This window comes from Dermacentor silvarum, chromosome 1 (genome assembly GCF_013339745.2).
Source record: "Dermacentor silvarum isolate Dsil-2018 chromosome 1, BIME_Dsil_1.4, whole genome shotgun sequence".
NCBI lineage: Eukaryota > Metazoa > Arthropoda > Arachnida > Ixodida > Ixodidae > Dermacentor > Dermacentor silvarum.
This window is the reverse complement of record NC_051154.1, coordinates 134,908,909-135,052,640: the sequence shown is the minus strand read 5'-3', so window position 1 is coordinate 135,052,640 and position 143,732 is coordinate 134,908,909. Positions and strand designations below refer to the sequence as shown.

General features: G+C 45.5%; 3 protein-coding genes across 9 annotated transcripts in view; 1 reads left to right on the top strand and 2 right to left on the bottom strand.

Moving 5' to 3' along the window:
* Window positions 1-45,592: 45,592 nt before the first annotated feature.
* Window positions 45,593-107,457, bottom strand: LOC119436073 (tigger transposable element-derived protein 3-like). Of its 4 annotated transcripts, XR_007463171.1 has the most exons (9): window positions 107,274-107,457; window positions 106,515-106,550; window positions 105,903-105,974; window positions 100,906-100,989; window positions 100,755-100,823; window positions 87,757-87,825; window positions 68,041-68,417; window positions 56,118-58,552; window positions 45,593-55,983 (listed from the first exon to the last, which is right to left on the bottom strand). XR_007463171.1 is itself a non-coding variant. In XM_037702818.2 (8 exons), exons 2-8 carry the CDS (start codon window positions 106,546-106,548, stop codon window positions 57,209-57,211), a joined length of 2,049 nt encoding a protein of 682 aa, XP_037558746.1. In that variant the 5' UTR covers window positions 106,549-106,550; window positions 107,274-107,457; the 3' UTR covers window positions 45,593-57,208. The 4 variants fall into 4 exon arrangements, 3 of the variants coding, with proteins under 3 accessions (XP_037558746.1, XP_049511432.1, XP_037558748.1); XM_037702818.2 differs by having other exon boundaries at window positions 45,593-58,552; XM_049655475.1 differs by lacking the exon at window positions 105,903-105,974 and having other exon boundaries at window positions 45,593-58,552.
* A 17,723-nt stretch (window positions 107,458-125,180) lies between these two features.
* LOC119436072 (DNA replication factor Cdt1) lies at window positions 125,181-127,349 on the bottom strand. The gene has a single exon (XM_037702816.2). It carries the CDS (start codon window positions 127,228-127,230, stop codon window positions 125,590-125,592), a length of 1,641 nt encoding a protein of 546 aa, XP_037558744.1. The 5' UTR covers window positions 127,231-127,349; the 3' UTR covers window positions 125,181-125,589.
* Window positions 127,350-132,047: 4,698 nt separating this feature from the next.
* The window catches only part of LOC119436068 (uncharacterized), a 79,810-nt gene continuing 68,125 nt past the window's right edge, over window positions 132,048-143,732 (top strand). The window contains exons 1-2 of one of the 4 annotated variants that reach the window (XM_049655486.1): window positions 132,048-132,092; window positions 139,323-139,439. In XM_049655486.1, coding sequence (XP_049511443.1) covers window positions 139,394-139,439 — 46 coding nt within the window. In that variant the 5' untranslated portion in view covers window positions 132,048-132,092; window positions 139,323-139,393. Of the gene's footprint in view, window positions 132,093-139,027; window positions 139,440-143,732 lie in introns of those variants that run through there. The other 3 variants (XM_049655494.1, XM_049655503.1, XM_049655484.1) reach the window with 3 other exon arrangements.

The following is a 143,732-nucleotide window of genomic DNA, read 5'->3' as shown; positions in this document are numbered from 1 at the left end:
ACAAGTGAAAGCGTTACAAATATCCGTCTTTGTCCTCACTGCATGCAATATATGCCTTCTGAAAGTACAATCGGAACGATTATTCTGATGCAGTGCAGATGAAACCCTTAGCTTAAAGTATTAACGTAGCCGCGTGACATGCGATGAAATGCTACAGCGTTACCAGAAAAAAATTTGACCGGCCTGTGATTCGAACCCGAACCTTCTGATGTCGAGTAAGACATGCTACAGTATCGCAACGAGTCGTGACGTAAGCTTCAAATCACATCTTTGTCCTTGCTGCATGAAAAAGTGCTTATCTGAAATGTTCAATCGGTACGCATTAATCTGAAGCAGTGCAGATGAGCCTTTAGCTTATAGCATATAGCAATAATGTGCCAAGTGAAATCCAGACGAAGGTTTGTGGGATGCCCGGTCCCATGGCGGCGGACACGGTGGCAAAAGTCACTCTGCGCATGCGCGTCAGGGGGGAGAGGGTAACTTTCCTCTGCAGGAGCGCAAGTGGGTCGCGAGCGGCCGAGACCATTCGGTGAACAGCAAGTCGGTGGAAACAGGCGGGCCCGTCGCCGCCCATATGCATAGCGTGGTTAACCAGTCGCGTTCGTCGCGGCCGCCAGTATTGCCCAGTTCGTAAGTCGAACCCTCTATTTAGTATAATGCTTATATTTTCTCGTGTGAACCCTAACGATGGAATATCGCTACGTGGCCTGCTCGAAATGTTACTTGCAGGCGGAATAAATGCTGTCCGAGTGTACCGGGTTGTCGTGTACCGGGCCGCGGTGTTTGGGCAGGAATGCGCCAACCGCGGAATAGGTGTGACCCCCAGCTCGTAAGTCAAACCCCCTTCTTACCTGGTGTATGATTTCCTCGAGCGCTCCCTTAAAGATGTGAATATAGGTACTGGCCTGCTCGAAGTGTTACTTGCCCTCGAAAAATTGTCCAAGTGGTTGGCGTCTATTTTTTCCTCGAGCCTGAACCAGACCGCGGTTATGGGCAGAAATGCGCCGACCGCGGGGCTAGGTATGCCGAGGCAGAGCTTCGATGCTTCCCCCAATATCCCGACAATTAAAGCGTTACCAGAAGGAAAAAAAGCTTATCTAGATGCAGCGGGGATCGCGGTGTATGGGCAGTCGTGCTGATGATCGCCGGCGCTGATGTACTTGCAGGCGACTGCTGTCCGAGTGTCCACGCGGTTGTCGTGTACCGGCCGCGGGTGTTTGGGCAGGAATGCGCCAACCGCGGAACTAGGTGTGACCCCCAGCTCGTAAGTCAAAACCCCCTTCTTTACCTGGTGTATGATTTTCCTCGAGCGCTCCCTTAATGATGTGAATATAGGTACCTGGCCTGCTCGAAGTGTTACTTGCCCTCGTAATAAATGCTGTCCAAGTGGTTGGCCTGAACCAGACCGCGGTTGATGGGCAGAAATGCGCCGACCGCGGGGCTAGGTATGCCGAGGCAGAGCTTCGATGCCTTCCCCCCAATATCCCGACAAGTTAAAGCGTTACCAGAAGGTAAAAAAAGCTTTATCTAGCTTGCAGCGGGGATCGCGGTGTATGGGCAGTCGTGCGCTGACCCCGGCGTGAGGTGTGCCAAGGCAGAGCGCCGATATCGCGACAAGTGAAAGCGTTACAAATCTCCGTCTTTGTCCTCACTGCATGCAATATATGCCTTTCTGAAATGTACAATCGGAACGTATTATTCTGAATGCAGTGCAGATGAACCCCTTAGCTTAAAGTATTAACGTAGCCGCGTGACATGCAGATGAAATGCTACAGCGTTACCAGAAAAAAATTTGACCGGCCTGTGATTCGAACCCGCAACCTTCTGATGTCGAGTAAGACATGCTACAGTATCGCCACCGAGTCGTGACGTAAGCTTCAAATCCACATCTTTGTCCTTGCTGCATGAAACATGTGCTTATCTGAAATGTTCAATCGGTACGCATTAATTCTGAATGCAGTGCAGATGATGCCTTTAGCTTATAGCATATAGCAATAATGTAGCCAAGTGAAATCCAGACGAAGGGTTTGTTGGGATGCCCGGGTCCCATGGCGGCGGACACGGTGGCAAAAGTCACGTCTGCGCATGCGCGTCAGGGGGGAGAGGGTAACTTTCCTCTCGCAGGGAGCGCAAGTGGGTAGCGAGCGGCCGAGACCATTCGGTGAACAGCAGTCGGTGAGAACAGGCGGGCCCGTCGCCGCTCCCATAGTGCATAGCGTGGTTAACCAGTCGCGTTCGTGCCGCGGCCGCCAGTATTGCCCAGTTCGTAAGTCGAAACCCCTCTATTTACGTATAATGCTTATATTTTCTTCGTGCGAACCCTTAACGATGTGAATATCGCTACGTGGCCTGCTCGAAATGTTACTTGCAGGCGTAATAAATGCTGTCCGAGTGTCCACGCGGTTGTCGTGTACCGGACCGCGGTGTTTGGGCAGGAATGCGCCAGCCGCGGAACTAGGTGTGACCCCCAGTTCGTAAGTCAAAACCCCCTTCTTTACCTGGTGTATGATTTTCCTCGAGCGCTCCCTTAATGATGTGAATATAGGTACCTGGCCTGCTCGAAGTGTTACTTGCCCTCGTAATAAATGCTGTCCAAGTGGTTGGCGTCTATTTTTTCCTCGAGCCTGAACCAGACCGCGGTTGATGGGCAGAAATGCGCCGACCGCGGGGCTAGGTATGCCGAGGCAGAGCTTCGATGCCTTCCCCCCAATATCCCGACAAGTTAAAGCGTTACCAGAAGGTAAAAAAAGCTTTATCTAGCTTGCAGCGGGGATCGCGGTGTATGGGCAGTCGTGCGCTGACCCCGGCGTGAGGTGTGCCAAGGCAGAGCGCCGATATCGCGACAAGTGAAAGCGTTACAAATCTCCGTCTTTGTCCTCACTGCATGCAATATATGCCTTTCTGAAATGTACAATCGGAACGTATTATTCTGAATGCAGTGCAGATGAACCCCTTAGCTTAAAGTATTAACGTAGCCGCGTGACATGCAGATGAAATGCTACAGCGTTACCAGAAAAAAATTTGACCGGCCTGTGATTCGAACCCGCAACCTTCTGATGTCGAGTAAGACATGCTACAGTATCGCCACCGAGTCGTGACGTAAGCTTCAAATCCACATCTTTGTCCTTGCTGCATGAAACATGTGCTTATCTGAAATGTTCAATCGGTACGCATTAATTCTGAATGCAGTGCAGATGATGCCTTTAGCTTATAGCATATAGCAATAATGTAGCCAAGTGAAATCCAGACGAAGGGTTTGTTGGGATGCCCGGGTCCCATGGCGGCGGACACGGTGGCAAAAGTCACGTCTGCGCATGCGCGTCAGGGGGGAGAGGGTAACTTTCCTCTCGCAGGGAGCGCAAGTGGGTAGCGAGCGGCCGAGACCATTCGGTGAACAGCAGTCGGTGAGAACAGGCGGGCCCGTCGCCGCTCCCATAGTGCATAGCGTGGTTAACCAGTCGCGTTCGTGCCGCGGCCGCCAGTATTGCCCAGTTCGTAAGTCGAAACCCCTCTATTTACGTATAATGCTTATATTTTCTTCGTGCGAACCCTTAACGATGTGAATATCGCTACGTGGCCTGCTCGAAATGTTACTTGCAGGCGTAATAAATGCTGTCCGAGTGTCCACGCGGTTGTCGTGTACCGGACCGCGGTGTTTGGGCAGGAATGCGCCAGCCGCGGAACTAGGTGTGACCCCCAGTTCGTAAGTCAAAACCCCCTTCTTTACCTGGTGTATGATTTTCCTCGAGCGCTCCCTTAATGATGTGAATATAGGTACCTGGCCTGCTCGAAGTGTTACTTGCCCTCGTAATAAATGCTGTCCAAGTGGTTGGCGTCTATTTTTTCCTCGAGCCTGAACCAGACCGCGGTTGATGGGCAGAAATGCGCCGACCGCGGGGCTAGGTATGCCGAGGCAGAGCTTCGATGCCTTCCCCCCAATATCCCGACAAGTTAAAGCGTTACCAGAAGGTAAAAAAAGCTTTATCTAGCTTGCAGCGGGGATCGCGGTGTATGGGCAGTCGTGCGCTGACCCCGGCGTGAGGTGTGCCAAGGCAGAGCGCCGATATCGCGACAAGTGAAAGCGTTACAAATCTCCGTCTTTGTCCTCACTGCATGCAATATATGCCTTTCTGAAATGTACAATCGGAACGTATTATTCTGAATGCAGTGCAGATGAACCCCTTAGCTTAAAGTATTAACGTAGCCGCGTGACATGCAGATGAAATGCTACAGCGTTACCAGAAAAAAATTTGACCGGCCTGTGATTCGAACCCGCAACCTTCTGATGTCGAGTAAGACATGCTACAGTATCGCCACCGAGTCGTGACGTAAGCTTCAAATCCACATCTTTGTCCTTGCTGCATGAAACATGTGCTTATCTGAAATGTTCAATCGGTACGCATTAATTCTGAATGCAGTGCAGATGATGCCTTTAGCTTATAGCATATAGCAATAATGTAGCCAAGTGAAATCCAGACGAAGGGTTTGTTGGGATGCCCGGGTCCCATGGCGGCGGACACGGTGGCAAAAGTCACGTCTGCGCATGCGCGTCAGGGGGGAGAGGGTAACTTTCCTCTCGCAGGGAGCGCAAGTGGGTAGCGAGCGGCCGAGACCATTCGGTGAACAGCAGTCGGTGAGAACAGGCGGGCCCGTCGCCGCTCCCATAGTGCATAGCGTGGTTAACCAGTCGCGTTCGTGCCGCGGCCGCCAGTATTGCCCAGTTCGTAAGTCGAAACCCCTCTATTTACGTATAATGCTTATATTTTCTTCGTGCGAACCCTTAACGATGTGAATATCGCTACGTGGCCTGCTCGAAATGTTACTTGCAGGCGTAATAAATGCTGTCCGAGTGTCCACGCGGTTGTCGTGTACCGGACCGCGGTGTTTGGGCAGGAATGCGCCAGCCGCGGAACTAGGTGTGACCCCCAGTTCGTAAGTCAAAACCCCCTTCTTTACCTGGTGTATGATTTTCCTCGAGCGCTCCCTTAATGATGTGAATATAGGTACCTGGCCTGCTCGAAGTGTTACTTGCCCTCGTAATAAATGCTGTCCAAGTGGTTGGCGTCTATTTTTTCCTCGAGCCTGAACCAGACCGCGGTTGATGGGCAGAAATGCGCCGACCGCGGGGCTAGGTATGCCGAGGCAGAGCTTCGATGCCTTCCCCCCAATATCCCGACAAGTTAAAGCGTTACCAGAAGGTAAAAAAAGCTTTATCTAGCTTGCAGCGGGGATCGCGGTGTATGGGCAGTCGTGCGCTGACCCCGGCGTGAGGTGTGCCAAGGCAGAGCGCCGATATCGCGACAAGTGAAAGCGTTACAAATCTCCGTCTTTGTCCTCACTGCATGCAATATATGCCTTTCTGAAATGTACAATCGGAACGTATTATTCTGAATGCAGTGCAGATGAACCCCTTAGCTTAAAGTATTAACGTAGCCGCGTGACATGCAGATGAAATGCTACAGCGTTACCAGAAAAAAATTTGACCGGCCTGTGATTCGAACCCGCAACCTTCTGATGTCGAGTAAGACATGCTACAGTATCGCCACCGAGTCGTGACGTAAGCTTCAAATCCACATCTTTGTCCTTGCTGCATGAAACATGTGCTTATCTGAAATGTTCAATCGGTACGCATTAATTCTGAATGCAGTGCAGATGATGCCTTTAGCTTATAGCATATAGCAATAATGTAGCCAAGTGAAATCCAGACGAAGGGTTTGTTGGGATGCCCGGGTCCCATGGCGGCGGACACGGTGGCAAAAGTCACGTCTGCGCATGCGCGTCAGGGGGGAGAGGGTAACTTTCCTCTCGCAGGGAGCGCAAGTGGGTAGCGAGCGGCCGAGACCATTCGGTGAACAGCAGTCGGTGAGAACAGGCGGGCCCGTCGCCGCTCCCATAGTGCATAGCGTGGTTAACCAGTCGCGTTCGTGCCGCGGCCGCCAGTATTGCCCAGTTCGTAAGTCGAAACCCCTCTATTTACGTATAATGCTTATATTTTCTTCGTGCGAACCCTTAACGATGTGAATATCGCTACGTGGCCTGCTCGAAATGTTACTTGCAGGCGTAATAAATGCTGTCCGAGTGTCCACGCGGTTGTCGTGTACCGGACCGCGGTGTTTGGGCAGGAATGCGCCAAGCCGCGGAACTAGGTGTGACCCCCAGTTCGTAAGTCAAAACCCCCTTCTTTACCTGGTGTATGATTTTCCTCGAGCGCTCCCTTAATGATGTGAATATAGGTACCTGGCCTGCTCGAAGTGTTACTTGCCCTCGTAATAAATGCTGTCCAAGTGGTTGGCGTCTATTTTTTCCTCGAGCCTGAACCAGACCGCGGTTGATGGGCAGAAATGCGCCGACCGCGGGGCTAGGTATGCCGAGGCAGAGCTTCGATGCCTTCCCCCCAATATCCCGACAAGTTAAAGCGTTACCAGAAGGTAAAAAAAGCTTTATCTAGCTTGCAGCGGGGATCGCGGTGTATGGGCAGTCGTGCGCTGACCCCGGCGTGAGGTGTGCCAAGGCAGAGCGCCGATATCGCGACAAGTGAAAGCGTTACAAATCTCCGTCTTTGTCCTCACTGCATGCAATATATGCCTTTCTGAAATGTACAATCGGAACGTATTATTCTGAATGCAGTGCAGATGAACCCCTTAGCTTAAAGTATTAACGTAGCCGCGTGACATGCAGATGAAATGCTACAGCGTTACCAGAAAAAAATTTGACCGGCCTGTGATTCGAACCCGCAACCTTCTGATGTCGAGTAAGACATGCTACAGTATCGCCACCGAGTCGTGACGTAAGCTTCAAATCCACATCTTTGTCCTTGCTGCATGAAACATGTGCTTATCTGAAATGTTCAATCGGTACGCATTAATTCTGAATGCAGTGCAGATGATGCCTTTAGCTTATAGCATATAGCAATAATGTAGCCAAGTGAAATCCAGACGAAGGGTTTGTTGGGATGCCCGGGTCCCATGGCGGCGGACACGGTGGCAAAAGTCACGTCTGCGCATGCGCGTCAGGGGGGAGAGGGTAACTTTCCTCTCGCAGGGAGCGCAAGTGGGTAGCGAGCGGCCGAGACCATTCGGTGAACAGCAGTCGGTGAGAACAGGCGGGCCCGTCGCCGCTCCCATAGTGCATAGCGTGGTTAACCAGTCGCGTTCGTGCCGCGGCCGCCAGTATTGCCCAGTTCGTAAGTCGAAACCCCTCTATTTACGTATAATGCTTATATTTTCTTCGTGCGAACCCTTAACGATGTGAATATCGCTACGTGGCCTGCTCGAAATGTTACTTGCAGGCGTAATAAATGCTGTCCGAGTGTCCACGCGGTTGTCGTGTACCGGACCGCGGTGTTTGGGCAGGAATGCGCCAGCCGCGGAACTAGGTGTGACCCCCAGTTCGTAAGTCAAAACCCCCTTCTTTACCTGGTGTATGATTTTCCTCGAGCGCTCCCTTAATGATGTGAATATAGGTACCTGGCCTGCTCGAAGTGTTACTTGCCCTCGTAATAAATGCTGTCCAAGTGGTTGGCGTCTATTTTTTCCTCGAGCCTGAACCAGACCGCGGTTGATGGGCAGAAATGCGCCGACCGCGGGGCTAGGTATGCCGAGGCAGAGCTTCGATGCCTTCCCCCCAATATCCCGACAAGTTAAAGCGTTACCAGAAGGTAAAAAAAGCTTTATCTAGCTTGCAGCGGGGATCGCGGTGTATGGGCAGTCGTGCGCTGACCCCGGCGTGAGGTGTGCCAAGGCAGAGCGCCGATATCGCGACAAGTGAAAGCGTTACAAATCTCCGTCTTTGTCCTCACTGCATGCAATATATGCCTTTCTGAAATGTACAATCGGAACGTATTATTCTGAATGCAGTGCAGATGAACCCCTTAGCTTAAAGTATTAACGTAGCCGCGTGACATGCAGATGAAATGCTACAGCGTTACCAGAAAAAAATTTGACCGGCCTGTGATTCGAACCCGCAACCTTCTGATGTCGAGTAAGACATGCTACAGTATCGCCACCGAGTCGTGACGTAAGCTTCAAATCCACATCTTTGTCCTTGCTGCATGAAACATGTGCTTATCTGAAATGTTCAATCGGTACGCATTAATTCTGAATGCAGTGCAGATGATGCCTTTAGCTTATAGCATATAGCAATAATGTAGCCAAGTGAAATCCAGACGAAGGGTTTGTTGGGATGCCCGGGTCCCATGGCGGCGGACACGGTGGCAAAAGTCACGTCTGCGCATGCGCGTCAGGGGGGAGAGGGTAACTTTCCTCTCGCAGGGAGCGCAAGTGGGTAGCGAGCGGCCGAGACCATTCGGTGAACAGCAGTCGGTGAGAACAGGCGGGCCCGTCGCCGCTCCCATAGTGCATAGCGTGGTTAACCAGTCGCGTTCGTGCCGCGGCCGCCAGTATTGCCCAGTTCGTAAGTCGAAACCCCTCTATTTACGTATAATGCTTATATTTTCTTCGTGCGAACCCTTAACGATGTGAATATCGCTACGTGGCCTGCTCGAAATGTTACTTGCAGGCGTAATAAATGCTGTCCGAGTGTCCACGCGGTTGTCGTGTACCGGACCGCGGTGTTTGGGCAGGAATGCGCCAAGCCGCGGAACTAGGTGTGACCCCCAGTTCGTAAGTCAAAACCCCCTTCTTTACCTGGTGTATGATTTTCCTCGAGCGCTCCCTTAATGATGTGAATATAGGTACCTGGCCTGCTCGAAGTGTTACTTGCCCTCGTAATAAATGCTGTCCAAGTGGTTGGCGTCTATTTTTTCCTCGAGCCTGAACCAGACCGCGGTTGATGGGCAGAAATGCGCCGACCGCGGGGCTAGGTATGCCGAGGCAGAGCTTCGATGCCTTCCCCCCAATATCCCGACAAGTTAAAGCGTTACCAGAAGGTAAAAAAAGCTTTATCTAGCTTGCAGCGGGGATCGCGGTGTATGGGCAGTCGTGCGCTGACCCCGGCGTGAGGTGTGCCAAGGCAGAGCGCCGATATCGCGACAAGTGAAAGCGTTACAAATCTCCGTCTTTGTCCTCACTGCATGCAATATATGCCTTTCTGAAATGTACAATCGGAACGTATTATTCTGAATGCAGTGCAGATGAACCCCTTAGCTTAAAGTATTAACGTAGCCGCGTGACATGCAGATGAAATGCTACAGCGTTACCAGAAAAAAATTTGACCGGCCTGTGATTCGAACCCGCAACCTTCTGATGTCGAGTAAGACATGCTACAGTATCGCCACCGAGTCGTGACGTAAGCTTCAAATCCACATCTTTGTCCTTGCTGCATGAAACATGTGCTTATCTGAAATGTTCAATCGGTACGCATTAATTCTGAATGCAGTGCAGATGATGCCTTTAGCTTATAGCATATAGCAATAATGTAGCCAAGTGAAATCCAGACGAAGGGTTTGTTGGGATGCCCGGGTCCCATGGCGGCGGACACGGTGGCAAAAGTCACGTCTGCGCATGCGCGTCAGGGGGGAGAGGGTAACTTTCCTCTCGCAGGGAGCGCAAGTGGGTAGCGAGCGGCCGAGACCATTCGGTGAACAGCAGTCGGTGAGAACAGGCGGGCCCGTCGCCGCTCCCATAGTGCATAGCGTGGTTAACCAGTCGCGTTCGTGCCGCGGCCGCCAGTATTGCCCAGTTCGTAAGTCGAAACCCCTCTATTTACGTATAATGCTTATATTTTCTTCGTGCGAACCCTTAACGATGTGAATATCGCTACGTGGCCTGCTCGAAATGTTACTTGCAGGCGTAATAAATGCTGTCCGAGTGTCCACGCGGTTGTCGTGTACCGGACCGCGGTGTTTGGGCAGGAATGCGCCAGCCGCGGAACTAGGTGTGACCCCCAGTTCGTAAGTCAAAACCCCCTTCTTTACCTGGTGTATGATTTTCCTCGAGCGCTCCCTTAATGATGTGAATATAGGTACCTGGCCTGCTCGAAGTGTTACTTGCCCTCGTAATAAATGCTGTCCAAGTGGTTGGCGTCTATTTTTTCCTCGAGCCTGAACCAGACCGCGGTTGATGGGCAGAAATGCGCCGACCGCGGGGCTAGGTATGCCGAGGCAGAGCTTCGATGCCTTCCCCCCAATATCCCGACAAGTTAAAGCGTTACCAGAAGGTAAAAAAAGCTTTATCTAGCTTGCAGCGGGGATCGCGGTGTATGGGCAGTCGTGCGCTGACCCCGGCGTGAGGTGTGCCAAGGCAGAGCGCCGATATCGCGACAAGTGAAAGCGTTACAAATCTCCGTCTTTGTCCTCACTGCATGCAATATATGCCTTTCTGAAATGTACAATCGGAACGTATTATTCTGAATGCAGTGCAGATGAACCCCTTAGCTTAAAGTATTAACGTAGCCGCGTGACATGCAGATGAAATGCTACAGCGTTACCAGAAAAAAATTTGACCGGCCTGTGATTCGAACCCGCAACCTTCTGATGTCGAGTAAGACATGCTACAGTATCGCCACCGAGTCGTGACGTAAGCTTCAAATCCACATCTTTGTCCTTGCTGCATGAAACATGTGCTTATCTGAAATGTTCAATCGGTACGCATTAATTCTGAATGCAGTGCAGATGATGCCTTTAGCTTATAGCATATAGCAATAATGTAGCCAAGTGAAATCCAGACGAAGGGTTTGTTGGGATGCCCGGGTCCCATGGCGGCGGACACGGTGGCAAAAGTCACGTCTGCGCATGCGCGTCAGGGGGGAGAGGGTAACTTTCCTCTCGCAGGGAGCGCAAGTGGGTAGCGAGCGGCCGAGACCATTCGGTGAACAGCAGTCGGTGAGAACAGGCGGGCCCGTCGCCGCTCCCATAGTGCATAGCGTGGTTAACCAGTCGCGTTCGTGCCGCGGCCGCCAGTATTGCCCAGTTCGTAAGTCGAAACCCCTCTATTTACGTATAATGCTTATATTTTCTTCGTGCGAACCCTTAACGATGTGAATATCGCTACGTGGCCTGCTCGAAATGTTACTTGCAGGCGTAATAAATGCTGTCCGAGTGTCCACGCGGTTGTCGTGTACCGGACCGCGGTGTTTGGGCAGGAATGCGCCAGCCGCGGAACTAGGTGTGACCCCCAGTTCGTAAGTCAAAACCCCCTTCTTTACCTGGTGTATGATTTTCCTCGAGCGCTCCCTTAATGATGTGAATATAGGTACCTGGCCTGCTCGAAGTGTTACTTGCCCTCGTAATAAATGCTGTCCAAGTGGTTGGCGTCTATTTTTTCCTCGAGCCTGAACCAGACCGCGGTTGATGGGCAGAAATGCGCCGACCGCGGGGCTAGGTATGCCGAGGCAGAGCTTCGATGCCTTCCCCCCAATATCCCGACAAGTTAAAGCGTTACCAGAAGGTAAAAAAAGCTTTATCTAGCTTGCAGCGGGGATCGCGGTGTATGGGCAGTCGTGCGCTGACCCCGGCGTGAGGTGTGCCAAGGCAGAGCGCCGATATCGCGACAAGTGAAAGCGTTACAAATCTCCGTCTTTGTCCTCACTGCATGCAATATATGCCTTTCTGAAATGTACAATCGGAACGTATTATTCTGAATGCAGTGCAGATGAACCCCTTAGCTTAAAGTATTAACGTAGCCGCGTGACATGCAGATGAAATGCTACAGCGTTACCAGAAAAAAATTTGACCGGCCTGTGATTCGAACCCGCAACCTTCTGATGTCGAGTAAGACATGCTACAGTATCGCCACCGAGTCGTGACGTAAGCTTCAAATCCACATCTTTGTCCTTGCTGCATGAAACATGTGCTTATCTGAAATGTTCAATCGGTACGCATTAATTCTGAATGCAGTGCAGATGATGCCTTTAGCTTATAGCATATAGCAATAATGTAGCCAAGTGAAATCCAGACGAAGGGTTTGTTGGGATGCCCGGGTCCCATGGCGGCGGACACGGTGGCAAAAGTCACGTCTGCGCATGCGCGTCAGGGGGGAGAGGGTAACTTTCCTCTCGCAGGGAGCGCAAGTGGGTAGCGAGCGGCCGAGACCATTCGGTGAACAGCAGTCGGTGAGAACAGGCGGGCCCGTCGCCGCTCCCATAGTGCATAGCGTGGTTAACCAGTCGCGTTCGTGCCGCGGCCGCCAGTATTGCCCAGTTCGTAAGTCGAAACCCCTCTATTTACGTATAATGCTTATATTTTCTTCGTGCGAACCCTTAACGATGTGAATATCGCTACGTGGCCTGCTCGAAATGTTACTTGCAGGCGTAATAAATGCTGTCCGAGTGTCCACGCGGTTGTCGTGTACCGGACCGCGGTGTTTGGGCAGGAATGCGCCAGCCGCGGAACTAGGTGTGACCCCCAGTTCGTAAGTCAAAACCCCCTTCTTTACCTGGTGTATGATTTTCCTCGAGCGCTCCCTTAATGATGTGAATATAGGTACCTGGCCTGCTCGAAGTGTTACTTGCCCTCGTAATAAATGCTGTCCAAGTGGTTGGCGTCTATTTTTTCCTCGAGCCTGAACCAGACCGCGGTTGATGGGCAGAAATGCGCCGACCGCGGGGCTAGGTATGCCGAGGCAGAGCTTCGATGCCTTCCCCCCAATATCCCGACAAGTTAAAGCGTTACCAGAAGGTAAAAAAAGCTTTATCTAGCTTGCAGCGGGGATCGCGGTGTATGGGCAGTCGTGCGCTGACCCCGGCGTGAGGTGTGCCAAGGCAGAGCGCCGATATCGCGACAAGTGAAAGCGTTACAAATCTCCGTCTTTGTCCTCACTGCATGCAATATATGCCTTTCTGAAATGTACAATCGGAACGTATTATTCTGAATGCAGTGCAGATGAACCCCTTAGCTTAAAGTATTAACGTAGCCGCGTGACATGCAGATGAAATGCTACAGCGTTACCAGAAAAAAATTTGACCGGCCTGTGATTCGAACCCGCAACCTTCTGATGTCGAGTAAGACATGCTACAGTATCGCCACCGAGTCGTGACGTAAGCTTCAAATCCACATCTTTGTCCTTGCTGCATGAAACATGTGCTTATCTGAAATGTTCAATCGGTACGCATTAATTCTGAATGCAGTGCAGATGATGCCTTTAGCTTATAGCATATAGCAATAATGTAGCCAAGTGAAATCCAGACGAAGGGTTTGTTGGGATGCCCGGGTCCCATGGCGGCGGACACGGTGGCAAAAGTCACGTCTGCGCATGCGCGTCAGGGGGGAGAGGGTAACTTTCCTCTCGCAGGGAGCGCAAGTGGGTAGCGAGCGGCCGAGACCATTCGGTGAACAGCAGTCGGTGAGAACAGGCGGGCCCGTCGCCGCTCCCATAGTGCATAGCGTGGTTAACCAGTCGCGTTCGTGCCGCGGCCGCCAGTATTGCCCAGTTCGTAAGTCGAAACCCCTCTATTTACGTATAATGCTTATATTTTCTTCGTGCGAACCCTTAACGATGTGAATATCGCTACGTGGCCTGCTCGAAATGTTACTTGCAGGCGTAATAAATGCTGTCCGAGTGTCCACGCGGTTGTCGTGTACCGGACCGCGGTGTTTGGGCAGGAATGCGCCAACCGCGGAACTAGGTGTGACCCCCAGCTCGTAAGTCAAAACCCCCTTCTTTACCTGGTGTATGATTTTCCTCGAGCGCTCCCTTAATGATGTGAATATAGGTACCTGGCCTGCTCGAAGTGTTACTTGCCCTCGTAATAAATGCTGTCCAAGTGGTTGGCGTCTATTTTTTCCTCGAGCCTGAACCAGACCGCGGTTGATGGGCAGAAATGCGCCGACCGCGGGGCTAGGTATGCCGAGGCAGAGCTTCGATGCCTTCCCCCCAATATCCCGACAAGTTAAAGCGTTACCAGAAGGTAAAAAAAGCTTTATCTAGCTTGCAGCGGGGATCGCGGTGTATGGGCAGTCGTGCGCTGACCCCGGCGTGAGGTGTGCCAAGGCAGAGCGCCGATATCGCGACAAGTGAAAGCGTTACAAATCTCCGTCTTTGTCCTCACTGCATGCAATATATGCCTTTCTGAAATGTACAATCGGAACGTATTATTCTGAATGCAGTGCAGATGAACCCCTTAGCTTAAAGTATTAACGTAGCCGCGTGACATGCAGATGAAATGCTACAGCGTTACCAGAAAAAAATTTGACCGGCCTGTGATTCGAACCCGCAACCTTCTGATGTCGAGTAAGACATGCTACAGTATCGCCACCGAGTCGTGACGTAAGCTTCAAATCCACATCTTTGTCCTTGCTGCATGAAACATGTGCTTATCTGAAATGTTCAATCGGTACGCATTAATTCTGAATGCAGTGCAGATGATGCCTTTAGCTTATAGCATATAGCAATAATGTAGCCAAGTGAAATCCAGACGAAGGGTTTGTTGGGATGCCCGGGTCCCATGGCGGCGGACACGGTGGCAAAAGTCACGTCTGCGCATGCGCGTCAGGGGGGAGAGGGTAACTTTCCTCTCGCAGGGAGCGCAAGTGGGTAGCGAGCGGCCGAGACCATTCGGTGAACAGCAGTCGGTGAGAACAGGCGGGCCCGTCGCCGCTCCCATAGTGCATAGCGTGGTTAACCAGTCGCGTTCGTGCCGCGGCCGCCAGTATTGCCCAGTTCGTAAGTCGAAACCCCTCTATTTACGTATAATGCTTATATTTTCTTCGTGCGAACCCTTAACGATGTGAATATCGCTACGTGGCCTGCTCGAAATGTTACTTGCAGGCGTAATAAATGCTGTCCGAGTGTCCACGCGGTTGTCGTGTACCGGGCCGCGGTGTTTGGGCAGGAATGCGCCAACCGCGGAACTAGGTGTGACCCCCAGCTCGTAAGTCAAAACCCCCTTGTTTACCTGGTGTATGATTTTCCTCGAGCGCTCCCTTAATGATGTGAATATAGGTACCTGGCCTGCTCGAAGTGTTACTTGCCCTCGTAATAAATGCTGTCCAAGTGGTTGGCGTCTATTTTTTCCTCGAGCCTGAACCAGACCGCGGTTGATGGGCAGAAATGCGCCGACCGCGGGGCTAGGTATGCCGAGGCAGAGCTTCGATGTCTTCCCCCCAATATCCCGACAAGTTAAAGCGTTACCAGAAGGTAAAAAAAGCTTTATCTAGCTTGCAGCGGGGATCGCGGTGTATGGGCAGTCGTGCGCTGACCCCGGCGTGAGGTGTGCCAAGGCAGAGCGCCGATATCGCGACAAGTGAAAGCGTTACAAATCTCCGTCTTTGTCCTCACTGCATGCAATATATGCCTTTCTTAAATGTACAATCGGAACGTATTATTCTGAATGCAGTGCAGATGAACCCCTTAGCTTAAAGTATTAACGTAGCCGCGTGACATGCAGATGAAATGCTACAGCGTTACCAGAAAAAAATTTGACCGGCCTGTGATTCGAACCCGCAACCTTCTGATGTCGAGTAAGACATGCTACAGTATCGCCACCGAGTCGTGACGTAAGCTTCAAATCCACATCTTTGTCCTTGCTGCATGAAACATGTGCTTATCTGAAATGTTCAATCGGTACGCATTAATTCTGAATGCAGTGCAGATGATGCCTTTAGCTTATAGCATATAGCAATAATGTAGCCAAGTGAAATCCAGACGAAGGGTTTGTTGGGATGCCCGGGTCCCATGGCGGCGGACACGGTGGCAAAAGTCACGTCTGCGCATGCGCGTCAGGGGGGAGAGGGTAACTTTCCTCTCGCAGGGAGCGCAAGTGGGTAGCGAGCGGCCGAGACCATTCGGTGAACAGCAGTCGGTGAGAACAGGCGGGCCCGTCGCCGCTCCCATAGTGCATAGCGTGGTTAACCAGTCGCGTTCGTGCCGCGGCCGCCAGTATTCCCCAGTTCGTAAGTCGAAACCCCTCTATTTACGTATAATGCTTATATTTTCTTCGTGCGAACCGTTAACGATGTGAATATCGCTACGTGGCCTGCTCGAAATGTTACTTGCAGGCGTAATAAATGCTGTCCGAGTGTCCACGCGGTTGTCGTGTACCGGGCCGCGGTGTTTGGGCAGGAATGCGCCAACCGCGGAACTAGGTGTGACCCCCAGCTCGTAAGTCAAAACCCCCTTCTTTACCTGGTGTATGATTTTCCTCGAGCGCTCCCTTAATGATGTGAATATAGGTACCTGGCCTGCTCGAAGTGTTACTTGCCCTCGTAATAAATGCTGTCCAAGTGGTTGGCGTCTATTTTTTCCTCGAGCCTGAACCAGACCGCGGTTGATGGGCAGAAATGCGCCGACCGCGGGGCTAGGTATGCCGAGGCAGAGCTTCGATGCCTTCCCCCCAATATCCCGACAAGTTAAAGCGTTACCAGAAGGTAAAAAAAGCTTTATCTAGCTTGCAGCGGGGATCGCGGTGTATGGGCAGTCGTGCGCTGACCCCGGCGTGAGGTGTGCCAAGGCAGAGCGCCGATATCGCGACAAGTGAAAGCGTTACAAATCTCCGTCTTTGTCCTCACTGCATGCAATATATGCCTTTCTGAAATGTACAATCGGAACGTATTATTCTGAATGCAGTGCAGATGAACCCCTTAGCTTAAAGTATTAACGTAGCCGCGTGACATGCAGATGAAATGCTACAGCGTTACCAGAAAAAAATTTGACCGTCCTGTGATTCGAACCCGCAACCTTCTGATGTCGAGTAAGAGATGCTACAGTATCGCCACCGAGTCGTGACGTAAGCTTCAAATCCACATCTTTGTCCTTGCTGCATGAAACATGTGCTTATCTGAAATGTTCAATCGGTACGCATTAATTCTGAATGCAGTGCAGATGATGCCTTTAGCTTATAGCATATAGCAATAATGTAGCCAAGTGAAATCCAGACGAAGGGTTTGTTGGGTTGCCCGGGTCCCATGGCGGCGGACACGGAGGCAAAAGTCACGTCTGCGCATGCGCGTCAGGGTGGAGAGGGTAACTTTCCTCTCGCAGGGAGCGCAAGTTGGTAGCGAGCGGCCGAGACCATTCGGTGAACAGCAGTCGGTGAGAACAGGCGGGCCCGTCGCCGCTCCCATAGTGCATAGCGTGGTTAACCAGTCGCGTTCGTGCCGCGACCGCCAGTATTCTTCTTCTTTCTGGGGTTTTACGTGCCAAAACCAGTTCTGATTATGAGGCACGCCGTAGTGGAGGGCTCCGGATTAATTTTGACCACCTGGGGTTCTTTAACGTGCACTACAACGCAAGCACACGGGCGTTTTTGCATTTCGCCTTCATCGAAATGCGGCCGCCGGGGCCGGGATTTGATCCCGCGACCTCGTGCTCAGCAGCGCAACGCCTTAGCTGACTGAGCCACCCCGGCGGGTGGCCGCCAGTATTGCCCAGTTCGTAAGTCGAAACCCCTCTATTTACGTATAATGCTTATATTTTCTTCGTGCGAACCCTTAACGATGTGAATATCGCTACGTGGCCTGCTCGAAATGTTATTTGCAGGCGTAATAAATGCTGTCCGAGTGTCCACGCGGTTGTCGTGTACCGGACCGCGGTGTTTGGGCAGGAATGCGCCAGCCGCGGAACTATGTGTGACCCCCAGTTCGTAACTCAAAACCCCCTTCTTTACCTGGTGTATGATTTTCCTCGAGCGCTCCCTTAATGATGTGAATATAGGTACCTGGCCTGCTCGAAGTGTTACTTGCCCTCGTAATAAATGCTGTCCAAGTGGTTGGCGTCTATTTTTTCTTTGAGCCTGAACCAGACCGCGGTTGATGGGCAGAAATGCGCCGACCGCGGGGCTAGGTATGCCGAGGCAGAGCTTCGATGCCTTCCCCCCAATATCCCGACAAGTTAAAGCGTTACCAGAAGGTAAAAAAAGCTTTATCTAGCTTGCAGCGGGGATCGCGGTGTATGGGCAGTCACTCACTTGCAGCTTCACTTGCTAACACTTCCCACTCTGCGTGGGATGCGCCCAATCGTTTTTGTTTCAAACTGAAAAAAGGGCGTGGGCTTTTAATTAAGATCGCCACTGGAGGCATGCTTACAAAAACGGTGAGTGCACAACATAACAAAATAAAAGAAATAGTCATTACGCCTATACCATAATAACTGTTATTTATTGGAAGCTGCTGTTGCGTTACATAACAAGAAAAAAGAAAAAGAAATGTTCTTGTAGCAAAAATTCATTCGCATACACGGCATAGAAAGAAAATATAAATCGAATATCACAAAACTGACACCACCGCGAAGGCGAGGCATGGCCGAACTGTGCAAGACGACGAGTCTAAACACTGCAAAGCCTTGCTTCTTTCTTTTTGTTGGAGCTTTCTTTAGGTGCATTTCGGCCTCGCGTCTTGCAGTGTTGCCGCATTCTCATGCTAATGTAGTATCGCAGGATCCTAGAAACTACGTCCGTCTTGTGTTCAGTGCACGGAAATGTTAACCGCTGGTCAGTGACATGCTCAATCACGTCCCAAAACACGTGAGGGTAGTCTGCGTGACTGGCGAAATACTCTTCCGCGGATTTCAATAAGGAGTAGAGCCTGTGATTTGGGTGGGTCAATCCTCCCCTCGTCTTCAAGTTTGTGAGAGCAGCTTCCGGTGCAACGCATGAAGTCACGGTGAGTGACCGCCTGCAGGTTAAGCATGAGAACATTGACCGAAGCTTCCGGCTCAGGTAACCACAGACGTAGTAAATTATACAGTCGACACTTTGGGCTGCGGTCGAATTGGAAGGGAAAACATGACTTCCCATGACTCGGTGTCAATGAGTCCATCCAATTTGGCGCGTATTTCCTCGAGCTGCTTTTCAGATGCATTTTTTTCGCCCTTGAAGATTGACTTGAAGCAAGCGAAATCCAAAATAGGGGCATCTTCTGTAGCTTCGCAGTTTCCGAACTTGGGTGGCTTTAGCAATGTGTATATGCTGAGCGTTCTATACAACTGCAGGAATGTAGGCATGTCAGGGTGATCGTTCTCACCACCTGCTTGCCGAACTTTCCCGAAAAAGCATTCCAACGGGTCCTGATTCAATTTAGCGGTCAGAACGTATCGGAAGCTGCACTTACTCAGTAAATGCTGGCAAATATCAATTGTGGACTTCAATGTGACGCGAAGGCCTTCAGCCGTCGTCCTTGCCAGAAACATGTCTTTAGTAATCGACCCATCGGAAAGCTCTTTCTCCCATTCGTTCAGCCATTTCAAGCCTTCTTTCAAGACCGTGATGTCGCTGCTGCCTTGCTTTATTCCTTCTGCCGGGTACCGTCGATTTAAGGCGTCAAACAAATCGTTTAGTCGCACTGTAAACTCAATGGTTCCCTCACAGTCTGACAGATTGCTTTTACCTTGTTCACGGTAATACTTTATACCAGCAGCCATGGATAAACTGAAAACTTGAGTCGCGAATTTTACGCGCATTTTGTCCATGTTGGATGGGTAAATATGACGCTGAGTAATTTTCGGGCACACCTTGAGCCCTCCATGGTGCACCTCGTCCTCTTTGAGTACAGAAACATAGTGTGACCATTTCACCCACTTTCCATTCACCTTCAGGTACTTTTGTTTGAGCAGCCTGTTCCTGATGCACTTAAACAAGTGCGGAACGTCTGAAAACACGTACACATTTCGTTCAGCATCAAGAGGATGTTCGAAGAAATGCTTGCCTTTCTCCGTGTCACCAGAGACACCAAGATGCTTCCACATGGTACGATTTGTGCTTGCCCCATCACACACGACCCCATCAATGATTGCTCCAGCTTATTCAAGGAGCACAATCGCTTGCAAAAGCAGTTGGCACAGCACCGTACCTCGCGTGGCGTTTTTGGAAGCGAAAACTGCCACAGGCTGCGCATAGCTGTCGGTAAACGGGCAGAACATTAGCACAAGGGCATGGTCGGCCAAATCTGGTGACTCCATGCTCTGTTCGCCTTGATCCACAAAGCCATCATAAGTCAAAGTCCTAGAGTTGAACCGCTTGCACTGTCTCACTTGCATCTCGTCCATCAACAGCATTCCATGCCTGGAGAATGTCGGCTTCGTTTGCAACTTATTTTTCAGCGCTGAGAAAAAGTATTTGTCAAAGCCGCACTTCATATCCACACGAGATATGTAGCGTCGGATGGTTTTCACTGACGGCAGGGGGAGGACATCATTCTCTCTAAAAAACCTATAGGCGCTCGGTGAGCGAATGTGTAGTAGAAGGCACAACAGGAGCCAGTTATTTGTGTACCTTCTACCCTTTTTTGACTGGTGTCGGGCTGCTTCCACGCACTCTCTCACTAGCATTTGCTGCGCCTCTGAAAGGTTGCTTCCGTGAGTGTTTCGCTAAGCAAGTCGTCACTTAGTATCTTCAATCTGTCACGACAAGACAATAGTTGCTGAAAGAGCTTTCTTTTAGTCTTCAACGCTTGCATCTTAGACCTATAGCAGTTAATGCGTTGTCTTCGTAATGCATTTACCTTTTCTTTCACAATTGATTTCAACGGGATTCTGATTCGTTTTTCCTCTCGGCGCTTCTCCTTCCTGTACTTGTGCATCCGGAGTGTATTGTTGAGCCTCTTACAATAAGTACAGGGTGATTCTCCAGCTTGAAGAATGGAGCACCGGTTGTGACGCCAAACGCCAGTTGCATCCACGTAGCCACACTCCAGGTACACGTCTGCGTATTTCTCCTGTGGTGGTCCTCCAGAACAGAGTTTCAATTCACTAAAATCTTTGAGGACTTCACTCACAACACTCCAGTCACCGGAAGAGCGCAATTCACATGATTCCGGAATAAGCGCTGAATCAACTCTTCGACCAAGTGCGAAAGTACTCAGAGTGAAAGTCGCATCCTTGACTTGCTGAACATTGAGAATCTTGACTGACAGTGGATTCTTAGATGACGACAATCCAGCTTGTATAAAATGAAAGCAGTGTAGGCCGGAGTCACACAGTGTGTGATGGTTCCATTCAGAGTTTGGCAAGTGGGCGTTTGAGGGGTCTAAGCACACTCCTGAACATTCACGTCTGTTCTCCTGTTCTTCTTTCCCTGCTGACGTTTCTGCTGCAAACAGTCCACTAGAAGCGGTGGAGTTTCCTCTCAGGAACACATTTTTGGATTTTTCGTTGCACATTGGTTCAGGGGATATTTCGCTGTCCTCCTCTTGCGTTAAAACCATTGCAGGATCTTCTTGAGGTGTGGCAGCTGTTGCAGTCTTGCAGTCTTTGTTTCTTGCCTTTGGTGGGGGTGGTGAGTGTCTCGTACTAGGGTATGTTCTTTTCCTTGACGCCGGTAAAGGATGTGCGGAAGAAGAAGGAAAAACACAAGGAATTGCATCTTCCGAAAGAAGGCTTCTTTTTGGCACGTCAAGCAGGATCTCTCCTCCTAGCTCTGAGAAGTATCTTTTCTTCAATATCATTTCGTCTGTGAAATGTTTGCTGCAAACTACATCCTTTGTGCTGAGCGTACGGTCCTTCCTAGGAATCGCTTGAGCCCATGCTTTGAGGCGTTCTGGATCAGAAGGAACATTGAACAAAATTGATTTTTCTTTGCAGGTCTGTAAACCTGACTTGCAACCGCTAACGAAGCATTTCCTGCCCATCGTCGCTTGCTGTGTAGTCGCGTTGTTTCTTCAGATTTCGCACATGGCTACTCACCACTTAAAGTCCATTTTGCAGACGGCAATGTTCAAAACCTGGTCAGCGAACGCGGCTCAGCACGCAAGCAACGTAATGTGACGGAAGGCGAGCGAATAACAGCTACTAACATTTCAACACCACAAACTCGGAGGGCCTCCATAGAGAAAGGAATTCAACAAGAGGGGACACTCCCATAGGGCCCAGCGGCCGAATTGACTGCAGCGTGCCAAGCGGTCGGTGTCGATCACTTGCATCACTTCCGGTTTCGGTTTTGGGCGCGCGTATTTTGAACGCAAGCTAGCACGCCGGCTGCGCCCCCCCCCCCCTTTCCTTTTTTTTTTTTCTCTTCGTGCAGAATCGGTTTATTATTTAGTAAAAATGATTGCGAACGATCTCGTAAAGCTCCATCGAATCTGTGCCACGTGCAATTTTACAAAGTAGACGCAAGACCTTTTGTCCAATGAGGAAATATTTATTTTGCTCTATATAAAAGCTCGTTCCGCGCTTTTTGTGCGTTCATCCAACGTTGTGACACCAGCAGGTAAAGCAGTCCTGTATGAAGCTCCACCGGACGGTACCAGCTGAAAAAAAAAGTAAATTACAACCATGTTACATTTGCAAGCACGTAACAGCATGTTACAAGCATGAGTCATTTTGGTATTTAGACATAGGAATACTGCGAGGCGAAACGTGCGAAAGCGGTGAATGGGCGGCATTACAAACAAAAGCGATTCGCTTTTACATATACATGGCGTAGAAAATACCCCACTCATCCCAAACATATATGAAAACATCTGATTTCCAAGCGTTCCCCAATTTCCGGACATTATTTCCTGCACTTAGGCAGCACAAATACACGAGCGACTTCGCATTTCCAAAACTTGGCCTCGGGCGACGCGACGGTACGCGACATACACAGAGACGGACACAACAGGCATTCAAGACAAATGCGTGGGTGCAATGCCTCTTTTCAGTCCTTTAGAAGACGTAATTTTCGAATTACAAGTTTCTGATATGTTCGTCGTTCGCGCGTTCTGCCGGCGCCAGCAGCACACCCCATGTTATCACTCTTGGCAATCGCCCATCGCGTTTTCACAGGCGTGAGTACCGAAAGAAGGTATATGTTGTTGCGGAGCCACAAAAAACGTCACAGACTTGTCCCTCTAAGATTCATTACACGCCAAACTAACTTTATCACCACGGCCGAGCTGCTTATCGCTAACTGCGTCACCGTGCGCTGTGCGGCCAGCGTGCCTCAAAAGTACCCCAGAGAGTAACGAAATTACTTTTCAGTAATGTCTGGCGTCAGAGAAAGCGGCACAAATTTCTCCTAGCAAGATGCACTAGACTACACACCACGGCTGAGTTCTCGCTAACTGCGACACGGCGCCCTGTGCGGACAGTGTGGCTCAAGAACCGAGATAAGTTACAATAGTCCCCTAGGAAGCGTCGGAAACATGTCTCAGCACGATTCATTTACTCAAATTAACTGCGCCAGGATGACCGAGCTATTTTTCGCTAACTGCGTCTTAAGTATCGGTCCCGGCCGTGCCGTAAGCCTAATTGCGTCGTAGACTGTGAAACAAGATTTCTCACCTTGCCGTATTCCAATAGTGCAGTGGTGTCTTGTCCCAGTGCAGAAGGAACGCAAGAATACGCCGAGAGCCCAATAAACCAGGTTACATTCAAAAAAGAAAAAAAGAATGAGACAGACGGGTCGCCGCGCGCGAGCGCTCAAACGCGCGCGCAGCCATCCTCGCTGGCTTCGGGGGAGTGTCTGGCGGATGACGCATGTAATTGGCGCGTCATTGACCTGTGGCTAGGTAAGGCAAGGAAAATAAGTCGCAAAGCTTAAGTTCATTAATACGCAAAACGTTTTAGTTTTCGCGGCAAAGAATTAAAAAAATGAATGAATGCCTGTTAACTTAAGATCACTTTCTTTTTTTTCGATGCTCGCGGCAGCTAACGTTCGGTGTCAAAAGTATAGCGTGACGTATGGTGACGTGTTTCCTGTTGCCAGTTTTTGCCGAGTGTCCCCTCTTGTTGAATTTCTTTCTCTATGGGGCCTCTAAGCATTTCTTAAGCCGGATTCACACGACGGGTTAGACCACTTAATCAGATACATGGCTATATATCTATAGCTTCAACAAATCATGCCGCGAGCATTTCGTCAGCGGCTTCCTTTTGTGCGACGTGATTCGGCTGCAATGAGCCACGTCACGCTCGTCCGAAGTATAAACCGGCGATCCGTCCCGTGCTGTGAATCTTGCCTTACGAGTTTGAACGCCACTTGGCACGTTTTGATTTGGCCTTGTCACGGTGGGCCTTACCGAGGCGCATTTAGAACGCAGGCAAAAGTTTTCGCGGACATGGAGTGCGCGCATAACACAAGCAACCAGAGATCGCGCCGCCGTATCTGCTCCGTCAAGGCGATGCCCTCTTCCCTCGCGCCCCTCACCACGGTGACCTACTTTCACGCGTCGCGCAACCATTTCGGATTTCCCGCGAATCGCCCGGTTGCTATAGCAACTGTAGATAAAACCTTTTCTGTCTTGAAGTTGCCTCGTACCGCCGATAGGTATCCGCTGCCGGCACCTGACCGATTGACGCGCGCTGTTGGTATACTTTATCTGTTCGATCGCGCCTCGCGAGTGTCCCCACCTAAAGAGTATATATCTTACACCGTGGTTGAGCGTCAGCGGCGTCAGATGGAAGAGCGAACGCAGAGCGCAGCACGAGATTACGCTACGGCCACGCTAGCAGCAAAAACCGCGGGCGTCATGCTGCGAGCGGCAAGTTGCCGCGCGTCAGCGCCTTGCCGCGAAGCCACCGTGCGCGTCTCGCCTGATATAGGGACTTTAGTCTCGCCGCGCGGCAGCGCGATAAGATCTCGCGCGCTCTCGGAACGCTGAATCACCGTGAGTGGAAAGGGTACGATCGGACAGCGTCCACAAATCCCTCCATGGAACCGCGAGAGACGACGAATAACATGGAGCGTAGCGCGGCGGTCCGGTTGCCATGGCTCCGTGACGTCACCCTCGTCGCTCTTCATTGGTCATTCATCTCGTCGCACGCGGCACTTGCCGCAGAAATGGGTCTCGAATTTCCATTTCTCGCGGATTCCTGCCGCTCTTGCCGCGCGCGGCATGACGCGCGCATTTTTGCCGCTAGCGTGGCCGTACCTTAAGGTACGGTACGGCCACGCTAGCGGCCAGACATCCGTCCAAAAATCCCTCCATGAACCGCGAGAGACGGCGATCGTCGATTGATAACCCGGCGCGGAGCGGTGACGGTCCGGTCGCCATGGCTCCGTGACGTCACCCTCGTCGCTCTTGATTGGTCATTCATCTCGCGGCACAAGACCCATTTCGCGCGGCACGCCGCAAAACCCCCGATTCCTGCCGCTTCTGCCGCGCGCGGCATGACGCGCGCGTTCTTGCCGCTAGCGTGGCCGAGCGGGGTAGCGCGCGCGGAGGAAAGCTGTGGAAGAGGGTGCAGCGGAAGCATGAGGAGGAAAGCGTAGGAAGCCACCTTGAAGCACCACCAGATTGCGCTCACATCCGCGGCGGCACCGGCAGTGCGGGAGAAATAAAAAAATGTCGCAGTTTCGCCCGAAAGGCAAAGCGTCAATTGCGATAGCATATTAGTAGATAGCTATTCGGAGTAGGATAGTAGTTTTGTCGGCTGCATAAACGTGGACACATTCGCTTACTAACTGAATTGACAAGCGTGGTGTCAGCGCGCACAAGCAAACATGAATAGATCACACTCCATGACCACATACGACTGTCAAAACGCTGGCAGCAAGCGCAGCCGCCGCAGCGAGCGAAGGTTCGTGCGGTCTATCGCCTCAACGGAAACTGAGCGGCGAATGCACAGCGCATACAAAGGTCAGAGCCGTGTGGAGATCGCTTTTAAGAGACGGTGCGGGCGACCGCCACCGCCGGGCAAAGTACAAGCGCGGTTGTTGGCAGAGTAGAAGCTGCCCCCCCCCCTCCCGCGCTGCCTTCCCGCTTTCTTGCTTACGCGTGGGAGATTGAGTGGTCAGTTCCCCTTGCGCCCAGTTGCAAGATACGCATTTGGTGCCGCAGCACAGCGTCGCCCCGTCTCCCTCCCTCTCATACCCCCACGGCGTTTCGCGCGACGGAAGTCGCGTTTGCTTTCCGCCATGCGTTCGCTATCCGTGATAGCGCGCGTCCCCCGCGCACTTTCACTCGCGCATACGGCGCGCGCTGACGATTTTATCGCCCTTGGACTTTATACGGAACCTCACGGCGACGGCAACGGCGACGCCGACGGCAGAAATCCGGTTGAAGTGTCCATATAATTGCTATCGCAATAAAAATTGTAGGACGCTTAAAGGGATACGGACACAAAATCCGAAAATTTTACGAAAATGCTGAAAATGAATCCTCAGTGTGTGATTACACCTAAAAGAAGTAGTCACTTAGCTCATTTTTTGAGCCGATGGCGTTAATTTTTTTTGCGTTTTTGTGAGCGCGCGCCTCGCCGCCCGACCCGCGGGAGTTGGAAGGCGTGACGTCACGACACCGTCGTCAGATAGCCAGCCGGCCGGCCGCGGTCATTCGAAGCGCGCCGACGCCGCCATCGCGAGCATGGATTCGAGTTCTGGTGCCTCTACCAGCGATGAGTACACGTCTGAAGACGAGGACCATTCCAACTTGGCAAGAAATATTAGACAGCTTTAGTTTAACGTTAGCGTAATAGCGGGGTTAAGGGAAATAGCGTTACCGGAACGTTCCGCAAACAAACTTTGCAGAAAGAGAGTTTTAGTATAGCGTGATAGCGTAGTTTACGTGCGGGACGCTATTCCATTACGCTTTGAATTTCGCATACATAGGGCACCTAAGTCTATTACGTATGTGTGCGTCCGGAAAGTGCGAGAGGCAGCGCAATAGAAGCCAAAAGCGCGTTGTATTTTTACTACCCATGTCCGCCGATCTGCAGCGAAACAGACAAGCAGTACAAGCTGCCTACCATAGCCTCCGAAATGTTCCCATCTCAGAGGCAATATGCCGTCGTCGCGCTTATCTCCCGACATTACCGACAGGTGACGCTCGCATCTCGGAGAAAATTTCTCTCGTTAGGCTTAGGTGCGTTCGAAACGAGAGGCGATCTCGAAAATTCCTCAAGATTAGCCATAACACTCTCTCGGCGAAGCGGTATTAGACTAAGCAAAAGCCGTTTACGCAGTCAATTGCTACGAACGAAGCGAATTCTGCAAAAACAACGCCAAATTCAGCTCGAAGCGGTCGACCGGGACCGCCATGTTTTACGTAAACTACGTAAACCACGCTAACCCGGTAACGTTAACTCTGAGAAATAGAGAGGTTTAGCTTGTCCGGTAATCGTGTAAACGGACACACGTGTAAACGGTAATCGTTGGGGCGCGTTGGCGGAACCGTAAACGTGAGCGGCCTGTATGGCGCTGCCATCTGGTGGTGCATAGCTCAAACAGACAAAAACAGCTAATATTGCAGTAACCAAGTGTATTCTACTTCGCTGCTGGTGTAAATTTTCGGCAGCAACACGATTACGCCACTGCCAAAAATTTACCCCAGCAGCGAAGTAAAATACAATTGGTTACTGCAATATTAGCTGTTTATGTCTGAGCTATTCCGGTACGCCCGCTATACCGGTAACCACGCTAAACTAAAGCTGTCTATTACCGCTTACGGTTGCGAGCCTACCCCGTCGAGCGACGAAGAGCAGGCGGCCGTGGAAGTGCCGGTCAGGTTTTCACGAACCGTAGCTCGAAGATTTCGCTCTGCACCAGACACTTGTGCAATAATTGTCATTTCCTCTGTAAACTTGCTTTTTTCAAGAGCGCACGCAGACGAGGCAGCTGCGGGGTACTTCAGCACTGCGTAGATGACTGAATAGTAGTTTATGCCGTCGGCGTGAGCAACTGCTGTGAGGTATCAGTACCTCGAGACTGTCACGTCCACTTCTCCAGCCGGCCGACAGGTGGCACCACCTGTCTGGCGTAAAGCCCCTATATATAAAAAGTAGCGCCATCCACTTCCCTCCTCCTCCGTTCCACTATCGCGCTCGGCGCGACCAGCGCGATCGAGGCGCGATATCGACAGTGGCGCCGCCTGTGTCGGGCCTGCCGTGGCAGACGACAGGTAACGCGCTACCAGAGGAAATCCGAGGAAAACTTCGATCGCGCCCTGCGGAGAAGTTTTTGAGGCGCGATTTTGCTTCGTCAGTCAGCAACTGGTCTTAATAATGCCGTTTTGGAAGTAGCAACGCGACGATGCGAGACGGCGCAAATATCATAGTGTGCAGCAAGCGTTTGCGCACGCCGGATGAAAACCAAAAAAAAAAAAAAAACCTTTTGCCCTCGCCTTGTCGGTTGCGGCAACTTAAGGTGCAGCAGCATGCCATCACAACGCAGTTCTTGTCCCTGACACGTTTGATCCGTTTGTGCGTACAGCACTTTCGTCGCACAGGCCCGAGAATGGCAGTCGGAGCGCGCTGGAAAGAAAAAAATATACAAAAGGCGCAACGCGTGTTTCCACGTGACACGGATTGGCCAATGGGGGAGCGGAGGAGGCTGGGGCGACAGGAGGCGGCTAAAACCCTATATATAAAAAGTAGCGTCACGCTTTGAAGAATGCCGCCGCCTCCTCGCACACCCTGTCCGAGGCCGACGCCGCGTCGGTATTGGCCTAATGGCATCACGTGAGCCGTCGAGCCCCCGGGCGCTGGCTGCGTTTGTTTACGATCACGCTCCATCGCCATTTTCGCCCGAGAAGCGTCTGCCGACTGGCGAGGAGCACGACGATAGCGACGAACACAGTCGGCGATCGTCGAATCTGATCAGCGGTGAAAGATAAACAACTGCACGTGTTTCAAGCGGTGTAGGCGGCGCAACGGTCGAAAAAGGAGCGCGAAAGGGAGGAGAAACGAGGAGGAGGGAAGGCGGAGGAGGAGAGTGTCGCTACTTTTTTTATATAGGGGCTTTAGAGGCGGCAAGGAGGAAACGCCGGTGTGAGCGCGGTGGCGGCAAGATCTAAGAATGGCGCTACTTTTTATATATAGGGGCTTTAGTCTGGCGTTCTCCCCAGTTTTTCCTGCTTTTTATCCTGTGGAGAAGCAGAGCTGTGTGTGTGTCTGCCCCGCTGCCATGTAGGACTGATCTCGTGAGTCGCGCTCGCGCTCGCTAGCCTTGTATTGTTTTACTATGCTTTGCCAACATTTTTTAAGACATTACTGCCTTCGTGCCCAGCCTCGGGCATCTCGCCCCAGCCTCGCCCTCACACTGCTAAAGGCTGCAAGTGAACGAAAACAGTACCGACATCTTTTCGCCTCATCTTTTCAAACGCACCGCTGATCATTTCTGCCTTGCGTTTTTTGTGAGAAGACCGATGGCACAGCGTCAGGCTTTAGGCGTTGCCTTTTGAGCGGCATGCCGAGGCTTTTCAGCACAGCCGGGCTGGTCACATAATCATCGTTGACGAAGTGGTCCGAGAAAATGAAGTCATTTTTTAGAGGTCTCCAGGCTGGGCGTGATGGCTGACAGGCAGTTATCCAAAGTTTACGCACCTTCTCGTCTCTGGGAAACGTGTGCGTCGGCGTGTCACGACGGACGATGCTGTTATTGACCCTTTTCGCGGCGATCCCGTGGGCGCTGCCATGTTTGATCACGTGGTGACGCGTTCATTGCTTGCCTCAACTGCCTCCGTTGCCTCCTTGTTTACAATGGAAGTGTATGACGCCGGCGCGGCTTAGAAAACCTCTGTTTTGGGAGATATCGTAGAGGGTGACTAGGTGGACGACACGAAGCTTTGATCACAGCTTCAGAGAACATCCAAAAGCGCTTTCGAAGCTGATTAAGCTATGTCCAAACGGCGCAAGCAGCGTATATGGTGCTTCTTCTAAAAGCGTGGCTAAACATGTATTCCAAGCTATCCAAGCTTTCCCATTGTGAATTCAGTCAGGATTATTGTGTTTTGCTCTTTGTTATTTATTCGGCAAATACTTTGAAGCCGTGGCTTGTCAGTTTCTGACTCAGTCAAGTTCCTCGGTGCGGCCACTATCTGATTATTTTCTGCCTAATCGCTCGCTGGTATCCTCAGTTCCGATAGATTTGTTCTTGCTGCACACAAGGCTTGAAATGTAGCTGTTTTGTACATTGTAATATCTTGTAGCATATATATATATATATATATATATATATATATATATATATATATATCACAGCTAGTAAGTTGCTTACTCTTGTGGACCGTCACGAAACATTCAGCTTCGCCCATTCGTGCGCAATCGGTGTAGTCCGTCATTTATTGTGCGTATACAGTGCCCATATATTCAAGTGTGCGCCCATTAATTTATTCTTGATACGTCGGCGATAGAGTTGGCGTAAGTTTTCCTGCCATTTGGGACAGACGTGTACAGATAATGTGCGCGAACCTTACTATATGACAGGACAGGAAGCGGCGCTACTCCCTTTGTCATTGTTTAACGAGTGGTACTCACTCTTGCCGACGTTCTGGGGATGAAGCCCTTTCGTTGAAGGTTAGCGATACAAGGCTGGCGGATGAGCAAATTTCTGTATCCTCGAGGAAAGCCGTACATCACGAAGTGCCGGTAACACGTTCGGACAGTTGCAGCAGCGGTCCGCGAACTTGGCCGCACAGATTCATTCTATTCCTTAACATGCCAGTCACTATTTTTGCAGCCAACTACTGCACACGTCTTCAATCCAGATGATTCAATCTAGCATGATTGGAGCACAGTGTGTTAGCGAAAACTCAGTTGCATTTCCGATAGCTGATCGCACCGAAGCAAGGCAGAAGCGGTAATGGTTTGGTATTCGTGCGCGGTCGCTGAGGAGAGGTATGGCGCGCCGCCGTGAGCGCCATCTCGTTTCTCTAAAACAAACTGTTCCGCGAAAAGGGTCAATAGACCTTTTCATCGGGCGAGGAGGAAAGGACGCGCGACGAGCCTTTCCTCCTCTCTGGCTTGTGCGAGCCGGCGCGGCTTGAATATGTTGCCGGTCGCGCGCTGCGGAAAGATTCGGAGGTGTCTTAGCATAGTTCCGAGTGCAATTTACGGGATGTCAGTTCTTACGAGGTCGTCGAACAACCACTGTGTACCCTTTAGGTGCAGCAGTAGCTACAGTATCTGGAAATTTCTCTTGGATGTGCAAAAATGCAACGCGCACCATCAGCCGCGGTGTGTGTATGTGTTGTGAACTATGTTGGATGTATCGGTTTTCACTCGACGAAGAGTTGTTGTAAAACATTTGCATCAGCCACCGGCATCGTTTTAACGCATTTTAAGTCTAGTAAACTTCAAATCACTATGTCTACGTTAGCCTCCTGCAAGAGGCCGAAGGCTTTGCTCAACCAATGCCGTTGGCTCAACACAGCGAGCACTGCGGTTGGCAAACCAACATGATACAGACAATTGCTTCGTGCTTAGATCGGCGTTACCTTTTTGCCCTGTAAAGCCCGTTTCACATGGTGCGATTTTGTCTGCGAATTCGCACGTGCGAATTCGCAGCTGCGGAAAATAGGCTGCTGGACCCTTCGTGCGTGCGTTTTTTCGATGTTCGGCGTGCTGAACTTCCCTGCGAAAAACGCAGATGCGTTGGTGGCCACTGTAGCGGTGGAAACAGACGACCAATAGGAGGCGGCTCGCTCATACGTTATCGCCAGTCAGAATGCTTAACGAGTATGCGAAAAACGCAGCTGCCGTAGATCCATGTGAAACGGAATTGCGAATTTCGCATCTGCGGAAATCGTAGCTGCGAAAAACGCACTGCAAAATCGCACCATGTGAAACGGGCTTAAGGCACAATATACAAAGGGGATCGCATAAAGAGAATCCAACAGCTATTTGTAAGGACCCAATTTCCGTAACGTAGGTGAATGCGTCGTAAATGACAGAACTTAGGAGACTGGAAAAAAAAAAAAAGTTCATACGTCCTCCTTTTGCGGCAAAATAAATCAGAACACGGGATAACGACGCAATAAGACTCCGCATGGTCGTGCTGCATGCTTGGACCACTTGGACGAAACGCTATATAGAACAAATAGATCTATAACACAGCATTTAGTACTGCCTCGGGCGCTCGCACAGTCTGCAGCTGGTCGTTCGACCACTCGAAAAGTGTGCTTCACACAGTATGGTATGCGGTTATTATTAACCAAACTATTTGTGGGCGGACACCTTGCCTATCAAACAAGGCAGTTGCCCAATGTATCTACACATAACAACTTGAACGCTTGTCAAAGTAAACAGCACGACTTATTCTCCAGCAGAACGGTACCCTCGCTGTTAGGATCGTCAAATGGTTCGCAACTACTCGTTGCAGCTAAAGTAGAGCTTAGAATAACAGTGCTGAGAATGCTGCAGTAAGGTAATATTCGTGAAACGAATTTTCAGAAATACCTAACTGATATCTGAGGCTGCTCAAACAAACGCGCGCACCTCGCGCTGGGTGCTTCGTCCGCCCTAACACAGCAGTTACTCCAGCCGCTTAATTACTTCAGGCTTAAATTCCTTCACTACGCCTCACAGGGCCATTCCCCACGTAGAATATGCCATTTCATGCTAAATAGACCGCACGAGTGGAGGGGCCTGCGGCCGTGCGCTCCCGCCGGACCGGAAGGCGTCGAGGGGAGCGGGGGCGTCTGGTCTGCGCCGCGAGCGCGCCCGCCTGCGAGGCTGTATCTTGAAAGCCATCTGCAGCGGGGGCAGAGTCCGCCCTCCCTGTGTTTTCGCAGCTAAGCTTGCGTTGATGCGAACGCCGGCACGAAGCTCACTCAATTCGCTCTCTGCTGCTGCTGCGCTGGCTCACTCCAGCGTTTTGACCAGTTTCCGCGGTCATCGAGTGAGATGCGTTCATGTTTGCTAGTTCACTCGTGACACCATGCTTGTTAATTTAGTTAGTATGCATATGTTTACAAGTTTATACGGCTGATAAAACTACTATCCTTACTTTGTATAGCTGTCCACTAATTTGCTATCGCAATGATGCTTCGCCTTTCGGGCGAAACTGCGACTTTTTGTAAGTTACACAAGACTTTCTTTTCTGAAGGAACTACTGCACTGAATAATTTATGTAATACATAAACAAAAAGCTGGATGAATGCACTTTTCACGCATGAAAGTTTTATTAACGAGGTTATGTCATAAAAAAATATAAAGTGCCAGAATCGAGATCGTGGGATAAAAATTGAACAAGGTTTGTAAAGACATGCTTGTATCTACTAAGAAAAAAAATGTAACAAAAATTAATGCATTGTCGTCTAATAGGCACTATCACCGAAAAAATCAAACTTTTTCACTGAACAAGCGTGTCGCGCTGCGGCCGCTGTTCCGGGCTGGTTTGCATCGTCGTCGCTCTCAGAGTCATAGTCCGACGAAACGTCAGCATCCTCAGACTCGCTGCCGCTCGATCCATCGATAAAATCAGCCGCAGACGCAGCGGAATCACGAGATCTACGATATTTCGAAGCGCGCGTGCCGCTGCAGAGGGGGCCATATTTACTTTCTGCTTTGACGATCGCGAAACTTCGGAGCGCGTTCAAAAATTACCGCAGGCGGGAAAAATGCGAATTGTTTAGAAAACAATAACATAGTTTGCCTCCTTCACGTCCGATGGCGCAGTGTGTCCGTGAGCTGCGTGGAAGGTATCGAAAGCTGCGTTTCAAACTATCGATAACGGGATAACGACTTCCATGGGCGCGGTAGGGAAAGAGGCAAATAAGCGGGGCCATCAGCGCGGCACCAAGGAGGGAGCCTTCCCTTCTCCCTCCTTTACTCAGAGACACGTGCTCTCTTACTCCGCACTGCTATGTTAGGAGTCCGTTACTGGTGCGAGTCACCTTTCAGTGCCAATAAATGTGGAAACCGTCCAGTGTCATTCAAACTCACGCCTTTCGTCGCACAGAGTGGGCTTTACTCATGCTCCAAAAGAGGGCAGCACAAGTTACCTTCAGCGCCTCAATTTGGCGGCAACCGCACAGCGCGCGGCGACCAAGGCGTAAGTTTTTCGAATTTTCACATTTTTTTTTTTGTGTATATGGAATACAGCGGGTAAAATTTATGACACTGTCCTTTGTGAATCAAGTTTCAATGCAGGATGAAGGTCAAATCTAGAAAATGGGACGTTAGTATGCTCGCACATTTTCTCGACATTGCTGTCTGCAATGGGTGGGTCGAATACCGTCGCGATGCAACAGCTTTGCACCTACAACAAAAAAGGTGCGGTCTCTCCTGTCTTTCAAGCAGGATGTAGCCGAAACATTAACCAGATCTAACCCAAATCGAGATGGTAGCAGGGAATAAAGGTACAAAAGTAGACCAGCAGCTTCAAAGACCGGACCAGCCGAGCCGCCTGACGGCAACACGAGAAAATGGTTTTGACCACTTCCCAAAATTTTGTAAAATTGAAAATACAATGCGATGCAGGAACAAAAATTGCAAAGCAAAGTCGAGAGTTTGATGCATTAAATGCAATGTTTTCTTGTGTCTGCAAGGGTAAAATTGATTCTTTTGTTTTTACCATGCCCACAACTAATGTCCACGTTTGTGGACACTCATTTGTACCGTTTGAAAATGAAAATTATTTCGCGATTTTTTTTTTTGCACTTCTGAAACCATTTCAAATTAAATGTTGAAAATGTTTGTTTTTCTTGCCTACATTTTTTGCGGTAGTGAAGAGGTTAGGTGCGATTTGTACCTCTCTTTTCTGTCTCCTTACAGCTTACTGTGAAGCAAGAAGCAGACGAGTTTTAGAACGATCAACAGTTTCTTCAGTCCAGTGGCCGAGAAGACTCTCCAAGTTTCCGTTCAAACTAGTCATACGGAGACATCATTTCCAGCCCCTTCTTTGTTACACCTAGATGAGAATGATGCGAATTATGACTGCATGCAGAATGCCAAATATGAAAATGAAATATTGGTCGCCATGCTCTTGACAGACAGTGAAAGCGGAGGCACTTCTTTAGTGGCAGGTTCATTGGACATTGGAAACTTTGCAGAAAAGTAAGTTGACAACTTCTCTAAGAGATGCTTGTTGGAGTTCCATTGGCAGCCGCCAAAAAATTATAGCTTCCCACACTCTGTCCACAAGAAAGGCGGCAAAGAGGAGAAGAGATACTTGAGCCACTCACATTTGCTTAAATTTAAGTGGCTTGTTCTGTCGGACAGTCATAGAGGTCTCCATTGGAAACGCTGCGCACTGTCCGCAACGGGCAGCGTAGGAGGCTACCCAAAAAATGTCCCACTTCAAAAACTTGTGACGAGGCCGCTAAAACCATTTGCAAGGCTGCTAGGCAAGGATGGTGATCTCTCTCTGCATGAAGCCACCAGATACCACAAGAAAGCAGTGGAGGTCGGAAAGAACTTTCTTGCGTGTGCTGATGCACCAGAAAAAAATGTCGGCGACCAAGTTTCCAACCAGTGTCTTCTCCAAGTGACTAAAAACAGAAACTGCCTGCTACCTATCGTAGAATCTATCATATTTCCAGGACGTCAAGGCATACCGCTTCGTGGACATAGAGACAATGGCACGCTTCTCGACAACTCACAAGAGGCTTTGTCAGTCGCTAACGAGGGCAATTTTCGCGAACTTTTGCGCTTTCAGGTATCCAGTGGCGACAAGGAACTTGAGAAGCATCTTGCGAATGCGTCATCTCGAGCCACATATATTAGCAAGACGACTCGGAATGAGCTGATCAAGTGCTGTGGGGAAGAAGTCCTTGCTAGGATCATTCAACAGGTGCAAGAATCCGGCATGTACAGTGTTATGTTTGATGAAACCACAGACGTAGCCCATATGTCACAGTTGTCTTGTTCTGCGATATGTCCACAACAACATGGTTCGAGAAGACTGGGCAGTTCGTAGACATTCGTAGTGACATTGGTGGCTCGGGTCTTGGCACTAGTATAAGTAAATCCGTTGCAACAGGAAGGCCACTCGGAGAACAAGTTGTTAAGGCTCTGAAGGCGTTAGGACTTGATCTAGAAAAGTGCGTTAGTATAGGTACTGATGGCTGCAGCGTCATGGTCTCTCAGGTTTATGACGCTGTATCTGAAACGAAGCGCTCTGCACCCAATGCTGTGGATTGTCCTTGCTTCAACCATGCGCTTAACTTGTCGTTGTCAAAGTCATCAGTCCATTGGGAACACTGATAGTGTTATGAAGAAGGTAATTTCCTTCTTTGCAGTGTCATCAAAACGAACTATTGTTCTGAAGACCATCCTTGGTGGCCAACTTAAAGGCTTCTGTGAAACAAGATGCAGGGGTGGTCTCCTGCGCCAATTGTGGCATTTTGATGCAAACGCAGATTCCAGCGCCAAACACAGAAAACTGACCTAAATTGCGCCACGCTGCACCAGAACGGCTTTGGCATGTGTGCTCCGGCAGTGGCCGCGAACAGCAAGCGAATTCGTTCTCTGAAAAATAGTACGGCCGTTCACATTTCGCAGACCACACGACGGAGCCTCCTGCGCAGTTTCTCGTAATTTTCGCATTTATAACACTGTACTTTTCGGCACTTCCGGCTGTTGTCTCTGCTGTCGGAATCGCCAGGGCGGCTGTATTTAGAGTGCACTAGAATACGGTTGATACTTGGGCCGAGAATACTTGGGCCGAGCGGCGCAGCACTCCCAAGCTGAGGCGCAAAACAATGTAAAGTATGCTGAGGGCACTGCGAGCGAACTAGACAATATATGGAGGCGCGGGGCCGCGGGCTACAGCGGGTTCAGCGGGCGGGCGTCTCTATCCACAGGGCCAGTATACCGTAAAAATATTCCAATCTATTTTTATGCCCATATGGGCGAGGCCTGAGCCATTTTGACATATCGCGAAGGGCTAATGGCGGATTTGGAATAAAAAGTCGCCGTTTCGCCCGAAAGGCGAAGCATCGATTGCGATAGCACATTACTATACAGCTATTAAGTACTAGTAGACAGTAAGGAAGTAAGGATAGTGGTTTTATCGGCCATATAAGCTTGTAAATATTGGCTTACTAACTTAATTAACAAGCATGGTGTCATGCGCGCACAAGCAAACGTGAACACATCTCACTCGATGACTGCGGAAACTCGATGTCTAAACGCTGGAGTGATGAAGCGCGGCAGCAGCAGCGAGTGAATTGACCTTCGTGCTGCCTCTCACTCCAATGCGAACAAGCTATGAGCACTTGCACTATGTTTCTATTGCAGACCGCTTTCAAGAGCCCACGCGGCATCGCCATATGCAGCAGCCGCCGGAGAACGCCCCCCTCCCTCCCTCCCTCCATTCCCCACACGGTGCCTTGCACGCGACCGAAGACTGTGCGCTTTCTCCACGCTTTCCTCCCTTGCGCGCGTGAAATTGAGCCGCCATCGTAGGCTCGCCCTCGCAAGATTTCACTCGCACATACGGCGGACGGCGACAATGTTATCGCCCCTGGACTTTATACGAAACATCACGGAGACGACGAAGGCAGAGATGCACCTGGGCCGGTATTTTGTAGCGATGCCTTTAAAGTAATAATGCCTTTTCGCGCTTTGTCAGTGGTCAGAGCGACGGTCCGCTCGCATTATCAACGGGATCAGCCGGCCGTGAGCGGTGGATGATAAGACTATTCCAAAATAAGTCATAAGGCATCGCTACAAAATCGCGGCCCTGGAGTGTCCATATGATTGCTATAGCAATAAAGACAGATTGGAATAGTTTTACGTTATACCAGCGCAGGGTTGATTGCGGCTCTCTGGGTCCGCGGTGACACAACGTGACCCAGAAATTATGTTAGCGTGTCGATCGGACCGCATAATTTGAGAACATTTTCACTATCATCATGAGCATCGGCGCGGGAATATATAGTTTGATTGGAGTTCCACTGATGTTTTCCGCTTTACAGGAAAACATGCGCCTTGCCGCCACTCCACCCACTCTTGCATATTCTAGTATGCTGTAGCTACAAAGCGTGCTTCTACTACGCGCTTTCTGTTGGTTTATTCTCTGGTTCATCGTGATTTCGCAAAGTGCGCTGCCATGTTCCATTATACCACCAAAATTCAGATTGGCCTCCTCCAAAATGAAATTTACTCTGCTCTAAGCTGCTCCAAAATGCAATTTTACTTGCTACAAAAATTGCTCCAAAATTACTTTGGGCAGTCCCACCCCTAAAGATGGGTTGAGCGACACGACAGCGTTATCCGGTTTCGGGATTCACTTGGAAGCGTGAAGAAAGCTCTGGATAACGTTTCCAGCTGGACAGAAATGCACAGCTCTGCGAAAGCTACGACACTCCGTGCAGCTAACAGCGACGGCGAATTCCTGGTTGCAATTATATTTGCTTGGCAGATAAGCTGATGCATACACTTCTGCTTAGTCGCCTGTTCCAAAAAGAGTGCGTTGATGTCTGAACTGCTGAGAAAGCATTGGTAGACACCATGGCTGTTCTCGATAACCAAAGAGTTAACTCTGCTGAAACATTTTCGCAGCTCTACAAAAACGCCGTTCTCTTTGGCGGATGATCTGGAAACGGAGATTCAGTCCCCACATGTAAACGTATAACTAAGACAGACGTACAGGTGCAACGCACCTATGCTTGATGTAGAGCGCTACTATGGAACAGCAGTGTACACTCCATAACTGCACAATGTGCTGACTGATTTAAAAGCAAGATTCACAGTTAAGGCGGAAAGTGCCTACAAACTCATCCTTTTTGTGCCATCTCAGATATGCGCTACAAAACACGACAAGAAATCTCTCGCAAGTATCGCTCAACGATATTCCATGTTTGTGGGGACAAATGCCTCAATGACAGCAAAGATAGGTCAAGTTGAGCCAGGTTTATGGCGGCAGAACTGGAAGCGCGAGGCCGAAGACAGAGCGGAAGTTCCACTACTGCTGTTGGAGCGCTGGGCGTGTGCAACAGGGAAGTCTTTCCTTTAATCCATACATTCCTGCAGATACTGGCCACCCTACCTGCGAGTGTTTCCAGTGCCAAAAGGTCTTTCTATGCTCTACGCTGTTTGAAGACCTGGATGCATTTTCAAATGAGCGCAGGGCGCTTGACTGGACTGGCATTGTTGCATACTCATAGGGACATTGCCATTGACACGACAAAAGTAATTGAGCGGTTCGCAACCAAAGATAGCGGACAACGAAGGTTAGTGTTTGTTATCTAAGTAGCTTGAATAGGTTGGGTCTTTGCAAGGTTAATGGCTAAAGATGCCAACCCTAATGCTTATATAACAAACATGTGAACCTTGTTATTGCAAATGTACATCTTTGTTCCTGTATAAATATTGTCTTTCCATTGTATGTGTTGCTTTTCGATTCTTCTGTTTTCGTTGGTTAAGATTGTTGCCTGTTGCGATGTAGTTGTATGTTTATTTTTAGTTTATGTTATTGTAGCAGTTCTGCTTCTCTCTACATATCTGTATAATATTTGAATTTTGTTCTCCCAGAGTTTATGTGTTGTCCATAATTCACGAGTGTTACTCTACTTTCCTATAGGCAAAGCTTGGCAGGGCATTTAGGGTAAATTAAAAAATCGCCACACTCTACTGGTTAATGCTGCTTGTATAATTTTCCTAATTACTCCTTGTGTTTATATTTGTAGCCAATATTATCCAGATTCCTATATAAAATTATTGTTTTAGTTTTTAGTGCTGTTACAAGGTTTGACCATGCCCACCGGTGCCAATAAATTGTTTTCAAACTGGTCACATGGTTGTCTGCAAGATGCTGTTGATGAAAAAGGCACTAAGGGATGCAATTGAGAACCAATCATGGCCATTTGGTTACAGACGTGTGCTTAGCTATGCAACAACTCCTTCCCCCCCCCCCCCCGGCAACCACATTAAGGACCTCTTCCCCCCTAAAGCAGGCACCTGGATCTGCCCCTGGTCTTGAGTGCGGGTTGAAAGCATTCTGCGAGCGTCTAGCACAGTCTGGCTCTAAAGCCTGTGTTGTGGCCATCTCTGTGTACGTTGTATACCATCGCGTCGGCCGAGGCCAAGTTGTGTCTAAAATGTGCAGTCGCGCGTGTATTCGTGCAGGAAATATTGCCTGGGAATAGAGGAATGCTTGGAAATCAGGTATTTTCTTCATATTTTATGGTATTGTTTGCGATGAGTCGAGTATTTTTTACGCCATGTATGTAAAAGCAAATTGTTTCTGTTTGTAATGCCGTCCATTCACCACTTTCTCACGTTTCGCCTCTACACGCAGTACTTCTGTAAGGTCTAAATACCAAAATGACACATGCTTGTAATTTACTTTTTTCAGCTGATGCGGTCCGGTGGAGCATCGTACGAGAACTACTGCTGCTTACCTGGTGCCACAACATTGGATGAATGCACAAAAGGCCCAAAACAAGCATTTATACAGAGCAAAATAAAAATTTCCTCATTTCACAAGGAGCCTTGTGTCTACTTTATGAAATTCTACGTGGCACAGGTTCCGCAGCAAGACCATGCACGGTTGAGCAGCAGAAGCGAAAACCGAATGCCGCGCCAATTAGCACAGCCAGCGTTACGCGTTCTAGCTAGAGTTCAAAACGCACACGCCCTAAACCGAAACATAAGTGTGGTTCAGGTTTTCACATCAGCCGCTTGGTGTGCTACAATCAATTTGGCCGTTGAGCTCTGTGGGAGTGTCCGCTCTTGTTGAATTTCTTTCTCTATGGTCTCATCTATACATTGGGGTTGTCTGTCTGCAATGCCTAAACCTGATGAAGGGCCCTTTTAACGTTTCCACTGCCGTTAGTACCACTGACAGCATACAGAATGAAATAAAATACTCGTTATTGACTTTGCAATTACCAGCACTTTGTTACAGTTACTCCTGGCATCCCATAATACATAAGCATTACATTTGATCAAATTTTTTCAGCAGTCTTTAAAGAACTGACTCCCTTAAGTAGCAATGAAATGAAAGTAGGTTAATGGGTAGCAATGTAAAATTTGCAAAAACAGTAGATGGGTGCTCAAAGTACTAGAATGTTTTTATTCAAATACAAATTTGGAAGTTCCCTCACACCATTTAATAGTTAAAGTGACGTGAAAAGGCACAAGAGCCAAGCAAGATTCATGTTCAAGTTTGCACCTTGTATACAAACCATCAACATCACGCAATGTTCATGCAACTTGCATAACCTTAATGAGGAAACACACAAAACATAAACTTAGTTTGTGAATTCTATAGATGGAAATACTACTGGTCATGTGGAGCTACCATAATTTTCTCATTTAAAAGGGTAAAAATGTGTTGTATGTGCACTGCATACCGGAGTGTTCTCTTGGAGTAAGACAAACACACAATGTAAGAAAGGTTCTTTTACTCAACCGAAGCTGAATGCAGGAACAAACATCCATGCTGCTTGTTTTTTTTTTTTTTTTTTTCATTTCTCAAAGCACACATATCGCAATGTCACAATGCAACAGATAAATGGATGTTTACAAGTCTGCAATAATTCTGCTAATACAATCAAACTACTTCTTGCTCTTTACCTTATGCTTTGCCACATTGTCAAAGACTCCTTTCCATTTATTCGTTGTACTTGATAAGCAACTCACTTCATCCATCATCTGCATTTGAAAAACAAATGAATATCATTCTTTTACTGACATAGATTCCAATCAAGCAGCTTGTTCATTCGCTTTTGTAGGAAGACAAACAGCAAAACAGTGTGCGCAGCATATAGAGTAGTAGTTTTGAAGCCATCAGTATTGTGAAAAACAGTGTATATGGGATATGTACAACATGATCATCAATGAAAAAATGTGACAGTTTGAATTCTGCAACATGAGAGACAATGTGTGCATGGTGACAATGAGAGGAGTATGTGATGGAGTCACCACACTGTCTGACAGAAGTGTTGCAAAAAAATAACTTGAAAGTTAAAATTATGGCAGTCTTTATACAACTTTTTTTTTTTTTGCAAGAGACGTCGATCATAAAACTTGCAAAATGCACACACATACACATGCACAAGCATTCATGCACTGAGTGTACTTAAGCTCACAGGCACGCTACATCCAGCATGTCCTGCCATGGCATTACACTCTGCACTGACATTACCACATATAGTATGTGCTTCCCACAAATGTGAAGACAAGACACGCCGACAAACACATTCAACATTCAAATGCTCTCTTTCACTGGAAAGAGAAATAATTTTGTGCAATAAAAAACATAAAATGTGGCCAAGTTTACTGAAGGCAAGAAGTCACGTCACACGGACATATCAATTACTCCACTGTGGGACGAACGACATGTGCCAAGTATATGTAAAAGACAGGACCAAAGAGACCACATTCTTTCTTAAGTATGACTGACTGCAGCAATTGAACCTCACAAGATGAAATTCCAAACTTGTTTTGCGAGGTTTCCGACTAGAGGCTTGTTCACAAAGAAAGCCAATGCCCAAATGCTTAGAAAGGATATTCAACCTTTCTCTCCCCAAGTGTTACGACTAAAATGAAGTAAACAAGCAGCACAAGTGCACTTCTGTTTCCTACCCTGCATTCTACACATATTCAAATGGCCTGCACATAGATTTAATACCACATTGTGCACAATGTTAAAGGAGTATTAGCAGCTACAATGCAACATTTTTCAATAAGTATTTAAGGCCTTATAATGAGTCACATTATTCGCACACTATATTTTATACTGGTCAGGTAGTACCCTAAGCACAGAAAATATTATCAGTCTATCAGAACATTATTTCCCATAAGGTGGAAAGGGAATAAATAAAGCAGACACTAGGTCACAACACTACAAAACAATAACAAATTTAAGACAGCTGTTGTTCAAAAGAAGTTTTAACAGTATTGGGAACTCTACGTTTTGGTAAAAATTGAAAAACTGGAGGCTTGCAACAAAGTATTTTGAAAAATCACTATGGTTCTGGTATTTCAATAATTTGATATTTAGGTGAACGCGAAAAAATATATATATATATATATAAGCCAGCAATGCAAACTGCTTTTACCAAGGAAGGATAGCTTTCTTCAATGCATGCCTGTCTTAGATTGGACAAGTGCATCTTGTCCCGTATAACATGCTTGAAACTCCTACACATGTGAAGCACAAGCAACAAAAATGGCACAAACTTTAGGAAGTATGAAAACAATACTCCCATTAACGGAAAGGATATGATACAACACATGGTAAAGCTGTTTAAATATAGTGGAATAGATTGTGCACAATTCTGAAGTAATACTTTTTTAGAAAGAGTCTGTGTTCAATACAAATTAACAGTGTCAAGCATCTTATACACTTGCACCAACTATTTCGGTTATGGTCAACTGTTCTACTCCAATCAAAACCACCAAAAATATAAAAACATAGTAGTACACACCTGAAGAATGCACATAATAATCCTGGTTTCTTACCATTTTACAAAAAAATATTAAAAGAAAAGACAAATAAGCCTTTGTTCACTGTTGTTCGCCCCCAAAAGGAAAAAAAATTCTAGTGCAGTACCTCATTTAAGTCCAGCATTGAAAGTACAGTGGTTGCTTTTTTTTTGTTCAAAACGCATAATAATGGTGTGCTTGAACAGGATAATGGTGCTGTGTTTCCAACACACATGTAGTGCAAATACAATGAGGAGCCAATGCATCAATAACATGGATGCTTTGGCAATGATTAATGAACCAGCACAATCAGCACCAGCCAATAAATGAAATCTTTGGTCAGCAAAGCCCAAAAGTGTAAAATACAAACATAGGGAATAACATAAAACATGCCACTGTGAAAAAGTGGCATGGATAACAAAAGGAACCATGCACCTCTGTACGCAACATTTAGGGTTTAAAGTTAATTTTCAGATCACTCGCCAATTCCCATCCCACAAAAAAGAGGTCTTCATAATTTACGAGATGGTTAAAGGATCATAACTAGAGTTCTGCTGCAATGAGCACCTACTGTGTTAGCACAATGTTACTCAAATAATGTTATGCCCTTACTGTTTTACTTTGTTATGCCTCGAAAAGGAACAACCAACTGTGCACAAGAATACTACATGGAAGATACTAACATACCAAATGCAGTTAACTAGCAACAATTGGACTTGCATAGTTCAAAATTGTAGTTGATTCAAACAAGTCTGAAAATGATGCTTGGTCTGACACCTTTTCAGTGCATCTTGAAGCTGCTCAATCTAAACGAAACGATGCTTTCAGTCAACAAGGCTTTACTGCAGCAATCTGTAGCTTACAATCTATCCATCATGGCTCCCCTAAAAAAGCTGTGGTGGAAAGAAACTGCGAAGCAATTCAAACAGAAGTAAAATCAAATAAAAAAGAAAAGGGACCACTGCAGTGGTGTGCTACCAACAAGTTCATTGCACTCACGGCAGTAAGTGATAGCCTATAGACCAGAATCTGGAGCACCACTACGTCGCAGCCATATTCCGCAAGGGCTGTGGGAACTAGCGCATCATCGAGAAGGAGGCTTGCTCAGCATGTTCTTGTCGCAAGCGCGGGCCGTGCAGACAGATGGTGACAGGGGTTGAGAATAAGTGGGCTTGCTCTAAACAAAGGTTCAAGACTAAAATATTCTAATCTAATAGGGCACTAGAAAAACGAAACAATGCTTCAAAAACCTGTGAAAAATTCTCACAGGATAACATTCCTCCAATGCTCAAGGCACTTATTTTACAACCTTGTTGCCGAGTTCTTTTAAGTTTTAGAACACTGCACTAAAACATTATAAACAATTTCTGTGTGCTTGAACCTTTTAATCTAACTATGGAAATGAAATTAGCGCTAACATACGAGGCATTTTTTTTTCTAAAAGGGCCAAGTCCACATTAAACGGACCTGCGAAAAACGCAGTAGTTTGCTAATGGCACTATGGTCGAGCTTGCTCCAACAATTTTTTGTCAGTGCGCTCATGTCACCAAAATACCTCAAAGCTATATTGCAGTTAAAATGTATATAGCCTACTATTGTCGTAATTTAGGAGTAAAGTTTGGATTTGGCTCTTACAGATATGTAACACACTATTTGGCTCATTTTGATTGAACCATTTTACTTGCGCTTGCATTGGCTACCGAAAAAAAAAAATATCAGCGCATGAGCAATACCGCAATACTTTGCGACAAACTTAACATCACCAATCTGTCTTTGTCAGTTGCATCCTCTGTTTGGGATCACTTCTTCTTCTTATATGAATAGACCGGTCGCCAATCTCTGCATTTTCATCGTCTTCCATTTGAAATGTACCATCTTTGACCAAAAACACGATAACAAGGCAACTAGCGCACGTGAAACAGACTGCATGCAGCCATGTTGGTTGTTTTGGTCAGGAGGCGTTCATGCAGCACTGGTTGAATGGATCTGGCTCACTTTGGTTCAAGCAGGTGCAGGCAGCACTTGGCTCATTTTTGATTCGAAACTGTTTTTTAGAGTCCACGTTACAATCAGGAATTGACTTCTTTTGATTACAATTATTATTAAAATAAAAGACACCTCGGTGTACTTTACGTTTCCGTCAAATTTAGCCCAGTTTCGGTTTCTAGATTTAGCTCTTTTAGAAAAAAAAACTCCTCATATATGTTTCTCAATATACAAGTTAACACAACAAGCTGGGCGAGTTGGTAACTGAACATGTTCTTAGGGGTGGGCAGCGCAACCCGGACGAAGGACAAAGGAAGTAGACGTTACGAGCGCAGTAAACAAGTGATTATATATACACAGAATGGGATCATGTGACCCGTACAAGTGGTGAAAGGGTCTCAGCCTATCTTACCATTCAAAAACTTGGTTTCTTTATCATGCAGAGAGATAAAAGTCTGGCGGATGCATGCGCCTGAGTTAACATGCATGAAGTAAGCTTCTACAATCTTTCAGTTGATTTGATTTCCATTTTTTTAAATGCAAAGCATTTCTTGCCGGCGGCTTTGTCTGTCCCTCCCGCGGCGTCCCACACCCCCATAGCGCATGCGCGTCCCCTTCCCCTCTCTCTCCTCTCCTACGCTCCCCCCTTTCTCTCCTCTAGGAATCCTCTACGGAGCAGCGCCCACATCCCACACCCCCTCAGTGCATGCGCGTCCCCTCCCCCTTTCTCTCCTCTCCTACGCTCCCCGCCTTTCTCTCCTCTAGGAATCCTCTACGAAGCGGCGCCCGCGTGCCACACCCCCACAGCGCATGCGCGTCTCCTCCCCCTCTCTTTCCTTTTCTACGCTCCCCCCTTTCTCCTGTAGAAATCCGGGGCAGCGCGCACGACAGGTGGTGCGACAGCTGCATACTCCGCTGGGGGCGCCACGGTAGTTCCGCGGTATGAAAATGACGGAGCGCGCGTGCCTCATTCTCTCTCCTGTGCAGCGTCGCAATGAGCGCTCGGGCCGCTGCCGCGAAACTATCTCCCGCTCAAGCTAACCAACTCCCCGCTGCTTCGCAACCACACATGGTTCCCTTTAGCGAGAGATGGAGTAATTTTTTATACAGTATTTAAGTTTTTTCAAACAAAGGTTTGCATTGGCAAATTCTACAATGCACGGCCAGATATTAGCCAGTTGAATTTCTGATAGCAGCTTGGTGCTCCCGGAGGGAGCATGTTAAAGCAACGTCCCGTCTGCCCATAGTACTTTTTGCCACACAAAAGTGGAATGACGTAAACTCCTACTGCGCATGGCACGGGCTGCTCCGTGTGCTTGATACGGCAAATGGTCTTGGACGCCTGCTTGGATGCCTACGCTCAAAAAATTAAATTATGGGGTTTTACGTGCCAAAACCAGTTCTGATTATGAGGCACGCCGTAGTGGGGGACTCCGGAAATTTAGACCACCTGGGGTTCTTTAACGTGCACCTAAATCTAAGTACACGGGTGTTTTCGCATTTCGCCCCCATCGAAATGCGGCCGCCGTGGCCGGGATTCGATCCCGCGACCTCGTGCTCAGCAGCCCAACACCATAGCCACTGAGCAACCACAGCGGTCATATCGTCTACTTCCTTTGTCCAAGAACATATACAAGTTAAGTCTCCATACTGCATGCTTCAACCTTTCAGAGCAACTGCTAGCTGTTAAAGGGGAAGATAAAGGCAAACAGTCAGGCTAGCCTGGTAGATTGCTTATTTTGGTAGTAAATCTGCTTAAAGTTAAATAAGATTGCTCCTATCAGTAAAGTTAGTTGAGCTTAATACCAAGCAAGTTACACAGAGGTACTCATGACAGCAGAACTAAACCAACAAATAGAGCAGCATGCCAACACACATCATTGCTGCACTGTCGATATTGAACCACACTGACCATTCATTTTACGTACTTGCCTTGAGCACTGTATTCAAAAATTACATGATAGAAGATCCTGGGCACCTTCAGTCACATTAACGCAAACAGTATTGGAGTTTTAGCCAGTATGTAAATAGGCTTAAGCATTATTGTTTTAGACAATCAGTAAGGCAGAAATGCTAACAGCAGCTCTGGTAATGACATCTGGTGACACTATGTTCATATCAGAATGTGCTTGAACATTCCTCTGTTCTGTGACCTTTTTAAGTGGAGAAATGTATAGCATTTGCAAGTTTGCATCACTGTGAAGATCTTAATGCCAGCACTTTAAGAGTACACGGTGATAAAACGAAATCACACGCCCAAGCAATGCTTCAGGCATAAGAGCAATATTGTCTATTCATATTTTGCAAGGAATGACACACGTGCAACTTCAATTTAGTGTGAACTAGCAAACATTTGTAATTAAAGATAATGAGGATGTACCTTATGAGCACACACAGAAGCATGAATTCACGTGAATAAATACAAATGTAAATGTATAAATACAGCTGCACACACACTGCAATTCATACAATCATACACAATGTTGATGAAAATTAAGATAATTTAGCCACTGCTAGTATTGCCTATGCAATTCAAATCAGTGATTTAAAAAAAATAGACATTAAAGTAAAGTTCAATACACAGTTACTTTCTTTTCACTAATAAATAATGCATGAGTGCTACACATCCAATCTGATTGCACACTGAGTTTTAGATTAGAGGATGCAAGAACTTTTCTTGGGTCTTGCTGAGACTCAAACCGTTTGCGTATGCAAGAAGAGCCAAAGCCATTCTCGTCTCCTAATCTAAAACTCTCTAATGTAACCTACTCACTATCAGGCAATGTTTTCAATGCCTAGATTTTTGTATAAATTTTCATGTCAAATTAACAGCTACCTTAAAATGCATATTATGCACACTCATTACTCAAGAGCAAGAGCACAGCAATAAAATATTCTGGGAAAATTATACAGTACCTTGTTTTACTTTTCCTTGTGCAGGTTACAACATTACTGATAAGAGTACTAAAAAATGGCACAAGAACTGCTGTAGCATTCAGAACAGCACTTAAAGCAATAAAATTTACCTGTGACCACAAAAATATGCAGAAAGGTATCACTATCTTTTTTTATTATTATTTATTCACACTCACAGCAAAACACCTCAAATATTGAGGATCCTAAACAGTGGTTCTTAAGTAAGACAAGCAGTAAAAAATTTTCCCTGCATATGAGAATACTGCATCTTCTAACATTTTGATCTTGAAACAGCTAACACTGCTTCCAAGATCATTTGAATTTTTTAGAAATTCTGACCACGTTTGCATATGAATGGGTGTGCTCTAACAATGCTTAAAGACTGCTTGTGCTATGCATAGGCCAATATACAGGGTGTCCCAGCTAACGTTAGCCAAGCTGTTCCAACGAAAAAAATATTTAAAGGCACCCGAACCACCCCTTAGGCTTGGTGAAATAACATAGTCCGCAGGTAGTATACGCTGCTGCTGTGAACATCTCAGCCAAGATTTTCTGTCGTACGCAGTGCGTGGACCTCGCAGCAGAGTGCGAAGTGTCCAATATACAGGGTGTCCCAGCTAACGTTAGCCAAGCTGTTCCAACGAAAAAAATATTTAAAGGCACCCGAACCACCCCTTAGGCTTGGTGAAATAACATAGTCCGCAGGTAGTATACGCTGCTGCTGTGAACATCTCAGCCAAGATTTGCTGTCGTACGCAGTGCGTGGACCTCGCAGCAGAGTGCGAAGTGTCCTTTCTCTCAAGTGCTTTCTTTTCAAACAGAAGCCTGCTTCTCACTCTCTTCTGGACACTTCATTTCATAATAAAGCGGATTCCCATATGTGGCTTCTATTAGTAGCTGTGGTCGGCTACGTAGCGTAAATACCGTGGCCGCCGCGGGGTGCTGCCACAAGTCCACTGGCTAAGTGCACTACGGCTCGCTGAGGACAACCACGTTTGGCTAACGTTTAGCGTATCGTAGGCACCAATATCGAAAGTCATGGCATCTATGTTAACATCCAAAATTAAATTTGAATTGCGCGCCACGGTGACATTTAGAAGACGGAGCATTGTGGCCACACCCCCCTCCGCCGTAGCCTTCGCAGTACAAAACATTGTAGAATGAACGGGAGCACAGCGGAGGCCCGTGTTTTATTACCAATAACTCCGCTTCTGCTAAACGCATTGAAGTACTTTTTGCAGCAAAGTATTTCTGAAAGAGCCTATTTTCACTCCAAATGCCTCCCTATACTTTGATAAAGAGTGGTTCAGGGCCCCTTTAAAAAACACGGTGCAAGATACCATTTTAAGACCTACGGTGTTCGGTCATCAGAATACTTACGACCGAACACCAAAGGCCTTATAATTGCATCTTGGACCGTGTTCCTTTCATCTTTTTTTTTTCCGTTGAACAGCTTGGCTAACGTTAGTTGGGTCACACGGTATGCCAGAACAAGGCTTTCCTAAAAGACCTACAGGCAAATTAAAATGACTGGCTAGTGGTCTACTGCAATTACAATCCAATGGGAATTCGGAGCCTGTGGGCTTCTATTTCTCACGGAGGAGGCCACGCAAAAGCGCATCTCCTAAATTTCTACTAGGCTAAATATCAATGCATTTACAATTCGTTCTGCTCAGGCCCGTGTATTCTAACAATTTGCACCCACCTACTCAGCACAAGCACTAGTGCAAGAGTGCTAATGCATGTGTGCAGAACGCTCATACCGGCAGCACAACATCAAACACTGCCCACGCTCTACTACTGTCTATTAAGTGGAGCGTGAGGGTGCATCTACTTAAGTTTCTTTGTCGTTTTACAGACAAGCTAACCATGTGTTGCTGGCATCTGTGGGAGACACGCTTGTTAAAAAATGTCCGCTGAAGTCACCTGAACGCATGAAATAAATGTCTGATAACTGCTTGGTTTTAACATACCCAAGGCTACACCTGGGTTACGAATGGCTATGAAGGCAATGGGAAGTCTCCAACTTTCGACCACCTTTTTTAATGTGCTCTGAAATCTCAATACATGAATGTCATTGAATTCTGCTACCATTTAAATGTGGCCACTGCAATGAGGTATCAAATTTGCAGCTTCATACTCAGCGATCAACTCAGTTAGAGCACCAGTCATAATTATTTACTTTTGCTGCAAATGTACATGCTTTTTCACAATAGTGGAAGATGAAAAAGATCTTCAGGAAATGAGACAACACTGAAATTCTAGCACATTCTGCTATAACTTGGGCCTAGCGTATTACGCAGAACTATGCTAATAGCGCAAGCAAAAAAAAGGTGTATTAAAGAGTCACTGAAGGTGAATGTTCCCCTCACACAGACTAGACTGGCAGATCACTGTCCAGGAACTGTCTTGGCATTAGCGCCAATGGAAAATAAGACCAATAGCATGTAACATTACAAATTAATGGTAAGCATTCTTTCCCAATGCTTAATATGCACAAACAACAATGACATTGGTGTTGCAATATCCTACTTCATGCAGCTCTTTGGCACATCAGTAGTTGCTCCACAATCCTTAATATTAGAAACAGAGACAAAAAAAATTACGAGGACCACTGAATGCCTCCCAATGTCCGACTCTTGGCATACAAGCATTCATTGTACTTAGTTGCTGAAGCAAGGGTCAATGACATTGCCATGCATCTTAAACTTGGGGACTTTTTCCTTCCTTATTTTGTCTCTGACCTTGAAAAAAAGGCTCAGTTGTCTCCCAAAAGTGATCAATCTATCTAGCCCGACTTAAAATTTTCTCAATAATGTCGTTATTGATTAAAAATGGGTTCTACTGCCACTGAAACTTTGCCACTGCTTCATTTGCACACATATCAATGCAGCAGAAAGTGTGGCCTAATCTTCAGGAGGTTAGCTTGTTCCATAATGCTTGAACTGACCAACTTTAGATACAATAAAATTTAGCAATACAAAAAAAAGGAAGAAAAAAAACAATAAAGTAGTAACATCCTCCTTAAAGTACCTCAAACGATGTGCTAGTGGATGTAATATTGCATTCAGTGTGAGCTGAAGGCGCTCATGTGCAAAGCCTTCGAGAAAAAAGGGGAGAGGGTACTGCCATTTCAGCAATGCACATACCCCTGTGCTTTCTTTCCGTTGTCTGCTTTCTTCGCGGAATGATTATACACTGGGCCGCCAAACAACTATCACTCCACTGCAAAAAGGGGAAAAAGATTTCGCAGCAATCATTGACGGTGACTGTCAATGTAATCGAAAAGCCAAATACTACTAGAAAGCTATTCACTTTATTAAAGGAATGATGCGCTTGAAGGCGTATATTTGTTGCAATGAGGACATTTAGACAGCATTTGTTGCTTCTTTGGGCAATTCCATAGAGAACAGAGCTGTTAACCAGTACATATGTAGTGGGGCATGTCTACAACAAAGCTGTACTCACATCATCATTCATTGTTTATGTTCACAACCTCCATAAGAGCCTTGGATGTTCAATGAAATTTGATGAAATATTTATTTTAGTGTTTTAAATGGCATAGCTAAACTCATAAGTATGCGAGAACTACGTTCACATCAAAGGTGTTTTTAATCTGCTACATTTGCTGCTCGTGTTAGGCAAAATGGGCCCTGCAACTTGGTTGCATGAGAGCATGTGCTCTTTGTATCAGTGCCTTTGTATCTGCAGTGAAAGTCCGACCACTAATCACTGATCCCTAAAATGGGCAATAGAGCTAAAGAAAGAGAACTATTCATGTTAAAATGAGGCGAAGTGGAAGCAAGCATGGAGAGCACAGCAAGCACAGCCAGGCTCAGTGCACACGAGGGGATCGACGGAGAGAAGGTTGAATAAATGGAGGAGCGCGGGCGCGCAGCGAGCTCTATACGTGGTAGCAATCATGGTGGTGCCTAGTGGTTTAGCTCACTGCAGTTTGAAGTGCTAAAGAAAACGAAAGAAAAAGAAAAAAATCTTGTCACCAAACCTAAATATAACGTGCAGTTCCAAGCATTCCTACATGCCCTCGTGATATCCCCACAATGAGGTAGTTACTACAGGTGGCTTGCCTACAATGACAATGGAGACACGGCCACGATGCTGCCAGCATCTTTGCCCAACATCCACAATGTCAGTAACTTGCTCCACCCACAGCTTTGATAGCATAGGGTGTGTATGAGCGGCACATGTTATAAGCAATTGTATTAAAACAGAGGGCAGATATTAGTACAGTGAAATCCCCTTGATACAACCTTCACAGGAACCAGAAAATAAAACGTATCATCCGAAAATCGTATTATCTGAACATAATCGTATATAAAAAAAATAAACGGTATATAAGAAAAAAACTTATCCCTAAAAACGTATTATGCAGAATCGTATCAACGAAATTCCACTGTAATGGGCCTGCCAAGAGTCATGTACTGTACTGCTGTCGCATGTGAGTAACATTGAAACTGGGCATTTGCATGGGACTTTTTTTGTCATTCCGACAATCTGACCACAGAATTTCTCGCACACACCTGCTGCGGTTAAGCAAAATAACTATTCCAGTGCAGATCTGGTGGCACTGCCTACATTTTGGAGAATTTTGTAGCTGTAAACTTCCTTGCAGAGTGTCGGGACAAAACACAGCACCACTGAGACAGCGGGACCATGTTTGCAAAAGTAGGGCCTAAATTGAGATGCCTGGTCACTTACATATATACATTGTGTCATGCCATTTCAACAAGTTCCAAATTCACCAGTGCGTGAATATTTGATAAGTGTCTTAATTCACACAGCTAATAAAGTTATAGTACTTTCCCAGAGTCAAACATACTGAAAACAAAACAAAAAAATCTTCAAGCCACAATTTCATTTGTGCAAGCCTCCATTATTTCTTCATTAAAGGCTATTCCATTCAACTCAATTCATTCTTTCGGATTTTTGCCATGTGGCATGTGGCCCAAGCTTTAGAATCAACAGCACATCACGAAACATGGCCATTGCTAGAATTCTGAAATATCAGCCACTTGAAATGCAGCAGTTAGTACAAACACCTTTACTTCCCAAAGCTGCCACAAGGCACAGCAGCTGTCGTAACAAAGCTGTGAGTAAAGTTATTGCTATTTAACTACCAATTTCATTATAACACAGCTCTCTCGCAAAGTTCCTGACAACAAAAATACCACAGCAGCAGGATTGGAAAATGTGTGAGGCATTTCAATGACAAAAAAGTACTACAGTGCACCGCACTTATAATGATACCACATACAACTTTTATGTTGTTTGTAATCATGAGCCACTTTTTAAGATTAAGAAAATTTACATCAGCTATGTAAAAACAAAAATGCAGCTTTGCCGAAAATACAATGCATTGATAGCAAGAGCAAGCACACTATAATGTGCAGTAAGGCTCGCAGTGTTCCACATAGTATCAGCTGCAGTAAACACACAAAGCACTGCAAACAATTTGCACTACACAATTTGTTTGAAGCCAGACTTCATAGCAGGAAGCCTATGGTCAGCCTACTTTGCTTAACTTATTTCATCTAAACACTTGATCCAGACAGAATCATGCACTGTAATCTGTTCTGCACAAGCCAGCTCACGAGTTCCTGCTCCTATTAGCAAATGCACTTTGTCAGCATCCCAATGCACACTTGTTTGAAACATCACTTTTCTAAATGAAAGATCACCATTTCAATAATCACAGGTGTCTGCTATTCTTTAAGCATTTTATTTTTGTGTTGGAACAACCATGTGATGATGATCATTACTGGGGAACAACCCAGACAACAGTCTATGGCATCAACATACAACACTGCCAATGCAGCTGCTATGGGACTACAACAGCTGGATGTTTCCAGATAAGATGGAACAGGTGACCCAGGTAACCATCTTCAAATTTGAAGAAATTTACATATGCTGCATATTTCTCACCTAAACAATACAATTTGGAACTTGATTTGAAGGTAAAAAATGTTTTCTCGTTTACAAAAAACACTGTGCCTGATAACATCAAGAGCCCTTTTTTCAGGAAAGTCAATAATTTCTCCACTACAGGCATATATTGTAAGAACGCAACATATTCCCCGAGTGCAATGCTTTTTCTGACTTGAAAAGAAGTGGAACCTGCAACAAATTTTATTACACCAGTTTGTGGGTGTCATTTTTGAAGAAGAGAAATTGCAATGACACCACATGGCGCATCACATTATTTAGGAATTTATTAGTGGAAAGGTTTTAAAGGAAGAGCACAAAACTTGTCCATATTATACATCTATGTTATTTCCAGGCCAAATTTTGTGGCTCCGGCAAACGACTTTCTATTTTAAAATTTCACTCAAATGAAGTGGTTTAGTGAAAATGTAAAATTTTGAAACATCACTTTCTCAAGAAGGCCACTTAAAATTTTTTCCTACAATGCACAAATGAAAGCTGAAGATATGCTCCATCAATCAGTAGTTACCCAACAGGTTATAAAGTGACAAATGTGGCCAATTCAGCTTATTGGCCGCTGCAAGGATTTTATGCTGCAAATAAGGTAAAAATGACCCCAGAACAAATATGTCCATCAGATGCTTAGGGAAATGTTAACAGGAATGCACCAACAATTTAATTTACACTGATCCCACATATGGTATTAGGTACCTTCATCATGCGCCATGGGGTAGACCAGCACCTGTACAAGTGAATCACTGAAAGTGCTGTACTCAGCAGGAAAAAAAAAATTAATCCTGAATTTTTGCATGCCAAAACCACGATATGATTATGAGGCACGTCACAGTGGGGGACTCCTCAATTATTTTGACCAAACGGGATTCTTTAATGTTCCCTTAAATCAAAGTACACAAGCGTTCTTGCATTTCACCCCCATCAAAATGCAGCCGCCACAACAGAGATCAAACCCGCGACCTTGAGCTCAGCAGCGCAACACCACAGCCACTAAGTTACCCTGGTGAGTGCGGTAACTTGGCACAGTCAGTGCAACTCTCCTGCTATAAATATTGCAAACGTGTCTTTACACCGCATGTATACAAAAGAACTCGGACACTTAAGACATGAAACGTTTATTTTATCCCAGCCATCAGCCATGGCATTAAACACCCTGTGTGACCCAAAATCATCAACGGTGCAGCAGTAACATACAGCCTAAAGAACTAAGAATTGGAGCAGAGAAAGAATGCTGAGAACTTCGTAGATCCGGGAGCAAGCAAGTGAATTCTTATTAGCCTTTGAAAAACTTTTCTACCCCTTTTGTGGAATAAATACAACTGAAACCGCTCACGATAAGAGCGTGTGAAACAAAAAGTGACCATGTTCAAATTTCCCACATTAGAAGCAACAATTCAAAACAGAAATTAGCAAACCTCGAATGCTCTCATTTTTCGAGAGACAGTTAACTGAATAAGTTTGAAATGGTGCTTCCTGGTAAATATGCAACATATGTAAATTTTGCCAAAACTGAAGATGGTGAATGTAGCTTCATTTTTATCACCGCAAGTCCTCATCCGACAAAATTATCAGAACTATGCATGCGCAAGCAGCTCAAGCCATGAGCAAACAGAATGCACCCTCGTTCTCAGCCGGGCTGGACACTGCGGCCGCTTTGCTTATCACTTTGCCTTCACCTTTTCGAGTAAATGTAGGGATGACGTTGCACCTAGTTGGCTGCTGTCACATCGTCTTACGGTGACCTAGACCGCCTGTTTGACATGATCTGGGAACTGCTGACATGATTCAGCAACTGCTGTAATAATCCGCATTTAATTATTATATCAGATGCTAATCAGATATAATGAAATCCTTACTTTGGAAATGCTGCTTTCCAGGAAAACAATGCATCAAATGACGTTAAACCATGAAATTCTGCTAACAAAACAATGCCAATATAGGCTGGATGCATTGCAGACACACTGCTCTGTGTGCTTCAAAATTTTGTTGCACTTTCGTGCACTTCAAGAACTGCCTTCAGCCTACATGCAGTGACTGCTACGCGGAATGTGATCATTAGATGCAAGCATCCATAGAAATAAGTATACATTTCAAACATATTTAAGTTGCTAAAACACCGGTTTCTTACAAACTTGTTTACATGTTTATATAAAGTCATTTTTCACAGGTTAAATTGCTCATACATAACCGGAACATATGATCCCTAGAGCTTAGCCGTAGTGCTGAGTCGTCTTAAAGGCAATCTTTTTGACATTGGACTCTCCCAAAATCATAAAGTGGCACCCTTACATAACAGTAAAATTAGAGGCATTTCAAAGGCCATTCCAGATATTAACACAATCAGTTTTAATGATGGTATTTTACAGTTTTGTAAATATCATTATAAGTGCTATACACAGTGGAACAACATTAACAAACACACAGACACCTTTGGAAATGTACTTTTGAGCCTTATCAGGGCATTGGGCTTAAGTCAGCATTACAACACCTGCAGTGCTTACTTCTGCTCTCAGGTGCAACAAGAAAAGTAAAAGCAGCCATTCATGACCACACTTAATTGACACTTCTCAAACACAGCATGCTCAAGAATTGTTCCCATGGCACATAACTGCAGTGCTACAAATAAGAATTTTAGAATAGACATACAAAAGTTTAGGGCCCAAATAAGCTTTGTTCATGGCAGAATTAGGATATGCAAAAGTGGCAAGTTTTGTGGTCAAGCTTTGCATCTTGCTCTTGTGGTGCCACCACAGCTAAAAAGCCAATCTACGGCAAAACAAAAAATAAAAACAAACTAAATGATGTGCATACATGCATTTCAGTGTTCATATCAATTCTAAGTACTAATACAAATAAATGAGAATATCAGCCGCTTTGCAATGATTGGCTCCTGATGCTCAGTCATTTCCATCCGCTCGACTAGCAATGGAAATGCCTTCCCGTTTTGGGTCTACGAGCTTCCAAAATTGACAAGTGATGTAAAAAATAGCAGTAATTGGTTGCTCAACCTTTGCAATTTACATGAAATGAAGGTGATAGGCATATGAACACTATAGGTTGCTCAGAAAGCTAGTCCAATTTAGTGTGAGGTGAGAGCTGTTGCTTAGATGGGTGCCACCATGTTTGTAGGCACAGAACTTGTGGAGCAAGTTTAGGGTGGCCAATTATACCTGAAAAATAGCATGTCCTACACGAGCCCCAAATGTGGTTTTCTTGAATTAATGCAACTCAGAATAAGTGAAGGATACAAGACAAACAAGAAGAAACAGGAGACAGGAGGATGCCTCCTGTTTCCTGTTTCTTCATCTTGTTTCCTTCACTCATTCCGAGTTGCGCTAATGCAAGAAAACGCCATGGAATACAAACTCGCCCAAACCACCACCCAAATGTTGTTTGCATGTCGCACATGCACAATGGATCTGATGCAATATCTTTGAGGCCCTTATTCTACAACTGCATGAAAGATGATTTAATCACACCGGTTTTAAGTGGCTCATATAATACAAAACTCAATGTTGTTGTTGCTGCTGCTGCTGCTGCTGTGGCTGCTGCTGCTGAGGCTGCTGCTTTTTTTTGTTGGCCATCCTTTGCAACCAGAAGTCCTCCATCTCCCGGCTCGATCGGTACCACTCATCCCGCCCTTCCCGCATAGCCATTGTACGCAGGAAATCGATCGCCTTCAGTGCTTCCTCATCCGTTACCTCGTACTCATCCTCTTGGGTCTCTGTTACTCGATCAACTACACCTTCTAAAAAGTCATCCAGGTTGACAAAACGGCAAAACTCGTCATAGGTCAGCCCTGGTGGCACTGAGACATCCTGCATGCCTGTTACACCAGCTCCGCCTCGTGGCAGCGGTGTTCCACACAACGGAAGCCCCACCTGAGCAAACACTCCAGAGACAGTGTCTCCCTTGACAGAATCCCACGACTCTCGCACTAAGTACAGTGCATCAAGTACTGTTGTCTTTCGAATCAAGTCGGCAGCCCGGGTGTTTCGCTGAACACTCAGAGATGCTGAGACCCGCCCATACAACCGTGAACGGTAGTGGGCTTTAAGATTGCGTGCAACCCCCTTGAGTATTGGCTGTGGATGAAAATAAAGTCGCACATTCTCCAGGTGGGCACTTGATGTGTGAGCTGGGGTGTTTTCAACAAGCAGGAGCACACTGCGCTGGTGGAGACCTAACTGCCAGTCCCAGAATGAAAGCCACTCCGTGAAAATGGCAGCATTCATCCGTGCCTTTTGTGCAAACTTGCAAATGAGTGGCAGCCGTGAAGGGTCGTCTGGAAAGGACCGAGATGCTCCACTGTCCCCAACAAGCAGCAATGGCCTCTTCTCTGTACCAGTCAAATTAGCACAAATGAGAAGTGTGATGCGCTCAGTTGCCTTCTTGTCTTTAACCAACTCCTGCTGGCAGCGATCAGCTGGATAGGCCGAGTAATAGAGTGCCGCTTCAGCAGCCGCAAAAACATTGTCGGCTGAGTACTGCTTTAGAAGCGCCACAAGTTCTGCACTGGAAACCCAATGAGGTGGGGTGGAAGCACTTACTCCGCTCAACTGGGATGAGTGGTGCTGGGAGGCGGAGGATTCCTTTCGGGGTGTTGACAGTCCATGCCGCTGTTTCCAGCGGCTGAGCCAGCCATCAGAAGGTTCAAAATGATGGCCTTTTTGGGCAGCCAGTAGGCGTGCTTTTTCCTTTATATCATTGCCCGACAGGCGAGACCCTTGTGCAACCTGGTTCTGGAACCACGTATACAGTTCTTCTCCTACCTGGCGTTCCTTGCCTTCACGTCGCCGTTTGCGGTCATGGTTGCTGTCCGTTTCAAACTGAAGCAGGATTTCTTCAGATTTCTGTCTCAGCCATTGTCAGAGAGTGAAACAAAAAGAAAGAAAAGCAGAGATTGCATATAAGGTTTCCCATAAAGGTACGAAGTGCACAGAGAGCTTGAATTACATAAATAAAAGTTTGCCATAGATTCCTTAGCTTAAATTACAATTAAATAGAACTCTAATATCTTTTTATAGTCCTCAAAACGTACTGCATCCAAACCAGCAGTGTGTGTCAGGGTTGAACAGCAAGATGAAATTCATACATACTGCCTAACCAATTGTTAATTACATTTATTTCTTCCAAAACAGCAGCACTTGAATCACATGATTACTGCTAAGAAAGAGTGGGTGCGTCCAGAGGTATACACTCGGACTGGGTGAGAAAAAATTAAGGCACTCAGACTCGTTTCATGCGCCAGTTTGTGGTTGCAGCTTGCACCAGCCATTCAACACGGTTATTCAACTTGTCAACTTGCTACTACTACACATTTTCGGAAAAATCTGGAACACTTCCTTGTAAGGAAAGTCGAAGCTATGGCTTTATCCTTATCAATGCGTTTTTCAGAAATAGCTATGGCATGCCATTTTGGTAGTTCCAGGTCTAATATGGTATTGCAGCCAAACCTTGCTTGCCAGAGCTATTCACAAGAGTTTTGGGAAACGGCCAATAAGGAAAGGCAATGTTGAGAGAGCGAGAGAGAGAGAGACTGCTCTCATATTTCAAACTGAAAAGTTCTGAATTCATCAAAGTATGGCCAAAAAATAAAATCACTCCTAATCAATGTAGAATGCAACCTTGCAAAATGAGTGAGGTAAATCAGGGCAACCAAGGATCTTGATCTCTAGCAACAACTATGTGAAGCCAACAGACAACAAAGACAAGAAAAGCATAGGGGAAATAACCTTTCATATCGAACCGTAGAACTATGGACGAAGGTTAAACTTGTAATAAACTTATTAACTATTAAAGAAAAAGGAAAATGAAAGCGGGAGAAAGACAATTTGGTGCTCGTGGAAACCAAACCCCCCCCCCCTTTCCACATGATGTGTGCAATGTTCTAACATTTGAGCTACAGTCGAACCTCAATATAACAAACTTATAGGATATACAGTTAAACCTGGATATAACGAAATTGACAAATTCCTGAAAAACTTCGTTATAAAGAGGATTTTGTTATATGCAGGTTCGGAACGAAAATTTGAAAAAGAAACGCTTACTGTATTTACTCAATTTTAACGCGCCCTCGATTGTAACGCGCACCCGTTTTCCGTGACCAAAAGAGAGGAAAAAAAAATCCTTTACAGTACCGCGCATCTCATGCTTTCATACAGAAATACAACTATCACTCAATATTTAATACACTAAAGTTGCGATGAACAAAAAAGTCCCAGTTTCGCCCGAAAGGCGAAGCATCGATTGCAACAGCAAATGAGCAAGAATAGTAGTTTTATCGGCCATATAAACTTGTAAACATTCGCTGTTTAACTAAATTGGTAGACTACTGCCTAAGCACACGTACTACAGCACATGGCCGAAGCTACAAGAACTAGGCTCGAAGTGCGTAGAAGGCGGCCATACTGAAATGCCGATGGCGATCTGGCCAGCTGCAGCAAGCGGCGGGATTAGGTTTGAATGAAGGGAGGGGGAAAGGTCACGCCCGCGGCGGCAAGAGAGCCGGGTCGAGGGATGCAGTCCCGCCTCGCGCACGCTCGCACGCACGCACACGTGCGCTTGCTCTCGCCCCGCAGTCGCCGTGAATTCGAGCGCGCCAAGCACGACGCTGCCGCTTCGCATTCCGTCGCGACAGAGAAGGGGCTTCCGGTTGCTGCTCGCGCAAGAATGACAAAATTTGGGGCGAGATCTTTAGGTTGTCGGCGGGGAAAATTCGTTATTTCGAGGGGGTCTCCCGCTGCCACTTCGTTACGTAGAGGTCTTAAATACATGTGCTTCTATGGAGTAACGGCGGGGAATAAAAAAACTTCGTTATATCCAGGAATTCGTTATAAGCAGGTTTAACTGTATAACCAAGTAAAGATAAAATTTATTGATAATGCTTTATTGCAATGTCGTATTCTCCTGTTATAATGCAATCTAAAATGCGGGATCCAACATGGTATCTGTTAAAGCAAAGCAAATCTTTCTTTTTTTTTTTGCACGTGCCTAAAAATATACAGGGTGTCCCAAATATCATGGACCAACATTTAAAAAAAGAGAAATTGCGTTACTCCAAGAAAACCTAGTGCATATTGTTTCCAGTGCAGTGGAGTACCTGCCAGTAATTTTTTGTTACTGAGATTTAATTGAGTAATTGTAATTATCGAACTCGAGAAGTACTGCCCTAATTATCAAAGTGTCAATGAGAAAATTCTAGAGCACCATGAAAAACTCCCGATACAGCTTTCTGTTGCTCAATACGTGCTACATAAAAGTTTCTTTCAGAGCGTGAAAGAAGCCCGCAAATACACGCAAAATTTCTGCGAGACTCGCTGCTCGAGGCAATTTGCGTGCATTCGCAGGCTTCTTTCACGCTCCAAAAAACACTTTTATGTAGCACGTATTGAGCAACAGAAAGCTGTATTGGGAGTTTTTCATGTTGCACTACAATTTTCTCATTGACACTTTGATAATTAGGGCAGTACCTCTCGAGTTAGATAATTACAATTACTCAATTAAATCTCAGTAACAAAAAATTACTGGCAGGTACTCCACTGCACTGGAAACAATATGCACTAGGTTTTCTTGGAGTAACGCAATTTCTCTTTTTTTAAATGTTGGTCCATGATATTTGGGACACCCTGTATACATATTCTGGTAGTAAAAATGTCCAATACAATCGCCGACCAATTATTCAGATGCCAGATTTTTTCGGACCTGCACAATTCCTATGGTACCGCCACCTACAACTAGCACCAACGTACAACGGTAATAACCGAAATTTCGGACACCGCACAGTGTTTCGGGCATGAACTGCGTGTGCGATGCCGCAAACATGGCAGCCATGAACAAAGTTGCGGCTGTGTCGACTGGCACGAAATCGCAACTTTTGTAGCTGACCCTGGACGAAGCGGTGCTAGTTAGGCGACCTAAGCAGTATGGCCGGCAGAGTGACTGTTGACAAGCCGTTGTGGGAAGCTCGCCATCGATACGTTCTCACTTGTAGGCCTTACCAGCGATCTAGTGTGAGATCAGATGCAAGGGTTAGACTGACAGCCGTAGTAGCAGAGCAAGGATCCACGTGCGGTCCCCTCCGTGTGCGAAAAGGTCTGTCAGGAGCGTGCTTGTATTAATGTTTGCACTCGTAGAGCTTATTGGCGATTGAGTGCGAGATGAGATGCACGAGCTAGGCTGACAGCCGTAGTAGCAGAGTACGGATTAACATGTGGTCCCTTCCGTGTCAGAAAAATCTGTCAGTGGCATGCGCGTTTTGGCCCGTGGCTTGACTTGGTTGCACAGCAATCAGCAAGACAATGTGCCCAACACGTGCGATGACACCAGTCATACAGTTGTGCATTCGTGGCAATGCAGAGTGCATGTATGCAATTTATTGTTGTTCCCGTGCCTCATATCAGCACGGCAACATGTCGACGGGTCATGAAAACCTTTCTAGCCCGTTCGAGGCAGCCCCCCACCCCTTGCATTTCTTTTGCATAGACCTGATCACAATTTTTTTTTATATCTGCGTGTATGGTTATAATGAATATCAGATATAACAAAGGTATTTTCGTGTATGATGCAACTTCATAATAAAAAGCACTGACTGTACAGTTACGGTTGTCCCTCCATCCTTTTCTTTTTGTCCTCCATTGTGGCTCCATTGTCCCATCATTTGTTTTAGTTCTGTTCTAAAACCATATCTTTGTTCTTATTATTACCTTCTGTAACCCCCCGCCCCCTTATGTAATGTAACCCCCCCCTTAAGAGCAAATAAATGATAAATGGTGATGATGATCCACCTTCTCGGGTTATATGCATGCGCATATTTAAACCTAGTGGGCCATAAGATTCCTGACTACCCATTTACACTTCCTCATGGCAGCCTGTAAAATGGCCAGAAGCGGCAAAGTGCACTGATGCACTAGGCAAACCTTACATGCCAATTTTTCGTGCGTCAGTTTTGTTTGTCCCGAGCACTTCTGCTACCAGTGCCGTCTTTCAGGGCTGTCTAGTACAGTAAAACCTGGTTAATTCGGATTTCACGGGGCTGAAAGAAATGCCCGAATTAACCGAACGTCGAATTATCGAAGGTATCCAGAAAACAATAAGCAAATGCTTACTATGTCAACACTCTTTTCTTTAGGGAATGAATGAACAAATCATGTTGCTATTTCACCCAAAAGCAGTGCGGAAGCTGCAATTCTCGTCAACTCGTGACTCATTGGCTCTAGCAGCACGGCCGCGCCTTAATTTGAGACACGCTTTGGACTACCGCGTGCACATCCAGATTATTTTTTCGCCAATGAGCTGATCGCCAACAGATCATCCATCCACGGCCGCTCGATGAAGCGGCCTGCCACATCACGTGGCGAAGTATGGCCGAAGCTGTGAAGCGAAAGTTGACATTTGCCGCCGCTTTGTTAGGGGTGGCGCTACTGCTGCGGGACTGCTCTCCCTCCGGGAAGGCGCCGCGGGAGAGATTTCGCGTCTTGCTTGCACACCTTTTGTCCGCACACGTGGTAGTATAAATGTGTCGAGGTCCTTGTCGTGTTGCATGTGGCACTATCCCGCGCAACTGTTGCATGCCGCTGTGTGTTACTAACGCAAGAAAAGAACCATTATTCCGGTACCCTGAGTTTCCGAGCGACGTAGAACACCAAAAAGCATGGCTGAAAAAACATTGCAACAAGGACAAGTTGCAAAGGAAGCATTTGGGAGCTGAGGGACACGTTTTTAATTCGCTTCACTTCACCGACGGCCACACCGAGGAACTGTGTAAGGTGTTTCTAAGCAAATTGTTACAGCCGCTACTGGCGAACTGAACCACGAACCTGAATGCAACTGTGGAGCGGTTAAAACTCGCCTACAAGCTTCCGTCCCGGAAGGTAGTACGATTTTAAAGCTGTTGAACGAGGCGCTTTTCCATGGCTTGACATCGTGTGAATAAAGAAAATACAGCCTCCCTCGATTTTTTTTTCTTTTCACCATTAGAATTGCTCTATTCACACTGAACAACTTTTTTTCACGGCATCGTCTTTACATAAATATGCTACATATCGGCAATGTGGCTTAATGTACGATCCGTTGTAAACTGTCTACCCCCATTTTTCTAGAAAGGTGAAACTAATGAAATCTAGCAGAAAATAGTTATACAAACCTATGTCATTACGCATGCATTTTTAAGAAGTTTCATATTACAGGGTTCTTTTTTCTTACCATTGCAAGTGCTCTATTCACGCTGAACAACTTTTTTTCCCTGCATCGTCTTTAGATAAATATCTTGCCAGCGTGACATGCTCAACGAATTGCACCCAAACTTCCACATCGGACGGAGGGTTTCGGTGCTCAACATGCACCCAAACTTCCACATCGGACGGAGACAAGCCCGAGCGCAGGCGCTCGCGAGAAAGTATGGAAACCACCCCAATGTCTTGTACATAGGCGTGGCCAGCACCGCAAGAAGCACCGTATTCGTCACCAGCGTGGTCGACAATCACGGGACTGAAATAAATGCGTCGTCGCTTTCTAGAGTGAGCGCTGTGGAGGCAGAGGAACTAGTGATAGCGTTAGCCATCACGACGAGACCGCACTGGGATTGCGTCATAGTTCTGACGAACTCTCAGACAGCATGCAGAAATTATTCCAGGGCCAAAATTTCCAGGGCCGCACATCGCATTCTGAATGGAGCGCACCAGCTGCCACCATACATACAAATCGTGTGGACTCCGGGGCATGATTCCTTACGCGACAATCAGCAGGCACACGCCTACGCCTGAGCGCACGCACACCGGGAGCCGCGAGATGACCGCGCCGAGCAGTTCCAACCAGAGCCCATACCATTAACCTACCCGCACATCCTACAACACTAACGCCTTTCACAAAGAACACTACCCCCCCCCGCACAATGCTCTGACGCGAGAGGAAGCCGTAACATGGCGAAAAGTCAAAACAAACACACATCCACATTTGAGTCTTTACCAAGCCATACACCCTGCGCTGTATACCTATAAATGTCCACACTACCATCAATGTGCAACGCTTTACCACATGGTATGGGCTTGCGCAAACACACCACAGCTCACACCCATAACACAACCCACCACACGGCATTGGGAGGCAGCACTGTCCAGCTCCGACTCGACAGACCAGCTCAACCTGGTCAACCGAGCGAGAAAGGCAGCTAAGGCTGCTGGACTCCTGGACTGAGGGAACCACCCACTGCAGAGCGGAGGAGCTACCTACGCTCGCGTGCTCTTTTGATGAAAATTTATTCTCTAGCTCTCTTTACATAAATATGCCACACGCCGGCAATGTGGCTGAATGTACGATCTGTTGTAAACTGTTACCTACGCCATTATTCTAGAAAGGTGAAACTAAAGAAATCTAGCAGAAAATAGTTATACAAACTTATGTCATTATGCACGCATTTGTAAAAAATTTCATATAACGTTTTTTTTTTTTTTTTTTTTTTTTGCCAGCAAACAAGCACATCAAGCGAGGCAAGTAAATAAGCACACTCAACAAAAGAGCCCACCGTATCAGCAGTACTGCCTCTCGATAAAGAACTCGCCAGTTCTCCCGAACGATGGTCATAAGGCTCAAAACCAGCGGCAGAAGTGTGCCGTCCTGGCCTATGTGAGCCTATTAGCGGCCCAATACGACTCCTGTGTATATTGATTTCCTTGCAGGGAGCATTGATATTTTATTTTATATTTTGGAAACAAAAAGCACAACTCTCGCGTCAATAAAATGTAAACGCGAAGCGCAGCCGCTGCGCGAAGCATGTGGACGGCACCTAAGAAACGCTCCCACCCGCACGCCTGTATCGGAGCAGTGGCGTCACTGCGGTGGCGCGGAGAACTAGGCGCCTCACATCGGTTTCGGGTGACGTGGTAGGCCACACCTCGTGCGTTTCATCAAGCGGCCGTGGCCGTCCATCATGATGTAGCCAGTGCTCTTCATCCTCGACAGCTTTGCACAGAGTCAGAACGAAACTGTTTGCCATAACTGCTGCATAGGAAACCGCAGCCGGTATCGACGCGATTATGAACGGTGACAGTGCGGTGCTGAAGGCACGCAGCCAACGCACGCACGGAGTCGGAACGAAACTACCGTTCACAGCAACAAGTGCGGACGAAACCGCGGTTGCTATTGATGCGATCATGGATGGCGACTATGCAGTTTTTTTTAGGCACACGGCCGACGCATGTACCGAGTCGAAGCAAAACTACTGCCGCAACCGCTGCGGAAGAAAACGTGGCTGCTATCGACGCGATCATGGATGGCTACTACACAATTATGAAATTATGTGGTCAACGCGGTGTTATGCGCGGTGGTAAATGCAACAATAAAGGCTTTAAAGGCACAAATAGGCACGAAGTGTACCGGCGTTGGTGTCATTCACGTACGATTTCTGCTGATGACTACACCAATGCGGACTCCACTGCTTCGTTTCGGTTGGACGCTAGCGCTGTTCTTGCTCTTTTACGTCGCACATTTGCGGCCCTCCTCGCTCGCCAAGCTCCGAAAGTTGTCTGAAATTACTGATGTGCAGCGCCAAGTACGTCTGAATTACCATGTTTCATTGCACTGAATAATGCATACACCTGCTGGGACCAGAGGACGAGTCCAAATTATCTGATTTTCCTAATTATCGAATTAACGAGGTTTCTACTGTATCACATCAAAGGTCTTGCATTTCTGCATGAGCTGCGGGATGTATGGTGAGGACAATAAGTAGATAATCTATTAAAGTAAACATGGTAAATGGCGTTGCCCAATGACGCCAAATCCAGCAAAACACAGGGCTAGTGTGATAACATATCCTGCAGTATTTTCAATGAGCATATACAGTCACCAACCGATAATTTAAACTTGACAGGGACAGACAAGACCGATATTAATCAGCAGTCCGAAATGCCGGATTTGCCGGAAAAAAGGGGCTTTAAAGCACAAGTAGTCAAAAAAGGTGTGCCATATTTTCAGACTGTCACTTTGGAAGATGCTTTCAATTTTGTGTGACTAGCGCCAAGACACCTCAGCATCTACAAGCCACGTCAGCCTTGGCACAGTGCCAAGCACTTCATTTTTCACGTGACTAGCACAAGATGCATTGGTGTCTACAAGTAATGCCATTCTTGGCCCAATCCCAAAGCACGCTATCTTATCACAGTGTGGAAACGCTGCTGCCCATCAAAACGTCCAGTGCTATTGACGTGAAATATAACGAAAATGAAAGCATTTTTGAAAGTGATCGTCCAAAAATACGACCCAAGTTTGCCAATGCATTGACAGTCCATGCCTGTGATTTTCTATCAATGCCTTTTATGCTATTCTTCCCACTTTTCACACTTCATCAGTGGTCAGAGCGATGTTCCAAACAGGTTATCAACGGGATCAGCTGGCCATGAATGGTGGATGGTAAGAGTGGCATAGAATCAAACAGAAAGCATCGCTACAAAATCGGGGCCCATTGTTATGCTGTTGCTACAGATAGACAAAATTACAGTCAATGCATGCACCAAATCTTAATCGGCAACTACTATATCGACTACGCTTTGCCAGTTTCAATTTCGAGGAGGCGCCAGTGACATATAGTGAAAATATCACTATTTCTGCTTGACTCGGTGGCCGAATTAGCACACGGTCTTGCAGTTGGAGTCCAAATTATCACACTGCACGCTGAAAGGTGTCCGAAATTTCGGTTGTCCTTATGCATGACGTCTATGGGGCCAGTGTCCAAATATTCAAGCATGTCCGAATTACCGGCGTCCAAATGGGCCTGGGCTTTTCCTGTGTCATTACTCCTAGTGCGAGACAGAGGAATTTTTCTTCATTCTGCTTTTGTTTACATATTATGCTGCTCATAAACTGGAAAAGAAATGACAGGAAGTAGCCAAAACAAAGAAAAAGAAAGCCAGTGGAAGCACCTTTTGACAGCACTTTTTTTTTTTTTAAGGGGGGGAGAAATGCTCAAATAAGCATAGAAACACAGCTACATTAAAACAGTTCAATGGGAGTTGCTTCACTGTACAGTTCCAAAGCTGCAAAAATGACTCTGGAAAGTGAAACAGGCATGTCCCAGCACTCATAAAACTGATCCAGTATCCCTCACAGTCTAGAGAAATATGTGTGGTGATGATTGCAACATAGACACGCAGCATGGTTTATTTAAGAGAGCAATAAGGTCTGAATATGGTAAAACCACTTTTTCACAAATTGTAACACGCATTAAAATACAAGCGGAAAGTATGTCTGGACTATGAACAGTTTCTATCTGGCAAGTTTGGAAGATGCCTCAAGTACACATACTAAGAATAAAGCAACATTTGAACACCAAAAATGCATGCCATACCTGGCTTATCTTGCAAACAGTGGACCGTGCAACGCCGTAGAGTTTCGCTACTGCACCATGCTTTGCTCCAGGCTCCTTGAGAGAGTAGACTATCTTAACCTTGTCTGCCAGTGACAGGTCCATCCTCTTTTTCATGTTGGGCCGTTTGCTTTCCCGAGGAGGTGCCAGGACAAGCTCCTTGCCAGTCTTATTAGCTGCAGGCTGCGGAGGCCCACTGCGCTCTTCTTCGTCTTTCGATGCACCAGCCGAGTTCTCAGGAGAGTTGCTGTTAGTTCCACCAGTGCCAGCAGAGTTGCCCATGTTCTCGCCAGATGGAGATGGGTTGCCAAGGTTGCTGCCGCTTCCGCCCCCACTGGTGCTGCCACTGTGGACAGACACTGCACGGCACATTGTCATTTATGTCAGAAGAGAGAATTAGATGCACAGAACACATTCCTATGGCCCAAAGAACTCATACAAGCACAAGCTGACATTCACTGAAGGCTGTCTCCCGACAATAATATTCACGCTAAAGCAGAACCCACATGTATACGCAGGCGTCAGCTAAGATCTGATCGTGGAAAAGCAACTATTATTTCAGCACAAAAAGTGCCTTCAACCAAGCCACTGTGTACAATAAAGTTATTCCCTTTCTTCTCTGCCAACAAGTTCTCGCAAGGGGAGACGTGCCAGTGGCACCCAGATCTGTACCTGCCAGATATCGGCATGCACGCCTGGGAGATTGGGGGAGGACAAAGAAAGTTGTGTCCACTTCAGAAGTTTCTGCACACTGGCCAGTGAACAAAAGTGGGGAGCCTGCAAATTTCTGCAATCTCAGTATATCCCCAATGGCTTGTGGTCACAATGGTACAAAGGCCTATCATACACCCTAGCTGGCTTGCACTCATGATGCACCCTGCACCGAGTAAACTGCCCTATTAGTCGCTATTGTAAGTGCTGTAAATTAACCAAACAGCCCCTCTTTACTTTTCTTCTGCCCGTAATTTACTTTCCCTTTTGGTTGCGCCACCCTTCTGGCTGTTCAGACGTCAGTCGTCGCTGATGCAGCAAGCAGAATTCTCCCCTTCTTTTCTTCCTTCACACAGCTTACAAATAGTAGTCGCCTTTTCCACAACCAGACGCCAGCTGGCACCGACCTGCAGCGCGTACATGTGGTTCCCGCTTAATTTTCTAACCTTAGAATACTCAAGCAAAAATTTACAAAACATCCTGAATTTCTTCACCCCCCCCCCCCCCCCAATTTCCACACATAACATTCAGATTTGAAATATATGTTACAAGCACAGTGGGTTAACTTGTTTTCTGCCTGCACTTCAAAAAAATGCCAAAAGGCAAACAGTTCAGCATGCATTGTTTATGACTGCAAGGTGCCCTAATTTACAACATGGGCAGCGGTGCCTTGTGGTGAAGTTATCAAGAGGGTTTAGCAGATATGTTTCTTCTTCGGACATTTTTGCCAGTTTTATTTCTCAATAAGAGTGATTTATGCTATGCTAAACTGCCCAATAACTCTTGAGGGCAAATGTGCAAACATCATCAGACACAGAACCCCATTAACATTGTAGTGAACGCCATCCGCGCGCCGCTATAAATGGCCCGCGTTTATATGGCTAGTTTATAGCGCCACTCTTGAACACCACGTCAAGCACCTGAAAGGCAAGTCTGTTGGTGCACGCGCCTCCCCGTGTCTCGTGAGAGAAAAAAAAAAGTTCAGTCTTTGTTTGGAACTCATCGCTCACGGTCTCATTGTTCTTCGCCCGCGCTAGCAACCAACAGTGGTGACCCAACATGAACACGCACAGCGACATCGACGCGCCTACCGTGTCTGCAGTCGAATTGAAGCTGCCCCCCTTTTGGCCCGCCGACCCCGAGCTCGGGTTCATTCAAGTCGAGGCACAATTCACTGCCCGGCGGATCACAGCCGACCTCACACGCTACCATCACATCGTGAGTAGCTTGCCGCCAGCTACAGCCAGCGAGGTCCACAATTTGCTTCTCGCCCCACCTGCGGAAAACACCTACCAAACTTTGAAGGAGGCACTCATTCGACGCCTCACACCATCCGAACCCGAAAGGTTACAGCAGCTCCTGAACGACACGGACATTGGCGACCGCACACCATCTCAACTACTGCGCCACATGCAGCGTCTTGTCGGAAGTGTTACAGGTCTCGACAGCACGCTGCTGCGCAAGATATTTCTTCAGCGTCTCCTCAGCAACGTGCGCATGGTGCTTGCTACGGTGGCTGAAAAGGATCTCGGCAAGATGGCCGCCATCGCTGACACCGTCATGGCAGCGGCAAACCCCTCCGTCGCTAACGTGCAAGTGGAGAGTGCTTCTGCCCCCTCTCCCAACGAATTGCTCGAGTTTCGCGAAGACATCGCGCACCTCACCGAAACAGTGGCAGCTTTGCAGGCACGCACCTCGCACCCTTTGGAGCATCGCAGTGCACAACCACAGCAGCCACAACTCCGCTGGTGCTGGTACCACAGAAAACATGGCGATGCTGCGCGCAAATGTATTGTGCACTGTGGCTATCCGGGAAACACCAGAGGCCAGCATTGAGGGCGACCAATGCTGCAATATCGACGGAAAGTCGCCCCTCAGTGTTCTTCATCACCGAATGCAGTGGTGGCGTCCGTTTCCTTGTGGACACAGGCGCAGAGGTGAGCGTTATCCCTGCGTCTCCAGCTGACCATAAGCGCCCGAGCTCGTCTCCATTACAAGCAGTAAACAACACAACGATCGCTACTTACGGACATCACTCGCTATCTCTCAACCTAGACCTAAAAAGAACATTTCGTTCGATTTTTACACTTGCTGATGTGAAATTTGCAATCTTCGGCGCCGATTTCCTCCGTCACTTTGGTCTTTCAGTAGACGTGCGCAACCGACGCCTATATGATCCTGTGTTGCAAGCAACAGTGCAAGGCAAGCACTCAAGACACCCTCCGTTAAGCCCTACCTTGGTCGGACCAGCCGGAACATCTCACTTTGTAGCAATACTGAACGAGTTTCCCGAACTTATGCGCCAAGCAAAGGCGGACACTGCGGCTCAGCGTGACGTGCTCCATCATATAACTACGACTGGTCCTCCCGTCCATGCCAGACCGTGTCGCATGTCCCCTGAGAAGCTCCGATTGGCACGCCAAGCGTTCGATCATATGCTCAAGCTTGGTATCATTCGGCCCTCATCAAGCCCTTGGGCGTCTCCGCTTCACAAGGTACCAAAATTGGCATCAATTGACTGGCAACCATGTCGCGATTACCGGGCACTCAATCGAGGAACTGTACCAGACCGCTACCCTGTGCCACACGTTCATGATATTACAACGAACTTGCACGGTGCTATAATATTTTCCAAGCTGGACCTCGTGAAGGCATACCATAAGATACCAGTGGCACCAGAGGACATCCCAAGACCGCGATAGCAACACCTTTCGGCCTATTTGAATTTCTTTGAATGTCATTCGGACTTCGCAACTCTGGACAGACATTTCAGCGGTTTATGGACAGTGTCTTACGCGGTCTATATTTTTTGCCACGTTTACCTGGACGATCTGCTTATCGCTTGCGCCACTCCATCTGAACACGAGGAACACCTGCGAACCATTTTTCGACGTCTCTCTGCACATGGCATCAAAATGCCATGTGCAGCAAAATGCTGCAAAATGCCAGCTCGGTGTGCCCGAGCTGACATTCCTGGGCCATACCATATCGTGTGCCGGAATTCGCCCCCACCCAAAAAAGGTAAAAGCTGTGCGAGAATTCCCGAAACCTAACACTAAGCGGCAGCTCCGCGAGTTCCTTGGACTGGTGAACTTCTACCGCCGTTTTGTACCTCAGTGCGCGGCTATCTTGCACCCTCTGCACAGACTACTAACTGCGGAGAGCAAAGCGGGGACCCTCACTTGGACTGACGAAGCATGCAATGCTTTTCATCGAGTCAAGGAGGCTTTGGCAAACGCTGCTTTGCTCGTGTATCCACAACCAGGCATACCGCAGTGCATAATGGTCGATGCCTCAGACACAGCCATCGGCACAGTATTACAGCAGCTGAGCAACGAAATCTGGCGCCCGACATCTTTCTTCTCAAGAAAGCTGACCTCTACAGAAGAGCGCTAAAGCACTTTCGGCCGAGAGCTGCTTGCTATCTATGCCGCCATCTGACATTTTCGTCACTACCTGGAAGGCGTGGATTTCTTTGTGCTTACAGACCTGGTTTATATGGCTAGTTTATAGCGCCAACATCATCTTACAAAGTTGTTGGAACAGTGCTGCACTGCTGTACGAAGGTACTGCCTGAATGTTTACTATTTACCTGTGTTTCTTAAAGGAACACTAAAGGCAAATAATTAGTAAACGTAGACTGTTAAATACCATTCCAGAAACCTCGCAGCGCTTGTTTCGTGAAAAGAAAAGACTTAGTTTAGGAGAAAATAACGTCTCAAGAATCCACATTTCTTTACCGCAATCCAAATCTCCCGCCCCCGAGCGGGAAGCGGTGACATTCCATATGCCATCACCGCTAATTACTGCCGCTGGTGAGTAAAACAGCGCCTAGAAGAAGGCGCCACAGTATTTTGTGCAAAATGTAAACACACAGCCACGGAGAAACCAAGCCAAGACAGAGCGTTGGATTCACTGCTGCAGCTGCTCTTGGTCGAGTGGCGTGGCCCGTTCGGGCATCCCGCGACATCATATGGACGTGGCATACTCTGCTGCTTGCAGTTTGCGTGAGTTTCAGGAGCCAACAAAACAAGTGCAGCACTACTCGATAACGAAACTACTGGGGCTCTATTTTGGACATACCGCGATCTTCTTCGAGGCGTGACGTATTTGCGACACTTACAAAATGGCACTGATGGCCTCGATTTGCTTTCGTAATGTGACGCAAATTTGATGTTTCGCCTAAGAAACTGTAACGTAGGACTGAACCTAATGTTCTTGATAAAGCAAAACAGTTTTCCTCCTCAGTAAAAATAAAGCAGCGAGCTTAATCTGTACGATTATTCCGTTGAAAATGCATCTTGCTTCCGTTGTCTGTTGCATACAAGCCATCATCTGCTTCATTAGCCAGGATGCCTGTCCCCGAGGAAGCATCCCGAGGAACGGAATGAGTCGTCATATATTGGCGCCAACGTGCTTGTTTTCTACCTTGAGGCAGCATATGCGACCAACCATGTGGTGATGAACGCACGCTCTAGGCTGCGTTTTCGCTGTCTCGTAAAACGCAAGTCACTCAGCCCGACACGGCTGGCTAAGAAGCGGCCGAATATCACTGATAGCGTTGAGTGCACCGGAGGTATCCACTTGCGCGACGCAAGCGCCGGGACTGCCATCTCTTGTTCACTTCGCCGCTTACTCGGACCGCGTGAGGAAACTTCAAGGCACCCCCTTGCGTACATTTCTTTTATAAATTAATAAGCCGCCATTGTCATAACCTCGGATGATGTGAAAAGCCATTAATCTTGATTACAATATGAACGCAGCAGTGAAAAGTGCAAAATGTCGCAGAAGGTTTGTAATGTTCAACCAATCTGATTTCAAACAAACATTTTTTATTTTTTTAGTGGTGGCTCAAAACACAAATGCCAACACCACCAGAGAGCAATGCAAATGCTATGACCACGTGTTATGAACAACAGATTTTCACTGCCCCAAACGACGGGGAAAATGTGCCGATACGCATGCCTCTCGGCCGCCATTGCATATGGCTGCTCATCAGCATAATTCATGCGGCTTGTCACACCACAAATTATGGCAGAAAATCTCTGCAATGGCAGCCCAGCGCAATGTCACACAACGTCACATTGACGTTTACGAAACGACCTTTCCTGTGACGTGCCTCACAACATATTCCTTCATCCAATCAACAAGCTGACATGGTGGCTATCTTGGCCGTGCAGCCGCCATGCATGTTGAAAATAGGGCCCCTGAAATGCGAAAGCACGGTTGGCGAAGAATCGAGCGAAAATGAAACCTTTCAACCGCCTATGTCGTTGTCGAGAGTAATGTAAATGAGTTTTTTTTTTTTGAACACAACTGGACAAGTAGCATTTTCTTCCGCCTTAAGTGCAATGCAATGACCTTTTTAATACGAGTGGTTGAGTACTTGTGACAGAAATATAATGAGGAGTGCTTACATCATCGGGCAAGTACTTGAATGTCCCAGAGGAGTCTGAAATTGTGTCCTGCATTTACTTCAATTTCTCTATTACTGAAGCTTTAAGACGACTTAGACATCCTCAAGCATTAATCTATCACTAAAGCTTGACTTTATATTTGCCTTTAGTGTACAGCTGCAGTAGAAAAAGATTAACACAAGTGACCGATGACCCGAGCAGATAAATTGCGGCACACGACGCTGTTGTTCCCTAGCACTCCTAAAACTCGAGTGCCAGGCACCGCCTCTTTGAAGCATGAATCACATGGTACTTTAGATGCCAGTGTGCACGGGTACAAGAGCGCGGCGTACCGCAATTTCCCTGCTCCAGTCATCGCCCACTTGTGCTAATCTTTTTCCGCTGCAGCTGTACCTTTAAGCAGCTAGGTGAGTTATCAAGCAACTGCCCATTCAGAAACAGCTCTCTATAATAAATTTGGGGTAAGAACAGCCCTTAATTTTAATAAAAGTACAGCACTATTAAAATTTTTCCTAACGATGAAACATCTAACCAATACAGCAAACCAGTTCTAAAAAATTTTGCAAGGTCGAGGAAATTTTATGCAAGGAGAAAATTGGCATCCACCTGAGAATAGCCAAAAAGCTACTAAGGAAATTCATAAGGGCTACTTAGAAAGAAAAAAAAAAGCTTTGCCGTTAGAAGAAAAATTAGTCCAGGTCCCCGGGCCACATTTCTGGGAAAGGATGGAGGAAGGAGGAAAGTGGAGAAACACTCCTCCCTCATAAGGAAAGCAGTGAAACACTCCTCCCCCATGCCATGTGAAACGAGGGATGAAATAGTGTTTGAGGCTTGAACGTGTCTGAAAGCTGGTGTCATTCAATTTTAAGTAATCTGGTAAACGCTTTCACCAGCCAATATTTTTTCAGCATTTTTCGTTTAATACAAAAAGTTGGATGTTCATAATATACCCTTAACCATGACTACGCCAAGCCCATAAGCATGTGATATAATAATCATATGCTTATTGATAAGTACAAACAGTGAGAAGCAACAAATACCAATGTTCACAAACTTCCCAAGGAAAGACTACCAGACAGAAAAGCATCATCAAATGTGGTTCTGACCATACCAGTGAGACGCTCTAAACATCACTGCTGAAGCAATCAAGCTGACGCATTGAATCTTATGTATGTATAACCTTCAATGAGCGATTAGGTTTGTGGAGTTTTTTCACTGTAAACCACAAAATATATACCGTATTTACTCGTGTAAGGCCCACCCTCATGTAATGCCCGCGCCCCCCCTTTGGGGTACGAAAATTTAGAAGGAAAGCTTCTCTAAGCGTCACGCACATGCTCGCGTACTGGTGAATTCCCACAAGCCACTACAAGATTGCACTAGTCTATGTCTCAAATATCGGCCAGCGACTGTAAACGCCTTCATAGCTGGACAACACTGGCTGCATTTATTTTCATAGCAGTGTGAGCGCAGTTCCAGGCTTCAGTGAGTAGCCATATGTCTGCCTCGTGTAAGTCCGCACCTAGTAAAAATTCCGGAAAAGAAGTGCGGGCCTTACACGAGTAAATACATAAGCATGACGCGCTCTACAAAGAAAGCACACAATCTTCACACATCCTGGAAACTATTAATCCACATCATCATTTCCAACCTTCTAGTCCCTTCTCTACTTAAATCCACATTTACATTTATGCAAATTGGCCTTTACAGGCAAGACACAGCGTGGCTATAGACCCTTTTTACCGGCTAGTTCGCCGCTCACTATAAAAAGATGCCGTGTCTGCCGCACCTAGCCATTGGTTGCCTCAAGATCCCTCACGTTGCCTCCGCGGCTGTTGGGTTTTCCGTTTACAACGACCACGTTCCAATATGAATGGAATGCAAAACCGCTCCTGTACTTAGATTCAGGTGCACATTAAACATCTAATGGCTGAAATGAATCCGGGGCCCCAGCACTACCACATCCAGTTTCTACTGCGAGCTGTGCGGTGCGCGACCTTTACAACGAAGTGACCTGTATAACAAATGATTTCAGAGACCCTAAGCACTTCGTTATAAAGGCTTTCGACTGCAGTTGTTTACTACTTACACTTGCATGCCTCATTACTAAAAACAAATTTTTGAAATCTTAACAACGTCACAAGTTTTGTTTCGTCCAATTTTTTCGCACAAGAAATATGTTCGTGGACTGTTATCTCTGCAGCAGAGTGTTGCGTGAAATCTCTGGCTAATATCTACGTTTTAAAAGCAAAGCTTTCTATGCGAACCCTCCAGAACTTTCCTGACCTTAGCTGGACGCTGCTGTCTTGCCCCCCCTAGCGCGAAGCGCGATTGAAAAGATCCATACAAATGAGGCACGAACAGAAAAAGAGACTATATACACGAGCGGTAGTTCTTTATGTTCACTGGGATTCCAGTCGGAGTATGTGTTAGGACGAACGGAGCAAACAGTTCTCTGGTAGTTGAGGCTGAGAGGGGTGCTGGACCCTGGGAGTTTGTGGCATCAACGCAGGTATTGCGGGCAGAAGGTAGACTCGTCTGTCGCAGATGCTGTATGTATCCAAACAATGCACAGAATCGCGTCGCCTTCCAATCAAAGGGAGCACCCTGGCATGTTTGTGAACCACGCGCCTGCTCGAGGACGTAGTCGTGGGTGGACCAAAGCTGCTTCCGTAAGCGTGCCCAGGGTGACGGATCTCGGCCAGCAGAGTCGAGACACACTGGCCGAAGCCTGGCGCATGCCGAGGGAAAGAGTTGCTGAAGCATCACTGAGGACGGCGGCGGCGCACTATGCTCTGTGATGGCAGAGGCAGGGAAAGTTCAGGGGTGTGAGGTAGAGTCCAGGTGCAGTGATGTTGGCACCGCAGTGTTGTGTACAGTGCTGGGTGAGAGTAGCGCATGCATTGTGGCATCGGCGCCATAGCAGCCAGCGCACATGTGGTTTGGAACTAATGCGCCGTAGGCTTGTAAGGAAGCAAGGTGGGGACCACAGAAGGTGTATGCGACCCTGCAGGAGGAGGTGACGACGCACGTAGGGTCGTCGAACTGCTTTGAGTGGCCTGCACAGAAAAGTTGGTGTGTGAAGCAGCATGTAGGTTGCCTGCCTGTCTGTGTGGCATCTGTGGGCGATGCCAGCTCCGGAGACAAGGCGTGCTGTGCTGCCTTGAGACGTTGTCGTGGCGGTGGCAGCCTCACTGGTTGTGTGCGACACGTCAGATGGCGGCAATTCACTCCGGCTGCTGCCTGTGGTCTCACTGATCGTGCACATTGTTGAACAGAATTGACGGCGCTCGTACGGGGAGTCGCGATGAGCTGGAATCGCCACGCTGGCCAATGGCTCGTGGTGCGTCAACAACACAGTCAGGCATGGGACGTCGGGCAGCGCATGCTCTGATAGTAGGGAGTGGGTACTTCGACAAAATCACCAAACCTAGGAGGGTTGCGTTGAGAGTTCAGCATGCCGAAGTACATCAGCATGTCGGTCTTTAACTCTATACGTACCACGGCCATTGATCATAGTTAGCCCGCTATCGATGGTTTGAAATGCCGCTTTCGAGACCTTCCATGCCACTCACGGACACACTGCACTATCAAACATGAAGGAGGAGAACTATAGTTTTCTAAGCGGTTTCCTTTTTTCCGTGAGGCAGTGATTTTTGAACGCGCTCCGAAGTTTCGCGATCGTCAAAGTAGAAAGCAGAAATGGCCGCCCGCTATCAATGGTTTGAAACGACGCTTTCGACACCTTCTGCGCCGCTCACGGACACACTGCGCTATCGGATGTGATGGAAGAGAACTATATTTTTGTTTTCTAAGCAGTGTTCGTTTTTTCCCACCAGGCGGTAATTTTTGAACACGCTCAGAAGTTTCGCGATCGTCAAAGTAGAAAGCGAAAATGGCCGCCTCCAAGAGCGGCGCATGCGCTTCGAAAGATCTCACGATTCCACTGCATCTGCGGCTGATTTTATCGTTGGATCAAGCAGCAGCAAGTCTGAGGATGCTGCTTTTTAATCAGACTTTAACTCTGAGAGCGACGACGGCGCAAACCAGCCCGGAACATCTGCGGCAGCAGCCCGGCAAGCCCAACTGTAGTTCTTGCAGTTAAATTTTTGTAGCGGAATATCTGTTCAATGAAATTTTTTTTCGGAGATAGTACCTATTTGATGGGAATGTATTTTGTATATCGCATAATTTTCGTTACACTTTTTTCTTAGTAGAAACAAGCGTTCCTTTACAAACTTTGTTGTATTTTATCCCACAATCTTGATTCTGGCAATTTATATCTTTTTTACAACATACATCTCGTTAATAAAACTTTTATGCATGAAAAGTGCATTCATTCTGCTTTTTGTTTATGTATTACATAAAATATTGAGTGCAGTACTTCCTTTAGAAAAAAAATCTGACGTAACCTCCAAAAAACACCTATTTTCCCCATGGTAAGGTCATTAGGTCATCATATGATGTTTCACTGAGCATCGGCAAGAGCAGGTCCATAACTATGTACAGAACCTCATACTTGAAAGATTGTATGGCGACGAGAATCTGAGCCATGGCAACCTCAAGCCTGACAGACCAGCCAATGACATCCTCAAGCTGGAACCGGGGAAGCTGCAAGTTCAACTGCTAGGTCGGCCAGCCTGCCATCGCTGCGTCGTCGGGAGGGCAGATCCCGACCGCAGGTCACCAATTGTAGGTGGCCAGTTCATGCGGGCCGTCTACTTTAAGCGCGTGCAGTGGCGATTAACAGCGGCGGCTGGCCAGCAGAGCAGCATACCGTCGTTCAGACCCGATAACCTGGAGCATTCTATCTCTAGCTCGTGCCTTGCTGATTGTTTTCTTCAACTGTGGCTTGTTGCACATGATTGTCACGCTGCTACAAGCTAATACTTAAAGAAAAAAATAATAAAACTGAATTATGTGCACGATGGTGGGATCAAATGTCAGCACCCTAGGCTGTGGTTCAATCTATAGCAGCTCCATGCTCTAATCATTAGGCCACCTGCCGTGGTTGCTCAGTAGCTATGGTGTTGGGCTGCTGAGCACGACGTCACGGGATCGAATCCCTGCCACAGCGGCCGCATTTCGATGGGGGCGAAATGCGAAAACAACCGTGTACTTAGATTTAGGTGCACGTTAAACAACCCCAGGTGGTCCAAACTTCCGGAGTCCCTCATTACGGCGTGCCTCATAATCAGATCGTGGTTTTGGCACGTAAAACCCCATAATTTAATTTTTCTTTTCTAAACATTAGGCCACAATCACATGTACACTGCTATCATGCCAACGCCGAGTAGCTTTTTGAGATGATCGCAGAGTGTGCAACATTGCGTAGCACGGGTGTGCGATAACCAAATGCACATGCGGCAGTTTCCTTTACGCCAAAGACACCGAAATAAATGTGCTAATTTATACCATTTGATTAACTGCTTCCCGAAAGCACCGCCTCACATAGATTACAAGATATGCGTTGGACCTGCATAATTTTTTTAAATAAGCCTTTTGTGAATTTGTGTTTCTGCAAAAATTTATCTGCCTATGTGCTGTGAAAAGGATCAGCCCTCAAAAGAAGAATTGCACAAACACTCGGATGGCAGAGCAGATGCCTGGTCAAAACAGTACCCATACATAAAGAACCTTATTTTCACAAACACATATACAAGATGCGTACTCAAGATAATTACATGTAATAAGACAAGACAAAGAATTACATAAAACATTACATAAATTTTATTGTCTTGCTTATCAAACAGTATCAACAAACATGCACGAGTTAGAAGTTACAAATATGTGATGTGATTGCAAAATACCCCCCTTTCAGTTCTTGGATTAAATCATCTCCAACAATTTGTGGTGTCAGCCTGAATTGCGGTCCCCTTTTCCGAAGCACCTCCCTCGTTACATAGAAAAAAAGCGAAGAGACAAAGCAAAGGCACACTCTAGGCTTTTTTAAAACCATAATTTCAAAAATTATCTACAATTATCGAGGCCTTCATAAGTTAAATTACACCTCGTTGTGTCTACATAGTTTTTCTTCAATTTAGGATTTAGCCAAACCTAACACTGATTTCTGAAAATCATGATGCACCAATGTTTCAACTACTAGTCAACGAACGATTTTCCGGTGCCTAATTTTTCGGACATGCCCGATAATTCGGACGCCTTCGTGGCCCCACCACGTACCCCATAGAGTCAACGTATAAGAACGTCGGAAGTTTCGGACGCAAGAAATCTTCGCCATTCGATTTTCCGGTCTTCTTGCCGTGACTGCAGGTTCGAAATAGCATTAATCGAAGCCACCACCACCACCGCCATTTTCATTATCTCGCCGCCTCCAGCTGGCGCTCTGGCACGCAGATCTGCTCTGGCAGCTGTAGCCACCACCTCTGACCTTCAAAAGCACAGAGCGTTGCATATAGTATGCTGGTTTCCAAAAGTCAGCTTCGCCTCATTACAGCAGTGTGACGCGGTGAAGCATGCGCAAAATATTGCGGTGAAGCATACCAAGAGAGGGAAGGGGCAATTGTCACGGGACACAGTATACTATATGTATGCCTTAATTATACACACGTGCACCCGCCATCTCCTATCCCAGTACAGCCTTATAAGTATACTGGCAGGCCTTCAGAGCTATTTCGGATGTGCCTGTGGCGTTTTGAGCCCTGAGGACAGTAAAAGGCATGCATTAATTTTTTTCGGACTGTCAGTGATGCTACTGCAGACTTCTGATTTGGAGCAATTTTTGGAGCATCAGAAATTTCATTTTGGAGCACTTTGGAGCAGGCAATTTGGCATTTGGGAGCAGCTTGGAGCAGCTGATTTTTCACATCCTGAAGTATTTAAAAAAAACGAGTGTACATGCGACACACACACACACACACACACACACAAATTGATATCGTGTCATATATTGATAGTTTTCCCAGATGTCATTCCGTATATCCATAAACAGAAATGATGGACACATTGGCGGCATGCAGTTATTATAATCACATGTCATGCTGCGCTTCAAACAAGCGACAGTAGAATCCCGCTGTTACGTTCCCGGGCGCTGCGTCTTCCCGGCTGTTAAGCTCCCATAGTACCCAATGCATTGGTAGCACCGCTGTTGCGTCGCAAATGTGGGACCGTTCCCGCATCATGTAGCCTCTGGGCTGCTGTGCCTTTGTTCTGCGTTTTTCATGTTTGTATGGCATTCTTTACTGCTGCTCTACAAAAAGCATGGTGCCTGGGTTTCAAACCAAGTGAGGTGCAGAACTATGTGGGCATAAATATACAGTAGTTCTAGCGTTGTACCTGCAGACTGCCTCATTGATAGCAGTCTCTAGTGCAGTCAGTGAGGCATTGTTTTCTTTTGGTAGAATCGACCATGTTACTGAATGAAGGCTCTCAGCAGCCTTCTGAATCATCTTCCATTGACATGGAGGTTAGGAGAGTCACTGATAGATAGGCAACAATGCAGCTGCTATAGGTGCTTTCCAGCCTGTACTTTTGTATGATGCCTCACTTCTGCAGCCAGGTGTCTGTGCCAGCCCAAGTGGTCTAGTGAGCAGAGCTCATGATGAGGTTCTCTTTATGAAGGGGTGGTAGATAGGTATTGTTACGACTCGAGATATCGTGGCATTACGATAATAGAGTCGGCACACGATGTGCTAAGTCGCGGGTACGAGGTGCCGACGCGCGAAATGCCTGGTCGCGGGTCCAAATAATAGACGCTCGGTAAGCTCAATCGCGCAGTCGGAGGGGCCGACGCGCGAAATGCCTAGCCGCGGGTCCGAGGAATAAACGCTCAAGGTGTCGACACTCGATGAGCGATGTGCCGACGCGCGAAATGCCTAGCCGCGGGCTCGAGGAGTCGACGCTCGAGGTGCCGACGCGCGAAGTGCCTAGCCGCGGGTCCGACGAGTCGACACTCGATGAGCGATGTGCCGACGTGCGAAATGCCTAGCCGCAGGCTTGAGGAGGCGACGCTCGATTAGCTTAGTCGCGCCTTCCGAGGTGCCGACGCGCGAAATGCCTAGCCGCGGGCTCGAGAAGTTGACGCTCGCAGGGCCGACGCGTGAAGTGCCTAGCCGCGGGTCCGAGGAGTCGAGACTCGCTGAGCGATGTGCCGACGCGCGAAATGCGTAGCCGCGGGCTCGAGGAGTCGACGCTCGATGTGCTTAGTCGCGCAGTCGGAGGCGCGGATGCACGAAATGCTTAGGCAACGCCTCCTAAATGGCTTTAAGGAGGCGTAGGCTTAGGCAAGGATCCGAGAAGCCCGCGCGCAATGTGCTTGATCGCCGAGTCGGAGACGCCTACGTGCGAAAGGCTTAGCCGCGTGATCGAGGATTCCGTGCCCGAAGCTAGGTCGCGAATCCGCGTCGCCGATGCTCCGAATGCTTAGCCGCGGGTCTGAGACGTCTACAAAAAGCGGGATCGGCCACGCTACTGCGATGTCCACGTAGCGCCCGCTCTAATACTAGTCGAGATTACGGAAACTGCCCTGAGATCGCGAAGAGACCGCAACAAGCGGTGCAGACGACGCCATCGCGAAGCGAGCACCGGACCAATTGGCGAACCGCGCTGGAGTCACGTGGCGGGCGCGGGCAATCGGTGGCTCCGGCACGACCTTCAATCATTTGCTTTTTCTGTGCTTGTTTCTGTATGGAGGAGATAGCTGAAGCGGCAAATTTGAAGACGGAGAAATGCGCTTTCCAACGAGTCCAAGATGGCGGCGCTCGGCTGCGCCTTTCCGAAGATATCGTGGCTTGAAAAACGCCGTTCTTTCGCGATTTCCGCGAAATTTTTCGGCACCTTGGGTGATACAACAATTTTTTTAGAGCACTTCTACTTGGTTTTCATCGATGATATTTCGGACTCAGATAAAATAAGAGTTACAGAAATTGAAAATATGATTTTCAAAAAATCGATTTTTAGCCATTTTTCGCGATGCGAAAGCCGCGTCCCCCCTTAATCGGGACGCACGCGCTAGTGCTGTTTCGTCTCCTGTTCGCAACTAAGGCTAGCCCTATCATCGCGTTGCACGTTTTAATTCCCCGTTGGTGCAATTGTCGGCGATAGACGCCGACAAATCCGAGACTGTTTGGCGCAGTTAGGCGCAATTTTCGTCGATTGTATCAGGATGGCGCAGTAAATCCCATTTGGCGCACTTTGGCGCAGTTGGCGCAGGAGTGGAATCACTGGACTGTCCAATTTTTCGGACGTTTTTGCGGGGGCCCCTAGGGAGTCTGAAAAATCGAACACTGACTGTATAATTTACAGCTGCCATCTTGTGACTGCTGAAGTTAGTTGCACTTTAGCTGCACACGTGTTAGGCGTTTCACGAACACATTGCACGCTGCAACACAAGCAAGGCTTGCTTTCTAAATCAAATCCACCATTTTCAAAAATCTGTAATTCGTTCGAAACTCAATTGCATAAGGCAAAGTACAAGATAATCTTACACTGTTGTGTATGCCATGCATTTAGCTAGATAATTTTGTCACTTTGAGGACTAACATAATAGCGAAACGCAGTGATGTGTTTTGTAGGGCAATCTTTCTTGCTTCACATCTACTGTCATATTAACGGGCACCGATTTTTCCAAGACACTTCTCTGGCTTCCTGTTATCGCTCCACCTTGATACTCGACAGTGTGCCGAAAAACATGAATCACCGTGGACTCGTGCAGGGTACAACAGTTTGAAACATTGTTTTTGACCTCCATCCTTATGTCGTAGGGTCAAGTGTGCTCTTGCTAAAGTGAATCAGCGGCCTCGCCTCGAAAGGTCGCTGACGTCAGTTTTCCAGGCGAGGGCTCGAAGAGCGTCCTTGCGACATCCGACTTGCACCTCCCGAATAGGATGGTCGTGGTGACGGCGATCGCGACTGGCGCCTTGATGACGGTGGCGCGCGCTGTCGGGCGATAAAATCTTCAATCTCGGGTGGCCGTTGTCCGAAACGTGGTCGGGGCGAATTGACAGGAAACCCCGGAGTCCAAGGCGGCGGGGCGGTACTGGCAATCTCGGTATAAATGACCCGCCTCACCACAGCGGTAACAGAGCAGTCCGTTGGTCGGGCATGCGCCAAATGTCCGATTTACGCGCGGCGGGCCGAGCCTCTCCAAAATAAGGAACCACCTGCGCTGACTGAAGCGTCACATACGAGGTGACGGCAGGTAGCGGCGCTGGTGCAGGGATAGGGGCACGAATGCGTCGGCATAAGTCGCACGCTGGTATTCGCTCATGGTAGGTGTCGCCGGCGACGGGACGGTGCGTCTTAAAACGTCAGCGTAGGTCGCACGTCGAGGTTCACTTGAAGTTGTGAACGCCTGAACTGGTGGAGCGGCCTGAAGTGCTGCTTCGTAACGTGGTGCGCCGAGCGCATGCTGCACTTCATCATGCACGACGCTAGCGATGAAGTTGGCTGAAGGCGGCTGCGCCTGATGCAGCTGTCGCAGCTCGTCGCGGACTATTGCTCGAATAGTCTCTCGAAGCGACTCGACGTCCGTCGTGAGAGCTCCTAGGCTGCTGGTCGCAGAGGAGAGATTTACTTGCCGATCGTATTGGTGTGAACGCTGGTGGAGGGCCTTCTCCATGGCGACAGCGTCAGTGAGAAATTTCGTGACCGTTTTGAGCGGACTACGAATGAGTCCACCAAAGAGCTGCTCTTTCACGCCCCGCATCAAGTGACGCAGCTTCTTGTCTTCCGACATGGTAGGGTCAGCTCGCCTGAAAAGATGCACCATGTCTTCCACGTACATAGCCACACTCTCATTAGGCTTCTGAATGCGAGACTGGAGGGCCCATTCTGCTCGTTCCTGGCGATCGGAGCTGGCGTAGGTGTCCAAGAGCCTGCGACAGAACTCACGCCATGTTGTCAGGATGCCTTCGCAGTTCTGGAACCACGTGCGAGCACCATCCAAAAGACTGAAGTAAACGTTCCGGCGCTTCGCTTCATTGTCCCATCCATTGAACGCAGCTACGCGCTCGAAGTCTGCCAGCCAGTCTTCCACGTCTTCAAGAAGGTCGCCATGAAAGGGACTTGGCACGCGTGGCTTTTGCAGCGTGTAATGAGGAGGTATCGGAGGTACCAGAGTAGCCGTCGCAGGGTTAGTCGTGGTAGTAGCGGATGTAGCATCCATACCTGCCAACGTTGTCGTTGTCCTCGCAGGTAAAGGCTCAAACTCGGGGGCCAATCCCTGGATTCTCCGGCTGGTGCGGTGTACTGGCATGAGCTCCGGTTGCGATCTCGCGTTCCTGCTGCTAGGAGGGGTCTGTTGCATGGGTCGAGAATACCCAGCACCTCCACCAGATAAATGTCACGTTTAATAGACAGGCGGCTTCCAAAAGAGGCCATTTAAGTAAGTCCGAGTCGTCGAAGGGGCAGCGCAGCACCGACAAAAGACCAAGGCGCTAGCTTGTGAACAAGACCGTCCTCGTCTTCTTCTGGGAGCATGATGGCACAAGCGCGTGGCAATATTTCTTAACAAGAAGTTGCTGTCTTTAAATGCACTTTATTCTTGTAATATAGAAAGGTTTCCATTTCTTCAGAAGTGTATAATGTGCAGAATGTAGCGTTCTTTATAACTATCATGGCAGAGGTAGTAACCTATAGTTATAGATACTGAAATAACCGGTAGGAGAAATACAATATATTGGCAAAGTCTAGTTTAGTCTAGTTTGCTTGTATCACTCAAAGTCAACATTAGGCGTTCCAGGACTAGGTGCCAATTCCATTCCAACTCTACTCCTGAATCTCGGGCTTCCAATCCATTCCCATTCCATCTGCTTGACTGGTGCCATCATTCCATTCCGGGTGTTCAAAAATGTGGAATGATTCCGGAATCAATTCAACACCAGAGTTGCCACTCCACAACTCTGGTGTGAACTCCTCTGATATGCTACCTGCACATACAGTCATGTTTAGCTGACAGCATCATCGAGCAACATTGGCCACTTACTACACCACCTGTCAAGCGATATACAGTGTGTTTCATTTTAGCTGCACCAAATTTTTAAAAATTACCTGTGGCAGATAGCACAATTCTAATCTTTGATCTAAACTACTCGATGAGGCGGCCATTACTTCCACGAGAAATCCAAATACCTAATTGAATACTTAAAATAATTATGCTTATTAATGTTTAATTGATTATTTTACGGCACATATCTTAATCTATAAACTGCAGCTAGTGAGTTTCCAAGGTGTATCTACTTCGAACAAATATTCTGGGCTGCGCTAGTTTCGAGATATTAATTTTCAATGTGTACAACGAAATGCATTGGTGTTCCAGTTACTTTTGTGCTTCAATGCATAACACGGCGTTTTCTTCAAAAAGTTAACTGGAACACCAATGCATTTCGTCGTACACTTTGAAAATTAATCTCTCGAAACTGGTTCAATCCTGAGAATTTATTCCAAGTGGTATGATACGCCTTGCGAACTCACCGGCTATAATTCGTAGATTGAAATATGTGCTGTAATGTAATTCATTAAAAAGTTAATTAGCATAACTATGTTAATTATTCAATTAGGCATTTTGATTTTTCATGGAAGTAATGGCCGCTTCATCAAGTAGTTTAGATCAAGGATTAGAATTGTGCTAACTGCTACAGGCAATTTTTTTAAATTTGGTGCAGCTAAAATGAAACACCCTGTATAAACAGCTCCAAGACCTAGCCACTGGCTCTCTTAGCCAGGAAACACCAACAGTATGTAGCCATATTCCATGTAATAAATGCCATCCATTCTTTGTTCGCTACGTCAAGTGCCAGGCTGCCTTCTTCCCCGACTGCAACGCATAAGCACACAACACATACCTTTTATCAAGTTTTTTTACGTCAAAAATGTCCAATTGTGGTCAAAAGCCCAAAGACCTTTATGAATTATGACTGCTGATAATTTTGTCACGCTGTGGCATTACAATGTTACTTACTGCTATGGTACACTGCATACCCATCAAGCAACAAGAGCAATTTGCATGCTCATAGGAATACCGCAGCGGCTGCAGGACAGCATATGGCACCTTTTTGAGCTCAAAAAATGCTGTGTTCAGTCTGGCAATTATCAGCCAAAACCAACATTGTCCTCTGTTCAGTAAGTAGCAAATCACCTTCAGAGGTCTTGTGGCACATTACCATCATCTCATTCTTAGCTTCAGAACAAACACATAAATGCTCTCATTACCATGCAAAATGGCAATACGGTTGTAAGAGACTGAACTGAATTTGAACGCTTGCATCTGTTCTCTTATTTTTTCTGGAAGGCACAACAATCCCTTGCACAAGCTGGGCACAAATTGTTTGAATTTTGCCAAAATGTAGCAGGATGTAGCATCCAGCACAATTGGCACTGCAATCACACCAGTAAACATAGTCTGCAATATACATTCTAAAATTAAATTAATTAAATTGTGAGATTTAACGTCTCAAGTCTGCACAATGGGTTATGAGAGACGACAGAGTGGAGGGCTCTGGATTAATTTTTACCACCTGGATGGCCTGGATCTATCCCACAACACCGTGCTCAGCAGCATAATGCCATATCCATTGAGCCACCACAGTGGTGTACATCAAGTTTTACTCACCCTTTTCCCGTTCCATGGCTGTGTGCATACTGCCAGTGCCACTGTTAGGCAAGTTGTTCGCACTCAACCCTATAGGCAGAAAAAGAAAGAGACAGTTATTCCGAACCACAACTCTCACCTGTTAACGTGCCCCATATGGCCAGCACCCCGACCTAAAGAACGCTGCACATAGACAAGCTATACGAGTGTAAAAAAAGGGCAGCAATGACAGTGTAGAAATGCATGTAGTTCAGTTGTAAGCAATGAGTGGATGCACACACTCCTTTGTTATCCATGCTTCAACTGATACACACCATCAGAAAAATTTAGAAAACATGCCCCCAATATTAAAGGGGGAGATTGTTCTTTGGAGCCGGAAATTGGCCCAAATATCTTTCTGCGTTCCTTTGTTTCAGGTTGGCGTAGAGCATATATGTTAGCTTGATTGGACCCTGGTACCATCCTTGATTGATTTAGTTATTGCCTGAATTGCTATGAACACATTGCGAAATGTTTTTTCTGATTTTCTCAAAACCGAATTTTTGATAGTGTCACAGTTCTGGAGCGATATATCTGGTTCTACTCATCCTATAGTAATAATTATTTTTTCTGTCAGAAAGGTAGACAATTAGAGAGTGCAGTAGGCTTGTAATATGAACAAATAATATTATAGAAATTTTCAAAAAGTAATAATTTGTCCTGGGTGTTATTATGGGTTACTTTAAAAACTTGCCATGCCCTTACTTGACATAAAACTGGCTTAGAACACTATTCTTGCTGTTTTGTACTCTTTGTTCGTTCCAGATCATTTTTGTATGTCAATCTAATTACACTATATACAGGCTGTTCCTTTTTAAGTTTAATGGAATTTTCAAAAACCGCCTGCAGCAGGTAGCATAATTCTAATCGTTAAGCTGGGTTATTTGAAGAGGCGGACATTAGTAGTACGAGAAACCGAAACCTTAGTTAATTACTTTATGAAACATATTGCAATTTACGAATTGTAGCCGGTGAGTTTGCAAGACGCATCCACTTGAAACGAATTTCCAGGATGACACCAGTGTCGAGATATTATTTCCCAAAGTGTGGGACGAAATACATGGGTGTGCCAGTTACTTTTGTGCTTCAAGGTATAAAACAGCATTTTGGTAAAAAAAGCAAGTGGAACAGTGCATTTTTACGGCAAGTTTGATGGCACATATCTTCAAACTGGTGTCATTCTAGGAATTTATTCCAAGTGGATATGCCTCACAAGCTCACCGGCTACAATACGTAAATTGAATATGTGTCGTAAAGTAATTAACTAAGTTAATTCATGAATTTTTGGTAATTAGTTCAATATGTGTTTCGATTTCTCGTGCTACTAATGTCCACCTCGTGGAATAACACAGCTCAATGATAATAATTATGCTACCTGCCATAGGCGATTTCTAAAAATTCTGTAAAACTTAAAGATGAACACCCTGTCTAGTTTAGTAAATAGCTCACCTCCAAAGTGCAAAAAATCGATTTTTTTTTTAATTTCTAAAGCATTATTTACTCTGCAAGAAAACAATGTATATCTTATATTAGAACATTCAAATGCATAAATTCAGCAAGTTTCATCAAAGCCTACCATGAAATAAAAGGTAATTTTTGAAGTGCAGGGTTATTTCTTGCCTTTGGACAAAATAGAGCACATTTTAGCTCATTGTAACTGCAACAGCTACGCCAACAAGCCTATCATGCACATTATATTACGGAAATGGGACATTTGCCCGTCTCCTCTTCCTACACCAATGGCAACAGCTGGATTGCTGAATCTTCACAATGGCACATTCTGCAACTGGGCGTTGGCATTACAGTGTAATGCTGATAACACAACATTCAGATGATTATGTAATAACAAATAACATGATTATGTATAATCAAAGAGTAGAGAGATTTCAATTACAGCAGAGCCCAGATATATCAAGCCCAAAAGGCCTCACAAAGTAGTTCAGTTGTATACAGGGTGTTTCAGCGAACACTCAAAATTTATTTAAGGTTGCCTGTGGCAGATAGCCCAATTCTAGTTAATGAGCTGGTCTACTCGAAGAGGTGGACATTACTTGCACAAGAAATTGAAATGCATAATTGGATAATTAACAGAAGTTCACTAATTAAGTTTTTAACTAATTACCTGATGGCCCATATTGCAATTTACAAAGTGTAGCCGTGGAGTTCGCAGGGCAGATCCACTTAGAATTAATTCTCAGGATGACACCAGTTTCGAGATATTAATTCCCGAACTTTGCGGAGAAATGCATTGGCGTTCCAGTTAATTCTGTGCTTCAGTGCAAAAAGCGACGTTCTGTTAAGAACCTAAATCAACAACAATAATCTTTAAGCTTCTTCACGTGTTTGTGCTAGGGTATATATCATACATGTTTTTTCACAGTAAACCCCTGTTGCTAGTTTGCACTCATTCGTGTTTTCTATCTCGTCCCTGTTTTTTTGCGCCATTCTTTCTTGAATAAAAATAGCTTATTTTATTATTCTAGCAATAAAAATTTATTATCCTTAAATACATGCAATAATTACAGAACTCAAAGACAATGAACACCTTGTTCTCTTCTACAAAAGATTGCTAATCTGATAACTGAGAAAAAGATCATTCAATGTCCGAGTCACTCTCGCAGGACACATTTGCATTAGAATCGATCGTGGCTGCTTCTACATTCAAATTTGATTGTACATAGGCGAGTTTTCGAACACGTTTAAACCTGCCATGATGGCTTAGAGGCTATGCCATTACACCATTAAGAATGACGGCGCGGGATCACATCCCAGCCACCACAGCCGCATTTCGATGAGGGCGAAATGCAAAAATGGTCATGTAGTACCATGCGTTGGGTGCACATTAACCCTTTCAGGGTCAATGACGTACACGTCTGTCCTCGGCGAACACCTCCAAAATGGTCAATGACGTACATGTACGTCATCACTTGTACATTTAAAAAGCGTGCCTCTTTCGATCATACCTTTCGCTTGGCATGTGCTGCCACTCGACGGGAACACGTGGAATTTTTTACTTGCGTCGCCGATGCCTCTCCATTTTTTTTTTTTTTTAATGGCAATAGCGCGTCAGCTATCGCTCGCACATCCGAGGGTGCGCACATGGCGGCGGCAAGTTTCAGTTTTCTCCTGCGGCAGCTCCCGCTTGTTGCTGCGCAAAACTAATGGCTATCTGGTTTCAAATCTCTGAAAGGGTGACCACCTGTTACTCGATCATTTATCTCTCACCGCGGCGCGATTACACCTGTTCCCAGGCAGGCGCGTATATACGAGTACACAAACGATGCTGCTGTTTTTGCGTTTCCTTTTTTGGAGACCACAAAAGCTCTATCTCACCTTGTTGGCGATAAGACAAAGGATTCTCACTTGTTTCGGTTTCCAGACGTGCACACAACCATTTTTCAGTGCGCTTATCTTCTTATTCATGAATAAACAGTGTGTATTTTACAACAGAAACAATTTTTCGTCGCTTTACGGTCACCCTAAAAAAAATTACGACCATTTTTTTTTTTTCGAAATAGGTTCTTTCGAAGAATTTAAATCAGCAATAAAAAAAATGCCAAGTACGACCCTAGGGGGTCGCACTTGGCAAAAAAATTCGACCTTCAAAGGGTTAAAGAACCCCAGGTATTCAAAATTAATCTGGAGTCTGCCACTACGGTGTGCCTCCTAATCACATTGTGGTTTTGGCAAGTAAAACTGCTTAAATAAGTTAATTAGCAGGTTTACTTGTGAGCCTACTGCGAAGCTTGTTATGAACATTTACAAACAAAGACAAGTTTCGTTCTCAACTGGCAGATGGCAAAGGTATCTGCAGCAGCCTAGAAGCTATAGGTGTCAGTGGCTGATTAGTGCTAGGACCTTGGCACAAGGTTCATAGTTCCACGTGCTTCTTGAATTCCAAGACGGCAGTCCTGAACCAATACCCAGAGGACGTCCTGTATTCCAGTATATTTGAATTCTGGGCTACGTTTTTAAAATGAAACTGAAAGGATATATGAAGACACGCGAGGCTGCTCTATCAGCCAAAAGCTGTATGTCATCACCGGTGTTGACACGCCCCTCTTAGGCTGTGCTGCGATAGCCACATTTGGGATAGCCCACTTCACTGACTCTGTGGCGGATGCCAGGTGGTGCAGTGATGCCAATACCATTGCCTCCAGCTGCAATGCCACTGTTCACAGGACTAGGCACAATGCTGGAAGAGTACCGCATCTGCATCAAGCCTGGAGCTGTGCCCTTTTCCATAACGGTAGCAAAGTGGATACCCACTCCACTCAGGGAGGTGGTGAAAGATGAATTGGACACACTGGAGATGGAAGGTGTCATCCGTCGAGTTTACAAGCCCACACCATGGTGTGCAGGCCTCATGGTGGGTCCCAAAGACAGCTGGAGGACACCGCTTATGTGTTGACCTGACCAAGCTCAACCAGGTAACCTAGCGCGAGAAGCATCTCATGCCTACCCTTGACCAGTTGCTCAGACTGCTGGGCTTTGCTACAGTATTGTCCAAGTTAGATGCCAGGGCACGGTTTCATCAGGTAAACCTCCCTGAGAGCTAACAGGAATGCACCACATTCATTACACCCTTTGGTCCCTAATGATACTGCCGTTTGCCCTTTGGAATCACATAAGCACCAGGGGTATTGTTATAGTGCCAAATGTCAAGGATTCTGGAAAGTCTCAAAGGCTGTGTGAACATGATGGTTGACATTCTCACGTACAGCAGCGATCGCTTCAAGCATGACAGCAGTCTTCAAGTAGTCTTCACACTCACTAGGACTTGGTCGCCACTACCGAGATTTGATACCGTGACCCCGCTCTCTTCTCAGCAGAATTACACAGGCACTCGGCCACTGCAGTGGGTGGAATTCTTGATGAAGAATCCCAACCTCGAATATTTAAACTAAAACATGCTACACACACTGTTCTGACCATAATTTTGAACAAATGCCAACATGCATATGGCATGGGAAAAAGAAAAGAAAAAATGGGGGGGAAAAAAACAACAATGGCGTATTCAAGTACAGGCACTTTACTGTGCACTCTAGACATAATGTAATTAAACCTCGAGAAAACTTCTTACAAAACCTGTATTTCTCTCCAGTATTATTTTCCTTTTCTTTATGTCCATAACATTTCTTCTTCATAGACTTGGTAAAAAAATCGCGCAGTATGGTATGCTTTTTTATTGAAAAATTCGCACTTCCGATGTATACATACTCACAGCATGCACAATCTACAAAACTGATACAGTAAAAGAAATAATTCAGATTCCCTGTATTATCCAGTCACCTCTATTCCATTACTTAAGCATTTGTTGATTTGGAGATATACCTGTCAATCGCACATCTGTTAATCAAGCCAAGCTGTACGATCAGGGGTTGCTGCAAATCGTGATGGCAATTTAAAACACGCCTATCATCCAGTCGAAACTCAGTATAACTCGAGGTTTTGCGGGTCCTTTTCTGTATTTTTATTTGTTTTATTTGTGGCGTGCATGGCGACTCGTCCATAAGGTAGTCGCACCAGAAAGCAAGCATCTAGTTTCATTTTGACTCAATGCAAGGTGCCCACGGATGCCATTCGCAAGAAAAGTGAAAGGTGTTGTGATTTCCACCTGCTAGCTAGCGTAAAACTCACCGACTATCACAGTACTTGACTACGTTGCCGGCCATAGATGCGCTGACTTGAGATAATCAACCCTTAATCATTCGAAGAATCTGTGTCATGCTGCCAGCACATTCTCATAGCCTTGAACCATTTCTGTGAAGTTTCGTGCAACTTCACCCAACCTGGCCTGGAGGATTCATCATTGGTAAGCGAACAAAACTGTAATTTTCATGCGGATATCGTATAAAATACGAACACATTCCTTCCTAAAATAAAAGCATGCTGATACACTAAATATGCCCTTGATTTTGGGCTTGCACAGCAAACACACCAGTTGTCATGCCCTAACAACATTGAATTCAAATTTGTGGTATTTTTGAATGACAATTCGCATGCATCGGTGTAAGTACATGAAGCTTTCGTGCAAGCTTAAGTGTTCTTGCGTCCGGCCAGCCATTTGTACACGACAAAATGTTGGAAGAGTGCTCTCGCTTAGCGAGGTGAACGGCGATGCTTTGCCCGGCAGGGAACACTTATCGATGCTGGTGTCGCCATCTTCAAGATGTGTCGAGTCACACGTACGCCTTCATATGCAACCTACCAGAGCAATTTTCACAGTCGCAACAGCCAATGGTATCTCTCAACAATGGCATGAACAGTAATTAGACTTGCGATGATATGGTAAGCTGTATCCGTCCAGCAGCAACAACTGCGATTTGCTTGCCCATCATGGCACAGCACCTTTTTACGCACAGTGGTCTGCTAGCCATCACCATCAGATTAATCCAATATTGTCCTTTGTTCAGTATATAGTTACTGGCCTACAAGGATGTCACGAAGCTCTTTCTTTTCACTCTAGAGCCACTCACCTGTCTACTCTTATGACAACTAAAAATCATGCTACAGTCATGGGAGACTAAATGGCAGATTTCGAGCACTTCCTGACTTATTTTGCTCAGAAAAACTGCAAGAACGACCTACTTAAGCATGTGCGGCGCAAATTATACAATTTTCGCCTAAATGTAGCAGGATGTAGCAGGTTTCACCTCCTGGCACAGTTTGCCGCAATAGGAGCAGCACTGCTTGTGTACTTAAATATTATTTAAGTCCATAAGTAAATTTTATTTAAGTGCAAGCTAAAAAAGAATAGTGCAGGTCGAACGCACATTTTGGAATCTATGTGCAGCAGTTAATGAAATGTTATAAATTTGCCCATTTCATTACTGAATCTTTGGCGGAAAAGAAACTGGCACGCACGCATCTGCTCTCTTGCACCGGTGCTACACAAAGCAACAACTTCGAGCATGATGTTGCGCTGTGTGTGTATTTTCGTACCTTGCTTCTGTCCATGTCTTTTACTCGCAACATTACACATACTAATGGCACACCAACAGGCCTAAGTAGCATCCTTAGTGAACTGATACTGCTTTGTATTTCTTCATTTCTTATTTATTTAAAATGTACCACCCGCTTCTAGGTCAATTCCCTGTAGTGTGTATGTGCCAAGTATTAAAATCATGATTATCATAACACACGGCGATCATTTCAAAGAGCTAGCTGGCTTTGGCACGACAGAAGTATAGATGCGATTGTGGCATCATGGCTACAGTGCCAGGCTGCTTTGGGTGGCCGAGGTTCAATTCCTGCATTGCGCACATGATTCTGTGTGCTAATCGCCACAACAGCAGCTGCATCCGGCCAGCAGCCATGATCAGGAAAGACTGGGAGGGTTTGCAAAGAAAGCTTTAAGAACTTCCAAGTGGTCAAAATTCCCCTGGAGCCGTGCACAACACCACCTTTCATAGCCCAGACGTTGCTTTGGGATATTTTAAACCTAATCAATTGTGCTGACACAGTGGTGTTTGTGGGGATGCGCGACTCTCACGCGTCCCCTGATGTTGTTTTCCCCGCATGTCTCCTGTAGTCCGGCTTCTCTGCGTGGCTAAGCCCAGCGGTGGTTGCGGCGCGTTGCGAGAGATGGCGCTAGTGTCGCGATGCTAACGGCGGGGTCACTTGGGAGAAAAAGGTCGGAGGCGCTCTCTCTTTGGCTGGGGATCGGCGACCAACACGGACGAACGCTTCGCGCGTGCGCCGGCCCGCTTCGCGCGACCGTCGCGCGAGGCTTAGAGCGGGACACCGGTATGGACGAACACGGATCGTTCGAGCGCGCCACCGCTCGCGTGACTGTACACGTGAACGACTAGGCGATGGTGTCATAGCATGGGCGAACGTATTCGCTCGCTATCGGGTCGCGGCGAGTCGGACATCCTTGATTTGTCGCGCGCCCGTGTGAATGTTCTATTGGTTGTAATTCGGCTAGTGTGTGTTAGTGTATGTAAGGTGCAATAAATGCCCCTTTACTTGTTTGCACTACTGTGTTGTCGTTCCTTTGTCCCAAGAGCACATGTGAGACCCCACATGTTTGATGCCAGTTTACCACTTTTTGTAGTGCGCCATCACTGTCACTGTTCATTATCAGTGTTGCCAAAAACTGTACACAGTAACATTAAAAGTTAGCAGACTGAACAACTTTGTTTAAATTTTTCCGGGCCCGTTCCACAGTGATCACTGTATTTCTAGATGCTTTGCATTGCACTGAGAGTGCTTAAAGAGCCCTGCACCAGGTTTGGGCATACAAACAAGCACCATGTGTAGATCACGTGCTGATGAATCATGTCTGCAAAGTATAAAACGACTGCACAGCACAAAAAAAAGCTTAAATTTCAAATGAAATCCTTTGCGCCCTTCCTTTCCTGCCAAAGAATCAAGGTCATAAGCATAAACACCTCTTTACCAGACACACTGCCTACAATGTCACCGATTACGTCACGTAACTTCTGTAAATCATATAATGAATACGCAAAACCGCCACTGGATTCGCGCCACGGAGCAAAAAAGTTAAAGAAAAAAAAAGAAGAAAGGAGGAGGGGCTTGTGGCGTAAACATGACGTAGTCCTATGGCTCTGGTATCAGAGAAGGCAGAAAAGGAATGCCGCTTGTGAATGCTAGTGAGAGAGTGTGTTGACGTTGTCAAGGAAGCACACGTCCCAGCAGCACGGCAACGGGACTCTCCGATCTCCTAAAATTATGAATCAATTTGAAAAGTTCTTGCTAAAATGCTCCCTAGACAGTGCCTTATAACTTTTAATGAACGACTAAAATTTCCTATGGGGCCGGTGAGTGGCCCTTTAAGAGACAAAATGTTGGTCCTTTTAATAAAAATTCCCCAGAATTCCAAAGAAATCCTCACATATGTGGGCAGCCTTGTAGAAAACACATTAAATACTGTTTCAACAGTTAATGTTTCCTTGACAAACATCTACTACCCATTGCATTTATGGTCTCTATTGTGCCAATGTTGCATTTACCTTGTACCTATCATGGGAAAAGATTCTGTATCTGTTCTCCAGTTTTCCCATCTTCACACCAATTTTCACACCACGTGTGCTGTGCTGCTTTCCAAACTGCTGACATGACACATTACACCCCCACACTGTACCGTTACTCGAGCAGTTCTATTCTCAGCCAATGGCATTACTTTTTCCCCCACGCACCACACCAGCTCTAAGGCCTACTACCAGTGCATACCTTGCTATGATCTCTGCTATTAATTGCTACTATTGTACAAGGCATTTTTCAAACATGCTTCAGAATGTACAACGATTCAAATCAGTGTGAGTGGTTTCAGTCCAAAACCTTTATTCTTCTGCCAGCAGCAATCTTTCAGAAACTGCAAACATAACTGTATCCTGTACAGAGCCACTCACAAGGAAACTATGTCAACTTAACCCCTTAACTAGGGAGCCCGTCTGTAGATGCGCCCCCAAGTTTACCACATCATGGGGAGTGCGTCTACAGATGCACTACTCTATCACCGCATTGAAAAGCGCGATTCAAAGGAAACATATATTTACTCAAGCAGAATATGTGTTACCATGTCTCAGAAAAAATGAACACTAGTGACATGTTTGTCTTCTAGATGGCGCTGTTATGATCGGCTTGGAACTGCACCTGTCAAATGTGGGAATCAAGCTCGAGCGCCTTTCCCATGACGAGATAATCCTCTTTCATCCCCGAGAGAGCCTCTGACCTCTACGGAGCAGACGAAAACGGCGAGCTACCAAGAAGGAGGACCCGAGGGAGAGGAGGTCGTCAACTTGACCGCCCAACAAAGTTCCGACACTTCCACAAGTTCCCCGCAGGAGTCATCGGCAGGTTATGATCTTCCTGGAATCTGTATCTCTCCAATGTGGGAAGCAAGCCCCAGCGCTTTTCCCGTGACGAGATAATCCCCTTCATCCCCGAGAGAGCGTCTCACCTCTATGGAGCAGACGAAAACGGCGAGCTACCAAGAAGGAGGACCCGAGGGAGAGGAGGTCGTCAACTTGACCACCGGAGAGAGGACTTCCCCGAAGGAAACGCCGGCCACCACGAGGGGATTTAACGCCGTCCTGGCCCCCGTGTTAATCAGAACCGCTCGAGACTCGGATAGAGTCAAAACCATGTACCAATGAAGTGAATACAATCTTTTCTATTTTTCATTATCACTATGCCCGCCTTCATCGTCGTCTCCTGATTCCTACGGTGACGACCCACCTCACCCGGTCGAGATTATATCAGCGCCCGTTAGACTTACTTGACTGGAAAGTAGGCAGCGCGTCTACAGACACAAAAGTCCCTTGCTGTGTAGAAAAGCGCGATTCGAAAGAAACATATTTTTCATCAAGCAGAATATGTTCTGCCATATCTAAAAACAATAGTGAGCTGTGGTAAGATGTTCGTTTTCCAGGTGGTGTCACTTTACTTTTGTAGACACCAAAATGGGGAGCACATTGTGCGGAGCCCGTTGCGGGGAGCCTGTTGCGGGGAGCACGTTGCGGGGAGCACGTTGCGGGGAGCACGTTGCGGGGAGCACTTTTACAGACGCGCAACTTTCTGGGCACGGGAAATCGTTATTCTGGTACAAATTGTGCAAAACTTCCAAACATAGATTCCGAGAAGAGGTGAGAAGCTTTGACAGACAGCGAAATTACGGCTTTGCTGGAGCACAGTGACGACTAACAATAAATACATGTTGGAACTCAACAGCGACTTTGACAGCGAGAGTACCAACAGAAAAGACCAGAACAACTTGGAAGAGCCAGTCAAAACACCTATCAATTCCCAAGAATGGCATGACAGTGGAGCCGCAAGAACTCGGTTTTTCAAGGAAGCCTTAGGATGGACCATGATGTTGCCCTGTGTGCTGCACCATGCTTCAAGATTTTTCGCAAAAAAGTGAGCTTCTGAAGTGAAAAGGAGCGTAACACAATGTTAATTAACTGTGATTTGTTGCATATCAAATTTTTGTTTAAAAAAAAAGCATTTTCTAGTTTAAAACAAAATTTGGAAGAAAACTCCTCAAGGACTAAACTCCTCTTTAAGGGATTAAGTAATTACACTAAAACCTCGTTGATACATTACTGTTTGTTATGTTTTCCTACATCTTACACTCTGAAACGTCAGTCCAATTTGTGTATCTGGCCCGTAAAATTGTTATCAGATGTTAAGTTTCCCGGATCATGCGTTCTTTTTCCGTGGTCCCCTAAAAAACTTAACTCTGAGGTTCCATTGTATTTGTGCTTCTACTGATAACACCTGCTCATTTCTGAAAATACATTCAGTTTGACCAGGCTGTACATAATGTCTATGCAAAGTTTCAGCTTACAACCCCAATTCATTTGTCTATATAAAGTATTTGAAATCATTAGCAAGTTATGGAGTATTTGAAATCATTAGCAAGTTATGGAGGCTCTGTGGTATGCACGGGGCAGACGCAGATGCCACAGATGCTGTGTGAAACTCATATTAACTGTAGTGCAGTAAATATTTTTCTCATTGGTGCCTGCAGTTGTACCATTTACTGCAATGTGCAACAACTAAATACCTCTTGTGCGACTATTTTGCCTTCTACAAACTGAATCTGAACATATGCATTGGTGGTATAGGCACATTACTTTCACACATAGAGCTCCCAATGGCAGCATCTGTTAAAATTATTTATAGCAAGAAAACTGAGCTAAGAAATTTTTAGACAGCAAAGTTAGAACTGTCTACGCGTGTTCAATGAAGAACTCTAGAGCTTGGAAAAATCAAAGGCCTTAACAGTACAACTACCACTTTTTTTTTTTTTCTAATGTAAGCACTCTTCCTGTTTTTTATACCCATGACAACAATGAAAATGGGAAACTATGCTTAAATCGAAAGCAAACCTAACAATATCACAAAGTTGCCACAAAAAATATATTTTATACAGAAGCTAAAATTTGAAAACTGGTCCATGTTCCTTTACAGTCACTCAACGTGAAATGAATGCTCCACACATTCATTTAAGCAGCTGTTCTAGCTTCTACAAGTATGCTACAACTGTCGTTAGTTTCGTCAAAGCTGCCTGTGATGCAGCACTTTAAAATTAAATTATGGGGTTTTACGTGCCAAAACCACGATCTGATTATGAGGCACGCCGTAGTTGGGGACTCCGGAACTTTGGACCACCTGGGGTTCTTTAATGTGCACCTAAATCTAAGTACACGGGTGTTTTCGCATTTGGCCCCCATCGAAATGCGGCCGCCGTGGTCGGGATGATGCAGCACTTTACATAAGATTTTATGTTGCTTTAGATCTATATTTTTTATTCACACCAGAAGCATCACATGACTTGAATCAAACTTTTTTTCAAGAACTGGTACACTGTAAATGAATATGACCAATGGCATATTGTTTGCCGTCATGATGAGATAGGATACTTTTTTCAGTGTGCATAATTAGCCAATTAACTTCAACTGTGCCAATTTTTAAATATTTCAACTTTGCACTAACAAAGCCATCACATTCACTTTCACTGCTCCAGCTAATATGTCTGCAACATGGAAGGATTACCATGACCAAGGTCAGAATATGGGCTTTGACTATTCACAATTGACATGCAATATAAATATACATAACGCTTACAAAAATGCTTGAAACACCAGGAAATTGTTCTAAGTTTCGCACATATACAAAGTGCACATGCATTTTTCAGAATGCTACATTTCTTTGCAACGACTGCTGGCTCAATACACGAATGTAGATTTTAATATAAGAATCTAGCAGATAATTTTTTTTCCTGCTCGAAATATTTCATCAATAAATGGCAGTTAACATTACTACAGAAAACAGAAGGCCATGCATAGGCAAGAGAAGTTATGCTTAAAAACATCAGTGTAAAGGGGTTGACCACTATGGTAAATGGCATTGGACTATAAAACTTTCCTACGTCAAGTAAGTCACAAGTTTGAAAAAGCGAGAGGAAAAGGCAACAAAATAAATTTAACTACAGAAAGAACATCTACCTCGGTCAGAGTCAATGGCAGGGTGCAGTGTTCTAATGTCGCTACTCCCCATGGGGCTGCAGCCAATACCTGGAAAAGTGTACATCAACACAAAGTTTCATTACTGCAGAAGAAATGAATTCCAAAGCTACAAAAATGTGAACAAATTTACCTAGTGCAGTTGTCGGGTTGGCATGCTGGTTTGTCTGGTGGATCCCTCTCACGTCTCCAGGCGACATGCTACTGCAACTCATCCCTGTTAGAAAATTAACATGAAACACAACTTAGAAACATGCCAAAATTGGACCCAATGCTTGCTCACAACTTCAGTGAAGGCAAGCAAATTGATTAAAATTAACCTCTTTTCATTATTGTATCTATACTACCTGAAATTCAGCGGTACAATAGCCAAAATGCTGTACTGCTTCTAGTGCACATTACTCAGTGAACATTTAACATGAAAAGCAAAAAAAATATTGCATGCCCTTTTGTTGTGTGTCAACACAGAGTTTCAGCAATGCACAGCATTTGGTTACCCTCAAGGCAAAGAATTGCACTAATGTGCTCAACATATTCGTAAATTTTGTACAAAGGTGATGTATTACCAACATGGGGAATAAAACTGAGCTAGAGAGAAGGAAGAAATCAAGTTTTACAATTGAACCATTAGGCTTGATCTCACCTGTATTGACTACTACACAGAGGCTGGTGAGATGCGTCACTCTAACCGAATACCTCGCACGAGATAAAATGAAGCCATGCAGCAGCACAGCTAGGTCACGCCATCCAAAGATCGAAACTCTAGAGCACAGATGTGCAGACCTTTCACAGAAGAGCAGCAGATAGAGAGTTTGGATAACTGCTTATCAGTTTTTATGAACAACCAGGATGCCTGTTCCACTTAACAAAAGGAAGCCAGCACAGCAACTTTTGATAACAATGGTCTCCCCAAAGATGCAAAATACATGGTGGCAACCACAGCGCACAGACTAGTAGAGGCGTTGGCACACATAAGATATGCTAATCAGATAGTGGAGGTTGCAACAAAAGCTTCAAGAGCATGCATAATCTATGAAGGGGATGTCTTGCTGCACGAGTACAGCAGGAAGAGTGTGCACACAAGAAACGTAATGTCAGCTAAAGGAAATTATGAAGAATATTGGCACTGAATATAATTCACTATGTCAAACTTACAGCATAAAATGTGTGCATATTAAGTTTAATCTGCTTTATTATTGCTGCCGCCACTCAAACATAATTTTTTTTTTAATGACGCATACAGCATTGAAGCAAGCAACAAAAGTGCAGCCTATCTTATGTCACACATCGAGACACTGAAATGCATTTCAAGTGCAGTGTACTAGTCTTGCAGAGAGTCCCTGAGTTGGACTCATTTAGCAAATCCCCAAAACACGACGAAAAAAAAAAGTTTAAGTGATAATGCTAATAAGGCACTAAAGAAATTTTTAAATACCCAGCCCCATAAACTGCTCAAGTGCTCCACAAGCTGTATTTGTACGGCCAGTAAAAAAAAAAAAAAAGTGTATAAAACGCTGCCTACTGATGTACTTCCCTACTCAGAACTACTAAGCTTATCATACTCAGTTAAAAAAAATAAAAGGAGCTGCAGCCATTTTAAAGAAGAAATAAAATTGTGCAGATCCCACACACTGTGGGAATCGATATTATGCGAAGAATTTTACAGGTACCTGGCTATCTAGCATTATTTGACATTCCGCAAAGCGATACCAAGTGGACCAGCACGTTTGTGTAAATTGAGTAGTTGTGTGTGAGGGTCACGAGTGTATGTGTGTGTGACAACAAAAGCACGAAGACGACTAAGTTGAAGACGATCATATGGCGGCAACAGCATGGTTTCTATGCTGGCTGTCCGATGTGAGCTTACGACATGGAGAATGTTCGGTTCTATAGAGATAGCGGACGAGTGCAAGCTAGAAAAAAACATATTGTGACGTCATCAGCGACTATGTCTTATAAAACTGTACGTAACCTATAGCTATGTCATGTGGTGTGTGTCAAAACAACAATGCCCTTTAGTAATCCAGCCAAGAAATGTTAAAACATCATTAACTTGGGCGATCATGAAAACGATACATCACACAGTTCATATGTAGCATTAGCTGCTACAACGAAAGCACTGGGGAAAGTGGGCCAGTCGTGGAGATGTGCAGTCTAACACGCTGCCTCAAAGCAAGAGCTGTCAAGAGGAAAGAAGACCAGAAAGTGTCATAGGATGCACACGCCCAGCATTTAAAAGAGTTAGCTGCTGGCTTTGGAATGCGAGAAGTATGCATGCGATGGTGGTCTAATGGTTAGAGCACCTGGCTGCTGTGCTCGACGGCAGAGGTTTGATTGCAACATCGATCACACATTATTAGAAAGTTTTAGAATGCTTGGGGCCCCAAAGAAATAGCGCCAAGGCCACTGCACATGCGCGAGACGCAAGTTGCATTTTGGTTTTGCGTCGGGCCCGCTATTTCACTGATTTAGCGGGAGCCCCAAAAGCTGCCCCAAAAGCTTTGCGTCAACAAACATGGCAGCGTCCATCGAAGCGACGGCTCGAACCGAGCACCAAACTGGACTCGATTAGTGGAAACGCGTGAAGTTCGTAAGCTAGGAAAAGTGACTGCGGTTAATGCTTTCTCTCAACTAACGTGTGTAATGAAGAGTGATTCATTAGACGCCGCCGATTCCAAATTCATTTGTCGATTTCATGGCCCATAGACCTAACATGTATTGATGTATTGATTGACGCATGGGTGGTGAAGGCACATAAAGTTGGTTATTCAAAATTGAGCGCAACAAATCGCTTGCTGCTAATAGAATAACCTCCAAATTGTAATTAAACGCAAAAACACGAAAGTCAAAATTGTTCTTCGAATCATAAAGTGGTATAGTTTACTTTAATATTTATATAGTTTTTCTTTGACACCGTAGTGGCGCTGCAAGCGCAAGACGCTATTCACAAACGCAAAGCCCTATTCCAAAGCTCTTCACCCCTGCATGCCCCAAAGCTAACACCCGCAAAGCTCTTTGGTGCCCCAAACTTGTGGGGCCCCTATACTAAAACTCTATAGTTTCTTTTTATTAAAGCGAGCCAAGACAGGAACCAACCTACCCATTGCAAAGTGCAAAGAATGAGGCAGAGAATGCTTGACATTAATATCTATGACGCTCATGACTAGAGGCCAGATGTTTAGGCACCAAAAAATGCTATTTTAAGCATTTACAACAGGCACTAAAGCTGTTATTTAAGGTTTATATAGGCGTCGAACACTGTCCTTTAGGCATGTATACACTATATTAATTAGAACTTCTGCCATGCAACTGAGGATAAATCATAATTTTCTAAGGAACAAAGCCCAATAGACCGCTGCTTTGTGAAATTTTCTTTATTTTCACAATAAAAATGGAATGAGGCAAAATACGCAAGTAACAAGATTTATCTTAAATTCAGTGTGAGAAGACACCATGAGAAAAGTTGTGAAAGTAGCGAGAAACAAGCACCACCTCAAGATTTTCGGGTTTCATGTTGAGTCTTTTTTTACTGAGTATTGGTATGTACTATAGACCAAAAAAGTTTACGGACCAAGGGATCTGACAAAAAGCTGAATATATCCGCAGCCTCAAAATGCAGCCTGGTATTCCCATTTCCAGCCTCTACTAGTATATGCGAACAACATTATGATGTACGGTTTTACTGGTTACTTTTAAAGGCTGCTCAGATATTTAGCGCTTTCTGAGATCCCGTGGTCCGTAAACTTTTTTGGTCGATAGTACCTTTTTGGTTGAGTGGTCCAGAAAAGGACCACTCAACATCCACTAAAGTTACGAGTACATATTTGTACCTCAGAACGTTCACTGATCCAATGCCTTTTGGAATTCCAAAATGTTCACCGGTCAGAACCTTTGTCAAATCTTTCAGTACTGAAAACCTGGGATTTTTTTTTTGTTCAAGATGGATTAAAGTCTCAAATTATACGTCTATTAGCAACAGGTCCATTGCAGATGGTGGCGAACCTTTCCTGATCGTCCAAAATGAGCGCAGCTTTACGGGTCAGAGTTGAGGCACAGCATTAAATTTTCTCATGATGTAGGCTAAAAACTTGATGTGACCGCGCAAGTATGTTAAGTCACCTTCAAGAGTATCATGGCGTAGCATAGTTTGAGCCCTTCTCACAAAAATACTCTCTTCTGCTGCAAAGCTGTTAATAACAGCTACATTATCGACAAAGTATTTGTCTTAATAATAATCAGCTGGCTTCAGCCAAGTTCACTAGTGGGTTATAACATTATCAATAAAATAAGGCTAGGTCAAAACATGGAAAAAGGCAGATACCAACATCAAAATAAGCATTTACAGGCATAATCAAAGTGTCATTACCATGTTTCTAGACCCATAGTTTGTTTATATGTTAAATACGCATGGTAAGGACTTAATAAAAAAATAAGTATTTTGCCTAAAGTTCAGGTCTCTACTTATGACAGACACAAAGAAGGAATATTAAAAGAAGGACAAAAGCCAGTAAGCATTGTCAAAGGCTGGACCTGTAGCTTCTTTTGACAATGCTTTGACCCAAGACACCAACTTAATGAAACACTACAAAAACAAAATGGTGAATTTATGTTTTGAAACCAAGGACTACGCCAAAAGTAGGATATAAAATAAGCATAATCAATAAGCATCAGAGTATTCTTCATCAAACGTTGGTAAGGCAAGAAGGTTATACATCAAGATTTTGCATATAGATAGCCTGTACTGATTTCGTGAAAGCTGCCATGTTGTAAAACCACCAGCACGGCAAAAGAGCAGCACTTCAATCCAATTCACTCACTTTTAGCAGTACAGATGCATTGCAAAAACGTACAAGGTGGCTTTCCTGCGCTGCAAAATTTCCTTTACAATGGTGAATGCAATTTTATTTCAATGCCAGCATATTCCCTGGCATTGATATTTCAGCTATATTTCACAACCAGCATATTCAAACAGCCGTATAATTGCATACAATTATTAGTTCCTGAGCAGTATTACACAAGTGCTCTTGAATGACAATGACTAGTCAAGCATGCAGTTTGGCTGCTTGAAAGTGTGTGATTTTCGGCAATCACGGGACATCTAATGGTGCATATTTGCTATGCATTTATTACCCAAGTGGCTGGCAGCACTTGATGGGTGCAGACCTCTCACGTCACTCCCATCCATGCTGCTACAGCTCATTCCTGGATGGAAAAATCAATAAAAATTTAAGTATTCAAGATATTACCTTACAGATCAAATTCAAGAACAAGGCCTTAAAAGTCATGAAGTTAATTAAGACTGAGTGACAGCAATCGTGCAAGTACATGTCGCGACAGCACCGACGGAAACAGAAAACACTGTGATATACGTCAGTGAAACGTCACACATGCAGCACTTTGACAATGTACCATTTCCCATTAGACAAATCTAGAAAGTCTGCCGAGGCTAGTGTCACCGAAGCTATCACGTCGAATACGTAGCCACGCATCTGAAACTACTAAGGTTTCTGTCACTGATTCACTTTACTACTGTTTATAAACATCACACACTGCTGTGATCTGACTTCGTAAAAACAGCACACTGTTAGCACTGCGCTAGAGAAGCTGTAGCAACCTGGAAACAATTACCAAACGAAATATTTGTTCCCGTAGCATGCAAGTGTCCATAATTCTGAAAAATGTAGCGAGCTCAGTGTATGAACTCGGGAGGCAGAATACACATTTGCGCCGGAGGGCACTCACCTTGATGCATTCCCAAAACCAAGTTCGTGTCCATCTCTGCAGGTGTTGGAACAGTAACAATTATTTTACTCAGAGCTCTTACATCAACGAAAATACAGTGCCCTAGCGTCACGTTGACAGATGAGCACAGATGAACATCGGAGCACATCCAAAAATTGCGCGCGAGTTTCACAACTGCTTTCCGCCTCCATTACAAGCTATTCCACTGTTTTACGTACTACTCATTTGCAGCGACAGTTCGTGCGTTCATCTACACTCGTGGTTCTCGTTTTGAAGTTTTTGCGCGCTGCCGCCGAACAATAAAAAATATCCGCGCGATTAACAAGATCACTTTCGATGTTCTTTAATCAATCAAAACACATTTCAGAAGACGGCACGCCAAATTTAACTAAGCAGCCAAAGTGGAGTGCAAAACAGGCGGACAAGTAAAAGTCAAAGGTATGAAAGAAGCGTTTAAAAACAGTTCATAATGTCACTGAAGTCCTTTTATAAGAAACATCGTTATTGCGGACGCCATGTTTTCATCTTTGTGCGAAAGATCCAAAAGGTTTTTCACCATGTGAAATGCGTCCTTTAATTAACGCTGCAGTTTGCAAACAAAACGCACCGCATTATCCTCTTTTTTTTTTTTTTCTTTCTTTTTTATGCTTGTGTGTGCGCACGAACACGTCGTTTGCAATAGACGCTCGGTGCGGTCGGCAAAATAATAGGCGCAGATAAAACATGGGCGAGAGGGTTCGTTTACTGTGAAAAGCTTACCTTGGTGCAGTTTTCGTAGGAGGAATGCTCGACGTAGGTCGCGCTAGCAAATGTTACCTGGCTATCAGCACACCATTATCTAGTCAAGGGATACCCATTTTATGGGCAAAGACGCGCAAAAAGCGAACATCAAACGCTCGCGTTAAAACGTCAAAACACTCCATTTGTTTATGCCAGTGTTGCCAGTAACTGATAGCGATTTTCCGCTATAGCTGGCCATCTTGCTTTGCGCATTTTATTATTGCGTGTATTAACACGTGCGTCCGAGCAGAATGACATGCAATAGTCATGCAGCAAACATCAAATTAGCTGTACTAAAAGAGCCTTAATTAGTAGGTTTTGTGGTCCAAACTTGCGTGTACGTACATTTGCACTGGCTAACGTAACTTTTAAAATTATGGGGCTTTACGTCCCAAAACCACAAACTGAGTATGAGGCACGCCGTAGTGGGGTACTCCGGAAATTTGGACCACCTGGGATTCTTTAACGTGCACCTAAGTCTAAGTACACGGGTGTTTTCGCATTTCGCCCCCATCGAAATGCGGCCGCCGTGGCCGGGATTCGATCCCGCGACCTCGATCGTGCTCAGCAGCCAAAGGCTGCCCAACACCATGGCCACTGAGCAACCGGCGGGTCTAACGTAACTTTTGTTCACGGAGATGATTTTATTAGACTATCGTATTGACAGTAGAGAGTATTAGCTTGTCCGGTAATGGGGTAAACGCGAGCGGGCGGGGCGTTGGGGCGGTTTGCCGGAACCGTAAACGTGAGCGGCCTGTATGGTGCTACCACCTGGTGGCGCAGAAATCAAACAAACAAAAAACAGCTAATATTGCAGTAACCAAGTGTATTCTACTCCTCTGCTGGTGTAAATTTTCGGCGGCAACACGATTACGCCACTATCGAACATTTACACCAGCAGCGAAGTAGAATACACTTGGTTACTGCAATATAGGCTGTTTTTGTCTGTTTGATTTCTGTGCCACCAGGTGGTAGCACCATACAGGCCGCTCACGTTTACGGTTCCGGCTACAGTTAGTTCCGGCAAACCGCCCCAACGCCCCGCCCGCTCGCGTTTACCCGATTACCGGACAAGCTAATACTCTCTAGTACGGCGGCACACTTAAACATCTCAAATGTACATGTAATAATGTACCTAACCTATAGTGTTCAGTTAGGTTATAAACTATTCTACACCCTTAAAGAAGTGCATGTGCACCCTTTGGAGTTTTTATTGTTCCACAACGATAATCGTCATCTGCCTTGCTTGCGCTCTGAAAACCGTCGCTTTCCTGTAGAGATTGCTATCTCATGCTGATAACGTGCATGCCCTTCGTGACCTGGAAGTACTGGGCTCGCAGCGTTAAAGAAAGGAAATGTGGGCAAGATAGACGACAATTATCGTTGTGGGACAAGATAGCCCCAAAAGGTGCAAACTTTTGAGTGTATATCTTGTCACCAAACGATAATCGTCACCTACTTGCGCGCCTTTCCTTTCTTTAACGCAGCGTGCCCGGTAGTTCCAGGTCAGGAACGGCATGCGCATTATCAGCGTGACATAGCATTCTTGGCAGGAAAGTAGAGAGCGCGGTGTTTTCAAGAAAGGAACGCAGCAAGGCAGATGACGATTATCGTTGTGGAACAAGATAAGCCCCAAAGGGCGCAAACTTTTGTGCGGCTTGCGTTTTCTTTCTTGGAAACTGTTCGCTTGCTACTTTCCGGTCTATGTCACGCTGATAACGCGCATGCCGTTCGTGACATATAGAACTATACCGGGTACACAGCTTAAATAAAGGAGAGAGGCAGGTAAGATTATTGTTTGGGGACAAAGATAAGCACTGGCTTAGCCAGAGGGGCGCACACCAGGCACCTGTCCTTCTCCCCTGAAACGTCTGGGTTATTATGCGGCCTGCCCAGCCTACCCCCCCCCCCCCCCCCAAAAAAAAAAAAAAAAAAAAAAAAAAAGCTATTCTCATTGCTCAAAAGACTTTTCTTTAGAGTGAATGTCTTGCTTGCGCTTCCTTTCTTGAGAACACTGTGCTCGCTATTTTCCTGTCAAGAATGCTATGTAGCATGCAGTTCGTTGTGTGGAAGTACTGTGTGCCCAGTGTTATAGGAAAGGCACACAACAATTATGGTTGAGGGACAACTTATTTATTTATTACTTATGGTATCTTATTAATACTATCAACCCTCAATTGAGGGTTATAACAGCTGATAAGTCTCAGAAAGTGCAAACTTTTCTTTTAGAGTGTGTGCACTTGTAGTAGGGATGGTCGATTAATTTTTTTTTTGAATAACAATTAATCATTCATCCTTTAATCGATTAATCGCTTTTGATGAAGGGTTTTTCATCGATTCATTGATTAATCAAAATTTTTGCCGGGCACTTTTAGAAAGGTTGAAACACACTTATCTACTTTTGTAGGACCCTATTTAGGAAGAGAGCGGTGCGGATCAGAGAACAAATGGGGATAACCGATATTATAGTTGACATTAAATGGAAAAAAATGGAGCTGGGCAGGCCATGTAATGCGTAGGATGGATAACCGGTGGACCATTAGAGTTACAGAATGGATACCAAGAGAAGGGAAGCGCAGTCGAGGACGGCAGAAAACTAGGTGGGGTGATGAAGTTAGGAAATTTGCAGGCTGGAATCAGCTAGCGCAAGACAGGGGTAATTGGAGATCACAGGGAGAGGCCTTCGTCCTGCAGTGGACATAAATATAGGCGGAGGATTATTTTAATGTTGGATAGTTGGAACCTAGTTTGAAACACAAGTGCATAAATGTTTGATAAAGGATGATCTTTAACTCGTTAAAGACTAAATATAGTTCACACTATTGACTTTTGAAAAGATAAACAATATATGTTATAAAATAGCACTTAGTGCTGAATTAAATAATATACATGGCACTAGTGAATCCCTGTACAGTACCATTAAACAAGAAATAAAAAAAAAGGCAAATGTGAAAGTCCAACTGAAATATGCAAGAAATTGCAGTATACATAAGGGAAAAGAAAATTACTTGTTTAAGATATTAAACCATATGCTCTTTTCTACAAAGTGAAGGAGTGTCCATTGGCTGGGATGTTTGGGTGAAACCAATGTACACCTTCTTTGAATGACCACACAACCAGCATGCGAGAATTGGTGCTCTGATGCTATAAATTTGCTGGAATCAACATGAACTCCATCGCTATGTCAAATACACGCTCCAAACCAGCGCGCATGATCAACGTCTGGGTTGCTATAGTATGCCTTGAATTGCGAGGGCATTTCAAACCTCCGGCTTCGGGCGGTGTGATGGCGTGTGCAGTGCACGTGGGGGAAGAGAGGGGAAGCGCTCGGCTCGACATCACTCGGGACTCAGAAAAACAGTCGACAGTCACTCTACCACAGCTGCACAGTCACTGCTCGTGCGCCGCCATTCCAGTACGATTTCAAAATGTTCGTGCCACTCCGTCAATGGCCATCCTCATAACGAGGCTTGCATCCAGAAAGACCCATTGTGCACCTTTCACGAAATCGTCTCACACTACCGCTTGGAAAGGAGGTGGTTCCCTCCTCCTCACCCAAAACTAAATAAACCACAAGCTAGCACGCTCAGAATGCTACAAACCCGCATGTACCCCACTCCACGGTCCCTTAGCAGGATAGACCCAGACTTCCCGCAGTCATGCCCCAAATGCGGAGGCAATTCATGCTCTTGTGATCATATGCTCTGGCTGTGCCCAGCAATAGAAAACTCTATAAAGGAACAATGGGAGGAGTTCCTAAGAAGCGACCACCACCACACGCTTTGGGGGGTCGAAACTCCCCCCGAAATTTTCTGACGAAGCCCCCCCCCCCCCCTTTTCCACGGAACAGAAAGTTTCAGGAGGCGGGCTCAGAAAGGGCAACGTGGATGAAAGGGTAATCTTGAATGTGAAAGCAAGGCAAGAGCTAGTGGTGGTCCAAAGAGAGGGTGTGTCATGGGGGTGATCTTCTCTCCCATTCACAGAACATTGCGGCCACACCCATGGCGTGCCTCTACCTCATTATACAGTGTAGACCGCTTATAACGTAAGTCGCCGGAGTCATGAATATCTGCACTATAAGCAGTACCGCACCATAACCAAAACAACGATTTTCAAGCCCTGCACGTATGCAAAACATGTGGACCAAGCAGCCGCGTGTATCCGAAAATCGAAGCGTGCGACTGGGAGTTTTGCATCTATTTAAATTTACGAACGTTTAAAGGTTAATGTCCAAGTACCCACGATCTTCGCATGAAGCAAAGTAATGTCTCAGTTTCGCCCGAAAGGTGAAACTGCCTCCCATACCCCCACGGCCTTTCGCACGATGGAAGTCGCGTTTGCTCTCCGCTGTGCATTCGCTCTCCGTGAAGGCGCGCGTCCCCCGCGCGCTTTCACTCGTTCGCGGCGACGATTTTATCGCCCTTGGACTCATGCTCCACGTCTCATGCTCCTCCTCCGCATCGCCCTCGTTGCTCTCCTCTCCCATCGGTGGTCGCACTTCGTTGAGAAGCGTGCTCGCTACCGCCCTTGTCGGCGAGATTTTCCCACGGAAGCCGCATTAAAACCGCTATTTCTTCTCACGCGGCTGCACTGTAAGTGGTATGCGTATACATGGAGTGCTATGGGAAAATTAACGGGAGTCTGAGAAGACCGTACTATATCCGGTCCTGCACTATAAGCGGTTATTTTATAAGTGGTCTATACTGTACAAGGATCGTGTTAACCATAACTGCTGAGGGGGGATCAGCGCTAAAAATTCCACACACAGGTAAAGATGGGACGAGCGCGTTTATAACACTTGGAGACATTGTTGCTGCCCACCATGCATTTGTGTCATCGAAAAGCTTCTGATTTCTGGTACTTGACCGAATCGTCGACCACGCTACACGGCAGAAAAGCATCCCAAAAATATTGAGACTTGCTTGTCTATAGAAACGCATAATAAGAACCCCATCTCCCCTTTCTTTCTTTCCATTGTCTCTTACTTTCATTATGTTAATAAACTCGAGAAGAGCTTGCTGTTAGGCTGGTTTGTACATGCTGTTAAAAATGAAAACAGCGTAAAATACGGGAAAATTGAAGGAAAGACCTACAGAACACTGATTGGCGCACGGCAAGATATATTGAGGGACGGGGTTGCTGGGCGAGGGAAGCTAAGAAACGGCCACAACAAACAGGTGGGAAGGCAGGTAGGTGAATAACCTCGAAGACCACACAGAAACAGAAATATAGGAATGTTAGGGGCCGCAGCGCCGTTCACCAACCCGGTGAATATTAAAGAGTGCGACCGTGACTAACGGAAAATAATTTACAAGGATACAAGGAGGGGGGGGGGGGAGGCCATTTATAAAAGGCATCAAGAACGAAGTTGGCGGATTATTATGGACATAGGGAGAGCGTCTCGTCACTGCCTGATTGCTCAGCACCAGACGGCTGCGGCCAGTCACCTAGCTGAGGCTCACCTACCCTGTCATAACACGTGCTGCTTGCTGCGGAGAGCCCATTCTAACTAAACGTCTCGGCAATTCTTGGAATAGACTGTGTCAGGAGACACGACACTTTCGAATCTCTCGGAGGTACTGGCCCTTACTTTATTGCGAACTACAGATGTCGTAATTTTCACAAAGGCTTCTAAACAGGAAGCAGCCCTAGTTTGGACTGTCTGCCTCATCAATTCCCAAGTGTGATCAAATAACGATATGCGTCGCGTGATGACTACAACACCATGATCGCAAGTTACGTACTTCCAAACATCTCTTCAAACAAGTCGACAGCAGGTCATCAAAAGTGAGTGAAACTTGCATCGTATGATACTATCGAAGTTCTAGCGCAAAGATTCGTTCCTGTATGTTTAAATATAGAATAATATAGCATTCCCACAATGCCAAAAGCGCGATTGATAGGCCAATTGCAAAATAGTGCCCGCCCTCTTCGGTACGTAGCCGTGTATGTACCATTCATTAGAAGAGTGGTACATCTCTTCCACTGTTACCTGGGCTGCAACAAGTCTGTGCTGCAAAATGCAAACAAGAAAAATGATAGTGCACGGTCTTGTTTTTGCTTGGTGCCGTTCTTGGCACTGTTGGTTTTTCCAAGTCATGTACCAGCCATGTCATCACATATGCCAACCATGTCATCAACATATACATTATATAAATGCATCAATTCGTAAACTAAATTTGAGTTTCTTTTAGTATCATCATTTTTAAAAAATAGTATAAGGATAATAGCATAGTCTGATACATAGTGGCTGCATGCTTTAGCAATGAAAAACTTTTGTCAGAAGTTAAGCAAAGTGTTGTTTCTGCAACACAAGGACGTGCATCCTCGTTAAAGCATTCTCGTCCGGAGTGTGCTAGGAGGTTGTCTTTGCATGGTCTACAACCTCCACACACACACACACACACACACACACACACACACACACACACACACACACACACACACACACACACACACACACACACACACACACACACACACACACACACACACACACACATGCACGCACACGCACACACACACACACACACACACGCACGCACGCGCACACACACACACACATATATTGTAGCGAAGTGGTGGAACTCTGAAGTGGGTCGTCCGCTCCAGCGCCTTGAAGTGGGTCTCCTTCTCCAGTACCTTCTAGTGGGCCGTTTTCACCACTAATGCACCCTTGTGCGTACGTCATATATATATATATATATATATATATATATATATATATATATATATATATATATGACGTACGCACAAGGGCGCATTAGTGGTGAAGGAGGAAGACGAAGATTAAAGGCAGTGTTCGGGCGATCATGTTTGACTCCGACTCCGTCCGCAACCTCCTGCTCGTGTCACAGAAGTCACCAGGATGAAGACCTGGCAGCCACCTCATCAGCCGCACATCAACATGGAAGCCTTCCACGCCACGCTGTGAACCCCGAGGGCACAGCTCCCCACCTACACTGACCAGCATCATGACCGCATCGCCGCAAGCCCTGGACATACCCAAATACACCAGATCAGTGGACGATGGGCCCGTGGAAGATTGGTTCCACCTCTTCGAGTTCCACGCATCCGCTGCATCGTGGTTGGAATGGGAGATGGTTGCAAACTTCAATGACTACGTAACCGGTGAGGCCTTTCACTTTTACCTTATGCAAATCTTCGAAAACTACGAATCGTGGATGAAAATCAAAGAAGAGATGATCAGCCGATTTCACGTATACGTTGCAGACCCCTCCATTACCCAACAGCTAGAGGCATTTAAACTGTGTCACTGCAGTCACCTGCAGACTCAACGTAACTATCATCATCAGTGGCAAACAAGGCCTCGTATGAGGAGATTGTGGATGAATTTCCCATGTAGTGATCCTCCCGAGAAGACGACGCAGAAATGCACGCCCAGCATGATGATGACTACCACAGAGCCATCTTCACCATCTACGCTCTCGACACACCGCAGGAATCATGTCCCTGAACAATCCGACGCATTCACACTGCTGTCTTGTACGCATGGACCACCACCAGGTTTTGCATCTTGTGACACTTTCACGGCTGTAAGACAGCGCAACGTCTCAAGCGCAACTACTATTTATTCTGATGAAGCAAATTCGACTTGCTATCCGACAATAGGTCAGAGGGAAGCCACCAGCAGCATGTACTCTTTTCTCGAAGAAGACAATACTCTTTCAGCAGCTACGGATGAGCAATGTGCATTTGGAGACCAAACCACTTCGCAACAAATAAACTTTATACCGCGTACAACACTGCAAGGAACCGCTGCCACTGCAGAAGCATCGCAAACCCTAAGCATCACACTCTGCCATAAGACAACAGCACCCATTCATCATGTCGTCGCTGCAGCCTCAGAAGAGCCTTCTGTGGAGCCTGACACAATGCTTCTGCCACCAGACAAGTCTCCCACAAGCGAGAAATGAACCAGCTACCCACAGATTACCACCTCGGTTTGCAAAACAAATCAAAGGCCAAATGTGTAGGAAATACTACCCCAGCAGCTCCCGCATAAACATCAAAAAGATCAACATCAACTCAATCAACAACTTCAGCGACCCCGACGACGGCTTCAACATAATCGACGACGAAGAGCATCACCGAAAACCCAGATGCAACAAGAAAGGCGTGAAAGCGCAAGCCAGCTAAACCCAAGGCGAACCCAAGTAGGTCATGTCCCAAGAAACGTACATCACCAAGGACCTTTACAACATGACCAGTCAAGACTGCGCCTATGGCGGGGACAATCGCGACAACATCAAATGAGACGGCGAAGAGGACCGTGTTCTGGCCTCAGAAACCTCGAACAACAAGCAGCCATTTCAGGAAACGCATATCTCAAACCATCAGAACCGAGGAAATTCATGCGCCAACGGTACATCTCACGTGAGCGCACTATCCCAATAAAAACTCGCAACGTGCATCCCTTCATCCGCACTAATTTCAAGAACAACCACCGCTCCTGCTACTTCAATGCATTTGAACTGTACGCACTTGCATCAGGCACTCAACGCATACTACGATCAGTGTTCACGAGCTACGGCACATGAAGGTACATTGTCCGGTATGAAACAGTCAGGCTCGTCCACCAGAGCCTGACTCTGGATCGCTACCAGAGTCAGGCTCTGGTAGCGTTACCGGATCGCTATACGTTTCTTTGAAGTTGTCAAGGGTTATAGAGCCATCTTGGACTAACGCACATTCTTATGCTTTTCATTCATTCGCCCTTGTTGCAACTACGACTCTCCCGAGGGGAGGGGGAAGAGTGTGACGGTGCATTAGTGGTGAAGGAGGAAGATGAAGATTAAAGGCAGTGTTCAGACGATCATGTTTGTCTCCATCCACAACCTCCTGCTCGCGTCATACACACACACACATATTATATATATATATATATATATATATAAAGAGAGAGAGAGACAGGGAGGTGAAGGAGGGGGAGGAGTGGTAATTGTCGGCGAAGAACCACCCCCCCCCCCCCCTCGCCCCCCGAAATAAGGTCCTCGCTACGCCACTGATACGTACGTGTATGCATGTATATCATACCTGATAAGACAAGTTGTCACGCATTTGGCTAGATGTGGTAGGAATGATAAAAGAGTATAGCTTGCTAGAAAGATTACGAATTTATGTAACAACTTCCTTTTGAACCCATCGCCGTTTATAAAGAGTTATAATATTCACTCAAGATGGAATGGGATTAATTTGTCGCCATTGCTTAGCCACGTAGGAAAGTCATTTGCTAATTAGGTCACAAACATTTTAAGGCAATGCAGTGTCCTATTTACAAGAGACCTGTGCTTCCTTTCATTTACTAATCTCTACTGCAGTACAAACTCTACACACAGAGACAAGACTTGAAAGGTTTGCATCAGAAGCTAAGGTCACTTTTGACTGTGCAGAGCTCCTCATATGCATATATCATGCACACTACATGAAAAGTGGCAACTGTCAGCCTAAGCACTTTTGCTTGAGCTATGGCTGTAATGAACTTCACATTTTTTCAAATGTGTAGTGGCATTCTCAGTTTACAAGACCAGAGCAAATCCAGTGAAGGCAGGCGTTCCCTTTCAGAAAAGTGTTTAGTGAACTATAAAGAGCTGCTATTCTATGTAATTACTGCTAAAAAAATACTTGGACAGTTCTGGAAGTGACGTTAGCTTTCCATATTTGGATGTTGCACTCCTAGATTTGTTCCTCAAAAAATACTACGCTTTCACCACCATGTTATTTAGGGTCCTAGCTTTGTGATATTGTGAAAAATGCTTACATAGAACCAATCAGGGTGTCTAGCGAATTCATTTTTCAATACTCCCTGACTTTTCAAGGTTTTCTGTGACTTTAAAGTAAGAATTCCATGAAAAAATAAGAAATAAAAAACATCACAAGACAGCAATTGCTTTTTCAACACAATTTTCCTCACATCCAAAAAATTTGGCAATCCAGAAGAAACAACACTTGGGGGAAATTTTCAGCTTACACTGGCAGTAAGAAAAATCTAAGTACAGCAGACTTCCGTTCATTCGATTCCAGTTAATTCAATTTTTGGGTTAATTTGATCCTGAGCGAAGGTCGAAGTCAGCCCCCATACATTTCTATGTGCCCAAACATTCGTTATTTCAATCCTTATATTGGCCTTTGCCAAATAATTACAACTTGGCTGTTCAGCACGCATGCGCCTAACCCCAATGGTAACAGCATCAGTCTGTCTTGGCAGAGTTTAGGGTACAATGAATGTGTCAGACACACACCACTGCCTGTCGAAAACACCTATTTTTGGCCTGTGTACCTGTGCTGGGTACCAAGACCACAAAAGAGAAGCTTTAACAGCGGAGCTGTTTAAGCTGGGCGTAATGTGTCTGCTGAACCCAAAAATATGGGCCGATCCTGGCGGTAGTACAGAAAGGGTCCAAGCGCAATGGCACATACTCCTGTGAACTAGCGAAGCTGAGCCTGGCTAAGTCTAGCTAAGCATGGTTGGGACTACTTAAGCTTAGGCAGTCATCGATAAACAATCGATAGCCAATCAATAGCTAATCCAGAAAATTCTGGAAAATGCTGGGGATGACTTGGTAGTGCTTAGCCTAGCCCAAATACGTGGCCTATACTGTGTGATCTCCAATCGATAGCCAATCAATAGCTAATCGATAATTGACAAATAATCAATACATTCCGGGAAATGCCGGGATGACTTCGTAGTGCTTAGCTAGCCCAAATACAGTGCCAATACCTTGTGATAGCCAATAAATAACTAATCGATAATCGATCAATAATTAATAAACTCCAGAAAATGCTGGGGTTGACTTGGTAGTGCTTAGCCTAGCCCAAAAGTCAGGACTAGCTAGGTGCCCATCAGCTCCGCTGTCTCTTTACCACTGCACCTCCAATGCAAGCTACACAAATTTTTTTTTGTTTCTAAATTCTGAAACGTTTGTTGGCAAATGCACTTAACCTTATGTGGCTAGATTATTACTTGAAGCACCATACAAGCAGATGGTATTCAACGAAATCAAGTGAACATGAAACCTTGCCGGGTGTCCAAAATTTCGACCACCGTTTTTGTCAGACCTATGGGGCACTTAAACATGCCATGATAAAATTCGAATAATAGCACAACTGTAAACAAAGACCACTCATCAAGCAAAATGTAAATTGAAGTTGCACAAAAGGGCTTCTTCAAAAAAGTCAACAACCAGTGACCATGTAACAGTTAAGAACCCGCCTGTCATATCAATGCAAAAGGGTCAATTAGGACCAAATGCACCAGCCATGAAGTCGACCCCCTCCAATTCTATATTTAAAAAGTTGTGGCCCAAAATATTTCTGGCAGAAAAAAAATTATGTCTACCTTAGTGGCATTAAAATTCCCACACAATGTGGGAATCAACATTATGCGAAGCATTTTGCAGGTACCTGGCTATCTATCATGGTTTGGGGTTCTGCAAAGCAATACCAGGTGGACCATTGTGTTTGTCTAAATTGAGTAGTTGTGTCTGTGAATCACAAGCATACGCGTGTTACAACAGCAGCACTATGAACACGTTGAAGACGACCATATGGCAGCAAAGGCATGATTTCTGTACTGGCCGTTCAATGCGAGCTTATGACATGCCAATTTTTTGGTTCTACATAGGTAGTGGACTAACGTAAGAGGGAGAAACACGGATTGTGACGTCATCGGCGACTACGTGTTATACAATTGTACGTACCTATGGTATTCATGTGGTGTATGTTAAAATGACGATGGCACTTGTACTTCGGTGAAGAAATGTTAAAACATGATTGGGCGATCATGAAGTCAGTACAACATCGCACAGTTACTTCATAGTATAAGCTACGAGGAGAGTATTGGGCAAGGTGGGCCAGTCCTAGAGATGGTGCAGCCTAACACGGTGCCTCAAAGTGTGAGCTGTCACGAAGAAAGAAGACGAGAAAGTGGCATGGGTGCACACGCCGACTGTTTCCAAGAGCTAGCTGGCTTTGGAACACGACAAGTATGAATACGATCGTGGCCTAATGGTTAAAGAATAGGGCTGCTGTGCTCAACGGCAGTGGTTCAATTGCACTATCTGTTGCACATTAATGACTTTTAATGAGATAGAAACCTACCTACCTATCTACGACAAAGTTTCAAGAATGAGGCAAAAAATGCTTCACATTAAAATGTGGTCTGATCCTGAAGATTATCATCATCACCATCAGCCTATTTTTATGTCCACTGTGGGACGAAGGCTGCTTCCAGTGATCTCCAATTACCCGTATTGCACTAGCTGATTCCAATTTGCACCTGCAAATTTCCTAATTTCGTCACCCCACCTAATTTTCCGCCATCGTCGACTGCACTTCCCTTCCCTTGGCACCCATTCTGTAACTCTAATGATCCACTAGCTATCTGCCCTAGGCATTACATTGCCTGCCCAGCTCCATTTTCTTTCTCTTAATGTCAACTAGAATATCGGCTATCCCCGTTTGCTCTCCGACCCACATCGTTGTCTTCCTCTCTCTTAATGTTACACTTAGCATTTTTTGTTCCATCAATCTTTGCGTGGGCTTAAACTTGTTCTTGAGCTTCTTTGTTAACTTCCAAGTTTCTGCCCCATATGTTAGCACTGCTAGAATGCAATGATTGTACACTTTTCTTTTCAACTACAGTGGTAAGCTCCCAGTCGGGATTCTGAAATGCCTGCGGTATGCACTTTAACCCATTTTTATTCTTCGGTAAATTTCCTTCTCATGATCTTCTCATGATCATGCACCAACTTCAGGATTATTAGATCCTGAAGATAGTGCAGTCTAAAGCCCAATGCTCTTCCTACTCCTCTCATGCGATAGAGTGCCTTGTGCAGTGACTCCACCTTCAGCACATGGAGGGGAGCTAAATTGTGCTCGCACCAGAGAAATTTCAGTACATTGGGGGAACGAGGAGAAGGCACACCGTGGTGCCTGATTTTTGTTAGTCGCAGCCACATGAAGCCAAGGGAAGCACATGGGAAATTTTTGGTTGTTTTAATTGAAATGTTGAAACGATAAGTTAAAGGGAAATGAAATTGAACAACAAGACAACTGCCGCCGGTAGCATCTGAACTCGCAAGCTCTGCATCACGTGTGCTGCACTACCAAATGGGGGGGCAGCACAGAACGATACCGGTGATCTGTCGCTCACTACTCGCCTTCACGTTGCCATGCTGTGCCTGAACAAATTGCTGACCGAAGTGGACTTTGAAGAGTTGAAGAAGAAACGTATAGAAAGTGCTAGGTGCCACTATGTATGCACTCAAATAAGTTGGAAGGCAATTCAACCTCTGGTTGACATCGATCAAACATTGTTGCTTCAGCGCTGTTCTCACAATAAGTTATACGGTTCATACACACCACTTTCACCCACAGCTTGGCCAGGAAGACATTCTTTTTTATCAAATTCAAGTAGAGTTTGAATCGCCTTACAACTTTTTGCTGTATTTATTGTTGAATCAAGAAGCAGACCTTAGTGCAAGTGTAAAGTTTACAGAACTTTTAGCTTTGTTCACTGTCATTTTATTATCTGATGCTGGCAGCCTTAAACATAAATAATTGGATAAGAATGCTTTTTCATGCAACAAAAACAATGCTCCCGAATTTGAGAAAATGCCACTTTTGCCAAGTGTTCTGCTGTAAATGGCACATTTTTGTGGGCAATCTAAAGATATGAATGATGGTTCATTAGACAGCAGAACCCTAATAAAAAACAAATAACAAAGTTGGGTCACAGTACAACTTTTAGTTACTAAAATGCACGCCCTTAGTATGGAGAAAAATTTATGTGCTGACAATACTTTTTCCTATGCACGAGTGCGAAACATGTGGCTTTTACCGCACTGCCATGACCTTCTTAATATTGCCTTTTACAACCAAGCGCAGTGCACTTGGAATAGAAATTTATGCTGTGAACGAGCATTTCATCACGACAATGAACCTTTTTCAGCGGTGTGGCTGAAGCTTAATTCATCGTGGCAGATTAGGTTTATGCCACATAGCTGCCTTACACTAGCCAACGAAGACATGTTATTAGAACTGGGTTTTAATAGTGTAACAAAATGCATTAGTGCAGGAGTCACAGCAGTGCTGTGCTTTAGGTCGGTGCCATGTCCCGCCGCTTCCTCCATCAGAATAATTGTGCAGAACAGCTGACTTGCAGTGCTGCAAAAAGCCTAATAACTTAGCAGAAAGAGCCTAATAGCCTACACAAATTTGCTACTTGGACAGTTCTATCAGTCATTTTCCATGACTTCCATTTCCTCATTAAAATGAAAAATTCCCTGACAATTCCCACACTTTTCAGGTGCTCAGAATTTCCCCAACTTTTGCAGGTCACTAGAGACTCTGCATCAGTTGTAAAGGCATAGTAACAAAAAACGTCTTTCTTTAATAGGCAGACGTCACTCACTGATCAAGATATGAAACCTCCTCTGCTCCAGCATGACACAAACACATTTTGTAACCAGTTTAGCAAGCTCTAAAAGTGCCAATTCTGCAATCATGTTGCATGGGACTAGTAGCTGGTGACCATGTGGTATAACAGACGAAACAACCCAGTGTAGTGGTAGTGGCCTGAAGCAAAACCATGTTGGTGAAAGCATTGAACCAGTTCTTCCCTTTTTCTGCATCTCAGTTCAATGTTCATGTACTGCAATGTTCCTTTGTACTGCATGCAGGATATAAATTAAGTGCACAGATAGGTCATCAAGGGCAATGGAAGCGGTTCCCAGAGAGGCAACAGAAGTCAAACTGAACTACAATTCAGGGATGGTCACGCCCCAGCCTGCTGCATCATGCTTCTATACATACCTGCATCCAAAAATCTCATTTTGACATTAGGAGTCCATGTCGAACACCACAAAAACTTGCCAACATCACGCAGTATTTTAAACCCATCTCGTGCTGAACAGATGCTATGTTGCAAATTGATGCAGTATAAAGCCAGCCACCTGCATAGCCACTAATAAAGCTTAAAAAAGGCGCTGCAACAATTTTAGCACATGGTAAGAAAACATTTGTGAGCTATGGAAAATGCTACCATGAACTTGCAAGCCAAATATAATTTCCTGCATGCAGCAGGTAGCCCACAATATTACATAAAAGACCGTTCTCTCACACCTGCAGCTTTTTAGTCTCCCTCTATTATGTAGCATCTATGACCCTGTGCAACAGCATCTAGACACCAGCCATTAGGTTATTTTTCATAATCGTGAATTACTCTCAAAGACTCACACATTATTATTATTATGCATGCATACATAATCACAAACATGCACATCCCTCCAATCTTCTAGCAAAGGGAGATGTGGTGGTAACACGCCTCACACATCCTAGCACCACTGTTTTCTCGTTCTACAGGGTGTCCCAGCTATCACGCAGCATGATTTAAAAAAAGAGGAACGGCGCTACGCGAAGCAAACCTAGTGCAGTGGAGTAGCCGCCAGTAATTTTTTCGTTACTGAGATTTAATTATCTAATTGGAATTAATTGTCTAACTCGAGAAGTACTGTCCTAATTGTCAAAGTGTCAATGATAAAATTGTAGAGCAACATGAAAAACTCCTGGCTGAAGCTTAATTCATCGTGGCAGATTAGGTTTATGCCACATAGCTGAAACCTATACAGCTTTCTGTTGCTCAGTACGTGCTACATAAAAGTGTTTTTCCGAGTGTGAAAGAAGCCCGCGAATACACGCAAAGTGCCTCGAGACTAGTCGCTCGAGGTTTGCTTCGCCCCCCCGTAATGCCATTAATCTTTTTTTAAATCGTGCTGCGTGATAGCTGGGACACCCTGTATATCACCTTTGTAGTAGGGCACCTCTACCTAGTACAGGCAAAGGAATTGTTATTTGTTACAGTAGCCCTACTTTGGGTTCACATAGGACTACCTTCATGACCCATGGTTCCAATTTTGTTGTATACATAAGAGCAGTTCTAGCGTCAAGTCTCACAGGCCAGCAAATATTAAACTTTTTCTTTTCAAATTAAAAGGGTCATCCAGTCGAGAATGTTAGTTCTGAGCATTTTTAAAAACGCACGAGCATCTAAAAAAAGAAACACTAATATTATCAAAGTGGTGTAAAAGTTGTTTTTCCAGATATGAACCGTCCGTTCTTGAAAACTTTAACACAGTGCTAAATTTTGTATGCTGGTATCATGCTAATCTGCTGCCAGTGAATCAAGCCCACCTGTCACCTACCTCTGCCTGAATCACAGCATCATTGACAAAATGTTGCCCTGCTATTTAGGAAACTCAAAAGATAGTGCTAGTTTTCCAAGAACAAGTTTGCACTAGTGCAAATTTGGTTTAAGTGCAGTGCCGCAGGAGCAATTTTCCCTGTGTGGTGCGAAGTGGCTGCCCCCCCCCACCTCTGGTAGAATCTCTCACCGAATGCAAAGTTTGTGCGGTAATCAAGCTTTTGCAAGCCAAGAAACTGACGTCAACAGATATTCTTTGGCAGCTGTACAAAATGTATGGGCCAGGCATTGTGAATTATGGTATGGTAATGCGATGGGCAGGAAGTTCACAGCTGTCCTATGCTATGTCCAGGATGAAGTCCATACTTGCCAGTCATGACTCGTCACAGCAGAACTGACAGAAAGTGGGTAGCATGCAATCAGGAAAAAATACCGTATAGACTCGTGTAAGGGCCTCAACTGTGTAAGAGCCGCACCCCCAACTTGGCAGCCCAAAATTCTGAGAAAAAAGAAAATAATTCTAACGGAGAAGCAATCTGGTTCGATGCCCCGATGCCGTGCGCGCGCATCGGTGAATTTTCGCGCGCTGCGTACTTCCGCGTGCCGTTACTAGATGGGGAGAGCCAATTAGTAGTGGCATCTAGTATCTAGAGCCATCTAGTAACGGCCCTTACAGGGGACTGAACCAAAAGGTTTGGTCCCATGTAAGGGCCGCACCTTGTCAGAGTTGTGAAAAAAAAAAAAGTACGGTCCTTACAAGAGTCTATACGGTAAAACTGATGCTTTAGAATTTCAGAACTTTCTTCTTATATGAAACACTCCCCACTGCCCAGAATTGTCATTTCTGGCAGGGCAATGTTTTGTCAGTGATGCTCTGGCTCAGGCAGTGGTGACAACCGCTTTAGACATGGGCAGCAGATTAGCATGAAACCGACATACAAAGCGTAGTGGTGTGCTATGACAAATTCTTAAAGGATGGTTCACACATGCAAAAAAAAAAAAGATCAGCCTATGCATCACAATAAAACAATATAAAAAAGCATTTTCTGTTGTTCAGGCCATATTTAAATATTAATTGGAGCTCACACTCCGGAGGCCCCTCAAAATAAACAAAACTAAGGTGGCTTGTTGCCATACTACTCCCACAACCAGTGGGCCTCCCAAAACAAGTTGCTTTCAGCACCAAAACCTCTCATCAGCTTTATGCAATATACGGAATTTCATCAAACTTAAAAAATTCATAGACAATTCATGTTTGTTACACCATATTGTGATGACAGTACATGTGAAACTGACAAAGAAACAAAAATTTATAGCTCAAATAGGAGGTTCAGATTGTTTAGCACGATCAGAACCTCCTATTTGTGACGAAAGTTTTAAGAAACCAGTCCACTTATGCAAAAACAAATACTTATCTCACAAGAAAAATTTCTCTTTAGTTATTATTGGGCTTTCACAAGGGATATCCATTTCCGCAAGCAGGCTTCTCCACAGAGCATAATGCTTTTTATAAAATGGCATCTTAACTTTAAGGAAAGGTGGCAAGGTGCCATCATATCCAAACTGTTAAGTAGTTAAGCTTGCTTGCAGTAAATGTTCCCAATTGTACTGCATCTTTTAAACACAGCATGCACTTTAACAAAACATGCAAATATGTACTCTAATCATGAAATTGTATACTTTATTTGACTTGAAGAAACTACGGGCATGGCCAGATATAAAGTACAAACATGAGCAGCTACAATGAGGCTCTGCACGTATACATGGTGCACGAGTAATGGGTTCCCAAAGACAAGATGACACACCCAGATGCTGGCAGTATAAAAAACAGTGAAATGTGCATAAAAAGTATTGTATAAAACATTTAAAATGTGCACAAGCATCTGATATAAAGAGCATGAAAAAAATGAAAGGCAATAAAAGTAGGTCAATGAAATGCACAATACGTGCTCATGATGCACGACATTGATAACGGATGCCTTGTTCACAGTATAAGAAGGTAAAAAATGCCACTCGCTCATGTCACTGCATTGTGTTGATTAAAAGCAGCAGTGTGCAATACTCATGTCTGCCTCACTGCTGCAGCTTGTTAGTTACACGAGCAACAAGACCATTAATGTCAGTCTCCTTCACAATTTTAACAAATGTGCCACGCCGGATACTTAGTACTTTAAACCAATCAGGAAGCACTTTTGAAGCAAGAGTGATGAGAGACTCAACTTCAGCCACTGCCTGAATTGATGAAAAGCTTTCTCTGATCTTCTGCACAAGGTCGTCCTTCAATATAGCTGCCTTCTGCTCAGCAAGAAAGTGGGACCGTGTGATTCTGATGAACTCTGGAAGCTTGGCCAGTTCTGCCCGCTCTTTTTCATCCTCTGGTCGAAGCGTCATTTCTTTGACAAGTTTGAATGACTCGCGTTCACGTATGCGGGCAAGGAGATCTTCAGATATCCCTTTCAAGCAAGTGCTGGCCACGTTGTTACTATGTGAAGGCGGTGTATTAGCAGCTGCCCGCTGGTCTGCACTCAAGTTCAACAGTGCTTTTTCGATGCGCTCGCCAAGCCTTCCCTTGACTTTGTCCAGCACATCCTGCGCTGACGTGCAGGTTTTCTTCAGTGGAGACTCGGGCAGTGGTGTTGGACATATGGCGGGTATGCTGTCCAAAGGAAACTTTGGATGCCAGCGGGTTAAAGCATCCGCGGCAATCTTCACAGGTGGGTCCAAACTCAGAAGGAACTTCTCATGGTGCTCTTTCACAAGAGAAAGTAGAAGAGCATGAAACTGTTTTCTTCGGTGCAGAAGGTGGGCTGCAGTGAGCACCTTTGAGCCCTCCGTGGGCAAACGTGGTGTTACTACAAGATGGTAGCCGCTGTCAGCGAGGCCACGCTGTTGCAACTTCTCTTGACTTAAAATGTATGCACCTGGGAAGATTGCTGTGATCTGACCGAGTTTGGCCTTGCTAAAGGTTTTCTTTGACATCTCCTCAACAGAACGTTTAAGTTTGTCGAACGTGCAAACTTCCTTTCTGTTGAACAACATACTAACGATCGTGTCACAGCACCGGAATATTTCGGCCAGTTCTTTGTAACTGTATGGAAGGGTCAGGCTCGGTACGAGTCGCTCTGTAAGGTGGTGAAAGCGCTCATAGGCTGGGCCTTGCACGGCTTGGTCTTGGGTTTTCTTCGCTGCCTGCACTTTTTGAAGAGCGGTCTGTGCGTCGTCGATAGCCTTCAGCCTATCCTGCAGCTCTTGCAGCTTGCCGGACGCCATAAGCCTTTTCATGACGGCACTCTTCTGTTTCTCATCCGTGTCAGATGCATGCTTCAACAGAGTGTCAGGCTTCTTCTCCGTTTCTTCAAGCACTGAGAATGCTAGTCTAGCGCTGGTTTTCTTGAAGTCCGGCATGTCGGCCCCGCCAACATCCTCATGAAGAAGCAGGCGCTTGCGAACCGAAGTAGGAGGTCGCCGAATTGGCAAGCAGTTACCTTGTTTCGATGTGACCGGAGTCTTCTCCGCAGCGTCAGTACGTCTTCTTTTGTGAGGCAAGCTGGCACACGGCTCTGAATTGAAACCGATCAGATCCTGAGCGACCGTCTTTGGCGTTCGCAAAATGTCGACACTGCTTCCGAGTTCGGTCCGTTTGCTCTTCAACGCAGAACCTTGTTTCTTTGCGCTGTAATAGCGCGTGAGAGCAGTCTGCTTCATCAAAGACATGCTGCGCTTCTAATGCACGTTCCCGCCAAAATAGAGAGTCGCAACACCTTGTCTGTCTTTTTTCGCGCGGACTTTGCTACATCAACGCGCGAAAACCACAGCGCAAGACATAAAAAACAAAACACAAAACAAAATGGCGGCTGCCTTTACATTGTTGCCAGCACAAGTATGACATACGCCTGAGATATTTAGGTAAATATTTGACTTGTTAATATATTAAATAACTGAAACAATTTTTACATAGCCTAACGTAATTTATTAGTATGTTATACTTAGAAAACAATGTAGTTTGTTTGCGTAAATCAAACGAATGAAATCACTGAGCACTCATGAAGAAAGAAGCACTAGCGACAGGGGTGCAAGTTCTGCTTCCCAATGTTTTTTCCCCCATGTTTTTTTTTTTTTTTTAGTTTTTTTTTTAACGTTCACGTGTAATTTTGACTTTCTTAAATCTGTGATTTATCCACTACGCTCTAGACCACTCTAGACGCTCTAGACACAGCTCTAGCCTTGCCCCTGTTCTAGCAGTTCAAGCCGCCGTACAAGTGAATAAGCTGCTTGTGTCATAGCAACGCCACAGAAGTCTTTGTAGGTAAAGTCTTTATAGGAGGCGTTGGTCATAGTTGTGTGTTGTGCGCGTTCCTTTGCTAAAAGTAGGGTGCTGTCCATGCTTTTGCTGGTCCTTGACCCAATGTCGGAATCAACGGTGTTTGCGATAGCTTACGCGCCGTCATACCCAGTGATGGGGTTAGTGATGCCGACATTCTGTTACCGTGCGGGCTGAGTGGTCAAAGTGTAATTGCTCTGCACATTTCTGACTTCCCACTTGCGATGCCACTGACCAATAGAGAGTTTTAGTATGACTGTGTGGAGTGCAGTCGTGTGCCATTTAGAGGATAGTTGTTGTGGCCTCAAATATTTATTGTAACGCAGGTAATGGCAAAAGAATGCGCTGTCTCGATTCGTCTTCCTTACCCGTGTACAGCGTTGCAATTTTGTTATAATAATATCGCGCAAACGTCGACCGCACGGCGTGACAGTATCCGCGGGCGCGCAAGACTATTTCGAGTTCGGATTCTGCTGCGCTTCAGGAGGGCCTCTCGCCGTTACAAGGCCGCTGACACTCTGTGCGGTCGACGTTTGCGCGATATTTAAAAATTTCAAGGGCTACAGTTGCGCTACAGTTGTGGTTGCGCCAGTGCCCTTCTCCTTTTGTTCCCTTCTAAAATGCATGGGCCTCGTCACTTTTAGAGCCATAAGTCATTGCGGCGGACACTGAGAGAACAGTGCATTGTTTTTCATGTACTGCACTGCTGCCACAAAGAGTTCCCCAATTTGCGCTTAGACTATATATGCAGCAAGTATACACAGGCGTTTTTGACAGTGATATCGAAATTATATTGCCCTCTGCTGATCTTACTTTGCTATTGATCCTTCTGCACAACTATGTATTATTTCTAATGTATGTAATAAACTTGAATTGAATTAATGTAGTATTGTTGAAGGAAACTCAATCTAGAGCGTGGTAAGAATGAATTGCAGCTTGCAGTTGTATTATTGTGCTCTCACCTGTGTGTGTGTTTTGAAATATTGACTGATTGGGAGGCAAAAAAACATGCTGCCCGTAACAGCATGTTGCTCAATCAGCTTTCAGAAGTCATGGAAGTATCGTTTCTTCCTGATCAAGGAAGCTCAGTTTACTGAATTTTCTTCTCCACTATTCATTGGATATTTTTAAGATAGCATTCTTGCCGAACTAAAACACATCATTGAATCTGCAACCCTGACCAGGACACAGCATGACCGGGACAAAGACAACTCACTTGGGACTCGCACTGTTTTTGTGTTCTGTCTTTGCCCCAGTTGCATATTAAGTGCTTAATGCAGCACTTGACTTGCACATCAACTGCTGTTGTATTGAATGGTGCGTGCTCACACAGCTGATCATTTATCAGTTTTGCCTCTCGGCTAATGTGTGGTTCCGAACTAAGGATTTGTAGGATTTATGTTCCACATGTTTCCTCACATATGTATTCTTGCAGGTGGTGTGCCCTACATGTTCTTTATGTTAATGCACTGGCTGATCAAAGAGGACTTCTGATGTAGATTGAGCAAATATTGTTTATTGGTTGTCTGCACAGTATGAGTCTTGGCAATGTCTTAACTCTCGTGACAACGCTGGAATGATAATCTGGCTCAAGAAATTAATTTTGTGAAGCAGTTCAAGGAACACTACACTGTTAATTATGATTGCTTTGGCATTCATTGTATTGGTTGAATTGACAAAAAAGTGCAAAACAGCAATATGACCAAGTTGTACAGCCTTTTCATATATAAGGAAAGGCTGGAGCAAATGTAATATCAAAAGGACTACTAGTGACACAAGGGGTACTAGTACGCCTGCCCGCTGCTGCGACTCAGTGGCTATGGCATTCAGATCCTGAGCACAAGATCTCGGAATCAATTCTTGGTCACAATGAGCAGAATGCAAAAGTGCCTGTGTACTTAGATTTAGGTGTTCATTAAAGAGCTCCTCAGCAGCTTTGGATAATGCAAACATATAAGTGCAATGCGTAGATGGCGTGCTGACAATCCTGTCTGCAAAGTATTCAAACGATGCATAGCGCGAAAAGAGGTGAAATTTCAAAGAATACCCAGCGTGCCCTTCCTCTCGAAGGAACCCTGCTTCCTGTCAGAGAGTCAAGTTGGTCACACGCACAAATGCATCTACGCAAGAGGCAATGCCTGCAATGTCACTGACCATGGCACGTCACTTCATTAGTGCACCAAGTTGGGCTAGTTGGTTGAAGCTCATATTGGAAAGATTTTAAATGCGCTAGAAACAGGGACAAAGGAGGACGAAAAAGACACCATGTGGGCTGTAGTATATGAATTTCCTTTCACTTGTGGGCGTGTGTATATAGGACAAACGAGCTGCTGCATTAATATTCGTTTAAAAGAGCATTCCACAAACTGTTCGTCTGATGGCTATTCCCACGTGGCAAAGCAGTGCAGGGACTGTGAAAAAAAAAGACAAACAAGGCGTGCCTCCCGCTACTGAAAAGAACAAGGATTTTATATCGCCATAAGGACCGCATCACGTGGGAGCTCTTCGAGGCTTATGTAATAAAGAAAACACGTGGATGCATCAGTGATCCGTCTGTGGTGCTTGCAGATTGTGAAGTGCATTATCTAGGTGCGAGATTGTGATTGAAGCGTTCATGTGACCATGTCTTGCCAATCAAATCATGTCTTGTTATCCTCACTGTATATATGTCATCTTTCACCCGTTAAAATTTAGTTGTGAGTCGGCACACGTGGTGTATTTTCCGTCATCCTTTGTCCCCGTTTCTAGCGCAGTTAAAATCTTTCCAATATGAACGTGACTTTAGTAAATCAGCCAATGCTGAATGTCCAACGCTGCCACTGGAAGTATGCTTTGCAGCAAAAGAAGAAAGAGGCGGGGCTCGTCACGCGAGTGTGATGTGCTCCCTCAGCTCTGGTATGGGAGAAGGAAGGCCACTTACTGACGCTAGTTGAGGCAACGGAGGAGAGCGTCCTTGTTGGCAGTGACGCTCGCCTCCTCACAGCATGGCAACAGGACATTTCTTCTATCTCCAATATAGGTAAATCACAGTGCATTGTGGACAAGGGACGACAGCATAAACGAGACACACAGCCTGAATTTCCGGTTTATTCTTCTGTTTCCTCTAATAATGAACTAATTTGAAAAATTATTTCAGTAAAATGCTCCTTAGACTGCAAGTTACAATTTCCAGTGTATGACTAAAATTTGCAATTTGGCATGGTGAGGGGCCCTTTAATGCACCTCGGGTGGTCAAAATCCACAGCCCTCCACTTTGGCATTCCTCATAGCCCATTGTGCACCTTCAGGACATTTGAAGTCAGACACTTCAACCCCGTGCATATTTTTCTTTCACTGGGCCTCTCCTACTCCCTTGTCTCCCCCTTTCTTTTTTATTTGCATACTTTCCAGCAAGAAATGACATGATGCACCTCCGTTTCCCTACAGCTCTTCATTTTGTGCAAAGTGAAAATAAAATCACATTGGTGAGAGTATATTTCTACTATAACATGGAAGCTTCCACTATGTGTACAAAGTGACTGCTCTCATTATTTACTGCTTATGTTGTTACTGGTCAAGTGAAATCCAAAAGGGTATACCTTTGTTTTCATCGGCTTCTGTTTTCAGTTTCTTAAATTTTATAACTTTCTTCACACATAATATAATTTTTTTTGTAATTATTTTTGCATTCAGCTTAGCACTGTACAAGGAGCCCCTGAGAATGCAATAACTGGCATTCAGAACAGTGTTTCAGAGCCCCTTTCGAGATGTCGTACATTTAAAGCAAAAATTAAGAAGGCTAAGAAAACAGTGATAGATGACAATGGCCAGTTATTGCAAAGTAAAGAATGAGCTTTCTATGAAAATGAACCAAGCCCAAAGTAAATTGTTTTATGAACAATTTTGGGCATTATCTGAAACAAGGCAATGAACCAGTAACCAAAATGTGTAATCTCACAGTCACATCTTGTGGCATAAATAGTGCAACATTTTAACTACTATTTTCAAAGTGTCTTTTTGAAATCGGATGAATGTGAGCAAATAGCCATTTCTGATGGATTGGATGACGATCTTGTAATCACCTAGGCTGGCCTTCTAGCAATGCATCTTAAACTTGGATGTCAAGAAATCACCCATGCCTGACGAGCTTCCTAATGTATTTCTGCAGCATTATGCCGCACAAATCTCTGAATTTTTAATCAATTTTCACTGTTGGGTACTAGGGAGGTACCACGTGATTGGAAGAGAGCTTGCGTTGTGCTGATTTAAAAAAAAGGTGAGCGATCATCAGTTTGTAGCTATCGCCACGCTTCACTCACCTGTGGCTGTTGCGAGTTGCTCAAGCACATCATTACTACCTACATTAACAATTTTCTTTCCTAACATAATATCTTATCATCTGCCAACACTGATTTCAAAGGGGGATGTCAACAATAATGCATCTTGTGACATGTACATGAATTTTAATCTGTACTTGACTTGGGTGGGCAAGTCTATGTTTTGTTCTATTTTAGCAAAGCGTTCGACAAGGTACCTCATGGAAAGTTGCTCCTGAAATTGGGCGCATAGGCCTCCCCTTTAATATTCGATAGATTTGAGGCTACATTTTGAACAGGCTGCAGTATGTACAAATTGGTTCCTGATCATCTGATTCACTGAACATTTCTTGGGGTATCCCTCAAGGAAGTGTGCTGGGGCCATTATTGCTCTTAAATTATATAAATGATTTAGTCTGTGGTTCCTGATGCTGTGACTATGAAGTTATGCGCTAATGACTGCATTGTATTAAAAGAATTGCATCACAACGTGACTACAGCTCATAGAGTGCTGTTTATGCTATTGAAGAGTACTGCAAGAATTATGACATGTGCTTTAACATTGAAAAAACTGTGATTATTCATATGACGTGACAGAAAGCTCGCAGTTTATTACTATGAACTACAAGGTAAAGCAATTTCAGAAGCAGGGATTATACCTATACCTCGGCATATCTATTACCAATAACTTGAGCTGGTCTATTAACATATCTGACATTGTGTGTCTACCCTTAAAGAGAAAAGTGAAAACAGCACCAGCAAGTGTTAAGTATCTTGCATTTAACTCGTGTAAGAAGCAAGCTAGAGTACGCTTAGATTATGTGGGACCTTCCTACTAAAAAGACATCATTAGACTTGAACGCATTATTAGAAAGGCGGTTAGATTGATCTTCGGTAAGTAGAAAAGAGAAGACTCGCCATCTCATTTAATGCAAACAAATAACATCCAGACACTGCAAGTTCGATGTAAAGTTAGTTGCCTTACATTTCATAATGTTTTATTAGGTAAACTTAATGCAAGAACCCCTAAATATCTCAAGCCTCTTAACAAACTATGAACTCTTCAAAGCCACAGTCGCCCATTAACTCCCACTTTTTGCAAGAACGAGCAGTCAAGCACAGTTTTTTCTTGCAGTCTATCAAAGAGAGTAATTTTTTACCACTCAGTGTTTTTGAGAGAGACATATTTTAATAAGATGTTGGAAATGTTAGTCTGGCTGTTCGCCTGACATTGTAGCTGATGATGCTGTAGCTGCATTGGAATGCCACTTTTATTAATCTGTGTTGTCATGTTGCTACTGTTGATTTCTCTGTTGGAATCACTTGTAATCTTATATGGTGTAATCCCTCCTGCTTTGGCCAATTCCTGGTCTGCAGTATTTTGAAATAAATATAAATAAATAAAGATGAGCCACATGTCATGTAGATACACTGTGATGGGCCAAATGGCCATATTTAACTGTACAAGCTCTAGACTGATACTGTGGCCTGCTGGGTACTTTCTTAAAGAGCAGCTCCAGTGATTTTTTTACTGAATATAAAGGATGTTTTAAAAAAAATTCTTTGCACCTACTGTGAAGTGTAGTTCAATTTGCATAAGAACACAGAACTACTTAAAAACAAACACTGAAACTGGACCGGGTAGCCCAAGGGCTCTTGGGCTGCTTCACACATGTCAATGCTGTCGTTAAAATGGGCATACGCCAAGAAAAAGAGCAAACATCTTTGCACATGTGACTACAGTGAACTCTAACAATTCTTGGTGGAAAAGATGCATGCAAGAGGCTTGTGCTATGAAGATTGCATTGCTGTGCTGATATTTTTATACTAGCAATTTAGCTGAACACAGTTGCTCACAGCAACAACGTTCCTGCATCCTTCGAAGATAGGCTCACAGGAAGTCTGCACTAACGCACTGTTGCTACTTTGCTGATGTTGTGAATGACAGACAAGGTGGCTACTACAAATTGTCCATTTAGGGGCGCTAAATCAGTACTGCGCTTGCCAATACCAATTTTAAATAAAACTATGCAAATATCAGTTGCACAATTTCTCATACATGACCAAGGTTTTCAGCAGAATGTACAATGCAAATTTTATTCAAATCAGTAGACCTTAAAAAAATAATAACAGTTACCCTTTATGATGTGCTCCACATGGTTGCATTTAAAAGTACACTAAAGAGAAAAACAATTTCAGCTGTAATAGGAAATACCCTTCTACAGTACCAATCAATACAAAAAAAAAAAAAAAAAAGTCAAAGAAGAGGCTTGGTAAGCCAGAAAAGACAGAAATTGAAGACGGGTGGCTACGAAGCCGTCAAGTTCCTGCACCAGCTCACTTTGATGTCGTGAATTTTAACCACGTCTGCTTGGACCTAGTTAATTTTTTTATCAGTAAAGATGGACTAAATTGTATTCTAAAAGAGCCACAGACGGAATTTGCCAAATTTTAAGAACTTTTACTGAGGACGGCCCTGAGGGAATGATAAATGAAATAGGAAAAAATAAATTTATATCTGTGACATCGCACTGACATACCGGTTCTGAGGTTCTAGCGCAATATTTAAAAAATGGAACATTGATCTTCATTTTCATTACTAATTTTCAACCCATTTCTGTACAATTAGCAAAAATAGAGGTCTGAAAGAATATTTTACCCATTAAACTGATTTGGCATTTACGTTTAGTCTCCCTTTAATTAACCTTTGACTGCCAGTGCAGAGATAACTTGGGCACCCAGCCTCGCACAGCACCCAAGCAGCACCTACCACTCCTGAGTATACTCATTTTGTGTTTTCAGTGCATCTGCTGCCTCTCCAGAAGCAACTTGCGCAAAAAAATAACATTGTGTACCTCCTGTGCCATGTCTTCTAATCACACACGAACCTTGTAAGTTAAATTTCTGACTGCAGGTGGAGCAAATGTCTCTGTGCTCTTTGTATAGGCTCCCTTTAGGGAGCCTACTAAGCCTATACAGTAACTTTATAATTGCTCTGTTGCTTTGTCATGGTAGGGCAGCCATGGCAAACCAATGTGGCAGGTCCATCTGCTCTTGATGAATTATGAATCGGTAGAAACTGACAAAAGAGAACTGGTTTCTATGTAGCATGGAATGTCCACTGACCCAGCAAGAGAGAGAGAATTAAGAATTAAAAAAAAAAAAAAAAAAACGGCTGGGACTAAGTATCGGAGGGGCAATTCAGAGCGCAGGCTACTTTCCCAAGCGTATCACCCCTGAAGGAAGCCGAACGCCAGGCCGGGGTATGCTTGTACCCTTTTGAACCAGTGGGTGCCCGGCGGCGGTGGGAATCGAACCCACAGCCTCCCGCAGCCGAGGCGGGCGTTCTACCACTAGGCCACGGCTGCGGTATGACCAGCGTGGCATGTCTGTCCATCCTGACTATGACAGGAGAAGGAATTTATAAACTGTTCGGAAATACTGAAATGGGAGAAAACAGTGACAAAAAACCAGCTTCTATGTAGCACGAAACGTTGACTGAACCAACATGCACGGAAAAAAAAAAAAAAAAAAAAAAAAAAGCAGCAGGGGCTTTGCAGCAACCAGAAACTCTGAACAGCCAAAGGCCCTCGGTCTTTTCTGCTTTGCCATTCTCAAAAGGGCGGTTGAGTTAGCTTAAATATTTAATGCATTAGCTTTCTTAGGGTACTTCACACACTTTCTGAGCGTCAACTATCTATCAACATATACTCAAACATATACTCAGAGCCTGGACTGTAGGCTATGAGTAGACCAAATTGCTTGCTATATGTTGCTGTTGCTTGCTTTTTTCAACAGCTGCTGCAATACACATGGGATACATTAGTCTTCTGTTATGGTGCGGTAGCTACGTCACGTCTTGTGAACTGTTCACAAGAACTGTTCCGTAAGCGCTTTTTCTTTACTGCTATGACTATATTCCTATATTCTTCGATAAGATGTGCTTCCAAAACAAAATGAGCACCCATACAAAAAATTTCAGGTGCTAAAAGCAAAAATAGGACCATACATAGAAACAAAGAACTGAAATAGGCATTTATAGGCACCATAAAGTCAGTGCTAAACAACTACTTAACCCATAATTCGTGCTCATACACTAAAAGGGTGCGGCCTTAATGCATGGGAATAGGCATTGGTCTATAATCCGGTCTCCAGGAAGCTTACATTTTTTTTATTGAAATGTATTCACTTTGTAGTTAAACGCTCCTCACCTAATGCGTGCTCTGGTCCCCTTGTGTTCACTAACTTGATGTTGTTGTTGTTGCCTCAAAACATGGCTCGTACCCACGAGGGGGATTGGCCAGACTGGATAAAATAAAACATACACCCAATAACGTACAAAAGGGGTAAAGGCGAACAATCAAAATGAAGATTTTGGCAACTAACCCCTAACACAGATTTTGAGAGGGCCTATACATAAACTAACTAAATAAGAAATTAAGAGAAAACTAACTACAAAAATAAAAATAAAATACTATGTCCCATGGTCGGTACCCTAGCAGCATAACCTTCCGGATGCTTCAATGAATTTGTGCACAGCAGTGATCATCGAACCCTGGCTTGTGCCTAATTGACAGGCCCCAAAAGACAAAATGTTTGGTGTTGTAAGTGCCAAACCCAGATTACTATACTTGGAAATATCAGAAATATTCTACGGAGGGAGGAGAAGCGGTGGCAAGAAAGAAAGAAATGGTCAATAGATTCTGCTTGATTACAAAATGAGCAGAGGTCAGTGATTGATAAACCAGATCTATGAAGATAAAAATTTAGGTGGGGAACTCTGCAGCGGAAATTTGACAGCGCCACCTCACACCCGGCTCCTTCAGCTGTCAACTTCTTCACTTCTGTATAGCCAGCTTCATTAATTTTCTGTTGCCAACTTCTTCGACACTTCTCTGTAGCTCAGTGCTCCTCACTCAATTGTTGTTGTTGTTGCCTCAAAACACTCACTCAATTCACACTCTGGTCCGTTTCTCTTCACACTTCTTTCTCCACACTCAGCTGCTTTTGATGCTGTCTTCTCTGCTTATTCTCTGTAGCTGACTTCCGTTTTCTGTTGCAAACTTCTTCACTTCTTGTCTCTTGTACTGCTTGTCTATACAGGTACACACACATTTTGGCAGATTTGCCAAGACTATTCACATACCCTGTGTCACATGCTCAGTTACACATATCCAGTGGCCCAACCCAGGAAGCATGTAACTAGCTAGTAGAAGTCTACCTTCTGGCTTGATCCATCTAAGGGTAGGGCTAGCAGCTGTCTTTTGTAAGCTGTACTCTAGCCTTAGACTTTTACAAGTCAGCTGGGAGCTCAGCTGATGCTCCCTCCACTTATGGCTAGTAGCTGCCTTGGGAAGCACTGCTGCAGCTGCGATGTAGACACTGAATGTTCAGGCTTGTTTTAGATTTGCAGATGCTTTTAGCTCTACCTACCATGTTTACGATCCTGGAAGGTTGAGTACTTATCTTACATGTCACTACAAAAGCACAAGAAAGGCAACGACCACAGTAAAATTTTCGCTTTGACTGTGGTCAGTGTCTTTCTTGTGCCAAGTTCATTCCTAAACAGATGAGCTGTTGTCAAGCCCTTGATTTCAGGCCACTGTAACATTACAAAATTATCAAATGTCCCTGATAATTATTTTAAGAATAAATACAGTGTAACAGAATATTTTTTGACTGCACATAGAACCAGTACCGAAATAGTTCAAGAAATCTATTTTTGCTCTATAGTATATTGTTCTCCTGCACCTTACTTTTAAACTGCAAGACAACAGTTTGTGACAGAAATGTACCTTATGGCAGGTAGTGCCAAGACATTTGCCTAAGCTCATGCTAGCATAAGGATTTCTAGTGATCACATGGCGTCAGCACTCAACAATATTAATGTGTATGAAAGTTGGTAATGAAACATTATTGGAGGTTTTCATACAAATTCTGACGTCGGTCACTACGCATGCATTTTCATTATTCGCCATTATTTTTAAGAACTGAAGACACAGCTGAAACAGGTGCTGCAGTTCAACCTACGCAAATGCACACTGTGCACATAGTACATCAGTAGCGCACCCAGGATCTCTGCCAGGGGGGGGTTGACAGTTTGCCAATACCATCTAAACAGCACTAATTTCGATTTCTTCACGAGACATTATCCAAAAATGCGCTTTTTGCGAGTGTGCAGACGATTGCGCGTCTTACATCTTAATTGCAGTACTCAAATGCGTAAGGAAAGAAAAGGGGTTAAACAAAAGGGGGGGGGGTTAAGTCGGCCTCAGGGGGGGGTTCCAACCCCCGAATCCCCCCCCGTTGGTGCGCCACTGTAGTACATAGTAGTCAACTCATTTTGTTCAGCAATTATCAGCATTCGAGCACCATGCCTGTAAATTGTTCTACATTTTCTTTGTCTGAAGGACCACTGTTTTGAAACAATAGTGGATCAGTTTTAGCATACCATACCATGCATGCTGGCTGTATAGCAGTGCACTTAATAAGCATGTCTATCTGAAATACTGCAACAAATCAATCAATCAATCAATCAGTCAATCAAAATAATGTTTATTATTTAAAAAGGTACATATTGTGTTGAATATACAGAACGAAGTCCCATAGCTCAAGGCTGCAAGGGGTCCTCTTGTTTTGAGGTGCATGAAGAGAAGTGAGTGAGCAACAGTGATTATACATTTAAAGAACCCCAGGAAGTCAAAATTAATCTGGAGCCCTCCACTATGGCGTGCCTCAAAATCAGAACTGGTTTGGCACACAATTACAACCCCAGAAAGAAGAAGTGATTATACATTAGCAACGCCTAGTAAGCACAACTATTAAACATAAATTAATTCACATATGACAAAACGGTAATAGTAAACATGAGGACCATCAACTCAACCTTCTATTAGAAACAGGATTAGTTTTTTCTTAAATGTAACAAAGGATAGACATTGTTTTAAATTGTTATGCGGGTTATTCCAAAATGCTACAGCTGCGAATTGGGCCATGTGTTTTCCATAGTTACTGTATACTTTTGGTAGCAAAAAGGTGTTATTCAAAGCAAACCTGGTGTTATGGAAATTGTAAAGGCATACCTTATCAAATACATTAATTGGAATGAGGTTGTTTATAGTCTTGAATATCGTGATGATTAGGTGATATTTAAGCATAAGTGTTAACGGAAAAATTTTATATTCCCGAAGGAGTGCAAGGGTGTTGGTGCGGAAAGTACTGAAGGTGATTAACCGGACGGCTTGGTTCTGTAAATGCTGCAATGGAAGTAAATGTGTGGGATACGCATTACCCCAGGATGATACACGGTAAGTAAAATGGCTGTGAATGAAGGCGTAGTATAATGATAATAAAGTAGGACGGCTAAAGTATCATCGTGCTTTTATTAGGATTCTTATCCCATAGGCCATTTTTCGTTTTAAGTGCAAAATGTGTTTAGAATATTTTAAGTTGGAGTCTAAAATAACAACTAGGAAGGAACATTGCTTAACAGCATTCTGGAAAGTAGGTTGAAGTTTTAGAGGTAGAGTTAAAGATCATAAATGTAGTTTTAGATGGATTAATCTGGAGAGAGTTGAATTTGCACCATTCTGTCAAGTTTCTGAGATCATCACTAAGCTTTGTAGTTAGGGAAAGAATTGATGAATCTGTTGTAACTATTGTCGTGTCATCTGCATAGAGAAAGGATGTAGAGTTATAAATACAGTTAGCGATGTCGTTAATGTAGATCAGAAATAGAAGCGATCCAATTATAGAGCCTTGAGGTACACCTTTTGTCATAACTTTTAAGTTAGAAAATACTCCAGAAATATAAACAGCTTGTTGTCTGTCCGATAAGTAACTTTTTATGAGGGCTAGTGCAGGTCCAACAATTCGTAAAGCGGTTAGTTTAGCTGCAAGAATTTTATGACTGATGGAATCAAAGGCTTTAGTAAGGTAAATGAACAGTGCACCGGCATATAAGCTTGAGTCTATAGCCAATTTAATCTGGTCCATAAATGAAAGCAGTGCTAGGTTAGGTGAAAAACCTGGGCGGGATCTGAATTGATGGGGTGATAGCAAGTCAAATTTAGATAGGCATTTAATTAAACGTTTCTCTATACATTTTTCAAATACCTTAGATACCATTTTGCAAATACCATGGTAAGAAAGAGAAGAAAGGAAACCGAGGGCCTGATTTAATATCATAAGAAGCCAACAAACAAAGACAGCAAGGTGTCTTTGTTTGTTGGCTTCTTATGAGATTGCTAAAATAAGGCAAGGTAGAAATGGGGCGATAGTTTGAAATGAGTGTGCGGTCTCCTTCTTTGTGAAAGACAGACAGACAGACAGACAAAGAACTTTATTAAGGTCCTGAGGAGCCAGCCATTGGAGCCCCCGAGAGGCCCCTGGCTAGCTGTTGGCTAATCCCATGTTGGTGCCGGGAGGCCATGCCTCTCTGCTCTCTCACGGGCCCTCTGTACAGCCTTGTACTGGTCTTCCTGTTTAGTGCTCGTGATGGCCTTCTCCCAGTCCTCGCTGTTGTTGAAGTAGTGTAACACAGGGCACTGCCAGAGCATGTGGGCTAAAGTACAGAATTCTTCCCCACAATCCGGACAATGAGAATCTATCTCTGTGTGTAGTCTACTCAGGAAGCCTCTCGATGGGTACGAACCCGTCTGAAGCATCCCGAGTGTACGGGACTGTGCTCTACTCAATTTAGGATGGGGAAGTGGAAAACGTCGCCGCTCCCCTTTGTAATGCGCCGTAATTTCATGGAACGTAAGTAGAGGGTCACTATGGCCAATAGTCTCCGAACTCGCAGAGTTCCCACCCCCGTCGCGGTGCGTGAGTTCTCGCGCACGGCGGTGAGCAATCTCATTGGGGTTCAGGCGACCCGGCAACACGTCGTCTCCCATGTGGGCTGGGAACCAAGTAATGTGGTGGACAGAGTCTGTATCTGATTTCTTTTTTAGAAGCGCTGCCGCTTCTTTTGCTACGAGGCCTGAGGCGAAGGCCCTGACCGCCACGCGGGAGTCCGTGTAAATAATCGATCGTTTGGGGTCAAGCAATGCGATTGCAATGGCAACCTGCTCAGCCACATCGACCATGTTAGTCCTTACCGAAGCCGCAGAGAGAAGTTCACCCCTGTCGTTAACAGCAAAGACTGCGAATTTATCCGCTCAACCATACTGGGCGGCATCTGCAAAGGATTCAATGCCGGAAGTGTTCTTTAAAAACGCTTTAGCTCGCGCTACTCGCCTTCCCTTATTGTGCTGCGGATGTACATTTCTAGGAAACGGATCAACGACGTAGTTACCTCTGACCTTAACATCAAGTTGTACAATCTCCCTCAGGCTAAAGCTAGGTCGAAGACCCGCTGCCTCCAGAAGACGTCGGCCGGCCCGAGAGCCCGAAAGTCTCACAACCTGCGCAGCAGACCTTTGTGCCTCAATCAGCTCGAGGGTAGTGTTGTGAAGCCCCGGCTGCATGAGTTTCTCAGTGCTTGCTGTAATCGGGATGCCCAACACTTTTTTGATGCTTTTCTGCATCAGGGTGTCTAGTTTGTCCCTCTCCGTTTTTGTCCAATGTAAGGCTGAAACAACATAATTGACGTGGCTCATGAGGAATGCGTGATGTGCTCTAAACAGGTTGTCCTCACCAATCCCTCCTTTCTTATTAGACACTCTCATGATCAGTCTAAGAATGCTTTCAGTTTTGGACGTGAGGTGAGCAATGGTCTTGGCATTACAGCCCCTGGAGTCAAGGCAGCAACCCGAGGATTCTGATCGAGCCGACCCTGGGGATCTTCTGACCATTCCTCATATAAACATCAATAGGAATCTGGTCTAGAGGCGTTAGCCCTCAAACCCCCTGTCTCGATGGCCTGTATAGTAAAAGTTCGGATTTATTCAGGGAGAGCTTAAGTCCCGTTCCGTCAAGGAAGGACTGAATATACCCTCTAGGGCTTCCTGGAGCATCTGCTCGACGGCCGCCTCCGAACCGCCCGGGCACCAAATTGTGATATCGTCAGCGTAGAGCGCATGTTCCACATTCGGTACAGCTGATAATGTCTTAGAAAGCCCGTGCATCGCAATTTTGAATAAAAGGGGGGAAATTACCGCACCGTGAGGGTCCTTCTTTGTGAATTGGGATTATTTTCACTTTTTTTGTGCATCTGGAAGCATGTCTGTCTTGAGCATGAGATTTGTAATGTGGGAATGAGGGTAAGCGATGATATGTGCGACTAGTTTTATATTTGCTGGATGAATATTGTCAAGGCCGGTGCTGGTTAGCTTAAGCTGTGTGATGATAGTAGTGATTTCTTCAGGACATGTAGGAAAGAGGAAGAAAGATTGGGCACAACGATTAGATGACCCAAGTAATGAGCTGTGCTGATTCGAGGAATTAACAATAAAAAACTCATTAAATGCATTGGCAATGTCATACGAACATGTAATAGGCTGGCCCTCAGATTGCAACTCATCTATTATAGTGTCATATGTGTTCCTGTTCAAGAAAGAGTTTATTATTTTCCATTGCTCCTTTGTATTTTTACTGGCTTGATGGATCTTGTCATACTACTGTCTTTTGGCTTCTCTCAAAACTTTATTGAGATATTACAATATGTAGGGTACCTAGACTTAAGTTTATCATTGAACGAGTGTGTTCTTACTTTTTTTTTGTAAAAGCTTCCTTTTTACCGCATGCAGCCTAAAAGAGCATTAGTCAGCCAAAAATTGTGCTGGGTGGGGTATACGTTTTTACACTTTACAGTGGTAGATCAAGCCTGTAGACAGGCTTTTATGACAGACAAGAATTTAGTATAAGCCATGTTAGCATCTGTAAGTGAAGTAACAAATGACCAATCTATTTTGCTGATGCAGTCAAGAAAATGTTTTCTATCAGTTAATTCCTTGTGAAAAGTTGTGTTTTGTCTAATGGAGCTGTATGGAAGCCGAAAGAAAATAGGGTAGTGGTCAGTTATGGAAACTTGAAGGACGCCGCAGTCATTGTGTGAGACAATGTTAGATAATATGTGGTCAGTGAGGGTGTGTTAATTAATACCAGGAACACATCTTGTTGGGAAGGGTTATGAAGGATTCATAACCATAGCTGAAAAAGCAGTTAGTGTAACGAGTATAGTCCGAAGTGCTATCATCTAAAAGGTTGATGTTCATGTACCCCATGATGGCAACACTTTTGTGTTTCACAGCCAATGTGCTAAGTAGAGAATTTAATTCATTACAAAAATCTGATACTGATGATGACGGTGAATGATAGATGCAGCCGATAATAATTTTCTTTGTGCTTGGTGGCATTGGTGACTGTATTTCTATCCATACTGATTCACAGTTTTAGCAACAAAGCTTAAGATCGGGTCTCCATTTGTAGGACACTGCAGATGAGATGAATATTGCAGCTCCAACGTGGTTGCTTGATAAATGAAAACAATGTTCAGAAGCATATGACGGAAAATATAAATTCTTGTCAGCAAGAGAAAGCCATGTCTTTGACATGCAGATGAATGTAAACGGATGGCCTAGTGATGTCAGTAGAGCATAGATTTCATCATGGTGTTTTTCGATACTGCGCACATTGAATGGATAGCCGAAATACAA

Bases quoted from the DNA above. Each gene is read 5' to 3' on its own strand.
- LOC119436072 (XM_037702816.2), bottom strand. From the start codon at position 127,230: ATGTCTTTGATGAAGCAGACTGCTCTCACGCGCTATTACAGCGCAAAG.
- LOC119436073 (XM_037702818.2), bottom strand. From the start codon at position 106,548: ATGGACACGAACTTGGTTTTGGGAATGCATCAAG. The intron at 105,975-106,514 runs GTGAGTGCCCTC...TTTTCCATCCAG, and splicing joins GGTTTTGGGAATGCATCAAG to GAATGAGCTGTAGCAGCATG. The intron at 100,990-105,902 runs GTAATAAATGCA...ATTTTCTAACAG, and splicing joins AAGTGCTGCCAGCCACTTGG to GGATGAGTTGCAGTAGCATG.